The following is a 141,660-nucleotide window of genomic DNA, read 5'->3' on the forward strand; positions in this document are numbered from 1 at the left end:
TAACATGTGTGCTAAATATATACTCTCAATGCTCGTTCAACCGTTAGGGTAGGAGCAAATAAAGATCACGCCAGTCCAAGAACTCGTATCTGTCTGCTTTCGATGAGGTAATATAAATTGTGATTTATGTCTCTCTGAATTCTGATACACAGATGAACAATATAATTTGACAGGACTCATTAAACCGTCATAGCAGTATATGACTTATTTTTATCGTGTAAGCAAATAGTAATGTCATTGATATTATTACAAATAGTTGTAGATATTGACGTTAATTTATTGATTATTAAGATTTACGATACTAATTTCAATTAATATTATAAATGCGAAAGAGTTGGTTAATACGCTTTGACGTCTTAACTACTCAAACGATCATCATAGCTGTGAAGCTGCGGGAGAAAACTAGTACATTATACTACAAAGTTATAGCATTTGTAAATTGAAGTAGAACTAATCCCTTCTAGAGAGAGAGCTGGTTACGCCGTACTCTAGTGTAGTCACTGGTATAGTAGATAAAAGACAAGTACATATTGCCTTTGAATAATTATTACTGAATGATGTGATTGAGCATAAACAAAAAGCGCAAAATAGCAAAATAAACATTTTCGATTCATGCTTCCCTAAAAATAGATTATTTATATAATACATGTTTACAGATTATTCTTTCAAAATAGTTTAGTTACTGGTCTAGCAATAAAAATAATATTTCATCATTAATTTGAGGTGCATTTTTTCTGTATTATAAACAAACTACTATACTATAGAATAATAATATAACTACAAATGAAGTAATAATAAAATGCAACGCGATATTGATTTCAATAAAAGCATCAGTAACTATCAATTTACATAATTTTAATTTTACAATTCATGGAATATTTTGATCATTTCATTTATTTCCGAGAACTCTTGCTGAATGAGAAAACTGCACACTGTTAAATGTGCACTATTAAATGGAATAACACTACTTCAAACAATAACAACAAACTTGAAAATTTTTATTTAAATAATATTATAAATTCCGGTTCATAAAGTTAGTAAGATCAAAAGCTGCATATTTTTTTTTTACTATAAACTTAAAATCCATTTTTATTTTTAATACGAATATTTACGTGTTCTTCGATCGATGGCGTTGCTGTAGTTTTGCTTATACCATAGTACCCATTTTTAGCGTTCCGTACCTCTAAAGGAAAACAGGAACCCTTATAAGATCACTTCGTTATTCGTCTGTCTGTTCGTCTCTGTCCGTCAAGACCCTTTCTCTCAGGAATGCGTAGAGGGATAAAGTTAAGTTAAGAAATACCAAAATCTGCGGTCCCTTGGGCCTGTGAAAAAATCAAACCTCTAAGTCTACGCAATTAAAAGATATGGCCGTTTATGTCGCATTTCCTATAGTCAAAGTCAAAGTCAAAAATCTTTATTCAATATAGAAGCGTTACACCTACTTATTGATTGTCATAAATCTACCACCGGTTCGGAAATAAACCTCATACGTTCGCAAAGGGAATCAAAACCTATAGGGAACTTCCCGTTGACCTAGTATCATGAAATTTGGCAAGAAGCAATATCTTGTAGCACAAGTATAGGAGGAACAATTAAAAAATATATATATTTACAAAAAACTAAGATTTTTTTTACGACAAATTAAAAGAAATCCTATGAAAAGTATAAATCTTAAAATAACCTGGTAAATCTTTTAATGTTGTGTGATAGTACGAAAGGTAGGGTACCCTCAGTACGTGAGTCTGACTAACACTTACCCGGTTCTTTTTTTATAGAACAGGTATTCGGACAAGCAAATGGGCCACCTGATGATAAGTGGACACCACACATTGGCATTGTAAAAAATATTAAACATCCCTTATATCGTGTATGTGCCATCAACCTTGGGAATTAAGATGTTGTCCCTCGTGCCAGAAGTTATACTGCCATACTACAATACTAAGTACTGCTATATGCGGTAAAACATCTGATGAGTGGGTGGTACCCACCAAGACGTCCTTACAAAAAGCCTTACCACCGCGGAAACGATACGATACTGTAAATTAATAAATACTAATGTCCTCCGGACCGATTTCGGCCACGGCGGCCAATTTCAAGAGAGGTTAGCTAATTGTGCAGGACATATTATAGTGCACAAGGTGTACTCTCAAACACAGGTGTACTCTCTATTCCCTAACTCTCATAATCCGATGGGACGACATTCCGACACGACCGGAAAGAGTTCAGGCGCAGGGCCAACGGCATTACGTGCTTCCGACGCACGGCAGTGTACACACTTAGAATTTTGAGACTCCTATTGAGAATTTTTGATATCCATATAGTACATGAATAATTACTAATTATTCTTAGTAGTTTAACAATATTACATTTCGTATATTGGTTTTTATATTCGTATCAGATTATATACAAAATTATACTAACGGAGGGTTACCTACGTCATCTACTTTGTAAAACGTATTTGAGAGGTTCGGTTTACCAAACCGTAAGTAAAACACAGTGTAGTCGAGGCATATTATTTTTTTATTTAAGTAGTATTTAATCGATTCTTCGTTTAATTCCAGTCTTATCAAAACCGTGCCACCTGCAATATAAGTCATATATTGCCTTATTTCTACACATTTAAACACTCCTGAGGTGAGTTGATGCATAAATTACATTATATAATCAATATACCACGTGGTTCATTATTTATTTTTATCAATTTCTTCATATTTTGTTCAAAAACTGAACATAGACTTTTTCAATGTACTAGGTAACCTAGGTTGAATCCTAATGTGATTCGAATTGCTTAAAAGCTTTGTTTCATTAACTTAAATATATAATATATAAGTTCTAGCTTTCTAATATTATTTTATTGCTAATTAAGCAATAATTTTCCATGTTTTGATACTTTAAAAGTTGACTTTAATAACCTCAATTGTCTAGGTTATTAGTTGGTTTTATTAACTTATTTTTCTTTGTACCTGTGTCTAGGGTATTCTCAGGACCTTCTTAGTATTTATGCAAGATAGGTAATAATTTTTTTTGTTCACAGGGAGTGTTTATTTTTCTTTGATTTTATATATACTTTGTATATTGCATTACTAAGTAATATAATATTGTTCGGTGGACTCAACTGAGGAGTTGCTGCCGATTGAGCTGTTGGAGGCTCTGCTGTTTTGTGAAGGAGAGGCTGCTTGTCCAGTGGCCTGCTGTTGCTGCTGGTGCCATTTGCTGCTTCGCACTGCTTTTATTTGATTGCTTACTCATTGTGACACTGTGTACAGAGTTTGCACTATCCTGCTTATCTATTTAAATCTATCACTTAATTTTAACCGATGCCAACTCATTTACAGCTTTTTTTTTTTCAGCCTTTTGCCGTCCACTGCTGGACGAAAGCCTCCCCCATAGAACGCCAACCATCCCGATCTTGGGCAGTCCGCATCCATCCCGAACCTGCCACATTTTTAAATCGTCGGACCATCTTGTCACAGGGCGTCCTACACTACGTTTGCCTAAGCGTGGTCTCCACTCCAACACGTGTCGGCTCCATCGGCCATCAATGCGCCTGGAGACATGACCAGCCCACTTCCACTTCAGCGAGCTAATTCTAAACGCGATGTCGGTGACTTTAGTTCTCTGGCGAATGTCCTCATTTTGGATTCTATCTGCCAGAGAAACCCCAAGCATCGCACGTTCCATTGCTCGCTGAGCGACCCTAAATTTGTGGACCAGTCCTACGGTACTACGGTGTCCACGTTTCGGCACCATAAGTCATTACAGGTAGGACGCACTGATTGAAGACCCTGGTCTTAAGAGACTGTGGGATCGACGATTCAAAAATATGACGTAACCTCCCGAATGGCGCCAAGCCCAAACGTATTCTTCTTTAAGCCTCCTTCTCAAAGTTGTGCCGGCCAAGTTGTATAGTTTGGCCCAGGTAGATATATTCCTGCACAATTTCAAGTGGAGAGCCATTTACGATCACTGGTCTCGGGGATACATGACGGTTTGCCATAATTTTGGTCTTTTCAATGTTCATCCCGAGACCTACTTGTCTTGAAGAATCGCTAAGGCTGTTTAGCATCTCTTCCAAATCCTGCAGAGTCTCCGCCATGATGACAATGTCTTCGGCAAATCGCAGATGTGTAATGTGTTGGCCATTTATATCAATGCCGCGTCCGTTCCAATCGAGCGTCTTGAAGACGTCCTCCAATGCATTGGTAAAGAGTTTCGGTGATATTACATCTCCCTGTCTTACCCCGCGATGCAATTGGATTTGTCTTGTGCTCTGATCTTGTACTTGGACGGTCATGGTTGCGGCTTCGTACAAACACTTCACCACCTGGACATACCGACAGTCAATTAGGCATCTCTGCATTCCAGAACAGCCCAGGTCTCGATGGTATCGAAGGCTTTTTCGTAGTCCACAAACGCTAGGCATAGAGGCTGATTATATTCCTCGGTCTTCTGTATTATTTGCCTTAGTGTGTGTATGTGGTCTACGGTACTGAAGCCTTTTCGAAACCCAGCCTGCTCCACGGGTTGAAAGTCATCGAATTTTCGGGCAAGACGATTCGTGATTACCCTCGAAAACAATTTGTAAACATGGCTTAAAAGTGAAATGGGGCGGTAGCTTTTCAGAAGAGCTTTATCGCCCTTCTTAAAAAACAGCACCACCACACTTCTGCTCCACGTCTTCGGTGTTATACCATTGTGGAGGACGGAATTAAAGATGTTAGCCAGCTCTCTCAGAACTGGTGTGCCTCCTGCTTTGAGAAGCTCTGAGGTAATTCCGTCATCTCCTGGAGCCTTGTTGTTTCCAAGTTGCCCGAGAGCAATCCTAATCTCGCCCAAATCGATGTCGGGAAGATCGTCTGATAGATGGCGTGGTCATCCGCACTGTGGGACTCAGGTGGAGGTACTCGTGATGAGTATAAATCGCCATAGTACTTTTCGACTTCAGCTAGAATCTCTGGTTTTGAGGTGACGGTTGTGCCTTGTATGGTTCTGAGTTTTGTCAGGTGACAACACTCTTTTGAACCTTTGAGCCCCTATTGAGTGCTATAGCATCTTCAATATTCCGGGTATTCGCTCGTCTTGTGTCACGCCTTATTAGTTTTTTAACCTTCCTGTTAAGTGCCTGACACTCAGATGGCGTCATGTTCTGCTGTTCTCGTCTCCTCGTCATCTCGTTCAGATTTTCGCCTGAGAGCTTCGACTTACGTCCATTGCTCTTTTGTCGAAAGTAATTTTGGCCTACCTCGCGGATGACACGCACCAGACCATTGGTGGCGTCGTCAATGCCCTGCCTGGTTTCCAACATGGCAAATCGGTTCTGTAGTTCCAGCTGGAAGCTTTCGCAACCAGCTTCGACCTGAGGCAGAGTTGGTCTAAGAGTCGACTTCATTAACCGCGATCGTTCTATTTTAGTGTTAATATTCTGGGTGCCTCTTACCAGGCGGTGATAACTTCCAGTGTTTACCCTGTTGATCACGGAGACATCCCTAAATATTTGGCGCTTATTGGATAAAATGAAGTCGATCTCGTTCATCGCTATGTTATCGGGGCTTCGCCAGGTCCACTTCCTTTGGGGCTTTTTCTGGAAAAATGAATTCATCAGAAATAATCGCTGAGCCTCGAGGAAGTTTACCAGCATTTTTCCCCGATGATTTCTGCGCCCATAGACGAATTTTCCTACCCTCGATTCACCATCTTCTTGTACTCCCACTTTGGCATTGAAGTCACCCATAACAATTGTGTAGAAGGTATTGGTACGAGACATAGCTTTCACTATGTCTTCGTACATGGCTTCGACCTCTTCGTCAGTGTATGTAGACGTTGGGGCATACACTTGTATAACCTTCAAGGCATACCTCTCGGTTATCTTTAAGACAAGGTATGCCACCCTCGCCGACACACTGCCAACCTCCACGACATTGCATCTGAGTGACTTGTGGATCAAAAAGCCGACGCCACCTTGGGATGGTTGGTGTCCTTCTCGGAAGTAGAGTAAGTGACCGGCATTTAGTGTCATCGTGTCCTCGCCCTGTCTTCGGATTTCTGATAGACCTACTATATCCCAGTTAATACGACTTAACTCTACTTCCAATTCTGTCAGATGTTCGTCCAGCCGCAGAAAGCGTCCATTATACGTGGCCAGAAACAGTCGCCGTTTGTGGTACCCTGCCGTAGCCCGGGGATTCTTAGCACCCCCCATCCAAACCATCCATCATCATCCAAACTTATACATAAATAACGAATCTCTAACCCAAGTTTCTTCTGAAAAGTATCTTTGTCTATCTAGATAGACATCTGACATGGTAACTGCACTTAGATAAACTAAAACCTAAATTATCCTCTGTCATGGGAGCGCTTCGAGGGATAGTTCGATGCTTACCGACATCTGTTAGATACTTAATATACAACTCTATGGTAAAACCCCATCTAGAACACCTAATAGAAGTATGGCAGCTAAAACACACTTACAAGATTAGGACAAACACAAAAACGTATAACTAGACATAAGAACAATATTTGCTTAAGACCACCCTGAGCTAACTACGGAAGAAAAAATATATTATACGAAGGAGTAGAACTATATATCAATTTACCTAACGATATTAAAGAAATCCAGTCCTTTAACTTATAAAAAAAAAACAATAAAACACTACATATTGAAAATTTTCTCTAAATTTTAAATAAATTAATTAAATAATTATTTAGGAATAAAATGTGTGTATGTATGTATATATTATATATAAACACATATTTATATATATATCAGGTGAAACTATTTTGTAGTATTCACAATAGAAATAAATATGTAATAGCCGGTGACTTGCCATGTAAACGATACGTAATTGTAGCCTTACTTATTTCCTTTTACCCACCTACAACAATGTTAAATTATAACAAACTAGTTTAAGAAATTACTAATACCCATTTGTTCCATAATTTTTGTATTTACTTATATGATTAACGTGTATTTCTCATATTAAGTGAATTGTATTCTTTTTTGAGAAATAAATGTCTTAAACCATAAATAATTTATTGATGTGCCTTTCGGAAAACATACAGCATTGCTGTGAAGAGCAGTCGTATACTTACTTTAATCTGTGGTCGATTGCTACCTTAGACAACTTAGTTCACTTGAATGACACTAGGTGGTGCTAGTTTACCAGCAAGTGCGCGGGAACCGTAGCTATATTCTTTCTTTCATAGCGTTGTGTACTTTCGCCAAAGGTGGTCGAAATAATTCTAAAGTAATTCAGTTGCAAATAACATTTCTATCTATCTTATGAAGTTTTGTGAAAAATTAATTAACACGTTGAATATTTTCGAACATTGAGTTGTTTTTCTATTTGAAATTATTGATCGCGCCCCGAATAAAAACGGTGAAGTCAGTGATTCGCATGTGCCTATTTCGGATGGTGTGTATACCGATAATAATCAGTTCCGCGAGGATGAGGATACCTCGAATTCAAGCAGTTCGAGCAACGAAGGTGAAAATGAGGGTACTCCCAGAAAGAAACGTCGGCTGGACTCGCAGGTAACAGTCGATCCGTGAATCGACGCGTTATATGACCAGGTCAGTTTTCTTACAAATTTAAATAATAATAATGCATCAACATTTTGGACTGATAGCAACAAATCCAGTAGTCACGTAAACTCAGACCAAGTAAATAATGTTAGCTCTTTTTTATCCAACCCCTCGGTGTCAACAAAAACTCTAGATCTAGGTTCATACAAGACAGAGTTTGACGAGAAAAAACACATGAAACCCGCCGATGAGAATAGGTTAAAACAACTAATAGAGTTACACCATTTTAACAAACCCTTGTGGCAACACGTGCGCTACAATAAAGCATTAGCTGAAGTCACTGCATCTCCGGGATTTTGCAACCTTAAAATTTATGACGAATTGTGCTGCCTCAATAAAGGCAAAGACTTTTTGGCCCCTACTGAACTATTTGTGGCGGGACTAACAAATGCTTTGCTGTATATCAAAAGGAGTTGTTGCAATTAGGCTTACAAGAAATACTAGATTGGGCTGTTAAAAACCCAAGCGAGCTAAATAGTGACAATCTATTTAATAAAATGAGCGCTACGTTTGGTGAATCTTCCGCTCCCTACAAAAATTCAGAACGCACACTACAGATCATCTATGGCAAGAGAGCGGAATGTGTGGAGATTAGACGTCAGACGTCAGACGTAGATCATTCAGAGGAGGTCACCTTGTACAATTCAAAGACAAATGGCAGACTTTGGAGGCAAACAAATTTATCATGACGACAATCACAGGATCCCGAATACCCCTGTTCACAAAACCCCCCCTTGTTTGGCCTACAAAATCAATAATGGACCGGTATGCAAGAAAAACTTCCCCTGCCATAACTCAAGTAATTCTCGAACTCATGAATCAGAATATTCTTCAAGAAGTCAGGGCAAAATCACCGAGTTTCATCTCCAAACTTTTCTTGCGGAAGAAAAGCGATGGATCGATGCGCCCAATACTCGATCTCCGGAAACTGAACAAATATGTAAAAACGAAACATTTTCGTTTGATTTCTCATACAGATTTGCCGGACTTTCTCCAACTTGGAGACTGGATGACAAAGATCGACATTTCGCAGGCTTACTTTCATGTCCCTATGGCAAAATCACACAGACCCTTTCTCAGAATCAGTTATCAAAACCGTATTTACGAGATGACGTGCCTGCCTTTCGGTCTAGCTTCTGCACCGCACCTTTTCTCTTCCATCACATGCTGGGTCGCGGACCCTGCGTGCGAAAGATTGTCGAGTGCTAGTCTACCTAGATGACTTTCTTCTGGTGCATCAAAACCGAACCAAGTTGAGTCTTCAGGCTGCGGAAGCCGTAAGAGACTTGGAATTATTGGGTTGGAAAGTAAATTTCCAGAAATCTGTCCTGACTCTGATCTAGGGATACGATGGCTAACGGCCAAGAACAAAATGACCCTCCCAGATAAGAAAGTAAAGAGCATCAACAACACACTAGAATAAATTATTCAAAAGACACACATGAGTCTACGACAATTACAAACAATGTTGGAACAGCTAAATTTTGCCAACTTTGTCATCCCACAGGGCAGACAAGAGATCTCCCCGCCAAGTGCAACGTGTCCCGCAGAACGTTTACCGAGAAATGGTGTGGTGGCGCGGAGTCACTCACCACTCGTTACCGAAGCACAAGGAACCGGCTACCCATTTTCTAGCAACGGATACCTCAGATGTGGGTTGGGGTGCTCAACTGGACGGAAAAGTGATGTCAAGGAACTGGTCACACTACCAGAGAAAATGGCACAGCAACAAGAAAGAACTATTCGCCGTTGTCGCTGCTATCAAAATGAATTTTTACTGATTCAGTCCGACAATCGAACATTGATAGCGTATATCTGAAAAGAAGGCTGAACCAAGTCTTTAGCGTTGCTGGAACTGACATTCAAACTTCTCCAGTTAGCGAACAAATTCAAAATAACGCTGTCAGCATATTACCTTCCGGGGAGGTACAAGCAGACAGGTTGTCACGAGGACAGGACCCGGCGGAATGGCACCTGACACCCGATGCGACCGCGGAAGTCTTCCAACAATGGGGACTTCCCGAAATAGATCTGTTCGCATCAAAAAATACAGCTGTTGTGCGAAACTACGTATCAATAGATTGCAAAGATCGATCGGCATGTTACACAGACGCCTTCGGCAGACCTTGGAATTACCGGATCGCCTGGGTGTTTCCACCCCCCAGCCTACTACACAGGGTGTTGGCTCATCTGAACAACGCCATGGGAACTTATCTAGTAGTAGCGCCAGAGTGGCCTCAAGTGTTCTGGCTACAAGACCTGAAATCGAGGGCACTAGAGCAACCGCACGAGCTTCAGAATCTCTCGGAAGTTCTTATAGATGTAACAACATCGCAACACCCTCCACAAGTGCAGACATTAGCCCTGAAAGTCTGGAAAATTGGGGGTGGGGCGAACAAATAAAAGATTGGTCTATAGAGGAAAAAGAAGTATTAAGAAAGAGTTGGCGACAATCAACCCTCACTACCTACTTTCCTGCTATAAGGAGATGGCTAGCTTGGTGCTCCAGCTCACAGGTGATCCCAAAAATTCTTCAGCCTACTGATATAGTTAGATTCCTAATACACCTTTTTCTTACAATGGTTTTATATATCAATTTAATATTAAATGTCATCGCTATAATCTCGCGAAATTCTATGAAACTGTCTTAAGCCATGATAGTAAATAAGAACAATGTTATATTATATATTATAGTGTGTATGTTTCAAAAATTTAAAGACATTAAAATGATTGTTACATTTCAATTATTTATAATTTATTCATTTCATTACTCATTAATTTCATCATAGAGTTGTGCTTAAAATAATTCATATTTCACCAGCAGATAACAAACACGTCTTCACAGCAATGCTGTATGTTTTCCGGAAGGCACATCAATATTACGGTTTTACATAAAAATAAAACCGGTATTATGTGCCAAGAGGAAAACATACAGCATTGCAGAAAGTACTCCCTGGTGAAGACTATGAAAGAATATGGCTACGGTTCCCGCGCACTTGCTGGTAAACTAGCGCCACCTAGTGTCATTCAAGTGAACTAAGTTGTCTAAGGTAACAATCGACCACAGATTAAAGTAAGTATACGACTGCTTCTTCACAGCAATGCTGTATGTTTTCCTCTTGGCACATAATACCGGTTTTATTTTTATGTAAAACCGTAATATAATGTTGTGGAATCTAGATATATACATAATCAAAGGCCAAAGTTTACTAGAAAATTTCAAAATGGTGTAATGATACACCTTGGAAACTAAATAATGCCTTTTAAACCACTGCAAATAAAATATGATTACAAACAATAATAGTATAATAACAAAAAAAATCTAGATGAGTTAGTTTAATGATTTTTTTCCATTATTATTTACTCTGAATTAATAAAAATATAAAGAAATTTAATTTTGACTTTATTAGACTTCGTTGACGTATAATATACATACCCCACTTACAATGTTTCATTTAACGTAGACCAAAATAAACAATAAAAAATATTTCTTGAAGACATAACAATTTATTAAACAAAAAAACTGATAGTGCAATTATAACCTAAAAATAGCATTTTATGTTGATTTAACATTTTAAGCTAGCAACACTTTTTTGTGATTGTGTGGTTGTGGTTGGAATTGTTGGAATATCAATATTGAATATTGATGGACTGCAGGACAGCTCATGGCATGCCGGTTATTTATGTTTATACCAATATTTTACTTTTCGAAAAATTAGTGAAGGAAAATGTATTAATATATTTAGTGTGTTAATGAATGTTAGAACAGTGAACATTAGTTGCACATTATTCAAAACCTTAAACATTTGTTAAGTATGTGTCGGATATTAGTAATTTCTTTTCTAATAAATTTATTTTTATTAGAAAAGGCTACTGGCTTAGGTGAAATCATATATGCCATAAATGCAGGTGGTCCAGCTCACACCGACATATATGGCATTCATTACGAAAAGGATCCGTTGCAAGGAAGAGTAGGTACTGCTTCTGATTACGGGAAACAGCTTGTTATGATAGGAAGAGTCAATTCAAAAGATGAAATATTATATCAGACTGAGAGATACCATCACAGCACGTTTGGTTACGACATTCCTGCCAGTAAAGACGGAGACTATGTGCTTGTGCTAAAGTTTAGTGAAGTATACTTTAACACACCTAATATGAAAGTATTCGATGTTGTTCTGAATGGAGATCATACAATAGTAGCAGATTTAGATATTTTCAATAAAGTTGGGCGTGGAGTAGCGCATGATGAATATGTACCATATTCTATAAAAAATGGCAAATTATATTATAATGATGAAGAGTCAGATATACGAGGAGGTAAAATTAAGGTTGAATTTATTAAAGGTTATAGAGACAACCCGAAGATAAATGCTTTGTATGTCATGAGGGGAACAATTGATGAAGTGCCCAAGTTACCTCCAATAGTATGGCCTGAGACTGAAACCGAGGAACCTAAGGAAGAAGTAGAAGAAAAATCTACTAAATCCCGTCGTGCCAGTGGTCCTAAGCACCCCGATCCTTATTCAATGGAAGACAACTCTGTGTTAATTCCTGTTTTTATTACAATTGGTGCTTTTATTCCATTATTATTTTGTCTCTGCAAACTATAACCAATAATGACATGTTGTGTTGTTAATATATGTTTTATATGCTGTAAATTAATGTTTATGTAATTCACTGCTTTTTTATTTGTTAATTTAAAGGTTAAATAATGTTTCCTAAACTATTAAAGCTCAAGCCAAATAGTACAAATCATAAATAACTAGTGCCCGTCCCACATAAGATAAACTTCTTAATAAACACTTTTATAAGCACAATTCATTGCACTTGCACATAATTATTAAAAATTTATTTAATTTTTTTATAGTTTTGTTTTATTCAATTTATATACCCACCCATACTAAAAACTTGGCCATAATAAAAATTAGCGCTAAAATAAAAAAAAAAACAAATTTTTACAATATTGTTTATTATTACAAGCAGTCTTTAAATCACAAAATATTGATTTGATGAATTAGATTTTTTTGATTTTCCAAGTTTATCGTTTACATTCAAATAATTATTTCATATAATAATTAAGGACTGTTATAACTCTTATTTTCTCTTCTTAACTTTAATTTTTGGGACAATTTTACCAACTTCATTAACCTGAAAAAAAAACTAAATTATCTTACAATTAAGTATTTTATTAATTCACAATAAAACCGTAAATTAAAAAATAACATTGCTTCAAAATTTTAAAATTCACTGATTTATGTGTAGATTAAGAGACAGATTATCCTGTGCAATTATAATATTATACCTATAAATTTTTTAACATTTGTAACCTTAATATTTTTTTTAAGGTCTAAACATCAAAATCTACTGTATTTATTTTTTATTAAAAGCAGTACCTAATTAGCAAATGAAAATATACATAGAGTTTAATACTTATAGAATATTAACTTTTCTTTGGTTTATCTATAAAATACGAATGTTTCACATAAATATTTGTTTTACTATAAATATAACAGTTATATAGCTAAATTCTCAAAAAATATATTAATACTTGAATAGTATATTTTTAAACAACCTGCAATGTGAAAGTTTCATTTCAAACGAACAATTTGTTTGTGCATGAAACTTTAATACACCTAAAACTCACCACAATGATATTAGTATGATTTTACTTACGCATTTCCTGTACTATTAAGTTTAATTTGACAGTCGCCTCGCTGATTCAATATAAAACCTCTTTTGCAATTTTTTATTGTTGAGTTAGCGGACGGTTTAATCGTTACATTAATCTCTGAATTAAAGTTACTTATGTTTCCGGAATGCGTATTTGTTGTTTTAAAATCTGTGGGACTCGTTGTGACGGTAAAAAAATCCTCAGACGCCGTTGTATTTTTCTCTAGCAATGTTGAACCAACCGCTGAATCATTTATCGCAACCGTTTGTTCTGTAGATAGCATCGTACCGTTAAATGGTTTCGGCGTTGTTCGATTTTGTGGTTTTATTGTTAATTCCGAATAATCATACGCATAATCATAGTCCTGAAATAAAATACATAGACTTTATTAAATTTAAAAATACTAGGTTACACTTATTTTATTTATAAATAATTGAATAATTGATTTTATTTCAAATATCGTATGTATATACAGTACAGTATACAGTATTTAATACTATCGTTTTCGGTAAGTGCAACAATTTATATTAAATTTCAATATTTTTAAAGTAATTTACACAATTACTAATTATTTAAATAGGTAACATTGTTAATATTTATATGCTTTCATATTTTTAAATTTACATTTTTCAATATTATAATTAAATATTTGATTATTTCATGGCAACAAAAGATAAAAAACTTACCACATATTCTTCTTTGTCCCCTTTCATAAGAGCAAATATTCGCACATCCTTAAGGTCAACCTGTACATTTAAATCACCTGTTTGTCGTTGATCAAAGATTGACGATTTTACGCAAACCCAAAAGAGTGGAGAAAGAAGGTACCAAATAAACATTTTGTATATAATATAATAATATATAAGCTTAAACAATATCTGAATGTATGTTCTTTGGTGACTTCGCTCCGGTCTAGTCCCGCGAACTTGCGCAACTGGATGAACCGTGTCGCCTGCCGCCCTGCGTGCTTTGTGCTTCAAGTTATTTTCATCAACATAACAGTTATCTCAAGTAACCGTCAGAAGGTCGATAGCCTCCGCTAGTGCACTGCGTCCTCAAACTGCGTAAACGTCGCAAACGTTGTTTGATAGTACCATGAGACTATCTGTACCGATATTATTTATGGCATATTCGGAATATATAAGTTAATTTATTCACAGGAAATCTTACTTACAAAAAATACAAAATCATGTGTACAATAAGAACGGACACATAGGTATAGTTAGATACATAGGTAGGACAGTTAAAAATATGTAAACAGTTTTCAATTATAATTTATTTTTATTATGATTTAATTTTTGAATTTTTTTTTTTTATCACCAAAGGTATTAGATTCTGAAGTCGGTGTCAAGCCCAAAGAATATAGGTAGGTACTATGTTTTGCTTAGAAATATAAATAAAAAATGTAAATGTTCAAAAAAAGTATAAAATTCATCAAAGGCTTGGCACCGACTTCGAATAGTTTAGTAGTACTTTCTTTAAATTAAAATGAAAACATAATTCAGTTGTTTTTCACTTCTAAGCTTGCATTTTTTGTTTGTTTTTAAATCAGTTTTATTTGATTTATATTTTTTTCTAAATTTAATGTAAACATATAGCTGTACACAAGTGAGTAAGCGAGTAGTTTGGTCATAAAATCAAAATACTATATTCTTATTGCAATGTAAGTTATTTATTCATTAGGTTTCTTGTTATCATTTTGATTAAAATGAATATGTTATTAAGTTTAAATAAGGTTAAATTAATTTTAAATACTGGTAAATTTATTTTGAATGCTTACTATTAAATATTTATGACTAGAAGAAAGCTTAAACCGTTCAAATCGGTATAGTCACTTTCAAGTTATCGGTAAACTAAAACAAATCGTCGTTTTTTGTAAATTATTCTTTTTTTTGCCGCTTATTTCACACATTTCATGATTCAAAAGTCCTTTTAGAAGTCTATATAATAATTATATTTGGTTATTATTACCATTAAGTAAAATGTATCAAATCCGGATCAAAACTCTTTGGTAATAAAAACATGCAGGCAAACATTAAAATAACATTACCAAATACAAATTAAAGATTGTTTATCCTTAATAACACCAACAAGCGTTCGTGTATTATTACGTCTGTGGAGATACAAATATAATAAATAAATTATTTAAAAAAAATAAAGTATTTAGCCCAAACGGGACGGTGTGGTCTAAACTAGAATACTGTATAATATAATAGGGCCGTGATAGTATAGTATGATAGTTGTTATAAGACGAGAATCTTAACCGATGATTCTCGAGTTTAAGCCAAGAATATTCAGAGGTTGTGCGCCCCTGAATATTCTTGTCCTTAATTTGTGTTTATAATTAATGTCGTGCTCGACTGTAAAGGAAAATATCGTGAGGAAACCTGCATATGGTGGATGAAAGTTTGCCATGTGCTACAAAACCATACGCATTGGTGGACTAAGCTCGAAACCTTCTTCTCAAAAAAGTGACCTTAGCCCAGCTGTGAGACATTTACATACTGTTACTAAACTAAAATTCTTGCACGCGTAGGATAAACAGATTTAGCCAGTATACCTACTTTTTAAATGTTTTTTGAGGCGGGGCTGTTTTTTAAATTAAGTTTATATACAGCAATGTATAAAAACGTTTTTTTAAAGTATTTATTTTTTATGATATTCGGAAGATTTATTATATTATTTATATTTTTCGTATACAAAATTACATGTAAGTAATTATACATACAAATAAACAACATAATAATAATATAAATATAACATAGAAATACAAAGGAATATTCACTTTCTATGATTTGTGCTCTCTACTAACTTTTAAGTCTAACGAAATATTATACAGCCCGTCACGTAGATAAGATAAGATAATAATTACCTTAATAATGTAAGTAAGCTGGTATAATATTCGGTATCGTCAGTCAGTCAGTCAAATAAAAAAACACAAAACACAACAATATTAGAAAGAGGTAAGTTTTGTTGGTCTATATGTTCTTCGGTTTCTCACAAAAACAACTGTTCCAATTGATATAGAACTTGCATATTATTTTAAGAGGAGAGAAAATTCACCTCCTGGTTCGAAAAGAGCCACTGCCAAAACTATAACAGACACACAAAGACTTTGTATGAAAAATGTGTAGGTCTACCTATCTCTTTTAGAGAACTCAAAGTTACTATTTTCTTAATTAGAAAAAAATGAAAACAAAATGCTATACAAATTAGATTAGTCATACATGATCAAATGGAACCAAGAAGGTAAAAATAATTCAAAAACATTAAAACTTTACTTCGTCGAAGATCGTAATAAGAACCAATAAAATTTAGTAGCGCCATTTAATATAGGAACGATAAGACGTAAATGTATAGACTTAATGCGATTTCGTGTCAATTTAGCTGTAGATAATAATATCCACTAGTTAATAATAATCTTAATAAAGAGTGTTTTAATGTTACGCCAAAATTTTCAGTGTAGTCGTAATTCAATTTATATATTTAAAATCTACCGCGAAGGCAAAATAACTTACTTTTAGTAAGGGCAAATAAATTAGTTTCCCATTATTTTATAATTACTTAACAGAACGGACCGGTTGGCGTGGTTGGTAGATACTTGCCTTTCACGCCGAAGGTTGTGGGTTCGATTCCCACCCAGGACAGACATTTGTGTGCATAAACATATCTGTTTGTCCTGAGTCTGGATGTAATTATCTATATAAGTATGTATTAACAAAAGAAAAGTAGTATCTGTAGTATATCAGTTGTCTGGTTTCCATAGTACAAGCTCTGCTTAGTTTGGGATCAGACGGCCGTGTGTGAATAATGGCCCAGGATATTGTTAGTACCTTTTTCTATATCTCCCTTATAATAGGGGTAACTTAACTATAACGAGGGCCATGACCAAGCGTGATAGGTTTGTTTAATATTAAATTGACAATGGTGATGTGAGGAACTGTCGAGTAAGACGTGTAGTGTTCAGTATGACTGCTTTTTGTAAAAGTGCGGGAGTGGACTTGGACATTTGGAGAATATTGAGATTAGTCTTGAGTGTTTTTGCTAAACGCCTGTACTGAAGAGAATGATTGGTAAAATTTTAAGTGTTTATTGACCATTCTTTTTTAATTTCAGTAGCCAATTCTATGTATTTTATTACTTTTTCATTTTGTGTACTGAGTAGGTTGTGTGTGTTACATATTGCAATATCTATAATAATAATTATTATTAATATAGAATTAAAAATAAATATTATATAGTGGTACTCAATAAATTAACATAGGAACTCTTTTTTTACACTGGAAAAACGAATTTACGTGGTTCCCCTACATGAGGGGGGTAGGTGACATGGGGGAGGAGGGGGGTAGGTGAGACTCGCCGGCGCTGAAGACGCCGGAATACCCGCTAAAAAACAGGTGGTACCCACTTCGCCTTTGCGAGAGGGTATCACGGGATCGCTTGCGTATCCTACCGTGCCGCCCCGACGGTTGGCTCGCCTAAGCGGTCCTCCTTTCAAATTAACATAGGAACTACAAAAAAGGTTAACAATGGTTATTTTAATTATTAAAATAAATATTGACGAAAAACATTCAATCATTGTAGAGTTTACTAAATTCTTTAAAACTTTAATAATAGTAATTATACTTTATATCTACATTTCTTGAAACAGAATCGAACTTTATAATATTTTATAATCTGTATAAAAAAAGGCTACTAAAATAACTTTCTTATTTTATAATTACTACTAATAAATAATGTATAAAAAAGATCTATTGCCCAATGTCATAATAAAACTAATTAAATAAATCGATAAACTAACGCCATATCAATTCCAGTTGGTATATTATTTATAATCAGCCAACTCTAGTTTTGTCAAATCAAATGTCAGTGTTAAACTGGTAATGTAACGTAGGAATAAAAAATGTATGTTGTTGCACTTTATTTACAAAATAATTGATTCGGTTTGTTGTCTTTATGGAAGTAATTGGAGATTACAACGATTTTCTTTTACAATTAATGTATTTTCTACCACATAGTATACAGAAACAATACTGTAAGATATGATAAAGTTTTGGAAAAGCGCAGGTTTGTTGATCATTAAAGAAAATTAAGTTTTATTGTTAACAATTTTCCTTTTAATTGCGATATGTTTTTTTTAGCAAAAGGTAAATCCGGCTGTCCAGTGCGACCTCCAGAACGGATTTCAATACATAACATCGAAGTTATTCCACTGGATACAGAAATCGAAAATGATATTGATGGTAACTTTTTTATATGATTTTGATTTAACGTTGTAATAATTAAAACTGTAGCCGACAAAACAATGAAAGTGTAATTATTTCACATTTTCAAGTTTTTTAACCCAACATTAATTTCTTTAGACAGTTATATATAAATAATATAGATCGATTAATCTCACTCAGACATAAGTCCGTAGTAAGAAAATATGTGTACCTTATTTAGAAGAAGAATCTGTTGTTTACCAAAACAAACTACATAATTTGACTCATTTGTAACTTAGCTAAGAATGATTGTAGTTGGGCCATTTTAAGGCATAGCCGTTTTAACACTTTCACTGCCGTAAACCATATCCAAAAATAAAATATTTCGTCAAGTGACACATATTTCGTCAGTATGCATCACAACTCAATCCTGAATCATAGCTATATAGATGCACCGATTACAAGTGACAAGTAAATATATAGCTTAACTATAAATGTTTTTATCTTTATTTTTAATATCTATTTAATTCACAAAATTGGATACTATTAGGTGGTACAAAAACAAACACAATAAATACAAATAAAATGGTTAATTGTGTACTACTAACATTTAGTTTTAGTAAATGAGCTTGGCTGTGAAAGTGTTAGAGAGCACCACAATTTAGTTAGTTTAAAAAATTTATTGATAAGACAACCTACTATATTTTATGTATAAGTATGAATTTATATTGACAATTACGTGTCAAAAATGTATTCCTGGCCTATTAATAGAAAAAAAAAAAATTGATACTTCGAATCTTTACTATTATGTTAGAAATATAACCACTTAATTTTTTTGTCTAAATTATAATAAAATTGTTGTGTGTATATATATTTACAATAGATTATTTATATTAAATTTTTTTTTCAGATAACTCAAATATTTTTGAAAAAAAATCTAAGTTATCAATAAATTTACATGACATACTTATTGAAAAGACAGCAATTAACTATTTTATTATGTATATGGAAGGAATAAACAAACAATATCTCATTAAATGTTGGTTAGAACTAGAAAATTTTAAGTTATTATTACAAAATAATGATACAGACAAAATAAAAAGTCATCATTCCAAGATAAGTCACACTAGAAGTTTGGATGATCATTCAGATGATAATGAGCTTGATAGGAGTTGTGATAAATTGATGTCACAAAAATTTAATTGGAAAACAAGTGTGACCAGTTTAAGAAAAACCAAAGGCGAATGTTCCACGAGTTCCTGTGGAGACTTAACTCAACATATAGATTATTGTGAACTTTTTATACATGAGAATTCTTCAGATATCACTGAAAGAGCTATAAGCTTGTTCAAAAAATATGTGGCTTTAGAAGCCCCATATCAACTAGATTTAACAGACAATATAAGAAAATTAGTTATATCGAACATATGTCAGCCCGAAGGTTTAATAACAGAAGATTGTTTTAAGCCTGTGCTGGATACTTTATACCACCAAATTGACAAAAACTATTTTAATTCTTTTCAAAACAGCCCTTTTTATATCAAATCACAAATAGATATCTTAACAAGTGGATGTATTACTCTTCAAGATATTCTCTACAATGATGCAATACTCTTTTATTTTACAGAATTTCTAGAACAAGAATCATGCAGCAAATTGCTTGAATTTTTAATATCTATTATGCATTTTAGAGACAACCTTATCAATAGTAATCAGTCGAATCTTGAAGCAGCTCAAGGTGATGCTATAGTGCTTTATGACAAATACTTCTCACTTCAAGCAACTAATCCTATTGGGTTCTCAACTGACATTCGTTTAAAAGTTGAAAGTGACATTTGTAGTGAAGTGGGCTTAAGAGGCACTTGTTTTGACGTACCTTACAAAATTGTATACCAAACACTTAGTAAACATGTAAAAACATTTTTAGGATCTGAACTATATTACACTTACCTGTCAGAAATGATAAAATCAGTTGATCAGTTATGGTCCCCAAACTGCAAATCGCATTCAGATTGCAGCAGTGAATTTAGTATAAGTACCCGAAATACTCTCTTAGCAATGGGTGATCCTCTATTTAGAAAAAAACGAAACCATTCTGTACCTGATATGTCTATAGACTCTAATCAACTTTACAATGCTGATGCATTATGGCAAAGAAAAAAGCATGATGGTTTGATTCTTGGTCGAATTAATAGTTTGGGACGGTTTGAATCTAAATTTGAACCTGATCCGGACAAAAGAGATAAATCAGTTCTCAAAAAAATGGTTAGTAAGTTTGTACCGGCTAATACATCAAAAGTTGAAGAGGAAATGGCTTGGCAAATTGCTCATATGATCGTAAAAGATGTCACTGATTTAACTATGGCTCCACCGGATAATGATACTGATCATGTATAAATGTGTGATAATAATAATTATAAAATAAGTACATATATATTATATATTTTGTAAATAAAATGTTATAATGTAATAAATATTCATAAATATATTAAACTTAAATACAATTAAAACTATTTTATTCTAATCACAATTCGTATGTTGATGGTGCTTTAGTGATCGCGGTATAAACTTAATGTTCGGGCCGTAAATAACAGTAGCAATAACAATATGCAACGCCTTATGTCTTATCGATTGTTGGCAACTTGCGTGTGCGTCAACTTTGAGTCATAGCACTCCTCATTGAACAAGTTGATAAATACTTGTTTACAGGTACTAGGTAGCATTTAACAGTATTACTATTCTATATTTTAATAAATGTTATTAGTAAATAGTTAATTTTGTTTTATATGCAGCAGTTTTAAGAGGTAGTTTTCGGTTACTCAATTGGGCGTGACCGATTAGTATACATTTGTTATAATTTATCAATATAAATTTTGTAAACCTTATAAAAAATCTTATAGTTACAGTCACCCATAAAGACTACTATTATATCTACTATTACGACACCAATCTTAACGCCGGCATTATAGTGCGCTGCGTATCGAATAGATGAATTCCAATTCTTAAGTTTTACCTAATTTATTGATCTTTCTCGAAATAATAATAAATCACTTAGGTACACGACGTTAAGATAGTAATAATATAAACCAAATATATAAATGCAAAATGTATTCATATAATTATCACAAAAACACACACATGTCTAAATAACTATTCGAATAAAAACAAAAAATCACAAAGTAGCATAGTTATTTATAGCTGGAGGTATCGGAGACATCGGCAATCGCGGCGGTTCAGAGCCAAGGAGTGGCGACTGTTCATCGTGAAAGCTGAAATCTTTTTGTAAATTTACTAACGTTGGGCTGAATTTACTCTCGAATGGTGCCCATTTTCGATATACCATAGCATTCAGTAAAGCTTGCATTGGATTCAGAAACGCCTAAAAACAAAAACAAATATTATATGTAAATAGCTAACAAAAATTCAATTGCGTTTTACATTTTATAATAATGTATTTTAAATTAGAATAATTATTTAAGATGAAGTACCTAAATTGACTTTTAATTTAGTCGATGGTAATGGTGTGTATACTAGTCTTAATATTTACTACCCATTATATTATTCGTATCGTCAAACAGAAATAAATTGTTTTGATTTCCTCCCATTTGAAGAGTAATCACCTCCAATTCATCACAGGAAATAACATCTTATATCATATGCTATTGGTGGTAAGTAGGTAAGTCGAGTTATATTTTTTAAGTATAATCCTTTGATCAGGAAGTTAATGTAAGAAACATATCAAATCAGACCTTCAGTACCACTAATATTACTTTTTCCGTTTTATTTGTTCAATTTTTTATTAAGTATATGTATATTATAAGCATTGTACAAAAAATCAATGGCCGGGAAGTAAAGATAAATAAACAACTTTGACCTTGAATTGTCAAGACACTATTAGACCAGGTTTAAATACTCTATGGAATTAATAACGGTTCATGAAAAAATAGTGTTTTGAGTGTCGACGTAGTTATTTTTCGAAATGACATTAAGTGGATATAGGTAGTTCAGTGGTATTGTGGTATTTTATATTCTTTTATAAATAAAGGCATTTTAATGAAGATTTGCATGTACTTACTATAGCAAATCGTATGAAATATATTTATTTAAACCATATTTATCTTTACTATTTCTGCTATTAGAATGAAATATAAATGAGGGTAGACTTTTTTTTTGTGAGAGGTGTCAAACGGGGCAAAAGACTCACATGATCGAAAGTGATTAAGGCCGCCCTTGGACACCTGCGGAGGGCGTTCAAGTGCGTTGCCAGCGTTTAAGAAATGAATGGGCTCTTTTTTTGGAAAAGTCGCCGGTAAAAGCTTGTTTCACAGAGTGGTTGTGCGAGGCAAGAAATGCCTTAAAAATCGCGTTGTTGTGGATTTCCAGACATCGAGGTGATAAGGATGAAATTTAGAATTATTTTAATAGATATTCTACTCACCATAATATACCATATTAAAATTATGACTTTAACAGGCATTTTAAACCACATTGTCCATACTAAGATTCCATTTACAAGGTTTGGTAACCAACATATATAAAATACTGCATTTATCAAAAAGAATTTTAATCTTAATGTATCAACAACCCTTCTTTCTTTACTTGTGAACTGCAAAATGATAAAATGTATTACAATTTTAAATATAACAAAACATAAAATACAAATTACCTAAAATAGTGCAGAGCATATACATTTTTAGTTTGTTAATGTAAAATCATTTATGTAAATATATATATTTATTTTTATTTAGAGATCTAATTGTCATAATCACAGCTATGTAACAAAATCATAAAACAAGTATACATAATATGATAGGGAAACATAAGTGGTGATACATATTACGCAATAACTAAAACTATTATAAGAAGATATATAGAACAATAAATGCAAAAAGTGTTTGTTACAAATAATTGTTGAAATATTACCTGAGCCAATGGAAGAGCAACTGCCATTTCTATATTTTTGCTAGCTAGAAGGTAGATAACAGGATTCACCACCATAACAATAAAAATGGGTAAGTATGTAGCACAGTAGTTTGGAAGTATTCTTAAAAATGCACTTGAAACTGATGTTATATTATGACATCTGAAAATTTGTATTTTTATAACATATGTTGCATTTATTACATTAACTAACAACTTTGTATTCTAGTTCGTATTCTAGCCTAAATATTCTTAATATTAATTATTTGATGAAAATAAAAACTTACAAATACTATTTGGTATAATAACATTACACAAACTCAAAGTTATTAGCAAATATTAATTGATGATTGAATGAGTTTTTGCGATGTTTCTAACCAGAACATATTTTTTCCAATGATAGGTGAAATAAATATATAGATAAAATAAAATTAATTTACCTAGCATTTGGAATATAGAGAATAGACAACCCAATGCTTGTAGTTACAGCTGGTATACCCCAGGCCAAGGAGTGATAAAGTACTGGATGAGAATCTTGACCTTTAATTGAATGCCATATATCTATTGCATAGAACAATGTCCAAAACCAAGTAGCGGTGTAGAAATACTGAGTCCAAGCCTAAAACATGTTCAAATTACTTATGAGAAACAATGTATTTATATTAACACAATTTTTTATGATTTTTTCTATTAAGTTTGTCTTTGTTCTATTTATTAAATGCATGTAAACAATTTGGCAATTTTTAAGGCATATCACACTCCTTGGGGATGGTTTTCATTGTAAATTGGTTCCACACCATCATATAGTTGTTTGAGATATTTACATACTCAATTAATGAATGGTGCTAAAGAAAATTCCTTCAGTCTGCTCTTACGATAACCATGGATTAAAATAGGATGGCTTTAATCTGCACTGCTATAATGGATGCCTATAGATTTATTTTAATAATAAATGTTATAAATAATGTAGTATGTGAATTAACTTACAGATATAATGCTGCAAAACAAAACACTAACATCATCATTGGGCATAGGCATTATGTTTTTATATTGCAACCACAGGGATGACCGGACAAGAACACCTATAAATATGTATTTAAAAGAGTAGAGTTTAGAAATATTTAAAGCTTTTCATATAAACAATTATATTAAAGCTTTTCATATAAACAATTATAAACAATTATATTGTTTTTATTTTAAAGTAATTACCTAGAGAAGCAAACAAGTCTGCTACAGCTAACCAGATTATAATATGTCGCCCTCGGGTAGCAGATAAGCTATTCAATCTTTGGAAGAGATTTGGTATTCTTCTTGGAAAAATCTATTTAAATAAAAAAATATATATTAATAATACACAATAGCTCCTTTGCCATAGTAATGCTTCAACTCTATAGCTTATATGACTGTATAGCTTTATACCTGATAAATGGAACCAAGAATTCCTATGCTTGAAGACATTAGACAGACAATATTATATGATTCAGTATTAAATTCATTCATAATCCTAATTGCCAAATCTTCTTTATTTCCGGTATGGTGGCAACAGAATGTCTGTATGGTAGGGTCCGACATTCTTCTATTTTTAAAAGAATTTTAACTGTACCTATACTTTGTGAAAAATAATTTAGATAGAAAATTTAAACGTAGATTACGTATTTACTGTGTCATTGATATTTTTGCCAGTTTTTAGAATACATTAGCAACCAGTAGCCATAAGCTTTTCGAACTACTATCTACGAGAGAATATAGTAACAATACATTTTGCGGTTACATATCAAGTATTTTATTCTAATATTAAGTTACGTTTTTATTAAATGTCCAGAATTTGTGCTACTAAATAAACAGACCTAAGTAAACTTATATTATGTAAATAAATCAAATTGTATATTGCGTGTTTACTTTTGTCATTTCTTAATTTGTCATTGTCAAAACATGACTTTTTTTTTAAACCATAGCTTCAAGCTTGTCTATTATGCACAAGCTAAAGCTAATGTTAAATTATTTTTTCTGTCCTAAGGTTTTTAACTGTAATCATATAAAACTTCAGCTACCAGATCAGTCAATAATAGACCAAGACCAACTCAATAATATTTATAATTTCCAAGATTAGAATTTTTTTCGCTTTAAAGGATCACCACATCTCACACGTGTATTTCTGTAATGTTTTATTAATTTGTTTTTTTTTTATTATTTATTTACAAGAATACATTTAAACATAATCAGGTTGAAGCAAAATATAATCAGATTAATATATCACGATTAAGGATTAACTTTGATTGATTCTGAACGGGACGTGCCTGGGGCACTTACTTCACTCATTCAATTTTCTTTTTAATTACTTTCGTTATACTGTAATCGTAATTGATTATTAAGCACATTGTAATCCTATTCGTTAATAATAGTACTGTTTTGAAAAAAAAATGTTTCCAATTTCTGGACATTAAAAATGAAACCATCACATGTATTGTTAAAAATAAATTTATTTAGAGAAAAATATAGCATAATTTGTATGTAATTTTAAATTTAGATACATTTTAATCATTATTTGCTGATCATAATTTAATTATTTTACTTTTTATACATAAAGTTCTTAATTGTAGTCTTAGTTTTACTTCGACTTTTGTATGGGTAATGCTCTTAAAACTATGTTATACAGGTAAATTTACTAAGATTTAGGCTCACATTCAGAACGAATACAAAAAAATATATAAAAGATGAATTTTCTAGCAAAACATATTATTTAATTAATTTTTAATACTTACGATATACTTCCTATATTGAAAATTTAATGCTATAATATTTTCATGTCATTATATATTAGTATAATATTATATAAATATTATTTTTATGGAATGGGGTTGTTTTTTCCAGAACGAAAAATATACTAAAATCATCCTAATAATTCTATTACTAGTTAGAAACTAAAAGCGTGATACGCTTCTATTTTATTCTAATAGTGTAAGATGTTATCTACAACCAAACTATGTGATATATCAATAATCGACGAAACATTTGAACGAAACGGTTTCTTCGGTACTTTAAATAGTATTAGTACAAGAAATCATTTTTCAATTGGTTGTAAAGGTATAACAGTGAGATTATGATTAACACTAAAACAAGGATTAATTGGATCTCTAATGTCCCCTGGTTCTTGAGTACAATTTGGCGATATATGTTCGCTACTGGTATTTTCAGCAATATTAGAAAGTCTTAGAGCAGTCGGTTGTTCAGAAGAAATTTTATCTTCAGTAGGCACCGTCGTAAAAATTTCTATGTCTGTCGAATTAAAGGAGATTGGAGTTTCTGTTACATTATTTTCCGCTGCTGAATTAAGAAGAACAGAACAAGGTATTGTTGTCATAAATTCTTTTCCTTCTTTTGTAACAACGGTTATTGTACACTTTGTGTTATCCTCTTTATTATTGCTATTCACACCTAAATCCTTCACATTAGCATCCGGAGTGAATGAAGTCGCAATAGAGCAAGGTATAGCAAGTACTTCTGTAGTATTGCCATTATTTATAGTTAATGTACAGTTGACTAAGTTGTCTAAGAAAGGATCTGAAACTGGTGTTGTACTATTTTCAGGGGCAACAGCAATCGGTTGTCCTCGGTTGTCATAAATTACGGTGTGATGGTGGCGGCCAGTCGATCTAGCTAAATTCCATAATGCCAAGCCCGTTAATACCGTACCTATTCCAGCACCAGCAATACCAACTCCAGTTAAGGCACTTCGTGTTTGGCTTACACCTCCGAAGTTTTTACCATTATTAGCATAACCTCCAAAATAGCCGGGTGACTGTGGCCCGTATGACCCTCCATAACCCCCATGTCCTCCGTAGCCTCCATAACCATGTCCATTATTTGTATATGGTGGAGGAGGTCCTTGAGGATGATGGTTGTAGTTATTTCCTAAGCTTGAATATGGAGGTGGTGGTCCATGTGGAGGTTGGTTATTATTGTTAAAACCATTAGGAGGAGAAGCATGTGGTCTAAAATTATTGGGCGAGTTCATTCCTTGATTTGGAAGTGATGCCGAGTTAGAACCTGATAACCCTGACCCTTGTGGATACCCGGTACCTGAACCAGAATTTCCAGATAGACCATTCGAAGCTGGATAAGAAGCCCCCGATTGACTGTTTTGCGGAGAAATTCCAGATTGTTGTAAAGGAACATTACTCCTTTGCATGCTTTCTTGTTGAGATGTTTTTGGTGGACTGTTTCCAGACAAGCCAGTATTACTTTGTGGATATGCATGACCTGATTGACTAGTCTGCACTGGTTTAGATTGCTGTAAAGGTACGTTGCTCCTTTGTATGGCTTCTTGCTGGGACGTTTTTGGTTGATTACTTCCAGAAAGTCCAGTATTACTTTGTGGATACGAATGACCTTGACTTTTCTGAGCTGGTTTCTCTTGCCATCCAAACAAAGAGGGTTTGGGCGCGGAAGCCTGTGAGTGGCTTAAAGGGGTAGGCGCTGGTTGAGAATGTGTATTAGTTTTTCTGCTTGTACTGCGTCCAGATCCCGAGCTTCGACTGCGAGACATGCTTCTTTTGGATTCAATGTTCGTCACAACCACAAGAAGCACAATAAATGTGAAATATAACGTCTTTTTCATCATTTTCACAAATAATATATATATATTTCAATATCGATATCTTTTAACCGTGGACTTTAACAACGTGTGAACAAAGCAATAGTTCAACGCAATGTGTTTCTGGAACGTTACCGTTGGTCACCCACCCTAGGTGAGTTAATATGTGTTATTACTGTCGGGAGGTCTACCTTTGCATCGAGGTACAATTTGACACGCGCAAACAACTACTTTCGTAGAATCAATAATGTTGCCGTGGTAGCTAAAACAAAACAAAACACTTAATCAAAAGTCAACGACAAAAATAATACAGTTACATTATTAAAATCTAGTCATAATTTATTGCAGTTTGAATATATTTTTTACAATTCCCTTTTTAATATAATTACGTAAGATCGTAAAGTAACTCATTTATTTCACAAATTTAGCGAGAAATTTGATAAGAACTCTGCCTTTTTATCTTAAGATCGATGATTATTTTGCAACGATACTGAGTAAAATCACATATAACTACCTCTAGTGTAGTAAATAAATTAAATATAATGTTTTGTTTTTGTAGCTATGAATCCTATAAGGTTTGTAAATAGTAAAAGATTTTTGCTAGTGCTAAAAATAAATTTCATCGAATTCCTACTAATTGCTTTGTTCTAAACAACATTAATCATACAAACAATTTTGCAGTATTCGATTACTTTATTAATATATATATATTTAAATAACATATTCCAAAACGTAGTGGGTTTCAATAGTAACTCTTCATCTTCAGCGGAAATGTCATTTGTCCTTGTTACCGTTGTAAATATTGAGGATAAATTTAGAAGTCCTTATTTCATCGCCATAAAGATCAAATCTAAAAGTTGTTTACAATGTTTGTGCTTATTCAATTTTGAAACAACTCTTAGAGTTCAATTGAGAAAATAGACTTTGCCTTGTCATGAGAGTATAGTATGTCTGTGATGTATTTCTTCATTGTTTGTAAGCACCATTAATGAATATAAAACTTAAACTTAATATTATGCAACACGATGTAATGCGTAATGCTGTGCTATTGCAAATTCTTCAGTTGTAGAGTATAAAATTCACAACGCATTTTTATGATATAGTAAAGTTTTAAGTTGCAGCTTCACAAAAGGTTAATTGACAAGTTCTGTGTTGTAAATACGGTTTAACGACAAAAGTTAATATAACCACTAAAAATTTTAATATTGTACGACTATGGATTTTTAGTGTTTTTTATTATTATTTGAAGAAAATATTTTTTCCAAGTTATCATAAAATATTATGAACAAGAACAAAGTTCATACCTAAACCTATAAAACAGGTGAAATGGGGAACCCAGTTAGTAATAAGATAATAAGCAGCTATTAAGCTGCATCTTCTGTTATATTTTTTATGTATATCAGTTTAGTTGTTTTTTTTCATTTAGGCATTAAAAAAAAACCTCTACTTTATTAGTAGATAAAGATTAATATCTTTAAACTCCAAAGTTTACTAGTTTTATATAAAGAAGAAGTTATTCTTCTTAATCGAGTACTTTTTTACATATATTTGTATTATAACATGAAACAAAACTGATGATCAATCTGAAAAGTAGCCACAGTATCGTCCATACTCTTGTTACAGTGGTCCGACATGACGTTTGTTGAATTGTTTTAAATAAGTTTATAGATTTATATTGTATTATTACAGAATTTTAAATCAAGAACACTAGTTGTTACCTTTAACGCTAATTAACTTTTACTATATTCCTATATATTTTTTACGATTGATGCGACCCATAAAATAAAATTGTAGTGTCGTGTATTTTTTTTGTTTTTCGTACAGTAATACCTACTGATAAAATTAACTTTATAAAACATCTGACAATAACACCAAAAAAATTTTTAAAAATCGACAACGGCGTTACATTTATGCAGAGACACAACGTTCTAAAAATAAAAATAACTAGATTCAACAATTTCAGATTTTTTTAATCTATTTGTTAATCAAAAGAGGTTCTGGCATTAATCAAACATAAAGTAATTGATTGATGATTCCACGTAAGCCTCTTGACTATTTATTTCAATATAAGGAAATAAATTGTCGCCAGGAAAAGTTATGCTTGCAAATAAATAAATTATTAGTTTTGAAAATGTACAAAATAGGAAGTAAATATCTCTTTTGTTTTAATTAGGTCGTTTTTTGCTGTACAGTTGCGAGAGATATAAACGTTAAAATAGTATTATAAATAAATCGAAAACTTAAAAAACTAATAATTAAACGTCTATATTAAGGTACAACAGAAAGACGAAACAAAAATGCCTACTACAATTTTTGCAACCAACCTTATCGAACATCCAATCAAATGATTTTACTCAATTCAAAATGGGGCTATAGGTTTCTTAGTAACATATATTCCTAATATCTTAAACAATAAAATACGGCTATAACTGAATGAAAAATTGGAATGTAGTTTTATCCAGCTTAAAAATTGACTACATTGTTTCATAGAAAACTAAGTACTTTAATATTTTTGCATTTCTCCTCCAAGATGCATACGTGACATAATTTGGTTTTTCACTTTTATATTTAAAATGCCTTTGTTCTTATGATTTTAAAACAATACAATAATAACGTCACAGATAGCATATCACAATACAATTCTTTGATTTATCTTTATAATATTAATTATAGATAACTGATAATACAACTTATAAACCCAACACTTAATTTCACACTAGTAAATCATATTTTGTTGAGGAATTACCACCTAATTGCCCTTAATATTTATAGTCTTAGTTAAGGATGTTTCTGCCTCTTATTATACTAAGTGTTTTGACTATTTCTTTCGCACTGCCCAATGGCATTAATCCACAGAATGTCATAACGGTACCACCTAATTGTCCTCCGGGGCAAGAATTAATTAATGGACAGTGCAGAGACATTTGGAGAAGTGGGCTTACAACACCATTACCACCATCACTGATGTGAGTAGTCAATAAAATAAGAATACAAGAGCTTTTACTAAACTGGTCAAATCTTGCTAATAAAATTTTAACTCAACTAGGTATAACAAGCCGTTAGAACTTAATCAGCAACACTTTTGTTATAATTATAAAACTTTTTTTAGTAATTATAGGAACATGAATTATTAGAAAAATAATTTCGTGTTTTTGCTTTAAATTTGTAACGTGTATTTTGTTCTTTTTATTTTATAAAAATGTCTGTAAATAGTTTCAACAAATAAATAAATTTAAATATCTAAAAAAAAAGAAAAATATTAATATAATGGATTATTGACTAATGGACAAAATTTTATATAATAACTCGTATCGTTATGTACGTTCTTGGTATGACTTTTTAATCATGTTTATAAAAAAAATCTTTTTGTGTTCCTATATCTTAGTAAAATTATTTTGTTTTTCATTAGAAATGGTAAGAGTGTTACCCCTATGAATATGATCACCGTACCTACGAACTGCCCTCCAGGTCAACAATTAATAAATGGTCAATGCCGTGATGTGTGGAAGAAAGTTATAGCGTAAGCATTAAGTTTAATATCTTAATCAAATAAGTTGTTTCATATATATGTATATATGTAGGTAATTAGGGTGGATATTAAACAACTTTATATTTATCTTTCTTACTCTTTGTTTCTTTGTTCGTTTTGTTAAGCAAAGCAGTCTAAGGACTACTTTATACTTGAATCTTTATCTTCAGTCCCGATTTGTGAAATTTAAAATTGAAGAAAAAAATCAACTTATCCAAAAAAACCTACGTGTATTTTTAACTTTTGCAAAAAGTTAATTAATTAAACTTATAGAAGCCTATTCGATAATGATGATGATGTCTCCCCGAACGATTTCTGACACAGCGACCATCCTCAATGGAGGCAGAGAGAACTACCCAGGAGATATAATAGTGCAAAAGTATATGCTCAAATATATATTCACTCTCTACTCATTTACTCTGATAATCTGATGAAACACCAATATATCACGAAAGTAGAGAAATCAGGCGCAAACAAACGGCTTCTATTTACGTGCTTTCCGAGGCAGTTTTTATAAATAGTGCCAATTCTCAAACTCCGGTCTGGTGGTCAGAGTATCTTGACAGAAAAATTCAAATACTTTTAACTATACCGGCCAGAAATTTGAACCCATGACGTCGTAAACCTTCAAGAAGTGGCATAGCATAGGTCACTAGATCCCAGTCTCAAATTTGCCGCCCTCTTATTTTTGCAATTAATGAAAATAAATTTTGGGGCGTTGTAAAAACAGTACTCTTATTGAATAACACTAACCAGATAAGTGAACATTTGTAAAAATATGAACAATATATACTTAGGTAAAGAATAAAAATCATTGATAATATTGCAAATTATCGATAAACAATTTTTTTACCAGTAAAAGCCCGTTAATGTCCTACTAAGGCCTCCTCTCCCTTTTGAGAAGATGGTTTGGAGCTTATTCCACCACGCTGCTCCAATGCGGGTGGGTAGAATACACATGTGGCAGAATTTCAATGAAATTGGACACATGAAGGTTTTCTCACAATGTTTTCCTTCACATAAAGCAAATGTGCATGGATATAACTTACGCTAGTAAACAACTTTTTCAAAAACCGTTTTATTCATAACCCATTAGCAGCGCATTGACGGTGCAAGGATTGATAAAAGCTTCTTGCTCTTATCTCTGGAAGTTTTGCCAATTTGCTAGTATGCATACTTAAAAGACATATTGTCTCTTTCTAAATCTTGTAAAAGAAAAATATATTATTTTTTATTAGATATGGAATAAATAACAGTCCTACGAATATGGTCACCGTACCTCCAAACTGCCCTCCAGGTCAACAATTAATAAATGGACAATGCCGTGATGTTTGGAAAGGAGTTTTAGCGTAAGAACCAAATTTTATACCAAAATCAAATTAATTTTTAAATATAAAGTTACATATAGATGGATAATAATAATCAAAAGACTTGACATGTTTGTTGTTTTATCAAACAAAGCCTGTAAGCACTTAACACTTGCTTTTATTATTTGAATAAATCTAGTTCTTACCTCTCTTTATATATATAGTCGAGATTTGTGTCATTTCGTAAAATAATTATGTATTCATGTAGTTATACATAATATTTCTATAATAAAAATATACACATAAATACATTATAAGCACATAATTCGCATAACCACACCTACAAAGAAAGTTTACTTAAAAATAAATAAATAATACAATAAGTATGCACAAATATTTAAAGTATATAATCTCAATTTTCAATACTTATGATTTTGCGATAAATAAATGACATCGTGATAAAAATAAATATTTATATACACACGTATCTACTTACTGCTATCGATTGATATCAAAGCAACTGATATTATTATTAGCGAAATAATAAGACTATATATAAAAAATAACTAATTATAAGTATATATAATTATAATATATATTTTTTAATTTACAGTGAATCTAGGCTATTTGAAATGTTATTAAAAAAAACATTGGCCAGATCAACTAATAGTGAATTCTCCAGACGTGAAGAACATGAAAACGGTAATGAAAACTTACTTGAAAGTAATGACTCTTTAAGAAATATAATAAGCGTTCCGACTCAGTGTCCTGAAGGATATAGACCTGATGCTCTTGGAATTTGTCGTAGAATTTTTTAATACATTTTGTTTGTTACTTTGATGAAATATTTGAAAACGAAATTAACGATTACTTTGAATAAATATATAATCATAATATATTTTTTAATTAAACTCAAACCCAAAATCCTTTATTGTATGATTTTTTTTCGTACTATACAAGATATTTTATTATAATTTTCAAGTGTCCAATACTGAGACCCTTTTCAAAACCCTTTTTACACTAAGCTTTGGAGTTGCGGGGCCCCTTTAACCGGGAGGCCGTAGGCCTGGGCCTATTACGCCACCTCCTGGTCTTACATACATTATGCAGTATTTATTTATTTTATTTTATTTATTTATTTATTTTGAACAAATTATACATATCTTAAACAATAAATACGATAGGAACTACATTAGTATAAAACTGTGTCGTAGCTACGACATAATAGCACATTTATTTATTATTTGTTCATTATAAACATAACAATCAAATATCATTTAATTTAACAAAACATATTATATAAATATATACATCTAAATATATATACTATAAGGAAGGGAAGGGGTAGGAAGAAAGAATAGGTTAGGTCAATGTTATATTGATCGTTTTAGTAATGCTTCAGTCTCATCATAGCCCAAATTGAGAAGCCAGTTGGTCATTTGAATTTTACACTGGTAAGTCGTAAGTGAGAAAATATTGTTCTTCTTATTTATTCTATTATATAAAATTGAGCTCAAATAATTGTATTGGTGACTTGCCATCGCTGATTTAAATGGAATGGTCTGGCAAACCCTATCACTTCTGCGTTTGTTAGATACAAACTTATTATAGGGAATATTTTTATGCTTCCAAAGAATTGTTTGCAGTATATACAGTTGACGCACTGTGAGAACTTTACAAGATTTAAATAGTTCAATTGTAGGGAAACGGATAGGCTGAGAGATCATAATTTTTAATAAAAGTCTTTGTGCTCTCTCTAATCGAAGTATATTGATCTTAGTAACACCTCCCCACGCTGTGATACAGTAAGTGATATTAGATTGCACAAGTGCGTAATACACAGTTTTTAAAGTCTGGAAACAAACAGATGCCCTAAGATATCTAAATACATACATTATTTTCCTTATACGTGAAATTACAGATTGAATGTGATCATTCCAATTTAGCCCCTCATCTATTGTTACTCCGAGATACTTAATGGTCTTAGTGCGAGAGATTTTATTACAGTTGCAAGGAACCTGGTATTCAGAACAATTATGAGCGACTACAGGAAATGACGTAGCCGGTAAAGTATAGCTGGAGCCAAAAGTCATATAATGCGTTTTATCTATATTAAGAGTCAATAAGTTACAGGACAGCCAGTTCATTACGATAGCAAGGGCCAATTCTGCCTTATTTCGAGCATCTGACCAATTCTTACCATGGACAATTAGTGAGGTGTCGTCGGCATATGTTACGATTTTGCAGCCGTTCATAGTTGTCGATCCTTTCTTCCAATAGTTGTAAATATTGAAGATTTCTTTGTTTCTCAATTTCTAGTTTCTCAATTTGATCAGTAATTGAATCATATTTCTGTGTCTGTCTGTGTTTTGTTCTGGTCATGTTTAAAAAATTCTAATATGTCCTTTATTTCGCACATGAAAGAGGCAAATCGTTCGCCAACATCGTCAGAACGTCGCCGCTTGTGACGGTAAGTGTTATTTGGTGTTTGGGAAACAATTTCTTGAGATGCCTCCTTATTAGGCTTAATTCCGGAGGTCTGAGCAGAAGCCGATGAAGCTCGAGGTGGAGTTCGCTTAAGTGGCATTGTTGTTAAATAAAAAGTTCCCAAAAAAAAAAGTATATATATTTTAAAATTCTGTTAGGAGTTGGGTTTGAACTCGGATCAGTTAGAAGTTCGCGAAGGTACAATCCGTCGCACGCCTTACAGAGCCGAGAGAGAGAGTATGCAATGGTATTAGTAAAACCAGGGTATATATATACACTCAAACACTACTTGTAATATGATATAGTCTAATATACGTTATTAGAAATATATACCCTCATCTGTTATTTGATGATGTCAAATATTATGTGTTAGATAATATGTATATTGATAAATTGCAAATGGGTTGTCTACCTAAATCAGGGACCAACACTGTTAATTCATATTGACTTTAATTCATACTTTTTTTGATACACTTCCCTCATTTATTGTTTATGAAAATCGAACATTAATCGAGATAATTTCACAAGAGGAATTGGATAAATATAGTTTGTCTACTTTCTCTTAAGCCCAACTATTCAGTTGCCAGGTACAAACAGGTAAACAGATTGATCTAAAGATTTGTAATTGATAAAGATTAATATTGCTTTTTTTAGCTTAACACCAATCTTGTACTTCTCGCGTTCAAGGATTAAAGCTTCTGTATAGACTGTATATAATTTAAGATCATCACACAATAATAAACATTTAACGTACTCATTATTTTAACAATACCGTCGAAAATTGTAATATAATATTAATTTATCTAAATTCAATCTTGGGGTACACCTGATGTGACTGAATGATAATATGATGAAAATTGGTAGTTCAACAACCTCTCTCTCCCTCGGTTCAAAATAATAATTTGATGAATATATTATGATAATCGACAATGTTCAAAGCATTACTTAAATCTGTACACATGGCATCAATTTGATCACACAATCAATCAATCAACAGCCAATCATTGTCAATTGCGGAACATAGGCCTCTCCCAAGGTGCGTCAAAGCTCCCGGTCCTCCACCTTCCGCATCCAGTCGGTACCCATCACCTTAAGGTCTTAAGGTCCATCGGTCCACTTGGCTGGAGGACGCCCTACGCTGCGTTTACCGACGTATATCGGTCCCGGCACGACATGCCTATTGAATATGACCTTGGTATTGTCCAAGTTCATACCGAGACCGATACGCCGGAAAGACTCGTCTAGGCTACGAAGCATTTCAGTATCTTGTTCCAGCGCTCTGCTATGATAACGATATCATCGGCAAATCAAAGGTGTCAAAGATGTACCCGCCGTTAACATTGACTCCATAACCAGTCCAATCCAGCGTCATGAAAACGTCTCCCAACGCGTTGGTGAACAGTTTCGGGGATTTTACATCCCCCTATCTCACCCCTTTACGCAGTTGTCCAGTCCTGGATGTGGACAGTCATTGTAGCGGCGTTGTACAGATATCTCAGTACCTCGATATATCTCCAATCGATATGACATCTCTGCAATGAGTCGAGCACTGCCCAGGTTTCGATGGAGCCGAAGGCTTTCTCGTTATCCACAAATGCCATACTCAGTGGCTGATTGTACTCATCGGCCTTCTGCACAATCTGTCGACCTAGTGTAGTAGAATGTTATATTTGCAGAGACTGAGAAAATGGCACGAAATCGGCAAAGAGGTCTTAGGACGACATAGCGTCGCGTCGTCGTCCTAAGACCTCTTTGCCGTCGTCGTCGTTAGCGATCTGCACTAAGTATCTCCGCCTTGCCGGCCCGCAAGATGCCTCTTCACGCCTCATTTGAAGGAACCCAGGTTATAAGAGGAGGGGAACACGTAAAGAATTCCATTTTTTGAAAGTGCGACTAAGAAATGAGTTGCCAAAATTTCTTCGTGCGCGATGGAATTGATGTCACAGTTAGGCGGTGATCATCAAGAGGCAGCACGCGAAAAGTTGTGAAGGAAGGGGAAAGCAGGAATTAGAGAGAATAATTCCTCAGAGCACTTACCTTCTGGCTCCATCATCAGATCAGATCGACAGTTTCATATTATTGTATTATTGTGTGTATTACAAATGATTCATGGTACTCATAATAATTTAACTTAATTTTTATTATTTTTTATTTTATTTTTCAACAACTTAATGGAATTTAAATAATTAAAAACATGGGAATTTATAATAGTTATTACTTGTATACACTTATTTCTCAAATATAATTAAATTATACGTTTATTACACAAGTACAAATTAATGCTTATTTATAGCATTTCAAGCGTGTGCTTCTTGTGTTTTATACGCTTGTCCTTGAACTATTGTTGTGTAAAATGAGCTTTGAGTTAGGGAATATACTGGTGGTAGAGTTTTGTTTAAGCTCGTCTGGGTAGGTACCAACCACTCATCAGATATTCTACCACAAAACAGCAGTACTTGGTATTGTTGTGTTCCGGTTTGAAGGGTGAGTGAGCCAGTGTAATTACATGCACAAGGGACATAACATCTTAGTTCCCAAGGTTGATGGCGCATTGGTGACGTAAGCGATGGTTAATATTTCTTACAATACCAATGTCTATGGGCGTTGGTGACCACTGAGCGCATCGGGTGGCCCATATGCTCGCCCGCCTTCCTATTCTATAAAAAAAAAAATCAAGCCTCGAGCCAAAGTTAGTGAACCTTCAAACAACACGATATCAATTATACACACAAATTAAGCATATGATATCTCAATTGTAAGACTAAGTCAGAATTTAATATATAATATTATATGTGATACGAATTATTATTACGAATATTAGAAAATATTACGAATTATAACTATATTTTAATGTGGCAACAAGAACATTGACAGATACTCTTTATGGCGGGAAACTGATAGACTTTGAATTCTTTTAAGAGTATTGCTGATTGCGTGTTGAGATATAGTTTTAACAATGGCGCTTGCCCAGGTCTGAATCGGCAATCTTACCTGTATAACTGCTTTGTGATAGAATATGTCATGAGTGGGCGGTGCCTGCCCAGGCGGACTTGTCTAACCCCTTACCATCAAGTAAAAGCTTTAGCCTCGAACCCTATATTAAAAGCTAGAATCGCTTCGATTCTTCTAATGATGCTAAAGCCTTCAGTGACCTTGAGACTCGCAAGTCTCGAACCTTTAAACAACAGTCAACTTCAAGTTTTTAAAGAGAATGGAATCGCATCACTACTCAACTACAGAGTATAATTATATATTATAATATACACTCGAGAACGTACAGTTGACAGATAACACACTTTAGAAATGTTGCACTCAAATTAAATGAAAAATTGATCACGATCAGAGTACTGAAAACAGTTTTCGTTAAATTTTATTTTACCTTTACAGATTAAATATTTCTGAAAATAGTGGTTCTGTCGTAAAATGTCAACGCACTACAGATTAATGTCATTCCACTCGACAAGCTACACTTTTTCTCTATCCTTTTACCATAGATAAACTGTACCTAATACCTACCTATCCAAGAAATATTTATTTTGACACATCATTTCATTATAACAATTTCACTTTCAGACGATAGTTTATCAAAAACCTTGTAATTTTTAAAAACTTTTATAGTATTTAACTATAATGCAACGATTTCAACACAGTATCGTTATGAAATAATCATTTTGCTTACATTCATAATTCAACTATTGTTAAATATCAAATGATGTATGTTTTAAAAGTCAACTTTATAAATATATTTTTATAAAACAATTTCAAAGAAATCCGCAATGTCTGAAGTAAAAGGAACTAAAGCTTTAGAATTATGGTGTAAACGCTTAGTAAAAGATTGTCCAAATGTGCAAATAGATAATATGACGACGTCCTGGAGAAATGGCATGGCATTTTGTGCTCTGGTTCACCATTTTAGACCTGATTTGATGTAAGTTTATTAATAAATTTATTTTTCTTTAAATATTTATTAAATAGATTGGATACTATGTTTTTTTCGATTTTAAAATATTTCAGAGATGTATCTATGTTAAAGCCTGAAAATATATATGAAAACAATCAGTTGGCCTATACTATTGCCGAAAAACATTTAGGAATTCCAGCACTTTTAGACCCGGAAGATATGGTAGAAAATGAAATTCCAGATAGATTATCAATTTTAACATATTTGTCTCAGTTTTATCAACGACTCGGACATACTGGTAAGTAATTATTTATTTTTTTATCATTTATTGTGATTTAATATGTAGTGGTATAATATTATCTACCAAATTTATTTACAGTAAACACAAACACAAAAGTGTCTGAAAGTGATCCTAAAGTAACATCATCATCAACAACAAATCAAGGATCAGTTAGTATTAACACTTTATTTAAATGCTTGCATTAAATCTGTTTTGATGTTATTAGCTTTACTCAGCACTGCTCTATTTGTGATGTTATTCTTTATCTTTAATTCTCAATTCTACTCTATATATTCACCCTTTTAGACTCCAATCAAATTTGGAAAAGTGGCTTTAGATAAATGTGCCATCTGTGGGTTGCCTGTATATCTAGCACAGAGACTCATGGTGTCACAAAAGCTCTATCACAGGAGATGTTTCCGGTGCTCAAAATGCTCTGGACATTTAAATCCTAAAAATTATCATATTGTTGATTCATCAAATTTTTCTTGTGACTCATGCAAAAATGAACAGACCCTACCTAAGTTAGTAAATAACAATGACCAAATAGGGATGCTGGCATATAGTAGTGAAATAAGCTCAAACCCAGTGATTCTGAGAACTGAAGAGCCAGTAAGTCCAAAAGTTACCAAAACAAGACCGCAATCAATATTAGGTGAGAACAAACCAAATACTTTAAATGTCTACTACATCTTTTATTTCACTTTGCATGTCTGGTTTCTTTAAAATATATGTTTACTATTTTTTGTGTGTAGAAAATAAAAACAAATACTTTTCAGATATTTTCAATCTCTCAGCACAGAAAATTTATTATTAGTTTAATACAAGTTATTAATCTGTTATATGTTAATAAAATAAAGTAGCAAATGATAGTATATTAATTAAAAATGAGATATAATACTTACATTATGGTTTCAAGCATAATTCAATAATCTAATGAAAATGTTAAAACCAGTTTTTATAATAAAAATTACATAATTTAGTACTATATCATCTCATTATTGCAATGTATATATTAATTGATTACAAAAACATAGTTTATTATTACTTTCAATTTTCAGAAAAAATAAACATGTTTGAAAAGAATATAGAAAAAGATTCAAGTATTGAAGACAAAGTAGGAAATATTAGCTTAAAAGAAAATTTTATTAATAAGTATAAAGATATATCGAAATTGGATGAGGTTGATAGGCCTACTAATATAGAAACTATTGATGCAAGTAGTTTAGAAAAGGAATCAAATGAAAATGATGATAATCATTTAAAAACCGATAATATTTATAAAAATCTTCCAGAAAAAGTGTATAAAAGTAATATAGATAAATTTAATTTTTTACAAACACAATTAGCAAATGATACTCCAGATCCCGATAATACTACAAATACCATGAAAGATACTGACTCAATACATATCAAAGACTGCTCTGAAATTACTTCTTTGACTAAGGAGACAAATGGCATATCAAATGACATTGAAATAAAAAGTAATGTAACCGACGATATCAGAATAGCTCAAGGCAATGGTATTTCTATGAATTTAGACATTTCATCTTTGAAACTCAGTGAACCTAACAACATTGAACCAGAAATCACCATAAGTGTACCACCTAGAAGAAAAAAACAAAATATTCCTGGAAAAAAATTAACCGAACATAAAGTAACACCTCAGTTAATCAAACAATATCCTGATCATTTAAACCCTTTTTCCGAGGATGAAGATGAGGTATGTCTAAAATTATTTTCAAAATCCTTTCTGCGATGATATGGGATATAATGCATGCCTTTCCACATTTTGTTTAGCATGACCAACAGGCAGTGCCCCATAAAGTCAGCACAAACCCATTTGGTAGCAGCGATGATGAAGAAGATGAAGTTCCTTCAATCCAACCATCACCAATTGTACCTAATGCTCAGACATCAACACCCTTGTATGTTATAATCCTATTTATTCATTGCATGAATTAACGCTTTGTTAGTGTTGCTTTTTAATAAGATTCTTTATTATTTGCAGAAAACGGCACATTAAGGCGTACAATCCTTTTTGGTCCGATGGTGAAGAACCATCTTCTGATGAAGAATTGGAAGAGAAGAGGTATTACTTTATAATTATATATTAATATATGTAAGTAATAGGTAAAAAAAACTCTTAGTGACTTGATTATTCCTATATAGTTCAAACATGCACAAATCTTCAATAACAACAAGCACACCGAATCTCCCATCGAGTTTGCCAAGACGGAGAAAGCCGAAAGCACCCCCGCCGCCTTCGATTATCGCCGAGCATTTTGATGTTCCTTCCACATCCATGGACGATGTCGCAAGCATATCCTCATTCAGCTCACATACGTCCACTATACACTCTGATCAGGTAAGAAATAAAGCATGCTTTTAGCTCTTATATTTCTTAGAATAACTCACAGAACTTGGAGTCAATTATTTAAGCAAACTTAGACAAACGAAGGTAACGTCTTTAGCCCTAAAGAAAAGTAATACTCAAACCTCCTTATTCATGTCTTAATCTATAGAGATATCTATTAAGACTACTAAACACTAATGCAACATTTTAATACTTTATCCTTACTCAGAATTAATAATAGAATTTCGCAATATCAGATATTTATTAATTTTCTATATCACCTTGAAGTAACAATAAAATTAATCTATGATTTGCTATTTAGAAAGCTATTCCTTTTGAATTGTGATTACAAATATGAGAAGTGAAAGTTTGTGTCGTATAGACTTAAGTATTGTAAGTAGACTCAGTGTACACAGGTATGCCAATTAATAATATCAATAAATGGAAAGTAAGCGCCTTTTAACAACATAATATCCATTTATTATGTTTATTTTTATATCAAATATATCAGCAGTGCCGTTCAGTAAGAACTCATTTCATTACTCGCCCGTGAAATGTTGGCAATTGACTTATGGTGATAAACTATTTTGATGCGTAATGTCGTAATTATTATAATATTTTTTTTACATTTCACGGTTTCTGCGGTGATTTTCGATTTTGTTCTTACAATATACCTCTACAAGTACAGTCATCACGTAACTTCTTTTAATATAAAGAAATATATTTATTTATTTTAAAAAATATCTTTAATATGTATTAGATTGGAATGCCGTTAAAATCATTAAATGAAATTTAGGAAATAGGACAAACTATTACAATTACTACATCGTGTTCTATTGACTAATTAAATACGATGAAAGATAAGTAATAAAGAAACAGTCCGGAAATAACACATGCAGGTTTCCTCATTATATTATTATTTAATGAGTAGAAAATGAATTATGAAATGTAATTATTTATGTATCGAATAAAACCTCATTTCCGATAGTAAGTTTTAAACCGCGACTTTGGTTAAAATTCACGATTTTATATGGCGTTTGTTACCGGAACTTTGGAAGTAAAATTAATGAAATTTGATACAATTAATTAAATTGTAAAGTATAATAGTACTGTGTTATAAATAAATGTCTAAACATGAACTGTTTGTAGTAATAGTGTACATAATATAGCAGAGCTATTAGCAAATCGAATGGAATGGAACATCTAAGGTTAGATAAGGTATAGATCAGACGTGATAAAATGTAATAAATATTAAACAGTAAAAACAAAAACATGTATTACCAGTACTTGCATTTCCTGTAAAGTAATCAGTCCGATATAAACAAGCAATAAATAAAAATAATTCTTATCGGCAATAATTTAGTGTAGTTACAAGATAAACAATAAAACATTATTAATATCACATTAAACGGTATTTACTTTAAGATAATTTATATAATTACATAAGAAATGTCTAATGTAACTTTTGTGACATGATTCATGACAGATTAAGTACAATCAGTAAATACCTATACCTATTAGGCGTTTAGATTCAAAATTTGCGCTTACGTCACGTTTTAGTTTTTAAATTAATTTGTTAACATTAAAATTAAATTTACAGAAATCATTCGGATTATCAACACCTAAATCGAAGAAGAAGCGTCCAGCGCCTACGCCTCCCGACAGTCTTTCGACTGTGTCGGGTTTTGGTGGATCAGCCGAAAAAGGAATCGACTCTTTTGGCCTGCGCAATACGTCCGATGGTAATATTTGATTTTATTTTTTTGTAAAAGTTGTATTCTCCATATATTTCTTATCTATTTATTTCATTGAAGAAATTGTACTAGTTATGTAGAATGAAATATATCCAGATAAACATTACTAAATAAATAGATTCTTAGATTTCTAAGTCGCAAATATTTATCGAGGGGTTTTATATCTATAAATTCATAATTGATTACATATTAACAAATGCATATATAAAACACAAAACACTTAACATATTATAATAAATGCCTCGTAAATGTTATAAAATTATTCCTAAAATAAAAAATTAAAATCGTCCAGGTGCACGTAAAGTGAAAGGTCCGGCTCCAGGACTACCGCTGCCGGAGCGGCGCGAGGTGAAGATGCAGATGACGGTCGAGGAGTTACAGGTGCAGCTCGACATGCTGGAGACCCAGCAGCTGGGCTTGGAGCGGCAGGGCGTGCTCATTGAACAGATGATTCGCGACAAGTGTGAGGGTAAATTCGATCTCTGCACTTTTATTGCTATTACACGCTATTCTTCTATTTAATATTTACATTAATAATAATAATAATAATACTTTATTTCAGATTAAACAATCCATATTAAATTAAAATTAACATTAAATTCAAAAAAAAAAAAAATAATAATAACAAATAAATTAAAATAAATAATTAAAATTAAATAGATTAGTAACGAATGCTTAAACTATGTTAGTACTTTATCCTAGAATTAGACCCGCTTCACATGTACACCATTCCAGTGTTCCCAGAAGTGACTGTCCAATTTACAAGTATTATTATTAAGTATTGAATATTAAAATATACCTATTGTTTATAAATACATAGGTTACAATAGAATACATACATAGAGGAAAATTGTATATAAAGTTATAAACAACTATTACAATCATAATCTAAGGTTCTTCATATAATAATAACAATAGCTATAACATTAACTGAAGATTATATAAGACACATACACTTGATATTTCGCTGCACAGTGCTATCACAATGCATGTTTTAATTTCACTATAATTTATTAATATTATATAAAGCGTGATTTGCTTGGATATAAATTATCAACGAACAATTTTCATGTCTCCACAGCGTAAGTGAGGTTTGAAGGAAAAAGTTTTCGACTATTAGTAACAGTATGTTCATTAATTGAGATTGAAGACTTGAGAATTATGAGAGCTATTATCATTGAGTTTAAAAACAAAACTTGTTTTTTGGTGTACAAAAATTTAAAGAACGACGCCGCGCCATTATATCGGCGGGATGGCGGGCTTGCTGTGTCTATACTATATATCTTATACATCGATATCTTCATATAATGTTTTGTTTATATAGTATTTTAACTAGAATTGATTGTTTTTTAAGGATACACATCTTCGAGATAAGTAGACTACAACTGTATGCTATCGGCGGTTGTTATAAACGATTGTTAATTATTTTTAACATATTATCGTTATTCCTATGTTTACTTATTAAATAAATGTTAAAAATGCACCAAGAGTACGATAATCGAGAAGTTTGAATCACTCGGGCTTCATATTACTACCGCATACTTCTTTACATAATAAAACCGAGGCATAGCTAATCATAATTAATAAAAGTAATAATCGTATGTTCAGGTGACGACGGGCCTACGGCTCCGCAAGAGGAAATAGAAGATTTAGTTATACAACTATGTGAACTAGTCAATGAGAAGAATGACTTGTTTAGGAAGCAGACCGAGTTGATGTACATGTGAGTACAGTAATCGTTGAATTATTCTTCATTAGCATATATTACCTTTTATGTGCGTATAATGTAAGCAACAGGATATTATGTTGCGTTATATAATTAGACCTTGAATATATATTATATATATAAAACATTGTATTGTTTTTTTTTAGACGAAGACAACAGAGGCTGGAACAGGAACAAGCTGATATTGAGCATGAGATTAGGGTAATACAATCTCGACCTGCCGTTAACCGCATCGATGCAGATAAGGTAAATAACGATTAAAATCTTGTTGCAAAATGTACTAGTAATACATAGATGAATCATTAATATAATGTGTCCTTTAACACATACACTTTTGTAACTGTTTATGACAATTATAATAACAAACACGGGATGCTTATGTAGTAAGAAAAGAAAATTAAGTACAATCAATGCAATTTCTACAATCACTAATCTGTAAATACATGAGATTAAACGTATCTATCGTAAATCGATGTAAATCAAATTGAAAATTGTATCGTCTACGGTAGAGTATGTCTGTATGTAATTATTTAGGTGCGCGAAGAGCAGCTGGTGTCGCGGCTGGTGGAGATCGTGCGCATGCGCGACGAGCTGGTGCAGCAGCTCGACGCCGAGAGACGTCGTGAGCGCCAAGAGGACCTCGCTATCGCCGCCTCCATCGCTACCAAGAGAGGTACCTCCGGCACCGGACTAAATACCCAACGGGACTTGTCTCCGCTTCCCGCGTTTCTTTTGCTACGAAGGAACGCACAATTTTTTTGCTTTTAAGAAAGGATGCAAATCAATAAATTAATTAGTTGTTTATCAATTTCCTTTAATGTATTATAAAAAAAACCATATACAGAAGTATAAATACAATCATATGAATTATTCCGATAAAACACACTCGAATAGGGAAATAATTATAATGTTGGGAAAATGTTTCATTGGCTTATATCATTTCTTTCAGCACAAAGGAACAGTGAATCAAATAGTTCTTCCATGAAGTCTACAGATGCAGTAACACCGGTAAAGAAAAATAAAGTGAAAGACAAGGTTAAGAAACAACTAAAAAAAGCAAAACATACATTAATTTCCAAGAAAAAGGATGAAGACAAACCGGACAAAGAAAAAAAGTCAAAGTGAATTTGTATATATTTATGGTCTTTAATATTATAGTAACTACTAACATAGACCTTAAGCGAAAATGACGTATTAAAAAGATCTTATCTTAAAATTGTATAAAAAGCGTATAAAGTACTTAAGAAGACTGAAACATTCCACTGAACTTATGCACATTAAATCCAAATTGTCAGATAAATAATTGAAGCTTCAAAAGGAAAACACTATTAACATTATAAACCAAATGATGAAATGAGATTTTAATAGCACAAGTACTTAGGCGAAAACTATCAAACTTAAAATCATCGAAAGGTAAATTTCGCGCTCTCTTTAAAAGCACAATTTTTTTTTTTAAAGGGAGAAAATAATGTTGAAATATTCTAATATTGGTCATCTAATACTATTTAGCGGTATACACAGCACAATAACATTTTCTATTGTTAAATAATACTCTGTTTGTATTTGATATGTGAACTATAATATAATATTTAATTTTTAAAAAGTTCTACTTCTTACAATTAATTATCACTTTAAAAATCGCAAATTATTTTAATTTAATATATCAATTTAAATACAATGCATCATTATAATTAAACTTAGCAGTTTATTATTTGGAATAATTTAATTTATCCATATTAGAATCTCACTATTGCATTATAGTTACAAACAATGTATATAAAAAACCCATAGAAATATCTGCTCGAAACACTAACTCAATATTTCAATGCTTTTTAAAATACAGCTGTGCCATTGATTTAAATTATAAATAATAAAATATGTTTTCAACGTTTTTGTCCTAATTCATACTGCCATTTGATATTCTTTATTAATAAAAATGTTCAGTGAAGGACAATTTAGTGTTAATTGGTTATATTATTTAGAAGGCTGGAAGCATGAGAAATGTTTTCTATAATAAATTATTTGATATTTACTCCTCCCGAGTCTTTAAACTTGAAAAATAAACTATTGCAACTCAAAAACATACATATATAATTATTGTAACAATTTGTTGTTTCTTAACTTATGTCTTCTTATTGCATCTTTTAATATATTAATAGGCTATTATGGTAACGACGCATTAAATAATTGTATCAAGTATGTCTTTAAAAAAAACATTCATTTACAAATGTTACTGGTATCAAAAATGTGAGTTTGTGCACAGATAGATGGACAGAATAGTGTTATTGCTTACATTTATTATGCCATATCTTGTTAAAGTTAGGTATTTATGAGTAATACCAATGACTATGTGATGATTACTATTTCTTAAATAATAAATTTATTTAACAGATCAACTGAAGTTAGTTATGCTGTAGACGTATTTATATTGTTTATGAAAGGGCTTATAAATAAAATAAAACAATTTATATATAAAAAATGTGCTGTTCACAAATAAATCAAAAAATAAAATGATTCATTCAGGTATTCATGAACATTTCAGGTATTTACATTTTTTTTAATAATAAAATATATAGTCATTGTATAAGTTAATTTCCAAATTAATTATATTTACAACTGTTGAGCACGCAAAATATTATATAATACTCCATTTATTTATTTTTTGCTAAATATTATTTTTTTTATAATATTTACATTTGTTATAAATGTTGTACATTTACATATTACAAATTATATTAAACCATAACATATTAAAGATAGTCTCGATAATTTTTTTTTACCTTATGTAAGTGCACTTAATATGGATCTTAACATTATTGCACAAAGATAATATACTTTTTTTAAGTTTAACCTTGTTTTATTTTTTTAACTGTGATAAAAAGATATAGTATCTTTTTATCACAGTTAATTAACGAATAGTCGTGAATATGACATGCGACGGTTTCTGTCGTTTTAAAATATAAGACAAAAACCGTAGACGGAGAAACTAAAAGACTAAGGGCCCTGAAACCGCGATTGAGGCAGCTAGTGTGTCAATGCGTGCGCATAATGTTGCCATAGTATCCGTATTCCCTGTTTTGGGAAATAAATAATTTTCAGGAGTTAATTAAAACAAAACGAGGTTACTAAATTTTACTTTTTAATATTTATTATATTTTTTTTAATTAAAATACTTTTTTGCTTACCAACTATACCCAAAAACATTGTTTGTTTTTGTTTCTGTTATCAATAGTATATATATGTGGTACTGGATTAGCATTCTCCTCATATATTGAAATCTAAAACACTCAATTAAACTATTAATAAAGATTGGTTGCCTCATATATTTCTTTGTTAACCTCTTAACTCGGAATGTAATAATACATATTATATTTATTCAAGAAGAATGTTAAATAATGTTGTCATTACGAATTTATAAATAGGAAAAAGAATAAATGAAAACTAAAATATATTATTTTATATATAACGAAGCACTTTAGGCTATTATTGTATCCTTATTTATTTGTGTACATTGTCAACGAACGATATTTTTATCAAAATAAATAAATTTCAAAATTAATTATTTAATTAGCTGAGGCAGCAAACATGATAAATAATTATAGGTTATGAATCATAAAAACTGGTAAATCCTATTATCTTCAGAATTTTAATGCAATATGAGTTTCCGTCATGCTAAGGCATAAATAATCATCACTGAGAAACTAAATTTACTGACAAAACCGTCGTACTTACGCGTGAAAACACACGCCGGCAATTATCTTCTTGCTATCGTTTTAACATGAAATAATACGACAATGCACTATTGTATACGACAATTCACGATTTGATATATGGATTGTTTCTCTGTCTTTTCACTGGATTAGAATCGTTTTCTAACAAAAAAATAAGCAAAATTTAAACAATAAACGCAAAGACCGCACCAACTGTCAAGTTTGTTTCGCTACTGGAGTAGCCGACCAATAAAACTGGTTACGCGAATAGGGACAAAGGATTTGATAATTCTATCTCTGTCTAAGTCATTTGTAACGTAAGTTTCTTTCTCTTTCTAGTGTAAGTGAGAAGGAAATCGTCATTGCGTAACGGCTGTTACTGGGAATTTACTGACAGAAAAACCCACTAACTTTTTATTGACCCGACCTGGGAATTGAACCCAGGACCTCTGGGTCTGCGGCCTTACATCCAGCCACTAGACCAACGCGGCCATTGATGTCATATGCAGATGCTGAAGCACTATTGATATCAAAAACAAAAACTGACAATGTAACCGGTTTTGGTTTTTTTAATTAATTTTTTTTTTAATAAATATTAATTAAATCCTGAAATTTTTTATCTCCCAAAACAGAGACTGCACTTACTATGGCAACATTATACACACACATTGACAAACTATCTCTGTCTCAGTCCCGGTTTCCCCATCCCTTGGTCTATTAGATTCTTTGTCTACAATAAAAACGTAGTAAAACAAAGTAAATTAAAAACAAAAGTTTGCATGACAAATTTATTCATTAACATAATTATTATCTATTTCAATTCGTAAATTACATTGTTTTGATTTACTAAGTTTTCCCCTTAAGTCATCAGATTTTTGTTTGCGGGTTGTCAAAATTTGTCTTAAATCACTTTGTTGTGTTGCCTTTGCAGTATTAACTTCTAATCTAGACCACACAGACACATTTTTCGAACTACTGTTCACTTTCTGTACCCTGCTTATTATATTATTATCCAAACCATTGGAAGGAATTGCATCATTTGAATATGATTTATCTTGTACCACCTTTACACCTAATCGAGACTGAATATTTTTATGTGAACTTTTTGCAGGTCTTTCTTTATATTTAAATTTATCGGAAACTATTTTTGTTTCTTTAGGAATAAAAGTACTTCTGGAATTTATAACCTCAATAGATAATGGTGCATAGTTGTCATTTTCCTCATCTTTGTTATGATATATAGAGTTATGTTTGACTTGTTTTGATTCTTCATCATCGGCATGCATTCTCATTCTCGGAGTTTTCGTTTTCTTTTTCCATTCTGAATCTGAATCACTACTTTCTTCTTCATCTTCAATTTTATAACTTCTCTTTCCAAGTCGCATTGCTAACTTTTTATTTTTTAACTGTAAAGTCTCAGTTGGTTCTTCAGACTCATCCTCATAATCAGTTTTTGTTAATTTTCTTTGAAATATTTCTTGATGGTCATAAACACCCCAAGATCTACATAAATCACCCCAGGGATTCTTACTAGTATTATTTCCACTTTCGAAATTTTGGGTATCTTTAATTTTTTGCTCTGGTATTTTATGATTAACCTTCTTATCACTATTTGTTGCAAAACGCATTAAAATAGTATCACTTTTTGAATGAGGCATTCCTTCTCGCCAATGGTATGAGGATTTCTCAAATAACATTTTCTTGACATCATCATTAGTTATTTCTTGAGAATGCACTAATAATGCTAATGCAACAGATATGTGATCTTGACAAACTATGTTACCTACAAAAAGTATTATTAATAGATAAAAAACAAAGTGCTGCTATTGTTAAATCTATACATATTAATTTATTAAAATATCAATACTGTGCCGAGATGGCACAGTGGATAGAACTCATTGATTTTAATTGCAGGTGTGAGGTACAAATGCCGAGAAGGAATATAAATATATGACTTTAATTTTACAATTCATCTTATACTTAATATTAACAAAAGGTAGAATTTCATTTGAACACAAATGAAATTCTACCTCACCTATACTCACCAACCCACACTGGAGCCACACTTGTGGAATGACCTAATCCTTCTCGAGAGAACCTTAGCCAAGCAGTAAGACTAAATATTACATAGATAGATTATTATAAAACTCACATGAATTGGCATCCACCCATTCTAAGGAAACTGGCTTATAGTCTTTTAAATATGCGAAAATTTCTTTAGTCGTCAAACCACCAACTCCATTTAAATGTAATGTATCAAATCGGAAATGTCTTTCGTTTCCGCTTTCAATTCCAAAGTTACTGTATAGTTCATCAATTTGATTCTGTGTCACCAATTTATTCCCAGTTAAGTTTAACCCAAATCTTTTGGCTCTATCTTCAATCTTTGAAGCATCAATTTTGTTTAACTGTTCTACAATAAGCCCTTCCTTATCTGCTTTATAAAACTGAAATTAAGCAATCATATAATTATGTCATCCAATTAGGTTAAAAGACAAACTGAGCTTCATAAAAATGTCATACCAAGATATTTTGATTATCCAATAATTCATGAGACAATTGCTCGTCATCAACAATCATTTCTGTGTCATCACTCATTTCACCTTCTTCTCTCTCTTGCTCCATAATACCTTTTCTGTGATCGATATATATATTACCTTATTAATACTAATAGTATAAAACTTTAGCGTAATCAAATATCAATAATTCATTTTCTTCGACTAAATGTTTGTATAATTTATTCAGCTTAAAATCTACACACAGTAAAGAAATATATACCTAATTGAACACATCATTTAAATTACAATACAATGAAGAATTAAATTAAACAAAGACACTAGTTGTACACATTACCACAGACAATAAACACTCTATTGTATAAACGTAGTGGTTACGTTAGCGGTTAGTCTGTGGCGGTGAATGCCGAATGTTTAATAATTATTAATCAAAGAGTATGTATATAAATTTCATAACACACTTTATACGTATTTTTTTTTTAATTTACGAAGAAATTTTTTGAGTTTCCATGATGCCAACTATACTAAGTACGATAAATATCCGGCTCTACGTATTTAAGATGCTTCACATCTCCATCATGCCATTGAAGTTTACATTTAACGATACAATATATACAAGGTATAATTTAAAATAGAGATAAAAACTTATATAATTATATGTTTGGGAACCCGTGTTGATTATTTGGTAGCAACTAAGATAATGCTTTTTTTACACGGTTGTTTTTGCTGAAATGTAGTGATTGCATTATAGAGTATTCTCTTTGGTCCGCGCCGAGTAGCTTGATCTGGCAGCACTGATATTATTTGACAGCTTATTTGATTAACTTGATTTTAAGAAGTCTCTTGGAATTCCAACTGAATACATTTAAGTGATTATAATTTAAATAGTTTAAGGTTTAGAATTACTATATTACTAAATTAAATATCACATCTAAATCTTACACTTGAACAATTTACATTGAATCTATCAATAAATATGGCTTCGTATATAGATATGAGTTTAGATGATATAATACAAAAACAGAAGAGGGGAATTTCTAGGTAATAACAAAACAATTTTTATTATTTAATTGACGTTTTTATTTTTTTATTTATCGTTAATTTTACTTGAAGATTTATTTTCACTTGTATGATAATCATTGTGCCCCAAATCACAATAAATAAAACATTTTGTATTCTCCTATTCGCTTATAAAATGTAATGACATAGCTTTAGGGTAGATTCTTGGTAGTTTAATAAAAATATAAAAACGTAGACAGCTTTGACAATCTCACTTAGATAATTGATAATCTTATGATAATTGTATTGGTTATTGAGACAACTGGTATATATAATGATTGAGCCTAAGAATTTTTATAATTATTTATATTTGTATAAATTTATTTTATTTTTAGACCTAAATCAAAAATGAAGAATCAATCTATACCTGTAAAACAAAACATTTTTGATGCAAGAAACAAAATTATATCAAAGAAGAGAACTCAAATCACTGATGCAAGAGAAAAATTAGCAGAGCTTGCACGACAGAAAGATGCACGCCTAAGATTAGAGCAAATGAGAGCAAAACGAGTAATTAGAAAATGTGTTTTAAGTTGACAAAGTCCTTATATAATATTTAGTTAACTAACGTTTAACTATGGTGATAATTATATATAGTTTCAAAATTTGCTCATTGTGTCTGAGTTTTTTATCTCAAACCTTGTAATACAATACTGCAGGCAATATATTTGTAATAGTATTTAGATGTATTTTTAAAAAATCAATTTTTTCAGTGTCAAAACACATTTATTACATTAATACTAATGTATATAATAAAAATGAAAAGTAACAGCCTATAAATGTCCCACTGCTAAGCTAAGACAAATTCATCCTTTTGAGGAGAAAGTTTAGCTTACTCCATCATGCTGCTCCAAAGGGGGTGGTGTTTTTTACATGAGGTTTCCTCTCAATGTTCTCTCTCATCACTGATGAGATAATGCATGAGATAAATTATAAGCATAAATTAAGTACATGATAATTTGTTGGTATTTGCTTGGGTGTTAAACATGCAATCTTTGGTTATGATTCACATGTTTAAGCCACTGATTCAGCTCAGATTAAAATATATATGTCTAATGTTTTAAATATGTGCTCTATATTGTTTATTTTTTTATTTTAAACAGGCAGGAAAATTACAAGGAGGAAGTTCAATTACCCAAAATCATGGTAAATTTATAAAACTTAACACAAAACGGGAAAGAGGTAATTTCCATATTTTGTAAAAGATACCTTTTACAACCTAATTTTCTTCGAACATTTGATAGGCCTTTGAAACTATGATTTGATCACAGCAAATGTTTCAGTTTTCTTGCCAGAAGGAATGTGATAAAAAATATTTTGTATGTCTTTAAATGTTGGTTTGTTTTCAGTCAATCCTAGAAGTATTTGCTAGAGAGTATATATTATGTAAATGCAACATCTTTATTTGAGTACCAGTCTTACAAGTGGTTCTGTCTCGATTCTGGCAATATGGTATTCAATATGTACAACACGGCAATATATTTTACAAGATGAATTATAAAAATATTACTTATAACATATTAATCTTCTTACATTTAAAGTGTATATGTCCAAAACACATTTAAACTGGGAAAGATATATTTTAGTTTGTTAAAAATAAAAAACAATGTTTAAAATTTAATAACCTTTTTCTTTTGAATTACCAGTGTTCACAGATCCTTCAAGACATGTTGTTTCACAGCCGCTTGCAGCAAAAAATATTAGAAAGCAAACTGTTAATAATAAAAAGAATATCGGTGATAGATCTGTTGAAGCAAGAAGTTTTGGTATATTTATTTTTATTAAAATTTCATGACTTTTTATAATTTTTCGCATTGTGCTTTAGTAAAATATGACATATAAATAGAATTGATATAATATAAGATTTTTATCATTCAGTATTTTCAAGATTTTTTTTTTTAAATTACTTTAATAATCCCAAGTAAGATGTCAACAATTTTAATAGTTGGATAAAATATATTTTTGTGAATTTTGTACTTTTACAGCTAAATCTTCACTAAAGCCAATTATTCGTACAGTTGAAAATGATCTAGAAATTATTGATAATTCCATGGAGGAAGACTATGAGCCATTGAGAAAGTCATTTTCTAATCGTAAAGCAAGTTTACAACTCAAAATTGTCACCCATAACAATGAAATTCACAGGTATTTTTGTTCTAGTCAAAGTGATTGATAGATAAATACATCGTTATAAAATGAAATTGCTTAAAACCTAACTATATTTACGTTTTATTGCTCAATAGATAAATATTAATATTGCTTTTGATTTTTTATTTTAAGAACTACTATTGCTGAAAAAGAAAAAAGCCCACCAAGACCCCCATCGATTTTGAAAAAGAGACCTATGGCTGCCTTACGAATTGAAAATAAAACAGAAAAGTTGGATAAACCTTACGAATATAGAATTATTGTAAGTAACTTGCGCAGCACTGTGACAAGTGGAGATATCGACGTAAGTTTTTAATCTTCTCATTACATAAATATTTTTAAATAATTCTTATTAAATAAAATGCAAATTGCTTCGACCATTCGCACTTGAGTTAAAGTAAAGTGCTAGGAGTTATTTTATCGCTTTGCTCCTTTTAAAAGCTATTAAGCTATTCCACACACGTTGGGTATATTGAGCGCAATACATTCAGAGTTCAAAATACAACGTGGAGCGTTAAAATAAACCTAGCTTAAACGTATGAACGTACATTGGAAAAGTCAAAAATATTGAATAACTACGCGTGCGGACAGTTCCCTTTAGCTTTGTAAGCTTTGTTTAGCTAAATAATTTGTATTATATAAATAATACTTGCGAATTATTTATATAATAAAATAATGCACGAAAATACTTTTATTTTAGGAATTATTTGGTGATGTTGGTGGTATGATAGAATCGCGTTTGGTTAGACCAGGGACAGCAGAAATAATTTATAAAAGTGTTGAAGATGCCCAGAGGGCTGTGGATCTCTATCATAATAGGCAATTGGATGGACAGCCAATGAATTGTCTTCTTGTCACACCTCGTTCAACATCTGCTGCCACTAGGTATAATTTAGTATATTATATTGTTGTTTATAAAAAAAATGCCCATCGGATCGATTTCGGCCACGGTTGCCAATTTCAAGATAGATTAGCCAACTGCGCAGGACATACTATAGAGCACAAGTGTGTGCGCAAACACAGGTGTATTCTCTATTTCCTAAGTTTCATAATCCGAGGGGACGGTAATTCGACACGACCGAAAAGTGTTAAGGCGCGGGATAGTGGCTTTACGTGCTTTCCGAGGCACGGGAGTGTACACAAATCCAACTTCAAAACTCCACGCTGCTACTGAGAATTTTCGACAGATAAACCCAATAATTTTATTGTCCCAACCTGGAATTTGAAATCAGGACCTCCGACATCCTTACATCTAGCCACTAGACTAACGAGGCAGTAAATGTTACTCAAATCAAAAAAATAATTCTTGTATTGTTTTTTTTTAACTTATAATGATAATAATTTTAGGAACAGTAACAAGCCTGCATTGTACAGCACAAACTCAAATGTGGAGCCCGACATATCAACATTTCATAAGGTGCTATTTAGTAACTTTTAATAAGTATTTCTATATAACATATATATATATATATATATAGAACATCTAAAAAAGAAGGATCAAGAAACATTTAAATTAAACTGAACCATACATTTTATAAGCATTAGTGTGAGAGATAGAAATGGTCTAAAGATTTAAAAATTGCAATGGGCGTAATAGTTTCTAATTATTATCATTTACAATATTACCTGCATAAAAAATAAAACTCTTAATAATCCGTTTTTTCATTTAATACCTTGTTTCTTTGTTATAATTATTTTTTTTAAATATTAATGCTAGCTAAATTATCGAACACCAGTAACTCGTTCCAGAGTTGCACAGGTAGAATAAGGATCTACATTAGACCTGTAAAGAAAAGAACATTCGGCCTCTTCCTGAACACCTGAACTATTTGGCCTGGATTACGAATTGCCTCGCAAATTGCAATTTTTCGACACCATAACATACGACTTATTAACTTATGTTATTATTTATAATAAAACAGAAGTAGTAATTCAATTTTCAAGTCTATAATTTAAATTTATGTATATATACATTTTTAGTTTGCTTAAAAATGAGTATTAAGTTAATTTTCTTTGCATTTAATTACTTATAACTAAAGTAACTACACTTGGTTTAACATTTACTAGTTACCTGTTATTGATCTCTTGGCTAAATTAACATAATATGTAACTTTCCATTGTTCTTCATCATTGCTTTCTAGAATTAGCAATGTATGTTCAAATTTAATTAAAGTTAAATTATTTATTTATTGGGGTTTTGATATTTTATACTTTTGTTTTTTAAGTATTTGGCAAATAGTAACCGAATTTTCGTTGAGACTAACGTGTCTATATAAAAAGTTTACGTTAAAGAAAAAACGTACTAAAAAAAATCTTGCTTTTTTTGGGTCACATTCAATGGATCGGAAGTTAGCAAACAAATTTTTTGTATGATTTGCTCATGACAAAAACTTTCATTGCCATGCACCTGAATTTGATTCAAAGTTTATTTCAATATATTAAAGTAATCTGGAACCATTACGTTCTAAGACTGATGTCAAAAAGTGAATACCTAAATGGATTAAAGTCTTCAATATAGAAGTTTTACACATTGATTGTAAAAAAAAATATTATCACTGATTCGAAATAAAACACGTCGTACCTGAGAGAAACTTCAAATAAACTCGGCAGATTCTTTCTTTTATAACCCGGTGTAGTTGAATAACTTGTCGGGTTTCTGGTACTTATAGTATCTATGTCACAATTTCTACAAAAAACTTTTATGTTTTTACGAACATAAAAGAATAAATCAATATTTTAATTTATTTACATGTTTTTCTTAAGAGACCTTTGGGGCCCTGGTTATATATTACGCAGTAGCTTTTTACGGTTGGTAAATTAAATAATTAATTATTTATTTATTGCATTCACAAAATTTGATATAATTAGTTATTGGATACTGTTAGAAGTGTTTCTCGCTTGGTTGATCAAGACGTGGTGTCTCAATTGGTGGCACGACCGGTGGCGTTGTCTTGGCGTCCTAATGAGATAGGGCCCTTATACTACAGTCATAGACTAGATTTTCTATCATTCGTTTCCTTTTCCTTAACGCTATAATACTGTCACCGTCGTGTTTCCGTCGGCCATTAATTTAGATATTTCGATTTTCGTGTGCGGCACCGCACTAGTTTTAGATTCTATAATCTTTTGTATTAAGTAGTTTAACTTTATGACTTCAAAGCATCAATTTAATTTTTAGTACCGAAAGTGAAACTGTAAAATGGGTGACCGTAAGTATTACATATTATTGAATAACTATAATTAAAAACAAACCTCTTAAGCTTACAATTATAATACTTTTAGCTTACGCGTCTGGTGATTATAGTGGTGGAGGCGGCTATCCCGCTCAATATTCGATTCCTCCTCCAACTTTAAGCTCGAGTGAGAGTAGTTACAATCCAGGACAGCAACAAGGAAATTATAGTAACCCAAGCGGCTATTCTGGGCAAAATTCCGGCCCTGCCTGGAATCAGCAAAGTTCAGGAAGTGAGTAAATTTACCGGTAATTACCTCGCTTACTAAAATTAATATGCTTTATTTATATTTATCAATTCTTATAGGTGGGAGTGGAAGTAATTATGGGGCAAGTCCACAAGATAATAATTTTGGTCAAAATTTTGGCTCCAATTATGGAAGCGGGGGATATGATCGAAATAATGGTAACAACTACAACGTGAGTGGAAATGAGCGCGGAGGAAGTAGCTACGGTAATAGTGATCGAGGAAGCAGTTATGGCGGCAGCGATCGGGGTAGCGGTAACTACGGCGGTAGTGATCGCGGTAGTGGCTCTAACTATGGAGGAGACAGAGGAGGGAGTGGCTACTCTGGTGGTGACCGAGGATATGGTGGAGGTGATAGATCAAGCTACAATAGAGACGGGGGGAATAGAGACGGTGGCTATGGGTAAGCATCTCCTTGTAATAATAATTTTATAATTAAAATAAATTGTACATAGTAATCATAAATAATACAGATATACAATTCAGTTAAATTAAGGGAGTTTTAAGCAGCAGCTGAATTTAGTTAAAGTATTTTCTTATAAATTCTATATTGAGCTTACTAAGTAGATAATTAACAACAAAATACTTATACCAAAATCATACCAATATTTTCATAAAGGTAGTGAAACTTAATCAATACTCACATAAAAAAAAATATAATAAAGGTAAATATTGAAATATTATGTACTTAGGGTTGAATTACAAATTGTATTTAAAAATGCTATATTTTTAAGGTAATGGTAATTGTAGTATGAAATATCTTACATAACATAAATAAATCTTCACTTCTTTCTTTTTACAAAAATCAAGTTCATATAAGAGAATTATAAATGTGCATGTTTAACAGTGTCCAAATAATTTGTAATAGAAATGTCTTAACTTGTATATTTTGATAAATGCATAAACTTACTGTAAGGTTTGCAAATAAATATTGAAAGAGTTAATAAAAAAATATGGGAATATATTAAATGTTAAGGTAGATGATCAAAGTGATACATATAGTTTTAATAATATTAGGACTTAATAAGTAAGTTTTAATTAAGGTAAATCTGCTACTAATTTATTCATATTGCTACTGTCACAAACCTTCCTCATTACTACATAGTCTAGTTGTGGCCCAAATTTAATATATTGCTAATGAGAATTTTGCTTGCAACATAATTTTTATTAAATTCAAAATTTATAGGTACTTATTTTTTATTTCGGTGAATAATCATTTCAAATTCGTAATTTGTTTGTGGCAAACTATTTTTTTGGGAGCATTGGAAAGATTGCAATTATTCTATAAGTTAATCTTTGATGTAAACAGCTTTAGACATATTATTTTTTTATTCACTTAAAATAAATATTGTATTTAGGCACAGGCACTATTTTCATCGTATTTACCTACAGTGATTAATTTATGCGACAATGACCATCGACCATGTATTTTATCCATCAGAATGGGAAGTCTATAAATGGTAAAATTTTAAAAACAAACAGTATACTAGGGGCCAAATACATATACTTTTCAGAAGGGTGGTTTCAAAATATCAGGTATTCAAGCTCTTGGTTTTGACTTAAATGTCACAAAATCTGGTTTTGTTATAGCAGGATATTTAGTATATCTTTAGGATATGTGCTATTTTATATATGTGGGACACATAGCTTTAATGCAAGTCTGTACTATTTAAAATGGAACATATGGTCACAATATGTGTAATTGTATTTATGGTTCTATTTGTTCACACTGACATGGGTTTGTGTTATTCATTATATATGTTTTTTAAACATGCAAAAGGGATTGTTATATATCACAACCATGAAAAATAGATAAACTGAAAAATCAAATAGTACTTTTCATATTTTTACAGATAAAGGAATATTATTGATAGCTAGTATCCTCTCCTGATATAAACATCTTAGCTAAACTGTGGTACATTAATTGAACACACTATTTTGCTTTATTATGAAAACTTGTTGAATCTTAGAATTTTTCTCACTTTATCACAAATCTTGAAAAAGTGTTATTTGAAATACATTTGTTTATAACAATATAACTACAAATGAATGTGTTTGTACTTAACTAAAGAAATATATTTGACAAAATTAACAAAATTGGTTCTTTGATTTATTCTAAGACACTTTTTTAAGATTTCTCATGTGCATGACTTACAAAGAATGCGTAAATGTGTTTGACATCAAAAACTGTTCTAAGATTTTCAAGGTATCAAGGTAATACATTATGCAAAAGAAAAGGATTCAACATCGAAATGGTCAATCATAAAAGTGACCTTAGTTTCAATCTGCGTGCATCATAAGGTGTGCCCCCAGCCTGCCCAGTGTGAACTAAATGGTGTTTTTGTTGTTTTAGTGGCGGCGGCAGGGGGGGTGGTTATAATAAAGGTAAAGCTCCTCGCTTATGAGCGATTGGTGCTGTTGTCATATTTTTAATTTGTAATTTTTAAGGGCTGCCAAATAAATTAATTTAATGGTACGTACTTCACTTCTTGGCTGTTGACAAATTGTCTTCCTTCACTATTAAGAGTATATCATTTTTTAAACTTGTTTGTAAAAAAACAGTTAGTGTAACCATCAGGTTTTAACCCAGTAAATTTGGGTTATTGTATATTCCATAGAATATCGAAACAGATTTTCTGGTATGTAACTAAGAAGAGAATTAGACCAACATCGGAACTTATATACAAAGCAAATGTTACGATTAACTTTAAAACTTCTTCACTAGATTATTTAAGAAACAATTGACACATGGTTTCATTTAGGTAATTATGTATAAGCAATAAAATTCCACTTGCAGGTGGTCTTATTGAGGTGGATAATAAGATAGTTATGGGTGTATTATCAGTTTTAAAGATAAGGTATAAAAATGTTACTTATTGTGTTACAATTAAAGGGTGCAAGGTAATTCTTAAAGACATATTTGTATGTTTTAGCTAATACATGGAGTTTTCAACAACTGTCAGCAGCTGCATAAGTGTTTTATTATTTAAATATAGTCCATTGGTTATTTATATACCAAGTAAATACTGTCAGGCTGCATCATATTTAGAATGTGTGTTCGCAACATAAAGCCACAGTAATTCTTTAAAGTATACCAGAAACACTGTATATATTTTGGCAGCCCTGTGCTTTAAAATAACTTCATAAAATGTATCACTGTTAAAATAGAATGATACATTGTTTTTTCGTCGTAAAGTAAACAAACAGTGGTAGTGGATTACTTAATTCTTTTGATAGTGTGATTATAATAATAAGAGTTTTAAATAAAGTGCATGTTCTACAACACAATCTCGTTTTTAAATTCTGAATCAACATGCAATATTGGGTTTTGTCTGACATTTAGATCACATTGTTTTTAAATGGGTTTTAAAAATTGCGCTAGAAATGGAATAGGAAAAAGGTCTATTATAATGTTTATTTTAAAGTGCAATTGAGATTGATTTGTATATTGTTTATAGGTGGCGGCGGTGGATTCGGCGGTGATAGAGGAGGAGGAGGTGGTGGTGGAGATATGATAACTCAAGAAGATACTGTTTTCATACAAGGAATGAACCCATCTACAACAGAAGATGAACTGTGTCAATTTTTTGGTGCAATAGGTATCATAAAGGTAAAAATATACCAGAGCAATTTTCACTGGCGTGCTAGAGAGGGGGCAGGTAGAAGATAAAAAACAGCCTAGGTCATTCCTCGAGGGCCAAGCTTGCTTCATATCAAATTTCATTAAAATCAGTTTAATGGTTTTGTGTGAAAGTGTTAGTTAGAGTTACTTTAACATTTATAATATTAGTATAGATGAGAAACATAAAAATTACATTTTGTCAAAAATTTTAAATCCAAAAGATTTTCTTGTAGAATGTGCAAAGTTTTAATTGAGGGGGTAAATATATCTTAGTTATGAAATATTGTGTTATCCTTTATGCTAAAGATTTCTCACACATATTTTCCATAGGTTAGGTTAGGTTTACAAGTATGTTGACTTTCCGAAAGTAAAATAAATTTAAATATTCCATATATTAAAGGAATATATATATATAATATTATTAATACACTATAATTATGTAAATTTATTGCATTTTTTTTACAGACAGACAAAAAAACACAAAGACCAAAGGTGTGGATGTATAAAGATAAAGCTACTGGTCAGCCTAAAGGTGAAGCAACAGTCACCTATGAAGATTCCAATGCTGCTTCATCTGCTATACAGTGGTTCGATGGAAAAGATTTTAATGGAGCTACAATAAAAGTGTCACTAGCTCAAAGACAAAATACCTGGGGCGGTGGCAAAGGAGGCGGTGGCGGCGGTGGTTTCCGCGGTGGCCGAGGTGGTGGTGGCGGCGGCCGAGGTGGCGATGGAGGAGGAGGCGGCGGCGGGGGCATGGGTGGCGGTCGAGGCGGCGGTCTACCATCAGGCAATCGCGCTGGTGACTGGAGGTGTCCTAATCCCAGCTGTGGAAATACGAACTTCTCTTGGCGAAAAGCTTGTAATCGATGCAACGAAGAGAAACCGGGTGGCGGAGGCAACGGCGGAGGTGGCAGCGGTGGCAATGGGGGCAGCGGTGGTGGACCTCCATCAGGCGGTCGCGGCGGAGGTGGTGGAGGTGGCCCACCGGGAAGAGGCGGTCGTGGTGGTGGTGGTGGTCGTGGCGGTGGACGAGGAGGTGGAGGTGGCGGAGGCGGAGGCAGTTGGGGCAGCCGTCCTGATCGCAGTGGTGACCGTGGCGGAGACCGGCGTGGTTCCGGCGGTGGCGGCGATCGTGCGGGCGGCGGCGCAATGAGAGGCGATGGAGGGTAATTTTTTAATTTAGTCAATACAAACACCAATTAGTACCAATTAGTATTTTTTCTATTGAGAAATTTTTTGAAATTTTCTTTTATTTTTCAGAGGCAGAGATCGCCAGAGACCTTATTAAATAGTTTATGTTTAGTGTTAATCTGAACCTAGGTTATTAGGTTATAATACTTTGTTGTGACTGATGCTATAAATGTATTGACTTACTACAAACAAAAAATATTACCACAATATTGTAATACTTTTTACAATACATTACAAATGTATCCATTCCTGCAGTCATTGACTTTTATTTTATTTCAAAATTACAATATAATTATGTATTTTATTCAAATATAAAATTAAAGTTACTAAACTAAAACTTACAATTTGAAAATAGGAATAGTTAGTGTGTGTATGAATCTGTCAAAGAATTGATTTTATTACTACTTTTAAAATATTTGTAGCCTTGTGGTGTTCTTCTATAAATATGTCAACAAAATAAAGTGGTAAACAAATTAAGAGTTGTTTTATTTTTGAATTTAAGTATGAAAAGAAAAGCATTTCAACACTTGGTACAAACTGTCTAGCGTGAACTTCGCAGGTTCATTTCTAATCCGTCGTCCTCCATGCATAGCGAGGATGCTTATGTCATCTGACATACCTAATGTCTGCGATCTATCTCTTGCCGACAGTTCGATTTTTAGACATTCGTTCTGCATAAGGGTCCGTTCACACAGACCGGCTCGGAGAGCATCGGCCTGCTTTTTTCTTTTCACACAGACCGGGTCGTATACGCTTGGAATTGGCCGGAGCGGAGCCGCCAACTATTTCACATCGACCGGCTGGAAGAGATCTGAAAGCGGGTGCGGTTGGATGTGCTCGGAGCCGTGTTTTGTTTTCGGTGTGTCAACGTGTGCTTTTCGAAACATGGATTTAGATAGCTCCGACGAAGAAATATATTTGTTAGCAAGATTACTTGAAATAGAACATAGGAAACGTAAGCGCAAGCGGAAACAAATATGGGTAAAACATATTTGGAAAAACAGACTAATCCATGGGGAGTTTCACACCATTTTCGAGGAATTGAAGAGAGATAGCCTAAAATTTTATGAGTATTATCGTATGGAATATTGGCAATTTTTGAAATTGACAGATTTGTTAAGAGTACATATAACAAAAAAGACTACAAATTATCGTTGCACCATTACAGCCGAAGAAAGGTTAACGGTAACTTTAAGGTAAATAAAAAACAATTATTTATACTAATCATGTTATTTAGATCACAAAATCACAGCCCTCCATTTATTAAGCATTGTTTACGTTAATGAAATGTAAATTACTTATACTAATCATGTTAAATAACACAAACATCTAAATAGATCACAAAATCACAGCCCTCCATTTATTAAGCATTATTTACGTTAATGAAATGTAATTAAATAGTACAGATTTGTGTGTGTTTAATTATTATTATTATAATTATTATTGTTTTTGATTGTTTATTATTTTGTATTTTGTGTGCTGGTATTGTACCCGTAAGTAGTCTGATCTGGATAGTTTTGAGGAATATAGGTTTCGTTTGACACTAGGTAAGTAGATTGATTAGTCGATGGCGGTGAATTTATAGACAAAGAATAATTCAAATCTGTACTATTTTCATACAGACTTAATTCAGCTTCATTAACAATGTTAAACACGCGCCTTTTAATTCGTGCTTGGACTTCTTTTGGGAATGTTTCCACTGTATCTGACATAGACAAAAAAAAATTACGTAATGCCTTGTCACGGGGTGTAGTATTTCTTTTTTCTTCAAGATACTCTTCGAAAACCGTAGCAACATCTTTGCTTAAGCGTGGTCTCTTTTTCGAGCCAGAAGTACTTGCAAGCGATTCAACTTCAGAATGGTCAGAACGTTTAGATGATGTCGATGGTGGTGGTATTGGTGTGCCAGGCTCTGAATCATCCGATGATAATGTTACATTAGATATTTGGTTTCGATTGCGAAAAAATGGTATTATAAAAGAAAGTTCTTTTTCAAATTTTATCAATTTGGACGTAGTTGCACCATCGCCACTCTTGCCTTTTCGGTTATAATAGGCTTTTCTGAAGTTATCTCGCAGTTTCTTCCAACGATCCTGGCACTGCGTCACTGGAAAGAACAGAAATGAAAAATTAATAACATAACTCTTTTTTATTTTATAGTTCGTTTTGGTACGGCAGTCTTATATTTCTATTTTGTGTGTTTGTTTTATTTTTACAGATTCCTCATCACTGGTTGCAGTTTCAAAAACTTGTCATTTAATTTTCGAATGGGAATTTCTACAGTTCATTCAATTATTCATGAGACAATCAGAGTAATTTGTGATGTTTTGATGCCCATAGTTATGCAGATGCCAGATGAAGAAATGTGGGAAAAGGTTTCACGTGATTTCTTTAATATTTGGAATTTTCCTAACTGTTTGGGCGCTATAGACGGAAAGCATGTCAATATACAGGCACCAGATAATAGTGGAAGCTTATACTATAATTATAAAAACTTTTTCAGTACAGTGTTACTAGCTGTGGTCGACGCGAAATACAGTTTTTTAATTGTTGATGTCGGATCATATGGTAAAAATAGCGACGGCGGAATTTTACAGAATTCAAAATTTTGGAAAAAACTCAACACCAATAAGTTAAAGCTGCCCCCAAATAAACCTCTACCTAGTACCACTGAAAGCTTACCACATGTTTTTATAGGAGACGAGGCATTTCCTTTGAGCAATAATATATTGCGGCCGTATCCAAGAGAACAAGCAAGAACAGAATTATCAAAAAAAGTATTTAATCTGCGTTTAAGCAGGGCAAGAAAAGTCGTAGAATGTGCATTTGGAATGCTAACTCAAAGATTTGAAATTTATCAAAAACGAATGAAAATTCAGCCGAAGTACTGTGATTTAATTATATTAGCAACTACATGTTTACATAATTTTTTAATAGAAAATCGGACGCCAGGACAAGAGAATGAATTTCACAGCAATATAAATTTATTAACAGCAATAACAGACAATAATAATGAAAACAGTTCTAATAGCGACGCAGTTCTAACCACAAGGAATAAATTTAAGGATTATTTTTCATCAAGTGGTGCTTTAGATTGGCAAGATCAAGTGGCTACGCGAGTTTCTTAAGTTATATTTAATAAAAATTGTCTACTACATAAGTATATTCTAACGATCAGATACTCAAACGAGTTTTTAAAGTAAGGGCGCATTTAAACTCATGTTATTCCTATTTTGACTTTGAATCTAACACGTCGCAGCACGAGTTTAAGAAGCCCTTGCTTTAAAATTCGTTTGAGTATCTGGGGGTAGGTGTAAAACAATGAAAACCTTACTTACCACTTATTCCGAGACATTTGCTAATTTCCTCCCATGCATTGTCTTTCATTATCCGATCGCTATATGATGGCTTGGTTATGTCAAATAAACACTCATATTTTGACACGAGTATTATTAATTTTTCATCATTCATCTTTTCGTACAAGTACGCACAACTATTACGTTCAAATGTTGCTATCAAAATGGCGGTCGGCGCGGCCGCAGCGGGCACGCAATCGGAGCCGATCGGCTACGCGATAGAGAAAGAGCACGCAATCGGAGCCCATCGGCTGCGCGAGCGAGAAAGAGCACGCAATCGGAGCCGACAGGCTGCGCAAGCGAGAAAGAGCACGCAATCAGAGCCGATCGGCTGCGCGAGCGAGAAAGAGCACGCAAGCGGAGCCGGTCGGCTCCTTTTATTACTTCACACGAAGCGCGTTCAGGCATTTTTAATGACAAAAAAGGTGCAAATGCAAAAATAAACTTTACTACAATCACTCAAAACACTGTTTCCAACGTGATAAAAATCTGCTCTCCTCTCCGAGCCGGTCTGTGTGAACGGACCCTTAAATGACGTTACCTGAATTAGGAAGATGTAAATTTTGTACTAAAATAATCTTTGAATGATTATAATAACATACCTGAATAATTTATGATTATATCTTTATATAAGCTATATAATATATATCTTTATATAAGAGCACTTTTGAATTACCATGTAGAGTATTGAATTGAATGCAAAGCTACCACCGGTGATTTTCTAGTTTACCTGACCGATGGACTGAAGCAGTTGAGTCAAGAGGCCACCTCTTGGACTCAACTACAACAAAATTACTTTTTTTTATAAGCAAATCAATTTGGGCGCTCTCGTATACTTTCTGCTCCGTCAGAGTTACCCTCTGACATTTGAAATTAGGAAGATGAGCTTATTTTTTTATGATCTCAAAAAATCATATTTAAAATATAAAAAATACTGGTGAAAGAATTTTTACGATATCTGCAAAAATGATTTCTTTACAATTTTTTAAAGTTAGGAGTTAAATTCTTTTCTGGAGTGACCGATCGACGCGTGACGTCACATCGCCCAACGTCGCTTGCTGGCCCGTACAATTCCGCCTGTATTTTCGCGTTGTTCTTGATTTTATTTATATTTCGGTTAGTATAAAAAGAAACTTTCATACTTCTATTATACAGTACCATACTAATTTAACAAATAGAACTCGGGAAAAATACTTTTTATATATATTATCAACAAATACAAGTAGATATTTTCGTGATGAGCATTTTAATGTAAGTACCTTAGTAGTAAAATTTGTCGTATTTATAAGTTTTTACTTTGAGGATCAAACAATTAATTTTTACAGGCTAGTTATAGGTATTCGTTTAATATAAACATAATTAGGCCGCTGTAGGCGAAATCGGTCAGGAGCAGCGTGGTGGTATAAGTTCCAAACCTTCTCCACAAAAAGGGAGAGGAGGCCTTTAGCCCAGCAGTGGGACATTCACAGGCTGTAACGTTAAACATAATTCAGAATGTTCGTAATACGGCTTCGATACGTTGAATACCGATAGTGTTGTCATAAGAGTTGGTATCGATGAAAAATTCATTTCGACGTTAATCTTAAGAGTATTGTTAATCTTGAAGATAATTTTTGAAAAACGCCGTATCTTCAATGGTATACGATGAAAAAATCCTTAATGACTGTGACCCATTGAAATTGATTTTTACCATATTATGTTTCGTTGAAAGTCAAATATGTAGTCTAATATAGTACGTATGATACAAATGGAATCAGATAATTCTTTACTCAAATAGCACCTTATAAGAGCACTTTTGAATTACCATGTTAGAGTATTGAATTGAATGCAAAGCTACCACCGGTGATTTTCTAGTTTACCTGACCGATGGACTGAAGCAGTTGAGTCAAGAGGCCACCTCTTGGACTCAACTACAACAAAATTAGCAGTTAGTCTGGACATAGAAAAAGCCTTTGATTGGGCTTCCCAGAAAATAATGCAACTGGATCCAATTTTGCCAGATCGGACCATCAAGGTCATTGTCGACGGTGCATGCTCTTACTTAAAATTCGTCAATTCTGGTGTTCCACAAGGCTGTGTTATCACCTTCTCTTCTCCTTCTGCATATTAATGACATGTGCAAATTAGCAATATTCAATGTTGGCAGACAACAGCACTATAGACGTCTTATACACCGGCCGCCCTAATATTTGTCGGGAACACGTCGATGAGTATAAACTGGTGCCTGAAATCACAAGTGCTTATTAACCAAAGTCTGAGATTCAACCAAATTTGGTACAACTCAACCCCAATACGATACAAGTTTACGCTATGCCTTCTAAAATGTCATCTTTTGTCATATCATTTTATGAATACCACCTCGCTGCCAAATCCAGTATCGAGACGTTGGGTTCCGCGGTCTATTGGAAGGTGAAGCCAAATTAGCCTCTAAAAGCTTTGTTTGCTCAACAAGGTAAGACAGTACTTCCCGTCAGCTCTTCGCCTAAAATTCAGCCCCACGGTGTGCTGTTCTCATCTCTGGGAAGGAAAGATGGCACTTTGCATCTTCTATCGCATCTTTTATGCTTTGAGGAACTGTTTAGATTAATCCCAGGCACTAAATTTACCACCACCGAACATTACGTCTAAATTCCATCCATACCATCTCGATGTCTGGAAATCCACTACTACAACGCTGTTTTTAAAGCATTTCCTGCCTCGCACAGCCACTCTGCGGAACCATATTTCCCGGCGGCAGTTACGACATAGAACCCTACAAGAAAAGAGCCTACTCATTCCTTAAAGGCTGGCAACGCATCTGCAAGTACTTCGGTGTTGCAGGTGTCTGGTCATCAAGTGAGCCTCCTGCTTGTTTGCCCCCCTTTTACATAAAAAAGGTTTCTTCCAGTAACAGTTTATTTCATTACAAGTAGTCTCCTCACATCGCTATGTGACCAATGCAATAGTATGTTTGCATCCTTCACGTTCGAGATAGTTAATTTTATTTGCACTTTCATCGCTAGCAAATTTACGATAACTTGCCGTGGCTCTGTATCGTAACTATCGCGCCCCGAATTGTTTATATATTGATATTATCTTCTATCGAAAGCGGAAAGCACTTGTATCAAAGCAATCTGCATTAACAAAAGATTAAAATAAACAATAATAATAAGCTCACTAATATATTTCGCGTGATTTGTGAAGTTGTTAGTCTACGTAAAAATACTGCTCTTATTTTCGCATAAGATAATATATTAATAATCTTTCGTTATTATAAGTGAAAGAAGGTATATGGAGCGTCAAATCACAAAGAGGTATAAAATAAATACAAAATTATCAACGCGCGTATTGCAAAAGAGTCGCCCACAATAAGATTGGGCGAAGTGACGTCACAGTTAAAACCGGACGGAGCAAGAATTATACGAGAGCGCCTAAATTGATTTATTTATAAAAAAAAGTTTACATGATATAATCATTTTTACACACATGTTATTATAATCATTTAAGGATTATTTTAGTACAAAAAATATATTTTTTTTTAATTTACATTTTCCTAATTCTAGAACTATAAAAGTCGTCAGGTAAAGAAATCAGCGATCAGTGCCAATATGTTACATGCAAAAAAAATATAAGTAAAGGCGACGTCTTGTAAAGTATTGTATAGTTAGTGTGCGTCGGCACGTCTTTAAAAATTAGGGTATATATGTAATCGATTTATAACCATGTCGCGTAGAATCCAACCGTGGCCGACTCCGTACCGTACGTATGATTATTTGAATAGAATACAAGTATATAAAACGGTAAGCAGCTGCACAGGCTGGGTTTCTCACAATTTCTATCCTTTTTGTACCTGGAGTTCAGTGCTCAAACGTGTCAGCCCCTTCCTCTCCTACAAAAAATACCTGAATAGAGTGCAAGAAACACTTTTGGACGCCAAAATTTTAACGCTTTCACCTCAGTTGAGACATTCAATTTTGCGAACAAATGCTTTCTCCGTACTGAAGTGATACCGGCCGATTTGAAGCACAGAATCGAAAAAAAGCCTCTACACTTGCGACGACGCGTTCGCAACGAGACAATTTTCCGGTATTAAAAAAACCGTGACGAAGTTGCTAAAAATCGAGAAAACGCAAATGCCTAGACATTAGATGAACGCAATTGTAATGTTTACGACAATTCGCGATACCACGAACTGTGTATTTGATTGATTTATATAAAACAGGACATAATAAAAAAATAATATCTTTTTAAATTAAAACATTTTATTTACAACAAAAAATAATAATAATTTATGAACGCATTGCATTACATATCTTTGGTTTGTATTGGATACTCCTAAGATCTAATTATTTAAAGATATTTTTCAAGTATCACAATGCCTTTATTATTTATTGGCAAGTTTCAATATATCCAATACATATGTCTAAATCTAGCGACGTTGGAAATTCAACATCTTAAGAAGCATGAAGCCCATAATGGTCGCTGCGGCAACACCGATACCAGCTTTCCACCACGACGAGTTCTCCCCCGCCAAACTCGCAAAATGCTTCAGGTGTCTGCAAAGTAAAACATTTTATTAAAGTTTAGTTACCAGGGTAAAACCAAAGTTTTAATACTATTTATTCATTAAAGTAAAAATATGTCTGTTGAGTTATTACATTATTATTATTTATTATTTGGTAACTACTTCCCGTTGGCAACTTTTTATATGATTAATGTGTATAAACACATCATAATAGATAGAAATCACGCTGAATTTATAATAAGTACTTCTTATGTAATATATAAGTATTTGTTTCTAAATTTTATACTGTTATATTGCAGAAGATAGTATTGCAAAATTTAAATTATTTTTAGAATATAAAATGCCCGTAAAAACATAATAAAAGATGCATTTCATATAACATGTTCTATATTGACAGTAGAAATTGACATTACATATTAAAGTAATACTGACCTGTGTTTGCTGAATAAAATCCAAGCAGCTTGAAATTGACTGACCAAGATACAATTAAAATAACAAATAAAAAATATTAACATGTATGACGTATGTCCTATTTACTAAAGCATAATTTATACAAAATATGTTCTGATGTAGCAGATTCGATTCAGTTCATTTTTAGGGTTTGCAAGAATATGTCACAATAAAACTTAAGTTAGAAAAAACTAATATATGTGTTTTTTACAGTGCCATCTTGGTGGTTCCCTATTCATCAGTTAGTCTACTGATAGACACTTATAAGCTTTGTGTTTTCTTTAATGATGTTTACAAATTTTTATATGGATTTTTAAATTAAACTAGTTTTTAAATTTTATTTAAACATAACATTGACGAGTTTAGTGTGAAACGACCTTTTATAAAACGATATGTTTGCAGATCAAGTTGTTAGTCTGAAACGTTCCTAGGTTTTTTATAAATTCATTAAAATCATTTGCATACATTGCTTGTCAAATATTACCAAATATTGGCTTACGATTTTTTTAACTTCATTTGTTAAAAACATAAAAAAGCTATCTAACTTCAGCTCTATCTTTATCTGCTTTCGCTTGAAGTGTATTCAATTAAATATTTAAAAAATATGCAAATATCGCAAAAGCTATTTTGTCTAGATAGACAATACTTACGGAAATGCAGCCATGGTTGCTAACTTAACAAAAACATCGTGCTTGTTCTCTTTGATATTAAAAAATTGCGGAGGTAGAAGTTGATATTTGTTACAAAACACATCCGGTTGTAAAATATATTCCTGTCTCATCATTATATTTTCACCTTTTGTCCCAACGATTAAAACAGGAATGTGACTTTCAGCAAAATATTTCTAGAAATTTACAGAAATTATTATAAAGAGAATTTTATATAATTAATTTAGAAATGCATTCACAACAAATTCACTTAAAATAGTAGATGTCATATGAAAAAAGGAAACAAAGAGAGAATACTCACAATATATATTCTAGCAATATATTCAAATGATCTAGTGGCAGCAATATCGTAAACGAGGCATGCCACGTCACAGTTGACTTCGTGAGGCTGTAAGGGATCCGAAACGCGGGTTATGGGAATCTCCTTCAGAACTAAATATTTTTCTTGTCCATACACTAGTACTGTGTTTATACAACAATTATTTTCTGTGTTACTGTCGCCTCTTTCGTGCGTAGTTTGTTTAATTTTCTGAAATGCATGATGTTATAGTTATGTATGTATTATGTTAAAATTTCAATATTTCAATAACTATTAACATTGTACCTTATGTGCTATGCCTAAAAAACTTCTACATATAGATGTTTTGCCACATGATCTCGGACCAATAATATGGCACTGATATACATTTCGACTTGACTGTTTTTTAGCAATATCAACTTTCTTATCTCGGGTAACTAAAAAGAAACATAAGCTATAAGATAGAATCAATTCAGGAATAATATGTTACTCAATTATACATTTTTAAACCATTTTTGTTTTTATACTTACTATGTATAGCTGATTTTTGAGTATCATTTTCAAGAAAATTGTATCCTAGATATGCTAGGTAAGCACTCGTGCTTTGCAAATCATGTAAAGTCATTAAAGTCCAACGACACATCCATCCTTGTAGAGTTAAAAAACCCTGAAAATAAACATTTTTATATTAAAATAATTAACATGATAATAATTTAATTAAAAAAATATATGGATCTTACAATTTTGTAGTGTACTGTGGTTTTAGGTGTAAGTTTAAATATTAATATAAATTCATAATGAAAACTGAATATATCTTTACTACAAATCATTAATGAAGTATGAATAATGATAATGTTAACCTTGCATTCATTTTGTTTTGTAATAAAAAAAATTCAAGAATATATAACTTATTTCGACATACATGCAATGTATACTGTAATTCCTGCACATTTAAACAAACAGCTGAACAAATAAATTGTGTTGGGCTTCCAAATTTTATCATTTGTTATATTGGATAAGTACCTTGTCATTGGTTGGGACTGTATAACGTAAATTGTGCCATGGGATACGGGGACAGCAAGAAAATACATTCTTTATTTCAGTTGGATTTAGCATACCATCCCTGTCTCGGTCATATTTTTCAAATAATTGTGTCAAAAATTGCTGCCCTTTATAAGAAAGTTCTGTAGAACATCCAACAGGCACTTTTATGCTGTTAAATAAACATAAAACATTTATAATATAAGATTACATTGAACATAATTTAAAGATATGATTATAAACTACTAAATGCTAAAAGCAGAAAATCTCCATCATACTTAGCATATAAATAACTGTGTATCAATTCTAAGCTCTCATCATAACCAAATTTACGCAGAACTGTCCAGGTTGTCTCATTTCTCCCTCTTTGTATGAACAAACAATGCAAGAATATGAACCCCTTCATAGTAATACATTCATTCTCTATACCTCCTGCTATATTTTGTGCAATTACTGATTTTACTTCATCTAAAACCTAAAACATTATTATATATATATAAAGGAAATTATAAATCGGAATATGCTCCATAAAGATATCAATACTGTTATATAAAGGAGTACCTGTAATTGTAAAGGAGTATCGAAACATTTTTTTTGAAATATTGTTATTTCATAATCATCTAATACACCATCACCATCAATGTCACAAATCTTAAATATTCTTGTTAGAGCTTTTTTACATCTTTCTGTAAGCTAAAAATAATTAAATGTTTAACATATAATTCAGTTTAAATAAAAACTATAAATTTATTTATCGTACCTCTTGTTCTTCTATAGAGTAAATAGGATGTATAGGGTGTAATACTGCTTTTTGTGCATTATAGAACATTTCTGAAACATTTGTTAAGGTTTTTGCTGAACATTCTATGCACCTGTCTACCTCTGGGTATTCCTCAGCAATGTCCCAAATATTCTAAAATGTTACATTACATTACGACTTTATTTTAAGGCAGTATAATATATAAGGTTTATTTAAACTCAAACTTACGTCAATGATGGAATAATCTATTAGATCTATTTTATTTCCAACAAGAATAACAGGTTTCCGGTAATCATCTGGACAGTTGTCTCTTACAAATGGTAACCAATAAGAAGCAACTTTATTTAAGGTTTCTTGTTTATCCACCGAAAAAACTATACATATAACATGTGCTTTTTCAATCTCTTCCGCAACTTGTTCAATAGTTTGTTCAGTTACTTTAAAAAAAAGGTGTAAGATATATGATTATGATCGCAGTCAGAAATTATGACAAGATTAGTGAAATTGTCTTCACTTTTATGTACTTACGACATACATCGACGATGTTCGTTGGTACTTGCTCTGGGGTAACATCAGCAGGGATTGTAATTTCTTCTGCTTTCGGAGGCACATTTTCTGCAAATTCTTCAGTAACCAATGATAGTATCAATGATGTTTTACCCACTGATGGTTCGCCAAGCAAGATTATCCTAACTGTTCGGGGAATAGTTTCATAAACCATTTTTAATTTATTTTTACAGATTTTTTCAAATCATTATGTAAACATTTTTAAATACAAGATTAGCATGTCCGATTTCTATTTCACTTTTGTATTCTTTTCTTAAAAACTAGGCACAATATATATTAGCCAAAACTCGAAAGCCGATTTCAGATTTTATAATCACACACAGACAAAAAATATCGCTTGATATAAGTAACAGATTATCTATCACATTACACATAATTGATATCCTTACATTGCCATGTAAGACCATATTATTTTGAGTGTCAGGCCTGCAGCTATCCTAATAATTATTGGTATTAATAGATATTGCCATTGCGCCTATAGTTACACTACAGGTACAAGGGTAGGATTACGGCCGCTATAAATATTGACCATAATGCTTCACGTGAATATTTATCGTGAGACTTATAAAATTATGTTAAAATATCACCACCATCAATACCACACAACATTCGACGGAATTTGATCCGTAATCGTAATAATTTAAAAACATGTAGCATCCGTTATATAAATAATCTGTACTATGCCAAACAAACTTATTACAGATTGTCAAATGTCAATGTCACATATTGCAATTGTCAAACCAAAACAAATTTCAATTATTCAAAACATCTTGAAAATCAAAATGAAACGTGGTGTTTTCTGACTAATATCAATTGGAATAAATTATTTAAATATTTCTATAGTTAATATGTTTCAATAGTGATGGGGGAAATAAATAAACATCCGGAATGGGATACCGCAAAAGGCTTAAGAGAACCGATAAAGACATTAGAGGTAAGGTTATTAACCATTGACGCTAAGTTAACATAAAAATGTTTAGAAATAAAATAATAACAATATTTACAATGAAAACTTATTAACATCAAGGTTTATGTCAATTTAAAAATTTATTATCGAATGTAAATTTGCTTACAGGACAAATGGAAACTTGTTCCATCATTTCTTCAAATAAAGGGTTTGGTTAAACAGCATATTGATTCATTCAATTATTTTATTAATGTTGAAATTAAGAAAATCGTCCAGGCTAATGAGAAGGTGTTCTGTGATTCAGATCCTTTGTTCTACATTAAATATTTGAATGCCTATGTGGGAACACCAGACTTAGAAGAAGGTTTCAATGTAACTAAGCCCACTACTCCTCATGAGTGTAGACTTAGAGACATGACATACTCAGCACCAATAACAGTTGATATTGAATATATTAGAGGGAATCAAAGAGTAATTAAAAATAAACAGTTAATTGGAAGGTAAGATCATCAAGAGGCTTTATAAATTAAAAAAATATATTTTATAATCTTTACTATGGCTTATAAAACTATTTTAGGATGCCATTGATGTTACGGTCTTCTAATTGTGTTTTAACAAACAAATCTGATTTTGAATTATCACAATTGAATGAGTGTCCCCATGACCCTGGTGGTTACTTTATCATTAGAGGTAAGAATTATATATTCCTATTAAATTTCTGAATTTTTGTTTCAAATTATCATTATTTAAAATATTAAAAAGTTTAAACAACATATTAAAATAATATATGTTTCTCAGGTCAAGAGAAAGTTATATTAATCCAGGAACAGCTGTCTCGTAACCGAATGATTGTAGATGAATTTAAAGGAGCAATTCAATGTCAAGTTACAAGTTCAACTCACGAAAAGAAAACTAGAACAAATGTTATTGTGAAAAATGGAAAATATGTCCTTAGGCACAATGCCTTATCTGATGTATGTTAAAAAACAATATACCATTTCTTGAATTTTAATTTAGTTTTTTAATTGCAAGTCGCTACTGTATTAGGTAATTTGCAGGATATTCCAATAGCAGTGGCCTTTAAAGCTATGGGTATTTGTAGTGATCAAGAAATAATGCAGCTTGTGGGTACTGATGATGCTATAGTAAAGAAAATGGCTCCTTGTGTAATGGATTGTCACAATTTAAAAATTTTTACTCAAAACCAAGCTTTGTCTTACATTGGTAGCAAACTTAAAGTGAAACGGTAAATTTTTTCTATGATTAATACTTTTACATGTTTTTATAGCCATCATCACTAAGAAGTATATATATTTCTTTCAGATTTCAGACTCCCAATGCTAAGTTCAGGACTCCTGTTGATGAAGCTAGAGATCTTTTAGCAACAACAATACTTGCTCATGTGACTGTAGAGAATTACAACTTTTATGTGAAAGCTATTTACTTGGCAATTATGGTAAAAAGAGTTATTGAAGCAGAGAATAGTAAAGCTGCTATTGATGATCCAGATTACTATGGCAATAAAAGACTTGAGTTAGCTGGGTCATTATTGGCTCTAATGTTTGAAGATTTGTTTAAAAGGTTCAACTGGGAATTAAAGTCTATAGCTGACAAAATTATACCCAAAGTAAAAGCAGCACCATTTGATGTTGTAAAACATATGAGACCAGATTTAATTGCTAATGGCCTCTTTACAGCTATATCAAGTGTAAGTGGTAATCCTTTATTTTAAAAACAATGTGGTAGGGCTTTGTGCAAGCTCGTCTGGGTAGGTACCACCCACTCATCAGATATTCTACTGCAAATCAGCAATACTTGATATTGTTGTGTTCCGGTTTGAAGGGTGAGTGAGCCAGTGTAATTACAAGTACAAGGGACATAAAATCTTAGTTCCCAAGGTTGGTGGCGCATTGGCTATGTAAGCGATGGTTGACATTTCTTACAATGCCAATGTCTATGGGCGTTTGGTGACCACTTACCATCAGGTGGCCCATATGCACGTCTGCCTTTCTATTCTATATAAAAAAAAAAATTGGTCTTGTATGATGTCATGAACTAATTTATTACATTATATATTTTTAGGGAAATTGGACTATCAAGAGATTTAAAATGGAAAGACATGGAGTCACACAGGTTTTAAGTCGACTCAGTTATATTTCAGCTTTGGGTATGATGACTAGGGTTAACTCACAGTTTGAGAAAACCAGAAAAGTTTCTGGCCCACGCTCCTTACAACCATCACAGTGGGGCATGCTGTGTCCTTCAGATACCCCTGAAGGGGAGGCATGTGGCCTTGTTAAGAATCTGGCACTTATGACACATATAACGACAGAATGTTCTGAGGAACCTATATCAAGATTGGCTTGTAATGCTGGTGTGGAGGATGTCAGACTACTGGGAGGTGAAGAAATTAATCATCCAGCTGTTTATATGGTGTTTCTTAATGGTAAGTTCAGAGACAAGGATTTTACTTATCTAATAATTAATAACTAATGAGTAATTTAATTTTCAGGTAATATATTAGGGGTAACTAGACAATACAAAAAGCTTATCAAAATTTTTAGAATGTTTCGACGCCGCGGCCTAATATCAGCATTTGTTTCCATTTACCCAAATCATAATCAAAGAACAGTTTATATATGCAGTGATGGTGGTAGACTGTGCCGGCCATATATTATAGTAGAAAAAGGCTACCCATTAGTGCAGCAGTCTCATATAAACGAACTCAATAGAGGCATTAGGAAGTTCCAAGATTTCCTTTCAGATGGTCTTATTGAATACTTAGATGTGAATGAAGAGAATGATAGCCATATTGCAACCATTGAAGCGGAGATTGATCCCTATGTCACTACTCATCTGGAAGTTGAACCTTTTACAATTTTGGGTGTCTGTGCTGGCCTTGTACCTTATCCACATCACAATCAGAGTCCTAGAAACACCTACCAGTGTGCTATGGGCAAACAGGCTATGGGTATATAATCTATCATACTTTAAAATTGATATACAATTACCATAAATTATATTTAATATATATTGTTTTGCTTACTTTCAGGCACAATTGGTTATAATCAGAAGAATAGAATAGACACATTAATGTACAATTTAGTTTATCCACAATGTCCCATGGTAAAAACAAGGACAATAGAATTAACAAACTTCGATAAATTACCGGCCGGACAGAATGCGACCGTAGCGGTTATGAGTTACAGTGGCTATGATATAGAAGACGCTTTGATTTTAAACAGAGCTTCTATCGACCGCGGTTATGGTCGGTGCTTGGTTTATAAAAGTGCAAAAACGATAATGAAGCGATACAGTAATCAAACATCAGATAGAATCCTAGGTCCGTCTAGAGATGCTAATACAGGAAAAGTTATAAAAGCGCACGATGTATTAGATACTGATGGTATAGCTGCTCCAGGAGAAATGGTCGAAAATCGTCAAGTGTTGATTAATAAACAAATGCCTCCAGCTACATTAAACCCGATCAGTCAAGGTCAACCACAACAAATAGACTATAAAGACGTTCCAATCACATATAAGGGCCCAGTTGAATCTTACATCGAAAAAGTGATGGTGTCTTCAAATTCTGAAGATGCGTTTCTTATTAAAATATTACTAAGACAAACTAGAGTGCCAGAAATAGGTGACAAATTCAGTTCTCGGCATGGGCAAAAGGGGGTGACTGGGTTAATCGTACAACAAGAAGATATGCCTTTTAACGATCGTGGAATCTGTCCAGATATGATTATGAATCCCCATGGTTTTCCATCAAGAATGACCGTTGGCAAAACTATCGAACTTCTAGCAGGCAAAGCTGGATTGATGGAGGGAAAGTTTCATTACGGTACGTTCTAGTTTCGTCTCCGATTTAGCAAATTATACTTTACGTTGCAATAAAAATGTATATAATTTTATATTTTACAGGTACGGCATTCGGTGGATCTAAAGTTCGAGATGTATGCGGAGAGTTAGAAAAGCACGGTTATAATTACCACGGGAAGGACATATTCTACTCGGGCATAACAGGGGAGCCACTGGAGGCGTATATCTACTCCGGGCCTGTTTACTACCAGAAGCTGAAACACATGGTGCAGGACAAGATGCACGCGCGCGCTCGCGGACCTCGCGCCGTGCTCACGCGACAGCCCACCGAGGGACGCTCGCGCGACGGCGGCCTGCGCCTCGGGGAGATGGAGCGAGACTGTCTCATCGGCTACGGTGCTAGGTGACTATTCCAGCACACTGTTCATATCGATCGGTAAAAGGCTGATAGTGAGTTCATACATACATTAGCCTCTACTGTTTGTGATCGTAATGTTACATATTCTCAAAACTAGTTTGATTCATCATATATATATATATTTTTTTTTAAATCTGCAATGAACCCCTTAGGTTTTAATCAGATTTGTTAAGTAAGCTTTTCTCAATTTTGAGAGTGCACATCCAATGATGTGTCATCTCTTACTTTATTCACTTCTAAGAGTGATCAGATCGAAGCCAGTCGCTTTCTCTTTAATCGAAATTTGCATTTGTTTGTATTTAAAAGGTTCGTAGCCAGTTGATTGATATGTCCTTCGAGTCTTTGCTTATAGGCCAAAGAAGACTTTTCTATTTCTTCTTTAACTGTAGGTATTTGCAGATACTTATGTACTTCCTTGTTCAGTATGAACCATGGTGCATTGCTTAAGACCTTTAGCACTTTGTTCTGGTAGCGCTGGAGGATTTCTATATTTGAGTGACTTGCAGATCCCCAGAGTTCTATGCCGTACGTCCAGACTGGTTTTATAATACCTTTGTATATAATAAGTTTATTTTCGAGACTCAGTGTTGATTTCCTGCCTAGTAGCCAGTACATATTTTTGTACTTTTTGTTTGCTTGTTCCTTTTTTGTTTTTATGTGATCTCGCCAGGTAAGTTTTCTGTCTAGATGCATACCTAGGTAGATGAGAAAGAATCCTCGCATTTAACCTGGAACATTCTGTTTTGTAGGTAAGACTTTATAAGCGTATACGCACTATTTGGCAGGTGTAACTTTAGCTTACAGAGGAGGCCCTTGTGCCACACGCGATCAAAAGCCTGTTAACAGTATGTCAAGGAACACAGCTGAGCAGTATTCTTTTCTCTCCATCGCTTGCCGTATTGTATGTGCTACTCGGTGTATTTGTTCTGTCGTTCCATGGTGTGCACGAAAACCAAATTGGTAGTCTGGTATCACTTTTTGCTCCTTTAATACTGGAAGAAGACGTCTTAAGACCACTTTCTCGAAAACTTTTGAAAGTATGTTGAGAAGACTTATTGGCCTATATGATGTGACTTCTGTAGGAGGCTTACCCGGTTTGGCAACCATATTTATGATGGACACTTTCCATAGCTTTGGGAATTATTGTAATCTCAATATTGCGTTGAAGAGGATTGTCAGCAGGACGATGCCTTTTTTTGGTAATTGTTGAAGAACTTCTGCTGTTATCAAATAAAATCCTGGTGCCTTTCGTTGTTTTAAATCTTTGATAGTTTTTCTGACTTCTGCCGGTGTGACTGGAGTCAACGGTAGAGACATCTGTTGGTGACTGTTCAAGATTTTATGAATTTCTTCTTCTGAGTGCGCAATGTCAGGTTCGTTAGGTTTAAATACATCTTTGAGAAAGTTGGCAAATAACTCAGCTTTATCTTGGGGTTTTCGTGACCAGTTGCCGTTAGTTTGTCTTAGCGGGGGAAAGTGTTCCTTTGGCCTTTTCTATGATTTTGTCATTTTCCAGAGTGAATAGTCATCTGCTTTATACGGAGACAGGGTCTTTAGTTTCTCTTGCAAGGTACTATTTTCATTTTCGCTAAGCATATCTGTTAGATCTTTTTGTGCTTTGTTGAGTGCCTTTTTATCTTGTCTATTTCTACTGGTATGCCATTGACGTCTTAGCCTTCTCTTCATAACTATCAACTCCCTTATCTTCAGGGGGATATTCTGACTTTGTGTTTTGGATTCTACGTAAGGGGTTGATAGCCACGCTGCTTTTTGTATTAGGTTAGTGGTAAACCACGCAGTGTCTTCTATGTCATCTTCCATTTTGAGAGGTATACACAAATTGGCATTCTCTACAATGTAATCTCGAAAGGCCTCCCAGTCAGTTTTATGATTGTAGAGTGTTTCGCGTGGTTCTTTCCAGATGACTGTGGAGCTTAATGTAACAATTACAGGTGTGTGGTCTGAGGAGTCATCTAGACATGATTCCACATCTGTGTAGAGTCCATACATCCCCTTGAAAACAAAAAAGTCAATGAGGTCCGGAGTTTTGTTGGGGTCCGATGGCCAATAAGTTGGTTCTCTTGTTGATATTACATTCAGGGTATTGCTATCTATTGCCTTTTTCAGTTCTCGGCCTCTTGTCGTCGTTAGTCGGGAACCCCAATATGTGTTTTTGAAGTTCCAGTCTCCTCCTGCAATGTATTTACCACCGAGTGTATGAAAAAAGTCACTAAACATATGTTCATCTATACGATGTTTTGGGGGACAGTACACTGCTGCCACATTGAGTGATCCCTGCCAGTCATCTATTGATATGATGGCGGCCTGTATGTGTACATATCTATAGCTTGGTAAAATGTGGTGTCTTATATTTTCTTTGACTATCACAGCGGCTCCAGCATGTGACGTCCCGTCTGGATGATTAGCGTAATATATACTGTATCCTTTAATTTTAATTACTCTATGGTCAATCATATGTGTTTCAGAGATTAACAGAATTTCTATTTTGTTGTGATTTATGAATAGCTCGACTTCTTGCTTATTCGGGGATAAGCCATTTATATTCCATGCGGCAATCCGCAGGAATTTCATTTTTTCTGCTGGGCTATAAGCGTCGTTAGGAGACCCATCAGGGTACCTATTTGTTGTATGAGGATGTCTATTTTCTCAGATTGTTTTATTATAATTTGTTCTAGTGAACTTGTTGATTGAGATTGTGTATTCTCTGTTTTTCTATTCCAGTAGTCTTTGTTTGCGGTGTTGATTGTGTTATCATTTGTATACCCATTGTCTCTTTCCTGGTTGTTGGTAGATTGCTGTCTAGTGTAGCTGCGGGGTTTTAGTGGAGGGAAATCGCTTATTTTAGGTGGTGGTGTAAATTTATTTGTGGGCTTCTTATTATCTGGTGGGGTTTTCCTGTATATTACATGTGCCATTTTTCGGGCACGAATCTCCTTGTATACTTGACGACAGCCTTTGTAATTAGCTGGATGATCGCCCTGACAAAGAGTACAGGTGGCTGGCGTTGTCTTATCCTTTTTGGGGCAGTCCGTAGTTTTATGTCCCTTTGCACATTTGACACACCTGTATGGGCGCATACAGTTGTTTTTGGTGTGCCCATATTGTTGGCACCTGGTGCATTGAGGAATTTCAGTAGATTTCCTTGGGTCTTCAATCTTTACTCTCGTGTAGTATATGTATTTTATATTTTTTATTTCTATGTTATTGGGACTAGGTTCTATGTTTGCAAAAAACATGTTCAGAGGCTTTTTGTTTTTTCTGGATATTGCGTAGACTATTTCACCTCGTACCTTGTTCCCTGTTTTTTCAATTTCTTGTATTATGGCCGATTTAGGAGTGGTGTGATGTAAATTTTTAATTACAATTCGGTAACATTTGTTTTGCTTCGGGGTGAAAGTGTGACCGATGAGACCATTAGTACGGATGAGTTCTATTAGATCTTTGTATGTTTCGGTTGATTGTGTCATCACTCTTAGCTACTAGATATAGTCTTATTTAATAAGTCTGTTAATTTAGATAGGTCTTCTATTCCATACAATATAATAGGTGGTGGTTTGCTAGTTTTTTTGGGATGAGTGGGTGTATCTTCCGTTGACTCCTCAGTTGGATCGACAGGTAATTCACTGTATCTGTTAGAAGTGTTGACTCCTATTTTTGTTCTTTAATCTGGTCGATCTGGTTTTTGAGTGTGTGGCGGGCTATTAGATAATCTTTTCCTTTTGAGGTGACGGTCTGTAGGTATTCTTTGCCAAGGGGGAGGGCAAACGTTGCTGGAGTTGTCAGCTGTAGTATTTTTGGCTGGAGACGCAATAAGCAAATTCTTTGAGTCACTAGTGCTGATATTTCCCATTGATGACGATCTCGGTCTTGTGATGAATAGGCTTGGATGGAATGCCTGCTGTGTGAGTTTTTTATTCGTGCTGCTGCCAGTAGCATTAACTGTCACGGGGGCCTGGTCGCCCACTCCCGCGCAGTCTTCGGTAGCATATTTCACACTCGCAGGCCCGGGTACCTGCGAGCGCCGGTTGTTAGCCGGGTCGCATGACAAATCAAAATTCTTATCACTCATATTTCCATTGTTTTATGAGGTGGGACATACTCATGACGCTTTCCCAAGGCGACATGGCCACAATATTAGAAGGTTTAAAATATGCTATGAGGTTTAATGGGTAATTTAATCCTCCTTGGCCTGTGGTACACCAGTGGACAGGTTAATTAACCGCCGCCTGTTGCTCGGCGTTCATATATCATCATCATCATATTCAGCCCACATTAATCCACTGCTGGACATAGGACTCCTCACAGGCGCGCACATTCTCCCTGTGCTAGTCACATCCATTGAGCACCCGCCATTTTCCTAAAATAGTCTGACCACTTTAACCTCGTGATACGCTTCCCAATATCTTCGACTTTCGTCTTTCGTATGCCATAAGCCAATGCGCCGTTCGATCTCCTGTATTTGAGATTTCCGATCAAATGATAAACGATGTCTAAGATAGATATAATCGCTAACCACCTGTACGGTGTCCTTACCTACGATTATATACGTACACGTATGTGGCGATTAGTCATAATTTTGGTCTTGGACATGTTCATGCTCAAACCTATCCTCAGGGAAACTTCTTGCAGATCTGCTAGCATAAGTTGGACGAGAATCAAGTCCGCGAACCTAAGGTGCGTCATACGTATCCCGTTTACATTGATTCCTCTCTCCCTCCAATCCAGCGTCATCAACAGGTCTTCTAAGACGGTGTTGAAGAGTTTGGGCGAGAGGTTATCGCCTTGTCGGACCCCTCTGTCAACAGACACGAGGATGGTGTTTCTGTGCATGCGCACCTGCATAGTCGCGAATTTGTACAGCTCTCGGAGGATATCTACTTATCGCTTGTCAATACCGCAGCGATGGAGAGATTAAAACACGGCCCAATTTTCGACACTATCGAAAGCCTTCTCATAATCAACGAAGGAAAAGCATAGGGGTCGGTTATACTCATTGCACTTCTCCACTAGCTGCTTGACAGTATGGATGTGATCCATAGTTGAGTATCAACTCCGGCTTGCTCGACAGGTTGGTTTTCGTCAAGGGTGTTAGTTAGTCGGTAGCACAGGACTTTAGCGAACAGTTTGTAGACCTGAGAGAAGGCTTATTGGACGGTAGTTTGTCAGTTTTGTTTTGTCGCCTTTCTTATAAAGTATCTTGACAATCGCATTCTTCTATTAACCGGGTGTAGAACCCTGTAGAAGAATATCGTTAAAAAGCTTTACAAGGACTTCAAGTATAGGTTTTCCACCTGCCTGCAACATTTCGACACGCACCCCGTCCTCACCAGAGGCTTTACCTTTTTTCATTTTGCTTAGAGCATGCTCTACTTCATCTGGTGTTATATGAGGTAATTCGCCTTGTTCGATTCACTCTACTGGCGCTGCTCTGGGGTCCGTCGCATCTGGTATCGATTGCGGTGTTTTTGAGGAATACAGGTCCCTGTAAAACTCTTCGACGAACTTTATAATTCACGATCAGACACAATATTACCGGCATTTGTTTTATTTTGTTGTTGTTGTATGTTTATAAGTTTGATTACTTTAAGATTATTCATATTTATAGTATATGCCTTGCAGTCATATTAAACGAGCAGACTCCGATAGACATGTACTGGCCTAGGCAAACGATCTCGTCAAGAGTGTCTGCTGGTTCAGGTTTTGGTCTGAGCGGATACACTACTTGCTAGACGTAGATACAACTATAGGTTATGTAAGAAATAACGATGCTACTCGCAATTTCATAATACACTACTAAATCTGTCTCAGCATGCTGCTAATGGAGCGACTGATGCTGGCGTCGGACGCGTTCAGCGCAGACATCTGCGGCGCGTGCGGGCGGCTGGCGAGCCGCGCGTGGTGCCACGCGTGCCGCTCCTCCGCTGCTGTGTCCGCCGTAGAGATGCCCTATGCATGCAAGCTGCTCTTCCAGGAGCTAGCCGCAATGAACATTGTCCCTAAGCTCACCCTCAAGAAATACTGTTAGGGTTGAAAGATTTAATTTAATCAATATTTAATCTTCAAATAATCTGTGAAAATAATTAATGCTAAGTCTTAACTTAATTATATTTTACCTTTTTCGTAAAATATAAAGTACATTGAATATACTTTAAATAAATGTTTTTTGTATAAAAATGTGATTTTGATTATTTAGTCAGTTAATAGACTGATTTCTAAAACTACTAGCACTAGCTCGAATATTTCATAAAAATTTACGTTACATATATCGTATATATGTTAATTTATCTTTCTGTGTTTTCTCTTCGTCCCTTATATAACAATTTTACTGGTCGATGCTTCAGCGATTATTTGTTAGTAAGTACAAAGAACCCAAAATATACCTAGTTTTATACCATATATTTTATAAAATTTAGTCTATTCAGGGTTTCCCATTAGATATAAAGTAACAGCCTGTTAATGTTCCACTGCTGAACTAAGGCCTCCTCTCCCTTTTGAGTAGGTTTGGAGCTTATACCACCACGCTGTTCTAATGCGGTTTGGTAGAATACACATGTGGCATAAATTCATTGAATTAGACACATGCAGGTTTCCTCACGATGCTTACCCGGATTTGAACCCACGATCGTAAGTTAAGATTCATGCGTTCTACCTACTAGGCCATCTCGGCTTATTTTATTATTAGATATGGTATGACTTATCTGTTGCAGTAAATACCAAAATATGACATTTGACAAGCTGTCGATATTAAAATAACCTTGTCGGATTACACACACATATATATATTCAGACTAGAAAAAAAGAAAAGAAAATTAAAAAAATGATTTATTATGCTTATTATATTAATCTTTCATGATTCTTAATATCTTTAAAGATGCTTTACACACTACGAAAAAAGACCATACCATAATAAGGAAAAAAACGTACATAATACCACCATATGAAAATATTCTAAACAAAATATAACCTAAACTTATCCACACAACAAACATGTGTGATCCAAAACGTCGCAGGGATAACCTTGGAGGAAGCTCTTGATTAACAATATTTTGATGGTAGCTTGTATCTTTGACATATGTGTGTATTGTGATAGGCTTCTGTAGTATTTCTCTTGAAATATACCCCCAAAAGTCATTTCGTCTCCATAACATTGAGAACTCTTCTCCATACTGAAATACAACACGGTTATACTTTAAAATAAAATTAAATCATTTTATTAGTATCTCAAATACAATAGAATTAATATACATGTTTGTTATAACATATCCTATGTATTATATATATGTATACAATTACAAGAAAATTATATAGAAAAGTTATATGAAACTTGTATTTAATTTAAAAAAAACACTAAAATTGCATTTATATTTATTATAACATATTTATTTATATTTATATAAAAAATCTTTATCTCAACATGCTAAATTTTACGATTTTTTATTTAAATAATTAACAATAACACCCACCATGTCATTGAGTCTTGCAGCTATTTGATGCAACATTCTTACTAAAATTGTGTTTTCAAAAGACATTATTGGCATGAGATCTGGATCGCCCATATACTGGATTCCAGTTGGTGTGTTTCGAAGCTAAAATTTTAATAACATATTACCTAAAATATATACATACAAATATTTGTTATAAAACAACAAAACCAATTGTTCAGAATTAAACTTACTTTTTGAGCGATAGAAAGAGTTAAGTTGTTTGTTGAATTTGCAAATGAAGAATGATCAATAGAATTGTCTAGCAGTTCAGTTTCAAATGGCAGTAACATGTTTTCACTAACCTGAAAAGGTAAAACCATTTACAACTTTAATTATGTCCTCCGATTCTGGCAAAAGTGGTCTTAAAGTTCTAATGGAATTCTTGTTTGAATTTGTGCAACTCATATTATAGTGCACTCTATTTCCTCAGTCTCACAGTCCAATAGGATAGTTAAATCCAACAGAAACTAATTTAGTTCAGGCTATAAGCTAGCCAAGATCAACAATATTCAACAATATACAAATTGTATAAAATTTATGCATTACATATACATTTTAAATATTTTTTAAATAATATGTGATATAATCTATAGGTACAACAATGCTTACTCCAAAAATATTTCTAAAGTAATGGATGCAACTAGTCAAATAGTTAGGAACTTTTTTATATTCTTCCAACAACACTGCTTCTTCATCAGTATTCCCCATCATCAGCCAATGTTTCAAGGAACTCCAAATACCTATACATTTTATTACTATTACATTAAGGTTACTAAAATCATTATGAAACTATAGCAAACATATCAACTATGTAGTACTATAAATATTTGGATAGATTTAATATTTATGATTCACTGCACAATATCTGTAAATTCAATGATCTTTTTATATACACTCCATCATGCTTTGGTAAGTAAAAATTATCTAAAGAAAATTGGCAAAATTTCAATGGTAAATGGTACAAATGTAATAAATTCAAAACAGTTATATTTTAGGTTTGAATGTTATCAAAATTTAATTTACTTTATCCACTAACCTTGATTTTGCTGATTCAATTTATTTGAAAAACTCTCTAAATTTTTGTCAGCAGTATGTTTCGCAGATAATATTCTTTTGACAAATTCCAACATAAAATTGTTTTTATTTTCACTCCATATTGGGTCATATTCGAAAGTAGCTGCCATATTTAATTCTGAGATAGCTTGTTTTGCTATGGCCACCCATTTGGATAATGCAACTCCATTGTATGTATAACTGGTAGATTATAGTTTTTCATTTTAGTTGTAATATGTATTAAATATTATTTAGTTTCATGAAAGAATTATACATAATTAATATTACCTTTGGTCAAGATTTATACCACTGCTGTCAGGACTTTGTAAACCAGATACACTATCAGTAATAGCTTTCTCCAAATTCATCAGTATGGGAACAAGATGCTGTTGTGAAAAAACCTAGAAAACAATGTATATTTGGTAAATGACAAAAATAATTCGATTTAAATTTCTCAGGGAGGTAACATCGGAAAAAAAAATTGAAAATTGTCAATCATAAAATAAAAAGATATTTTATTATAGATATAAAATAAAAAGATATTTTATTTTTGATCTTATTGCAATTTTTTTTAATTCCTTTAGTTAAAAAAAAATTAAAAAAGCATGTAGATCAATAATTTACCTTTCCTACTCGGAATAACATGACAGCATTTTTATAACTTGAAAGATCCAATCTTGTAAATCTTGGCAGAATCATTTGAAGAATACATGTGTAAGACGGAAAGTTTTCGGCAATGAACTGTGTGAAACTGACATCTAAAGAAGTATTTCTTTCTTCTTGATTTCTTTGAGTACTAGGAAATCTAGGGGTGACAAAATTAAAGTAGTTGATTTTTACTAAACAAAGAATGATATTTTTTTGTTTAGTGATAATCTAAAGTTTGTCACATAATAATTATTAAGAACAATTGTTTCTATTAAAAACTTGAAATAGTAATGTATATTGTTATAATATTTTGCATAGATATTACTAACACCAGTTTTTAAAGGAAATTAAAATTTAATTTTGAAGAAGTACCTGTCTTGTGTTATAGAATTATCTGTGTATCTCCATGGTTGTATTAGGCTCAACCATAATTCCATTACAAGTCGAAAAGATGCATCTAGAGGCCAAGTCATAACTAAATGTTTTACATAGTGATATGCACGTGAACACATAATTTGTCTCGCATATTTACGAAGAGTTGAAGACCTGATTGCAGGGTCAGAGTTATACTTTGCAGAAAATGAATGTATGTGCTTCACCAATACTCGTACAATTCGAACTCTTTCTGGGCTTGAGGTTACAGAGGGATAGGTCCTCTGGTACATCTAAATATTTAAAGATAGTTATAAAAATGCATTCATCAGCTAAATATTATTGTAATGTTCAAAATTATTGACAGTATACCTCAATACTTCTATTATTAAATGGTTCTACACTCATCCACAAATCAATAAATATCTGCAAGACTGTTTCTGATCTCCAAACCTCATTTCTTGATTGTGTCTGTGGTGAACTATGCTGATTGCTTATACCAGATAGATCAGGTAACACTAGCAATGATGGCGAACACAGTGGTCTGAAAAAATAATACAATTCACAGAGATTACTTTTTATACAAAATAGAAAAGTGAATAAAATATTATATTATTATATTATAATTAAAACACATATATACTTTTGTAATAACAATTTATTTTTCTAAATATTTGCATTTAGTAAATACCTGTTTGCAGTTTGCAGTGGTGCAGCCATTGGAACCTTACCAGTATAATGGGGAATATGCGGCAATACAGAAACATTAGGATCAGATGGAAGAAAGTGCATCAAATAATCGCAAGCCAATGCAAAATATACACTATTCCAGTTGTCCCAAGAGCTCTTATTTTGATTATTGTTTATCAAATATAGTGCAAAATTGAAAATGTAATAATCAAAGGGATCTGAATTTATTGTATTAAGAAATAATATTTTATAAGCATTTGGTAATGGTAATTTTAGATTGACTGCCTAGAGGCTAGCTAGAAAGTTGCAGATGAGTAGAGTCAAATTAATAGTGAATTGATTTTTCTGACAAGAAATTTTCAATAACAGCCTGGAGTCTGATAATTAATTTAAAATTAATAAATTACCAGTGTTTTCACTCTTGTGATTTGATAAGCATATTGACCCATTGGTCCTGTGCCTCAACTTATTATTCATGTAAAAAATACTATTTGTATTCACACTTTGTATTTGTTTACCGTAACTGTTAAACTTAAATATATATAAAATAGAAATTTTCTTAAGTTTGGTCTTATTTTTATTAGATTTATTCAGTTTTGTATATAAAATTTTTGTTGGAAATAAATAAATCAATAACTACTAATACTTTTACTTTTTATACTTATACTATTACCAATTTTTTTTTTTAGAATATGTCCTGTTAAAGTCCCCTTGTGTTGATAAGTACATTCCAAGTCTAACTTAGGTTTATACTCTCCCATTAATAGACTAGTCACAGTTTACCTCATTACACAATAAGTCAGATGTCAATATATTTTCAAATAAGCTTGAAAAATTTAACTCTTAGAATTTTATGTTGAACTATTTAAGGTGTTCGGTGTTGGCTCATAACAAATGATCTCTGTTTTATTTGTCTTTATTTTGTTATTATATAATTTGTACTATATATTTATACCACTTATATTTCCTTTTTACTTTCAAATTGTGTTTAACTTATTTTTATTTTATTTTTCTTTTCTTTCATTATTATTTTAGATGCTTAGCGTTATCACTGTTGCCCTTAGACCTATTAGTTTGTAAACTTAATTGGTAATTATTACTGTATGTCATGTTGGTGATCCTAAATAAATAAAGCATTTATAATTATTGAGACTTCATAAAACAAAAGTGAGTTATTGAATGTTCCATAACAAATGTTTCGGATTGCTGTCCTAGCTTGTAATTAAAGCCAGTTAAGCAGTGATCAATGCATTGTACAAGATATTATTTATTCAAGTTAAAATTCAATATGTAGGTTATTTAAAAGGATACTCAATGCAAGAGCAACAACATTCATTGAATTGGAATCCATTGTAAGCATATCAGCATAAAATTGGGGACATCTACCCCTTTCAAGAGTCATCTGTAAGTCCAACTGAAAGCATAATTGGTAGAATAGATTTTTACTGATATTTTTTACTAGGGCTTTGTGCTAGCTCATCTGGATAGGTACCACAGACTCATCAAATATTCTACAGCAAAACAGCAGTACTTGGTATTGTTGTGTTCCGATTTGAAGGTTGAGTGAGCCAGTGTAATTACAGGCACAAGAGACATAACATCTTAGTTCCCAAGGTTGGTGGAGCATTGGCGATGTAACCAACAGTTAACATTTCTTATAATGCCAATATCTATGGGCGTTGGTGACCACTTACAATCAGGTGGCTCATATGCTCGTCCGCCTTCCTATTCTATAAAAAAAGGTTAAATTTATTAAAAATAAGTTTTTTTTTCATTTATATACTTACTGGTAAAACATTTAATGGAAGATTATACTTCAACTGGGGATCATATAATAGTTTATAGCATAAACGAAACATTGGTCCTTGAGGTTCTAGAAAACTTAGTAGTGCTTCAAACTCATATCTATTAGCTTCAAAAGTAACTTGTCGTAATCCCCACCCATTATGAAGAGGAGCAAATATACTATTTATAAGTTGAGGAAACAAAGCTTGCAAATCCTTATTTGGTCCAGTTTGATCAATAAGTCTAGTAAGCTCCATAAGTTTTTCTTGAAATGGTAAATTTAAGCAAGTGTAGAATTGACTCTGGAATTTAAACATTTACATGAATATTATAATGTAATTATCATTAGCATGTAAAATTTGTGAGATTTAACTCACCATGATGTCAAGTGCCATTTTATTCAAGCCAGTTAAATATTTTATCTTCTAGTTATAAGTAAATACTGAATGTAACCCTAAAAGTAGAAATAGTTATTTTTTTCAAATTAAAATTTCTACAGGATAAAATTTTTATAACGTATATAAAACATGACTTTTTTTAAATATTTAAGTTGACAAAGTTACAACAAATAAAATGTTACTTTTTAAGTTTTTTATAATTGAGTACATTACTAGAATAGATTAGAGAGTAATACTTCTCTATGAATAGAGATGTCAATTGAATCTGTAGACAGAGAAACTAAAAGACCAAGGGGCCGTGTGTAGACAGAGAAACAAACAGACCAAGGGGCTGTGAAACCGCGATTGCGACAGAGATAGTTTGTAAATATGTACGTATAATGATGCCATAGTAACTGCATTCCCTGTTTTGGGAGATAAATAATTTCCAGGATTTAATTAAAACAAAATGAGGTTATTAAATTTTCATTAAGTAAGTAACAGTAACAGCCTGTAAATGTCCCACTGCTGGGGTAAGGCCTCCTCTCCCTTTTTTTTTTTTTTTTTGAGGAGAAGGTTTGGAGCTTATTCCAACTATATATTAAATTTATAATACTAAACTATATATTAAATTTTACTTTTTAATAATTGTTATACATTTTTTTTAATATGTTTTGTTTTCCAACTACATTCAAAAAACTACAACAAACTACACTCAACAAACAATGCAACGGCATTGTTTGTTTTTGTTTCCGTTATCAATAGTACTTCAGTATCTTTATATAGTACTGGATTAGCATTCTCGTCAGCTGTTGAAATCTAAAACACTCAATTAAATTATTAATAAAGAATGGTTGCCACATATATTTCTATGTTAACCTCTTGACTCGGAATCTAATAATATTATAAATTAATGAAGAATGTTAAATAATGTTGTCGTTAGGAAATTATAAATAGGAGAACGAATAAATTAAGATAACATATTTACATATAACGAAGCACTTTAGGCTATTATTGGACTCCGTATTTATTTGTTTACATTGTCGACGGGTCGATGTTTTTTATCGAAAATCGGGACATTTTCTTTAGCTGATGCTGGCAGCACTTACATGATAAATAATTATAGGTTATGAATGATAAAAACTGAAAAATCTTATTATCTTCAGGATTTTAATGCAATATAAGGTTCTGTCATGCTATGGCATAAATAAACATAACTGAGAAACTATATTTAGGGACACAATAGTCGTACTTAATTAAAAATAGAGTGAAAACATACGCCGGTAATTTACTTCATGCTATCGCTTTAACATGAAATAATACGACAATGCACCATTGTATAACCATTGATATGATATAACGATTGTTTCTCGGCCTTTTCACTGGATTAGAATCGTTTTCTAACATAAAAATAAGCGAAAATTGAACAAAAACTACAATGAACGCACCAACTGTTAAGTTTGTTTCGCTACTTGAGTAGCGAAACAAATACCAAAACTAGTTACGCGATAAGGGACAAAAAATTTGATAATTCTATCTCTGTCTAAATCACTTGTAACGTAATTTTCGTTATCTTTCTTGTGTAAGTGAGAAGAAAGTATTGGGTCTATTAGTTTCTCTGTCTACGGTAGAAGCGGTTATCAAAATTATGACATTTGACAAGATATTAATTCCGATTTCCGATATTGTCCACGCGTCGAAATATACTTGTCGGGCTGAAAGTTAAATGTCTTCGGAGTGGTTTGAAAATATAGGGCGACCACGTTTCGTGGTTGCACCTATGGTCGACGCTAGTGAATTGGCCTGGAGATTGTTATGTAGAAGACATGGTGCAACACTATGCTATACTCCTATGCTTCATAGTAATGTATTTACAAAAGATCCAAAGTATAGAAAAGAAAATTTTACTACTTGTTCTGAAGATCGTCCTTTAATCGTTCAGGTACTTACAAACACTTTAGCCATGTTCGCTACAATGTTTATTTGCAATACCTGTATCCTTATTTTAACAGTTCTGTGGTAATAATCCAGAAATAATGGCTACTGCTGCAAAATTTGTTGAAAAAGATTGTGATGCTATTGACATTAATCTTGGTTGCCCACAATCTATTGCAAAACGTGGTAGATATGGGTCATTTCTTCAAGATGATTGGCAGCTATTGCAGCAAATAGGTAAACTATACTCAATAAGACATAAAATATCACAGATATAACATTAATTTGAATAAAAACTAATTAACTGTTTATTTTACAGTATTAGAAATGTCAAAAGCTGTTTCAGTTCCGATTACATGTAAGGTGAGAATTTTTGAGAGCATTGAAAAATCTGTAAAATATGCATTAATGTTACAAGAAGCTGGTTGTAAATTATTAACAGTACATGGAAGAACTAGAGACCAAAAAGGCCCTTTGACAGGTATAGCAAGTTGGCAGCATATTAAAGCTATTAGGTTGGTCTATGTACTAAAATCATGAAATAAGCTAGAAATAAATTAGAGCTTTGATTGTCTTAAATAATAATACCCCAATTTATTCAAATTATAAACCAGTTATAATTACAGAACAGTGTTAGCAACTGCGAAGACAGCTCTGATTGATACTAAAGATACTTTCACCATATTTGTACATAATTAATTAATTAAGTTGTCTTTTTTCTTATGAATAGCTTTTCCTTGCATCACTGAAAAGACACAAATATATTAAAATAATAACAAATTCACAATACATTGTTTACATAAAATTATCATACACAAACTTTATAAAAGTGGATGCTAACCCTGTGATAGATAGATTACTAATATTTAAAGCATTTTTATTTTATATAGCAAACAATATTCCCATAAATACTTGTATAACAAAATGTATATCATTCTGGTTTCTGATAACATTAAACTTTAATAATAATCAGGGCTCTACTGACTTTTTATTTTTCCATATATATTTTTTTAATATAAAAATATGTTTACTTTTAGGGAAGCCATATCTATACCCATGTTTGCAAATGGTAATATACAATGTTTACAAGATGTCCAAAGATGCTTGGATTACACAAATGTTGATGGCATTATGAGTGCTGAAGGTAATCTTACAAACCCTGCAATTTTTCAAGGAGTCAATCCAGTAACATGGGAAATCGCAATGGAGTATCTGAATTTAGTAGAGGAGTACCCATGTCCTACATCTTTTATTAGAGGTCATTTGTTCAAGATATTTCATAAAATGTAAGTACAACAATATTAGAATACAAAGTTGATCAATAACAATGAAAGAATGTAAATATTTTTCCTTTCAGTTTTACATTTGAAAATAATAATGAAGAAAGGCAATTACTGGCTACTGCCCAAAATTTAAAAGATTTTAAAAGTGTTTGTATCAAAATAAGAGATAAGTATTTACTTTATCATAAAGGTGAATTAATGTTTGATAACAATGAGGGCATAACAAGGATTGCATTTAATTTAATCTTGCCCCCTTGGTTATGTCAACCCTATGTAAGAATATCACCGGAGGAACATACTCAAAAGATGGAGAGACTTAGTAATAAACAGGTAACTGTAATTGGTGCCATTGAACTCGCAGATAAACATAAATAAAAAAAGCTAACAAGGCATTTGCAGATTCAGAAGCGGTTATATATAGAATACATATGTGAATGTCATGTTTTTTAAAACAAATACTTGAAATAAACTAAATGGAAAATATGATAATTTCTAATATCTTCATATTATTTATGCATTATATTGAATGAACACCTATGTTGCAGCCTGAATTAACAAATACTTTTATGATGTAGATAACATTTAAAATTCATTATTATCAAAATTCTACCATTGAAGAGGATCTTCAGATTCATTTATTATTCATTGCAATTCATGGACAATTCCTTTTAAAAACAAATAAAATAATACATTCTACTTAAATAAACCAATTCATTCTCAAAACATCTCTAACTTCCGTATGCGTTTTGGCAGGGCCTCCACCAACTGTCTCCATTCAACATTGCTTCTTTCTAGTCCAGAAAGGTCCTCAGGCTAAATAGATTTTATTTTATTATGATTAAGTATTACTCAATAACACCTCCAGGATTAAAATTGACAGATGTTACATCTTAACTTACATCTTTACTCGAAGAATTGGCATACTCATTTACAATTTGAGGCTTATAAAACTAATGCAAGAGTTTCGCAATTGCAAATTCGAATATCTGGGCCCCATCAGAAAAACTGAAGCTTTATTTTAATTTTTTAAATATGAATATATTTAAAATTCTGCCTATTTAGATTTTATTGTTGAAAGATTTTATTATTGATTAGTTTGTTAGTTATAGGTAATTTTCATACAGAAAATTTGCCTTTTATTTCATTAAACCATAATATTTTTCATTTCATAGGATAATGTGGTGAAAAGGGCAAACAATGATTCAGATGAAAACAAGATTTCTAGAAAAAAGATGAAAAAATTCAGAAAAATAATGAGAAGACCAGTTAAACCTGATCTTGAGCAACAGAATAGAAGAAATGGAGAAATTTGTTTCAATGAGACATGTCCTAATCCTCTCGTAATATGTTTTTTTAAACTAGAAAACATTATAATTACTGCTTATCAATTATTTCGAAATGCAACTCAAATTGTAATTATAATAGTAGTAGTATTAATAAATATTTTTAAAATCTGGCCAATAATATATTATAATTAAGAAATAATAATATAATTTGATTTTTATTTAATTTTAGGGAGGAAAATGCGTTTATCAGCTGTGTAAGAAATGTTGTAAAAACAAATGTTATGAAGAAGACTTAGATTGCAAAGGTCATAGGATATTGGTACATACGCGACGCGAAATGGCAAAAAAGTTTGCTTTACAGAAAGATAAGGAAGTATGTTGAATAACCGCTGATTAAATAGTGAATTTTAATATTGGTGCCAATTCTATTGAACACAATTTTTAAACTTTAGTTTACTATTATAACAGGAAAATAATGCCTCTCGTATAGGTTAATTAAGAGAATGTGTGGGTACAATAGAGTCAGCAACATTACTATAGACATTGTGACAATTAAACAAAATCTGTTTACATTTCAAAGTAAATATTTTTATGCTTTTATGAATTATGTATATTACTGTATTGAAGTACTATAATACAATTTTTAAATAGCTTAAAAAAGAGCCCTATATTTTCTAGTCGAAACCATTAATTATAATGTCATCTTTTTTATGGTCCAAAAATTATATCTATCAAATTAGTATATTAATTATTATGGGGTTCTAAAAACTTAATAACTTGACATAACAAGAATAAACAACATTCTGGCATAAATGTTTTAATGGATAAAATATTTCAAATTATTTGTGATGTAAAATACAATTTATATAAACTTTCTGCTAAATTGATAAACTTTTAAGATCAGAATATCTACTCATTTGTAGTAGTATGTTTGATATTACTTTGGTTACATTCATATCAGTGACGGTTTATTAATGATAATTAAAAAAACGCAGAAGGTAAGAACCATTTATAATATGCAGGTGAATACTTACCTAAGTTCTCTTGATATTTTATTCAAAATGCCGTCCACGAAGTCATGCTTACTTAACATTAATTATTGTATGCTTGTATTTTTATGTAAAAAGCATATAATACAGTAAGTACATCAAAGTAATTTAAATTAACTTTCCTGTATTAGTTTTTTTTATAATAATAAAAATAAATTCTTTCTAATTTAGTGTTTTATTTATCTATTTTAAAAACATAATAAAGTCTAAAATACAAGAAATAATTACATAATTTCTTTTTAATCTTTTATAAGAAGAGGAACATATAGCCTGCCATAGTACTCTCGACTAGTAGAATTAGTAAGTAAGGAAAGTTATTTAATAATGGTGTTCAATAAGTCATTGAGTAATTCAAATATAATTGAGTCGCTTAGTTACTTTATGTAGCAAGCTGAGTATATGTTCAGAAAGTTTTTTTTTTCACAAGTAACTATATCGTAATTTTTTAAACCAACCACACTCAACACTCTTACATCGTTGCGCGCGCATTTACTCGTACCCTCTCTTTTCACATTTGATTTATTTGTTTGTTTCAGTGGTTAAGGTAACAGTGTTTAAAAATCGGTCATTTTTATCTAAATGCATAAATGTTGTTCGTTGCACCTAACTCGAAGACCTCAAAGGAGGACGAATGGACTTCAACTTCCTCTAAATTACCAACAAATCGTTGGGTGGATAGTTTTCGTAATCACGGCTTTAGTTAACTTCTTATTACTCACACAGATACAATTTGATGACTTGAAGTCTGCGTCGCTAATTATTTATAGTTTTGTATACGTAGTTCATGTGATTGCGCATTTTGCCGCATCTTTAATGGATCCAGGAGAGGATGATCTAAGAAAACGAGATATAAATATACTCCCAGAATTCGATCGAACAATTCATGCCCATGTCATTGAAAATGGAAGATGCCATCTCTGTAATATTAACACCACTGACAAGAAAACGAAACATTGTGGGATATGCAATAAATGCGTATATCAATTTGATCATCACTGTAAATGGTTAAACAACTGTGTTGGTCAAAAAAACTATGCCGTATTCATTCTATGCGTCGTTTCAGCCTTATTCATTGCCCTGTTTACTTCAATACTGTGCTTAATAGATATATATTTTTTCCTTGAAAGCCCTCAGGAATTAAGTACTGCAACTCAAACTTTTATAAACTGTACACAATTAAAGGACTTAAATTATGTGACTAAAAAATATTGTAAGAGTTCTATTTATTTTTTAATATTTCTTGTTACATTTTGTATAATTGCCTTAGCCATAGCTTGTGCTTTGTTGCATTTGTTATGTTTTCACATTTATATTTCAATTTTAGGTCTTTCTACATACGAATATATAATGAGAAACTCGCACATTAAATCGTCGATTAGTTGTAAGCCTTGTAGATTCAATATTAGAAGGCTTTACATTATAAATCAGAATAAGGTAAAATCAAATTCAATTGTTAGTTCTGAAGCTGGGGGAAAAATTATGCGGAACCATATCAATGGAAAACGTGTGAAAAATTTTCTAAATACTTTTGTTACCGATGAATTAAATAGAACTAGAAAGATTTTATTATACGAAAATACTAAAATTCATCCTAGTAACGAAGAGAGAAGCTAACACAGGTATTAATCAAAAAGGTTAAAAATTGGAAAATAAGTGAACTTATTACACCTATTATTATAATTTGTTAATGCCACTTTAATGAAAAACTTATTTGGCGGAAATTTTAAAATAGTTTTTAGATTAATCAATGAAGTACAATTTTCCACAAATTCAGGTCCAAATTCATTTAAAAATTAACCAAACCCAATTTAACACACATATAGGAACAAGAGGAGTCAAAAAGAACGTGTAAAACTGACGATAGCTAGAATTTTTCTGTATGTATGTAGGTGTCCAGTGATCAAAAGTGGTATCATAAGTTGTCAATTTAATTATCTATTATATTCACTTGGTCTTGTTGTATACTTGTAATTATAAATAACCTCCTTATAATTGGAGACAGCCAAAACTGACGAAATGCTAAATTTTTTTGAGTAAAACTACATTCTTCAGTAAACTATGGCATATTAATTTATTTGTCGTAGATATATTAATTGAATTGTTTTAAATTTTTATTATCTAATTGACAATGACCACAAATTCCAAGCTAATCTAATTTATACAATTAATTAGATAACGTTAGCATAAACTTTAATGTTATATATGTACATGTAATATGTAAGTATTGTATAACGTGGAACACGTTCGACGGATACAGATTTGATTATCGCTTATGATAAATATTCTTATAAGTTCCAATAGTTTGTATGAATTATCTAAACAAAGTTTATTATAATTTAAATGAATCGATACACTTACACGTTAAATTGACATGAAATAATGTATAATGGCTTTTCTACAAATTTTCATTTAACCCGCAAATATGAACAACGGAAGCCCTTTTCCAAGCAACTCTTTAGCGTTACTATATTAAATGCCTGCAATATACTGTATTATTTTGGATTTTATTTTTCAGTTAGTAACTTACTGTACTTGAAGGTAAATAAATATAAGTAAATAGTGTACAATCTTATTGAAATAATCTATAAATGTGCCTTATTTACTTAATAAGGGTCACTTTATATATAAATTGATAATTATTTTATAATTTATTTCGTGAATTACATTGTATACAAAACATTGGGTAATTTTATTTTTCGGCGCCAAACAACCTATAATAATCAGTAACTAGCTTCGATCACTAAGTAACAAGTAAAAAAAATACATAAAATGATCTTTTTTAATTTTCTTTTTCCCCTAAAATTAATTTTATGTACTAAAACGTAACATTATAAGCAGCATTCATTTTGGGATTGCTTTTATAGTATTTGGTGACTGGAACTCAATATCCCTAACGGGTTAAGATGATACAAACACCAAACTTTAAAGGATTCTTCTTAAAATTAAATTCAATTTTATATAAAATAAATCTAACCGCCTAACTGTGGCATCAATTCCATCGAGCACGAAGAAATTAGGCAACTCTTTTCTTTGTCGCACCACTAAAAAATGTAATTCTTTACCAGCACACGTGTTCCCCTCCTCTTACAACCTGGGTTCCTTCAAACGAGGCGTGAAGAGGCATCTTGCGGGCCGGCAAAGCGGGGGCGGCTAGTGCAGGATATTCTTCCCGACTATATTAGTCGTCGTCGCGTTTGGACTCCCCTACCACTTACCATCAGGTGGAGTGTAATCATTTGCTTTCCCGGTGTATAAAAAAAATATATATAAAAATAAACAAAGTTTATTTATGTATAATATGCAGGTATACAAAAAAAAATAATTACCAGTAAATACTATTATTGTTAATTTACACCCATAATGAACAAAGTGCTAATCTATGACAGAAAACTATTGATCAAAAATAGAATTAATAATATCTGGAAATTAACTTCGTCTCAAAACAGAACCACCAAAGTAAAACCACTGCGAAGTGATTATAAATTATCAGTGTTGTGTGATTTTATTGGAGACAACCGAATAAGGAAGCACAAGATCAGAATCAATTTAAGAACGCAATACAATGGAAGGTCAATTTCAATTATTATTTGGCAAAATGAAGATCGAAATGCAAAATCAAATAGCTGAACTAAAGGACTCCACTACAAAAAGTATTATGGACAGTATGGAGGAAAAATTACTTCCTATAAAAGTAGAAAATAAAAATTTAAAAATCAAACTCGAAAAATTAGAAAAAGAGATAGAGTACCTAAAAAGAGGAGAGAGAAATAACAATATTATGGTATTTAGCTTAGAAGAAAAAGAAAAATCTACTATCGAACTGTTACAAGAATTAAAGGATAATTTTAAATACGACTTGAAGATTAAAGAAGGGGAGACCCAAGGTCAAGTTGGATTTATTATTAAAAATGTAACTGAGTGTCTAGAAAAAATTATAAGAATATCAGAGCGATTAGGAATAATGGATTTGAAACTACAAGGATACAAAGATCCCTGGTCTATTGTACAAATATATTCGCCTACAGAACAATAGAATTCAGAAACAATAGATCAGAACAATACAATCTACCATGATCTCAATAAGACGATCCAACGCATGCGCCCATAAAAATGTTATAGTAATGGGAGACTTCAATGGGCAAATTGGAGCAAGGCGTTCAGGAGAAAATGAAATACTAGAACCATTCATGTATAGTAACAAAACTAGGAGTACAAATGGAGATAAAATTACTAATTTCGCACTAGAAAACAAGCTAACCATCCTAAATACTATGTTCAAGAAAAATAAAAAAAAAACATGTGAACTTGGGTATCGCCTGACGGTAAAACAAAATACCAAATTGATTTTATAATGACTAACAGGCACAGTTACTTCAATAACTTCAACGTTATCAATAAATTAAACTTCAACACCAATCATAGACTGATCAGAGCAGAGCTAACTGGAAAACAACCAAAAAAGCCTAGACCAACACAAAACCTCGGAAACGCAAAGCTCGGAAAACATCAGATAGAAAATCTAACAGCCCTCCTGAGGGACAAATTCACAGACTAAACCCAACACATAGGACCTAGGAGTACAAGAAAAATATAAGTGGATGGAGAATACCATTAAAACACAGGCACAACTCATTGCAAGTACTGAAACCGAACAAAAAAATGGCTAACAACAAATACCATGAAACCACTCGAGGATAGAAACCACTTAATCAGCGCAAGACATACACATGACAGAAAGAAACAAATTGCCAAAATTAGTAAAGAAATTAAAAATAGCATAAAGAAAGATAGAAACTAAAGCAGAATAGAAACTATAGAAAAGTATATAAACAAAAACTATAGACGTCAAACTGAAAATCAGAAGACTTAAATGGAGATGGGCAGGATATATGGTAAGATGTCACTATAAATGTTGTAAAAAAGTTACAAGATACCACAGAGAAGGTAAAAGGAAGAAAGGTAGACCACAAAAAAGATGGGATGAGGACATTAGACAGGTAGCAGGTATTATGTGGAACAGTGGCTCAGGAAAGGTCAGAATGGAAAAGGTTGGAGGAGGCCTTTGCCAAACAGATCTGCAGAAAATAAGCAAGTTTCAAATACTAGTATAAGTCTAAATTTAATGTATTAGAATTTTGTTTTTTGGTTTAAGAACTGAATAAATGGCTATATTATTATTATTACACTCATAATATTCAGTAATATATTTTACATAAGACAATATTTTTTTAATATTAAATTACTTAATTTATATACATATATATTTATAAACATAATCAAAAAGAAATACACACAATATATACCTCACCTATCAAAATAATAATGTCTCTTGTGCCTGTAATTACACTGGCTCACTCACCCTTCAAACCGGAACACAACAATACCAAGTACTGCTGTTTTGCGACAGAATATCTGATGAGTGGGTGGTGTACCAGACGAGCTTGCACAAAGCCCTACCACCAGTAAGTGATTTAAATGTAAATCTTTTGAGAAAATCAAAAAGAAAATATAAATGTCTCTAACCGTAAACAATAGTACAAAGTTACAACTGAATCGCATAAATGATACACAATTGTTTAGAACACAAATACTTCCTTTTTTTTTTTATATATGTCCGGGATGGCAAATGACTCTACTCCACCTGATGGTAAGTGGTAGTAGAGTCCAAACGCGACGACGGCCAGTACAGACGGGAAAAACGTTCTGCACTAGCCGCCTTCGCCTTGCCGGCCCGCAAGATGCCTCTTCACGCCTCGTTTGAAGGAACCCGGGTTGTAAGAGGAGGGGAACACGTGAGCTGGTAAAGAATTCCATTTTTTGGAAGTGCGACAAAGAAAGGAGTTGCCAAATTTCTTTGTTCGCGATGGAATTGATGTCACAGTTAGGCGGTGACATCGAGAACCAGCTCGCGTGGACTTAAGAAGGAAGGGGGAAGCAGGAATTAGAGATAATAATTCCTCAGAGCACTCGTTGTGATATAGTCGATAGAAAGCGCTCAGTGCTGCTATCTCGCGACGCAATTGTAAAGGTTCAAGGGTGTTTGTGACCTTTACGTCGCCAATAATGCGTACTGCACGTCGCTGCAACCGGTCCAAGGCCTCCAGTAGGTACTTAGCGGAGCCATCCCAAAGGTGCGAGCAATATTCAACGCAAGACCGTACCTGTGTTTTGTATAACAGGCACAGTTGTGGCGTGAAAAAACGCCGCACCTTGTTCAGAACTCCGAGTTTCCGTGAAGCTGTTTTTATAATAGCCTCGATGTAATCCCTTGGACTAAGGTCGCAGCGAACGTCCATCCCCAGTATGGCGATTTTGCTTTGTATCATCAGCGGTATGCCACAGAGGGAGGGATGAGGGTAAAATGGTGACTTTTTCGCTGTGAGAGCACATACCTGCGTTTTCTTGGCATTAAACTCAACAAGATTATCAGAACCCCATTTGGCGATGAGCTCTAACGTCCGTAATCGAGTTCAATGACAAGATTCTCCCGCCTCTCCTCAGTTTCCGCCCGCCCAGCCACTGCGCGTCCGTGGTATCCACCATGCACTGTACTATCATCTGCATAGCAATGTATGTTCCCAAGGGAGAGCATATCATTGATATGCAAAAGAAGGAGTGTGGGAGATAGCACAGATCCCTGGGTGACCCCAGCATTCACTACATAGAATTGTGAAGCGCAACCATCTACTAAAACACGAAGGCTACGCTTGTGTAGGAAGCTGGCAATCCAGGTGCATAGCTGAGCAGGCAGACCATATGCCGGTAGCTTGGAGAGAAGACTTCTGTGCCAGACCCTGTCGAAAGCCTTGGAGATATCGAGGCTGACGGCCAACGATTCTCCATGCTTGTCGATAGCTTCACCCCAGAGGTGTGTTACGTACGCTAGAAGATCACCTGTGGACCGTTTTGGTCGAAACCCGTACTGACGATCATTAATTAGACAGTGATCTTCTAGGTAATGGATCAGTTGGTTGTTTAGAATCCGTTCCATCACCTTACAAAGTACTGAGGTTATAGTTATTGGTCGATAATTTTCCGGGTCAGACCGATCCCCTTTTTTGGGAACCGTTTGCACATTAGCTCTTCTCCAAGCCTCCGGCACACATCCCGAAGAGAGAGAAAGTTGGAACAGGCGCGTTAACACAGGAGACAGCTCCGCCGCGCACTTCTTCAGCACAATGGCTGGTATTCCATCGGGACCGCTAGCTTTCCGTATATCAAGTGATTGCAGCTCCGCACGCACATCACGTTGCCTGATTTTGATGTCAGGCATCGTGTGGCCACATGAAGGTATTGTTGGTGGCTGCGCACTACAATCATCGATCACAGAGTTGTCGGCAAAGAGTTTAGCCAGGAGGTCGGCTTTCTCCTGCGGACTGTGAGCTAGCGATCCGTCCGGATTTCTGAGCAGTGGCAGCGAAGGTTGGCAGAAATTGTTTTGCACAGACTTGGTCAGACGCCAGAAGCTACGGGAACCCCTAGGATGCGAAATAAGGTCATAACCAATCTGCACAATGCGCTGTGCATCCGCTCTCGTGTATGCCTTCCTACAGGACTTGGAATTTCCTTTTTAAATATATAATTAATATAACTGAGGCTACAGTTTGGTGGCCTCCACAATAGGAATTTCTAAAAGAAAATGCAATCCAATTTCAAAAGATAAGTATACATTGAAAATTTTACACATTCAAAATCAGTCATTTCATTAAAATCCTAAGTGGTTAAAATTGAAATAAAACTAAAGTTGTTGTTTGTAGTTTTAATTTATTTCATTTTATGTAATTTATAAAGTTCTGAACCCATAACAAAAATAAATACAAGAAAGTTTTACAAGATACAGTGTAATTTAAACATCTTAATTCTAAATGATGAAATAATTATTCACGTTTGCGGCGACGGTTTTGTTCCTCCTAAAAATAAAAAAATTTATAAGACTCATCATCAAATCATTTTGCACCAAATAGTATAAATATATCAATATTGAGTTGATGACATACCCACAGACAGCAGATACTTGAATCTACATTGTTTAAACTACAAATATGGATCAACACATATTTAATATTATGCATGTAGATTATACAATATAAAGTATTTATAGTGAAGAAAAACTGTTTCAATTTAATTTACCTTTTGTGTTAAGATAATAAGAAGTCTCCTCAGCATTCCAACGAAATCTATGAACAATTCCAGAGCATGTTGCACAAAGTCCTTATTACCCATTCTACGCTTCTCAATGATAAGTTGGGTGTCAAACAGAACAAAACCGCACATCAGCATTAATCCCAGGTAAAGATGAACCTGAAATAATAAATGCTCATTACCTTAAATATTCAACAATTCATTTTAAAATGACAATCTTGTAAAAAATTAATTAATTTTTTTTAATAATATGAATTGTTACTTACTTGGTAAAGAAAATGAGACTGCATGAAAAGATTAACCAGTGTCATTAGGGACATTGAGCTAAGTAAGGTCATGAGTGTGCCACCTAGGAACAGCCAGCTGCCTCGATCGGCTAGCATGGCAGCAATGGAGAAGCACACAAACACTATTGTTGTGCCTAGGAGAGCTGTTACAATTATAGATGGATCAACAACGCTCACATAATCCAAAAGGGGACCCATGCTCATACCTAGAATATAATTTTTAAATTTAGTTTCAAGGTATAAATTTATTTTATTTTTCTTTGTTTGAACATTATTTTCATTTATACCTGAAGTTAAACCAAATCCTAAGAGATAGCCAAGTCTTAACTTGGTGTTCTTTCCATTATCTGGAGTAGCAATTAACATCAACATAAGACCTGCGCCAACAATTGCTGAAAGTAGACCTGCTTGGAATCTTGTAAACATATCAATGTACACTCCAGCTGAAGCTGCTCCACATGTCATCATGAGTGTCCCATACACATTTTTGAGATGTTGACGAACCGGAGGTTCTCTTAAAGTATTGAGTATTAGCATTAGTTAACTATGATACATAAAATACAAAATGATATCATTGACGGACCTTATTTACTAAAATGTTATTTACGAAGTAGTCATGACTAGGCATTATTTGCGTCAACTTTACATTACATGACTTATGCATGTGTATACTTTAACAGAATTAAATTAATTTTTTTGTCGATTTGTTGAAAAAAATAACGGAAAATGTTTGTTATTTATTATCATATGAATATAATGACGCATAAGTTCTAGAATTATCTTTTATTTTTATTATGAACTACGCTTTTTAAGTAAAATTGAACGTAATATGAATAATCTTAGACAAAGAAAATAAACTACTTACAGTCGATTCTGAAAGCTGTTAATAAAGGATTGGATATTTGGAGTCATGGTGTAAACCTGATCTGACGAAAGTAGAACCGTAACTATTAGTTGCGCTACAGTTAATTAAAAGCAATATAAAGCTTCTGCTTAGACACAATTCACAAATAAAACTGAGCAATAAGTAAATTTTAATATCGTATGATGCAATCAATTTAGAAATGGTTTATGGAACAAATGGCTGACACTACGATACGATGTTATATTATATATCACATCCACGACTTGAAACTTCCGCAAGAAGGTATAGGTAATTAATAAATTGAACATTGGACTACTAACATTTTGTAGTGAAAATCGAGACAAAGTCGATAACTTTATCGATTATTGCAAAATTGTATTCTCGTCCTAGGACTTAAAATTTTTTAGATTTAGAACATAAAATATACTTTCTGTGATCTTTAGATTTTTAATAATATTATTACGACAAAAATGACAATATTTTTGTTTTTCAATAGAAACTTTTGGATATTTTAATTATTATATAAATTAAAAGATAGGTAAGATTTATTATTGTCAAATTACTATCTTAGGTAGCTTGCAACAATATTTTATTTGTAGGTATTCAGTATTATTCAGTTTTCTTAAGAATCGTTATTTGAAATCGATTTTCACATGATTTTAACCAATAGTGTAAAAACACGAGTTCACTGATAACTGTCATGTGCATTTAATTTATTTATGTTTATTATTCCTTTTTTGGGTTAGTACAAATTATATTTTAATAATAATATAATATATTTATAAACTATTGAAATACAGATTAGACCAGTACAGTAAATATATTTTCAGTTTTTTTTGGCTTGGGATGTAAATAGTGTGCTAATAGGCTGTAGAGAGACGATGTAAAAAAAAAAAAAAATAACCTGTAAAAGTCAGCAATCGTACTGTCACTCAAAACACATGATAGTTTGAAAACATGTTGAATATTATGTTGAATAGAACGTTGTAGTAGCCTAAAATTTTACAAAATGGGTAAAAAAACGAAAGTAGGAAAGCAACGGAAGGATAAATATTATCAATTAGCAAAGGAAACAGGTTAGTCTTATTGAAAATTTTCTTACATCTTTTAATATTAAAATATCACAATGTGCATTGTAATATTGTTTTCAGGTTTTCGTTCCCGAGCTGCTTTCAAGCTAATACAGTTAAATCGAAAATTTGGATTTTTACAAAAATCACGAGTATGCATAGATTTATGTGCAGCTCCCGGTGGGTGGATGCAGGTGGCACATCAAAATATGCCTGTATCCAGTGTGGTTATCGGTGTAGATTTATTTCCTATCAAACAAGTTCCTGGATGCATCAGCCTAACTGAAGATATTACAACGGAAAAATGCAAAACTGCAATTAAAAAGGAAATAAAAACATGGAAAGCTGATGTTGTTCTACATGACGGTGCTCCCAATGTTGGTCTAAATTGGATACATGATGCTTATCAGCAAGCATGTCTTACTTTAAGTGCTATGAAACTGGCATCACATTTTTTAAGAAGTGGTGGATGGTTTGTAACAAAAGTTTTCAGATCTAAAGATTACCATGCATTACTTTGGGTATTGAAGCAGTTCTTTAAGAAGGTCCATGCAACAAAGCCCCAGGCCTCTCGTAATGAGTCATCTGAAATTTTTGTTGTCTGCCAAGGATACATTGCTCCAGATAGCATTGATCCAAAATTATTGGACCCTAAATATGTATTTGAAGATTTGGAAATAATGAAAAAGAAACATAACAGTATATTACATCCTGAAAAACAGAAAAAGGCTAAAGCCGAAGGATATAAAGAAAATGATTACACCACTTTTCATAGTTTTTCTGTTTCTGAATTTTTGGATAAAGATGACCCAATTGATTTGCTACAAGGATGTTCTGAGGTAATAAATCATCATTATATATTAGTGTTTCCAATAAAACAGCAAGTACAATATTTTAACATCTGGATCCTGAACAACTGGTTAATCCTAAGTGGTTTTTGTTAGCCCTATCTCATTTTAAAGTTCAATAACTTAAATTACTAACATCAGGTATTTATTGAAAATAAAGGAACAGTTATATTTGTGAAAAACAATCAAAAACTCTGGACTTTCAATGATCCTGTTAAGGTTCAGGATCTTAATTCTTAATCAGTCTTATCTTATTGGATTAGCAAGATTCTACTGTATAAATAATTCTTGTTAAATTAATTATTTTATTTTTGTAGCCGAGATGGCCTAGTGGTTAGAACGCGTGAATCTTAACCGATGATCGTGGGTTCAAAACCGGGCAAGCACCACTGTATTTTCATGTGCTTAATTTGGGTTTATAATTCATCTCGTGCTTTACGGTGAAGGAAAACATCGTGAGGAAACCTGCATGTGTCTAATTTAATTGAAATTATGCTACATGTGTATTCTACCAACCCACATTGGAGCAGCGTGGTGGAATAAGCTCCAAACCTTCTCCTCAAAAGGGATAGGAGGCCTTAGCCCAGCAGTGGGACATTAACGGGCTGTTACTGTAATTATTTTACAAAAATGGGTCTTGTAACTTTTGTTCTACAATTATTTAATATCTTATTAATTATATACATATTTAATTTTATATTACAGATTATATTGGATGATGATGAGATTGCAAATCATCCGAGAACAACTACAGAAATAAAGGAATGTTGCAAAGATATAAAAGTTCTTGGAAGGAAGGATGTCAAGGCATTGCTCAGCTGGTTAAAGCATATCAAGGAATGGAAAACATCACAAACATCTGAGGTAAATATTAAAATATAAGTTGGTGCAGTGTGTATAATAATAATTCGGCACGAAGCTCGTCAACGCCGCCGCTGCCTTGGGCTGCCTCCTACCCAACGTGGATAGACTGAGATCGCTATGCCGGCGCCTCTATGCCGGTGTAGTGAGGTCGATGGTACTGTACGGTGCCCCGATATGGGTCGACGCGGTCCTCGCTCACAACCGAGCCCTCTTGCGGAAGCCGCAAAGGGTCATAGCGGTGAAGGTTAGAGGGTACAGTACGGTGTCCTGGACGCACAGGGCAGATTGATATTGTGGCGACACTCCTCGCGGGCGATCTACCCTGAGAAATCCAGGCGGAGTTGCTCGTGGAGATGTCCCGCTTCCGGGCCGACGCGAGAGACCGCAGCGACTGTCCAGTGTCGGCGGAGGTCGGGCAGATCAGGGCACTAGCCTAGCAAACCCTGATTGCCCGATAGGAGGAGGACCTGGGGTTCACGGCGGGCCTGGTGACAGTGGAGGTGGTACGTCCCCACTTGAGTCGCTGGGTCAAAAGAAAATTAGGCACACTCTCGTCCAGGTTGCATAGGTGCTTACCTGACACGGGTGCCTCTGTAAGTACGTGTTCGAGATAGCGCGGCGGGAGGTGGCACTCTCAAGAAAACGAGGTACGCTCTAGTTTAGGTTGACGCAGGTACTTACCGGACACGGCTGCTTCGGTAAGTACCTGCACAAGATAGCACGGCGGGAAATGTCACCTTCCTGCCACGAGTATGGTGCGCCATTTGACACGACGCATCTCACCCTGACGGAGTGTGCCGCTAGAGGCCCGCATAGGCGGGCCGTCTGTCGGAGCGTCACGATAGCATACGAAAGCGATCCCGTGGCACTCCCCGTTAAGATGGAAAGGGTACCTGTTCTGTATTTTAACATTTTTATAGATGTTTGAATTTATGATACTATTCCTGGTTAATTTATGTAGATTGTAGAATGATCTCTAAGCCTCAAATTTTTAAATTTTTAGATACATAGAAAGAGTTATATTGTTCTAAGAATTTATCTTTTTCTTATCTGTTTTTAAGAATGTGAACTCAAAGTCCATTCTTAGTCATTTTTATACTTTTTTAATAAACAAAGTTTCTTAATTTTCCATATCCTTTACAAAATATGTGGTTCAGATTTTAGTGCATAATAAGCCTTTGTATTTCAATTTAAAAAATATGATATCTCTTGTAGTTAAAACAATTATCGCTTGACTATGTAAACAATGAACTTTTCCTATTTTTTTAATGCCTGTAATATGATAACTCCTGGGTATTTTTTATATAACATTATATATTAAGCTGCTTTGTTTGTTTAATAGATAATTTAACATTAGAGGGCTTTACCAAAATGTTAAATTGAGTATTTGTTAGCTATTAAGTATTTACAGTTTGGTCAATGTCTTGTCTACTAAAAGCCGAGATGGCCTAGTGGTTAGAACGCGTGAATCTTAACCGATGATCGTGGGTTCAAACCCGGGTAAGCACCACTGAATTTTCATGTGCTTAATTTGTGATTAAAATTCATCTCGTGCTTGACGGTGAAGGAAAACATCGTGAGGAAACCTGCATGTGTCTAATTTCATTGAAATTATGTCACATGTGTATTCTACCAACCCGCATTGGAGCAGCGTGGTGGAATAAGCTCTAAAACCTTCTCCTCAAAAAGGGAGAGGAGGCCTTAGCCCAGCAGTGGGACATTAACAGGCTGTTACTGTACTGTACTGTACTTGTCTACCACAAAATCATCTTGAATATTTATGTATCAATTTTAAGGAGTGTTGAATGTTGTACTTCAGCAACAATTTATTGATATTAACCGAACCCGAAACCGAAACAGCCTGTGAATGTCCTACTGTTGGGCTAAAGGCCTCCTCTCCTTATTTTTTTTAACGTTTTTCCCGTCTGTTCTGGCCGTCGTCGCGTTTGGACTCTACTACCACTTACCATCAGGTGGAGTAGAGTCATTTGCCCTCCCGGCGAATATATAAAAAAAAAAATTTGACGAGAAGGTTTGGAACTTATTCCTCCACGCTGCTCCAATGCGGGTTGGTTGTTGGAATACACATGTGGCAGAATTTAATTTAATCAAGATGTTTTCCTTCACCGTAAAGCACGAGATGAATTATAATCACAAATAAAGCACATGAAAGTTGTGTGGTGCTTGCCAGAGTTTGAACCCACGATCATCGTTTAAGATTCACGCGTTCTTACCTCTGGGCCATCTCGGCTTTTATTGATATTAACACCTAAGTTTATTTATATTCATTTGTTATGTTTGAAGTATTTTGAAATTGAAAAATATACTTAATGACAAAAATTTATAATTAGCTCCTACATCTGCGGGTTGAAATGCTGTAGCTCTATTCTGATCTTTTTTTTTTTACGCTGGAAAAACGCATTACGCTCGCCTATGTCCGAGGCGCCGAGTGCGCCCCGAACAACGGAATACCCACTAAAAAACCAGCGGTACCCTTTCCGTCATAACGAGGAGCGCCACGGGATCGCTTACGCATGCTACCGCGACGCTCTGACGGGCGGCCTGCGTATGCAGGCCTCCATTCTCTAGGAGGATTACCAGGGTACTGAGAACCCCCTAGTCCCAGCGACGCCTATTGTGGCGGAGGGAGAAGGTGCGCATAGCGCCTCATTCTTCTCCCCAGTCTTCTTCGGCGGAGCAGGTTTGCAACGGCGTCTTCTTACCGCTCCCGCTCCGCGGCCTCCTTCTGCGACATTACATTTTCACAGAAGGAGACCATTTCCGACCAGCACTCATCGCTTCCGAGCAACGCGTTGATGATGCTCGGCAAGGAGAGGTCTCCGCCGACAACTGCCGCCAGAGAAAGAATCTGGGACCCCCACGCGGCACACTCCGTCAGGGTGTGTTGCGCCGTGTCGATTGGCGCACCACACTCGTGGCAGGAAGGTGACATTTCCCGCCGTGCTATCTTGCGCAGGTACTTACCGAAGCAGCCGTGTCCGGTAAGTACCTGCGTCAACCTAAACTAGAGCGTACCTCGTTTTCTTTTGACCCAGCGACTTAAGTGGAAACCCCTCGATATGCTCGCCCCCATGGGTTTCGGTTGAGGCTCACCAGCAGCTCTTCCCTTGCCTTCTCTTTGGCCCGACTTATTGCCAGCTGCAGGTCCTTTTTTAGCTGGCGGTAAGCGGCCAAAAGCTGTCCCTTCAGGTCCACATCGAGACCGCTGCGTCTTCGACAGTGGACGTAGGCCCGCCGCGCCCGATTGCACGTCGCCTGAAGCTCAGCTATTTCGGGCGACCACCAGTACACATGCAGGCGTTGGGCTCTGCGACGGGTCCTCGGCATGGCCGCATCGCAGACCTATTTGAGGGCACGGCTCATACGGCCCGCCAGCTCTTCCACGCTGGCACCCTCCCTCCGTCCCGCGGAACCCCACCGTTGCACAATGGCGGCCTCCCTGATTAGCTCGCGGTCTAACTGGCCAAGAGACTACCTCGGCAAAGTGGTCGGCACCTTCTGGGGTTCCGCCAGCCTGCGAGAGGTAGAGATCTCGAATCGGATGTAACGGTGGTCCGACAGAGTCTCCACCTCTTCCTCTACTCTCCATTCCGACACTCTGCGTGCTACGACAGAGGTGGCGAAGGAGACGTCCACCACGGACCCCCCGTTATGGCGCACGCAGGTGTGAGCCTGCCCCTTGTTCAGTAGGGACAGGCCGGAGAGTAGCGCCCACACTTGGACAGCCCTTCCTCGCAGATTCGTGGCGGGGTTGCCCCAGGCGCGTGGCTTCGCGTTTAAGTCGCCGAGAACCAGAAAGGTTTCGGCGACTGCCTGACCACCGCAGCTCTGAGCGATCCGAGATATGTCTCGAACTCTACCAAGCTGCGGTTAGGGGAGAAGTACGTTCCCACAACTACGTACTCTCCCCACTCCGCCACTACGTAACCCGAGCCCCTCTCAATGAGTGAGAGGGGAGGACCTGTTCCGTTGCTAGTGAGAACCGCCACGGTGTCGTCCAAGTCGCCTGCCCAATGAGGCAGGGGAGGGACGTAATAGGGCTCGCAGGCCACAGCCAAGTCGATTTCCCACTCCGCCATGGACTGCAGCAGTAGGTCTTGAGCTCCGGCGCAGTGGTTTAGGTTCGTCTGAAGGAAGCTGAGTTTTGCTCTCATGACGACATTGCAGCTTCCTCCTCGGCCTGGTGCCGTCCGACATAGCTCTATTCTGATCTGCTGAAACCACAAGCAACAATAACAACTATATACGCATGTGAAAAAATTACTACTAACTATGTAAACTATGTTAAATTATACAAACTATACATTTTCAAATAGCTGTAAAAGTAAAAACTAATTGTGTTATGTTAAAGGACAAAATAGAAACTAAAGAAGAAGAAAAAGTTGCTGAAGAAGATGTAGCAGATGAAAATGATAAAGTTGATGCTGAAGTACTTGAACTGCAGGTTAGATATATGTGTTACTTTTTGTTTGTGCTTAAAAATGCTTTTATATTCTTAACTGTATTTCATATACATACAATTGAGAATTTACTTTTTCATAGCTTATGTTAAAGTGGAGAGTTTATAAAATGAAAAATATTTTGTATTGTTTTTCAATTAGGAAGAAGAAAAGAGGCAACTTAAACGGAAAAGGAAACAGTTAAATAAGCAAAGACAAAAACTGGCTGAAAAAATGAATCTAAAGATGGTATTAAAAGGTGATGATGGTCCTATTCTGGAAAGCCATGATATGTTTACACTTGCTGATATTAAGGATGGAGCGGTAAGACAAAGTTTAATGAAATATGAGACATTAATTTAAATATTAAAATATTTAGAATGAACTATTAGACATGGAGATTTTAATTTATAGAAAGTAGTTATTTTTATTTTCCACACAGTAAATGGAACATTCAGCTTTTCATGTATTCTATATTTTGCTTTATAGCAACTGAAAATGGTAATTGATCAAAAACCTGACATTGTATTGGACGAGAAAGATGATTCTGATGACGAATTGAAAATGAAACCCAAATATGTTAAATATGATGTAGAGTCATCGAAATTGGATTCGTCTGGTCTTTACTATAAAGATTCGGATAGTGAATTGGAAATGGAATCTGATACCGACGATGAAGAAGCAAAGGAATCTTTAGGTAATGAAAATTCGACAAATATTCTAGTATTGATATTGTCCTTCCTATCGAATTGCGGCCACAGAAATCAAACCTAAGATTAGGCAACTGTACAGGATATATTATAGTTTACAAGCATGAACTGAAATACAGAAGCAAACTGTATTTTCTCACTCTCATAGTCTGATGAATAGGTAATCCAATGCAACCAGATGGAGATGGATTCACTGGCTTTGTGTAGACTTGTCAGGGTAGGTACTACCCACCACTCAGGTGAGTGAGCCAGTGTACTTACAGGTATAAGGGACAACATCTTAGTTCCCAAGGTTGGTGGTGCATTGGCTATGTAAGTGATGGTTAACATTTCTTACAATGCCTATTTCTATGGGCTTCAATGAACACTTACTATCAGGTAGCCCATATGCTCATTCACCTACCTTTCTATAAAAAAATAAATATATCAGGCTTTATTTACATAAAATCAGATTATATGTAAATAAAGCATTTATACATTTTTAGCATATATTCAAAAATCATCATCTTAATTTTATATCATAATTTTTTTTATATGTTACTTAAAATTAAATATATTTTTCCAGCTTTCTCAGATTCAGACAACGAATCTAAAAAAATAGATAAAATAACAAAATTAAACACATTGAAAAATAGTAAGATAAAGTCCAAGACTCTGTCTATTCCAAAAAATAATCCCTTACTGACTGATCTTGATAATACTGACCCTGTGTCGAAGAGATCAATGAAAGCAGAGCTTTGGTTTCAAAAAGATAGTTTCAAAGATATTGACGAGGAAGATGATGAGGGTGTTGATTTAGACAAATTAGCTGAGTCTTACAGACAAAAAGGTAATATATATATGGTATATAGTAATAAGAATTTGAAATGTTAATAAATTAAAATCATAGTACTTGTTAGAATGAATATTTTACTAAATAATTGTTATGGTCATTAGAAATTGTATAGTAATTGTGTTAAGCTAACCAAGGCCATTTAGAACCATACTTTGTTTTGAGAATGCCCTCTGCATTCAAGATTTCCTTTATCAAATAATATATATGTATATTGTATATAATGTATGAAAATTACTTTATAGGCAAGAAAGTAAAAGATAGTGATTCAAAAAAATCTGTAGAGATAAATAAGTCTGGCACAAAAAGGAAGCACCATGATGATGATAGTCCTGACGATGATTCATCTGACAGTGACTATGACGTGGAGAATAGTGCTGCACCAACAGTGGGAAAAACTGGAGCTAAAACCAGTAAAAAGGATGGTTTCGAAGTTGTGTCTCAAGATCCTGGTATTATTGAATACAAAAACTTTTATAATTAAACTATAAATGTATAAGATACTTTTAATTCAATCAAATTTCATTTAATTTTCCAGTATAAAAATAAACATATTATAAAACCATGTGACCATAATTAACATGTTGTATTTCATTTTAGAATTAAAGAGACTGAAGAAAACACTAAAAATGGATGCTGAAACTCTGGCTTTAGGAACAATGATAGCTACTTCAAAAAAATTCAAACGGGATCTAATTGATGATGCCTGGAATCGATATGCTTTTAATGATAAAAATTTACCAGATTGGTTTGTTGAAGATGAAAAAAAACATATGAATAAAGAAGTGGCAGTGCCTGAAGTAAAAAAAAAATAAAATCAGAAAATGAAATTATTGTGTTAATTATATATTACTGTGTACTTACATAATATGTTTATTACAGAAATATGCAGAGGAGTACAAGAACAGATTGCAAGATATAAACGCACGACCAATAAAGAAAGTGATTGAAGCCAAGGCTAGAAAGAAGAAACGAATGATTAAAAAAATGGAACGTGCAAAGAAGAAGGTCGAGGCTGTTATGGAAAATGCAGACATGTCTGAAAGAGAAAAGGCTCAACAAGTTAGACACCTCTACAAGAAGGCCCAATCTGACGGCAAAAAGAAGGTGACGTATGTAGTTGCCAAGAAGCACACAACAGCTAAGCGGATGAAACGACCCACAGGGGTGAAGGGACAGTACAAGGTTGTCGATCCGCGTATGAAAAAAGATTTACGTGCGCAGAAGGCCAAGGAAAAAACAAAAGGTCGTGGCAAGAAAGGCAAGGCAAATAAAACAAGGCCTCCTAAGCAGAAGAAGGGCAAGAAAGCAAAATAATTATTTTTTATTGTAAGAATTCGATATTTTGAAAGAAATAAATATGTGATGAAATATAAGTATAAGTATTTTAATCATAATATTTTCAAATCATGATATAAATTTTTAGCCTATAAAACTATTGTGACCTGGTAAAGTATTGAGTGTGGGCGATGTTTGACATTAGCGAAGCTATATTTTTATATAAGTTCAGGGTCGGCGATATTTAAGTCCTCGTGCGTCACTCGCTAGAGTTCAGGGACAGAAAGGCCATAAATGATATCATTCGCTGTTCGACCTTGCTGTTTTATTCTGATTCGTTTCAACAACGTTGTCTGCCTATTAAGTGGTTTTGTGTATATTAATACCGACTTTAGGCCGATTTTACTGATTATACTAACATTCTTCTACCTAAATACAGGCTTACTAAACGTTAGTTTCTGAATTAAATTAAAATATTCTTTGCTGATTAATTATTAATTTGGTATGCGTGTTATATAAAAAATGCGTCGCGTTTATTTTAATAGAAATTCTTTACTTAGGTATCTTTATCAATACGGAAATAGCCAGAGAGCATCAGAAATTTGTACGTTGGTATGAGTGAGAAATGTTGGGGGTAGGGGAGGGAGATTGTGAGGTAGGTAGGAGGATTGAGGCGGTTGGCGCTATATCGAGCGCGCGATCACGGCCAAGGCCGCAGCGCCGTCATCGTCCCGACCCAAGCTGTGCGCCGTCACTATATCCGCTACACCCGCAATTAATATATTTTGTTTGATTTACCTGATGTATTTTATAGATTTTTCAAAAATACTTTGAAATGAGTTGCTATTTAAATTTTCCTTTTAGTCTGTCAAATCTATTTAATTTTTATATATACATTTTCAAAAACCATACGAAAAAATAAACTAAACATATTGTCAAACAATATTACCTATGTTTTAGAATACAAATATGATTCATGTCTTTAAATTAGATAAGGCTATGTATATACATATTAACGGTAAGTAGGCATGTCGGTTAGTGACGTTCATAAACAGGTAGGTGCAGGGCGCGGGGGTAACCTCGCCCTCGCAAGGTCACGAGAGCCGTTCCACTGAAACGCCATGTTTCTCCCCACTCGGTACTCTTCCAGGCCTTTCTATGCCAGAAACATATATATGTATTGATATTTATAGTTAGGCATCTCGTTACCTAAAAAGCACAAATTAACGTTTCGTTTCAAGTGTAACTTGACACATGATCTTATCAAAGTAGACTTATTGTCGATAGTGGTATTCATGTAACATCCAATTTAGCAATATTACTTTTGGATCAGCTTATATTTAGAGTAAATGCACACCTTATATTAAGGTAGATATAATGGGCGTGCATGTGCAAATGACCACGAATATGCGACTTAAAATTTTTGCGGCTGGCGGCAACAGTAAAATAAAGAAATACCTTCCATATTATATAGCGATTTTAAAGTTAAGAATAATATTGATGTGGCACTTCACTTGGCGTAGTCGCGTATTTGCATTAATTGTCCCTACACGATAATGAGTAGTGAATTTATTTTATTATATTTGCATGGCAAAAATAATATGCAAATATAACGACCATGTTCAACGCATGAACTGAACCTTGTTATTTATGAAATTGTATATTTGGCTAACCGCTTAACAAAGCGACATGTATACTAAACCAGCGTAGTTGCTTCAGTTGTTGTTTATTGTTACCGATGTATTGTTACCGACGATTTCAAAAGTAGTGTAATCATTTTATTGCAATTTATTTTCATATCCCCTATGATCATCGGGAAGGAAAAAATTGTATATTCGGCCTTCTACGATTATATATGTATGTATATACACTATCCGACGTATGCGTGCATATTATTATTTTTCCTGTTTCAAATTGTAACCACCTTTAGTAAAAAGCTTGTGCACAATTTTTGTAGATAAGCATCATTTTTTTGTTTAATCAACTTAATTTGTAATTGTATACCAAAAACGCATATCGGAATATGTGCAAGGAAAAGTTATCAAAAGTAGATACGAAAACGTGCACCCTCTATTCCTTCAATCTAACAAGACCGGATAGGAAAGGAAGACGAGTAGGTAAATAAATGTTATTATCAATATTATAATGATTACGGTACTAAAATAGATGAATGTATTTTTTTAGGCAATAAATGAAATGTTTCTTTTTTTTTAAAAGTATTAAGACCATTATTATTTCGGTCTTGGATAGGTTCAATAAAATATGTTAGACAGCAGTGGCGGATTTAGGAGCAAGCTGAGTGGGCTTGAGCCTCGGGTGGCGAGCGGCGGCAAATTTAGGGCCCACCTTTTTTTTAATATTTTTTTTATATGTAAGACGTAAATATTTCTTCCTTATCTTTTATCCTAAATTTGATTTATTACATAAACTTTTATTGCGATATTACAATGGCCTCGTTGGTCTTGTGTAAGGCCACAGAACCGAAGGTCCTGGGTTCAATTCTCAGGTCGGGCCAATATAAAGTTATTGGGTTTTTCTGTCAGAAAATTCTCAGTAGCAGCCCGGAGCATGGAAGTTGGAAGTGTGTGCACCGTGCCTCGGAAAGCACGTAAAGCAGTTGATCCTGCGCCTGAACTCTTTCCGGTCGTGTCGAATTGCCGTCCCATCGGATTATGACAGTTAGGGAATACAGAGTGCATCCGTGTTTGCGCACACACTTGTGCACTATAATATCTCCGTAGTTGGTATAGTATCTGCGTAGTTGGCTAGTCTCTCTTGAGATTGGCCGCCGTGGCCGAAGTCGGTCCGGAGGACATTATTATTATTGTGATATTACAATGCAATTGTTGAATTATAAAAATACTATAATAAACTATAACAAATTATAACTATAAAATATATAATAAACTAAGGCTCTGACAGTTATATATGTAGCTTATTCTTGCCAAATGTATAAAATCTTAATGTTAGAAGGACAACCTGCTTAACCTCTGAACTGCTTCTCACTCACTAAACATGAAGTTATTGCAGTGAAATAATTATATTTTAGTTGCCCTTCAGTATTGCTTAGAATTAAGTATCTTCTCGGTCATAATAATTGTTAAACATTATTTACCGCTTTCGCCGCTTACAAAATATTTTGTTTTTGAGCTTATTATTTTAAAATGTTGGCTAACGTAAAATAAGGTGCTATTTTATAATTAATATAGTACAGTGTTATTAATTGTGACGTAGACTGAATTTCATAGTTATATATTTTTCTGTAAAAATAAAGCCCATTACAATGTGTATAAAAGCTACGATGATGTGATCTAACGTAGGGATATTATATTTTATATAATTTTAAAAAAATACACATACCCTTCCTTGTTTGATAAATTTATTGTTGCATTAAAAACTAAATAAATAATGCAACTTCTTACTATTAGTAGTTTTAAAATTTTATTTGCACCATTTATTGTTATGCTATAAGTAATAAAATGTTTCACCAAATATTGTCTAATCAGCATATAGGTACTTAGTGATCTTTACCTAGCGGCATGTTAGGTAAAATATTTATAGCTATTGTATAGTTTGGTTTTAGATGATTGTTATTCCAATATTTTCATTATTAAGCATTATTTAAAACTTTTGTTTGTTTTTTATGTGTTTTTTGCATGTAAAACAAGTGTAAAATATTAATGTAAGTTTTTTTAAAATTACTTCGAAAATCATACAAACAAAAATACGCCAATTGTTGCTATATCGAGGTATATCTATCTAGTTTTATATGAAACAAGAAGTGGATCAATTAGGCTGTATACATTTTATGAAGTAAGATACTTTAATATTAATATGAAACATGTATATCTTATTAGTCATGTGTAGGCAACTGTGCTGTACCATCCATAGACATTGGCGGTGATGAAATATTAACTATTCCTTACATCTTAAATGCCAACCTTGAGATATACGATGTTATTTCCAATTATGATTTTAGGAAATCGCAATTCAAATCAGAACACAACAATACTATGTATTGCAGTTTGTCGGTAGAATGTGTGACCAGTGGGCGCTACCAGATGAGTATGCACAAAAAGACCTACCAATGAATCCATTCGTATAATTTTCTATTTTAGACAAACGTACGTACAGTGTGTTTGTCACTTAACTCCTCCTAAAATTGCGTGTATATTTCAATGGGTTCCTGAATGCTTTGAAAACACAATTGGACCCGGTAGCTGGCGCTGCTGTTGGTATGTCACCAAATTTGACAACATTGCATAATTTTGAGTGGTACTTTTTATTGTCTAGCTAGAAGGAATAGAAAATAATAAGTTATTCGTATTTTTTTATTTTCATAAATTGATTCTTCCATTTTCCGGGCAAAGGATGATGCCAGAATTTGTATGAACCCTTTCAAAAGCGACGTGTAATACATCGTTGTTTAGGTATTTTTAAGCTGAACAAGTTACTATGGCACTGAGTTCTAAATCTTAGTCCGTTGAGAGTTATGCATTACTAAACACAAAAATCGCACATTTTTATTCTTACTCTGCGTTTATTATGACCTCAATTAAAAATAAGGCTGGTCTTACAAATCCCTCATGCCTGACGAACCCTGCCTGCCTGCCTGAGGTACCAAACAATTTACACATTTTTATCTTTTGGACACTTAGAAAATCTATTAATGGAGTCCAAAAAATTGGTGAATTATAAAATAAATACGGGGCAGTATTAGTCTTTAATGCGGATAACCTGCGCGAAAAAAATATAATTTGGCTATACCTTAAACTGTCATATTTAATAAAGCATAACTCTGAACGGATTAAGATTTAAAACTTGGAGCCATAGTAACTTTTTTTCAGCCCAAATATACCTATCCAAAGATGTATTATATGTAGCTATTGGAGGGTAGAACCAAAATACATTAGCCCATTTGTGATTTAGCCAACCACCTATTAATTTCATATGGTTTTCGACCTTCTCTTTGTCGGGTCAAGAGGCCCATTGAATACAGATGTATATAGTATGTACTACATTTTAAAGTCCACAACATAACACAAATCTCGTCGACAGTTAACCGCCCCCGCCCAATAAAGCTCGAAACTTTACTGAGCGGTGAGCGACCACGTTCATGGCCAGAGTTGCGGAAACACGAGCGATCATCGAACACGCTGCGATAAACAAAGCGACGGTCACATCCCACTGACAGTTAAAGGCAGGTGAACGACGATCAACCTCTCACCGAACGGTCGTTAGCCGAAATTATTCTAAAGCCGAAGCGCCGAAATATACGTTATTTTTGGTACGAATACCTTTCAAACATTTTACGAGCACACTCCACAATAAAACTTGTGACGAATTGTTGACGCGTATCTTCATTGGCCTTTCTTCACTTTGTTAATGTCCCTATACATCTTCGAAAGGTTATTTTATAGAAATGCTGCTACGAATTAGTGCAAACATAGTGAATTAAGTCATTATATATAATACTTAATGATTATCTTTATAATATGTTTTATTACCCGTACTGTAATTACATAACCAACTATGTTGTTTAAATGTTTGTATGTATTCTTAAGGTTGTAATAAGGTAAAAAAAGTGTTTTAAATTTTAAATAAAATAACCTTAAACTTTTATTCGATCAGTCATCTCAATAAGTCATCAGTAATAGTCCCATAATTCAATGAATGTAATAATTAATAATGATTGTTGATAAAAACTCTCACTGATATTTTAATTACATATGACTATTGGTGTTTCAATGAATGGCGTTAAATATATGAAATCTATGAAATATAGGAGCCCAGAAGCAAATATGGACTTAGTTTCCAATTCCAAATATTATCAACAACGTTGATAAAGACTCGTACTTTTTGGTATATATACTCGTAAATGTGTTGGCAATTATAGTGGTAGAGGAATACGTGTAGTTGTCTGTTTTTTTATTTTCAGAGTTATGTATGTCACAGTGTAATTATTGTTAGGTTATTTGTAAGCTTAAAGCGTTATTTAAGGGGCATGACGCGTTGCGTGTTTCGTAGTGGGTTCGACGACCGACCGTGACAACCTGACGCTTGTAGGTACGAAACCCACATATAGAGGCGATTATTGTTTTTTCAATGAAATTGTTGCAATTCATGTTCCTATTACATGTATATTAAGAGCGTTGACACGCATACCGCTGCACTTATTGAGTGTGTGTAATTTAAATAGTATGTTTAGTTTATAAAAATTGTGTTCACTTGTAAAAAAATACTATTGTTTACTCTTGATTATAAATAAAAAAAATAATTTAATTTATAAAGTTAGCAAAGTTCCATGATTATATAATAAGGAGTGACACTGTTTTTTGACTTTTTAAATCGATAATTTTACAATAGATAGTTTTTTTTTATTTTATAAACACACAACCTCATGAATAATACGCAAAGAAGATGTTGATAAACAACGGAAAGGTGTTAGTTAATGCAGTTGGGCACATTGCAAGTAAAGTGGGTTGTCCGTTTGTGTATTATGCGGGCGAAACGCAGGCCGCGGGCGGTCGTCGACCGAGGCCCTTGACTCGCACGGGTTCAGCGACACCGCCTGACACCGTCGCGCCTCGCCGCGCAGCGCGCGCCTTCCCGGCCGCAACGCACACCGCACGACGTGCAACAGCCGTTCGGCCACGGCCTTAGTGCACCTTACGCTCACAGCTTGTTCGCCGTTCATTACCCACTAAGATATACCAGCTGTTACATTTTATATTTTATTGACATAATTAAAATGTATTAATGTTTCGCAAGTAGGAAAGATCGGTTATTAATTTTAAAAATAAGCTATAGTCTACTGTTTTCCGTCAATATGAGTACGAGCGAGTGACCCTCTCGTATGGCGTGGGTTCCATACTATTTATATGCCAAGGTATTACAATTTAAGACACTGTTTATCGTAAGTAACAAAATTAAACTCAACTAGATAAAGCTGTTCCAATTATTAACTAGTATTAATTAATAGTAGAGCCGAGTACAAATTTTTAGAAATGTAATTAGTCGTAAATTATGAGATTGAATAATCTCACAATTAGGGTGAAAAACATTACAATCGGAAGAACAGGCAGACGAACTTCAAACTATTCATGTTAAGATCAACACACTATAAAAAATAGAACACAAATATTAATGAAGGATAGTCGTTTGAAAGAAGTTCGTAGCTTCTTGTAAACTCCAGAAAACAAAGTAAATTATCGCAATAATAATCAAATTGTTTAGGGTAAAATAATATGCGTAAAAAAATTGCTAATTAATTTGTTAAAGAAATGATCACTTATAATATATTATGTTCTAAATATTAATTAAAACAATTAGTGTCAAATGATTAGTATAGGTATTTGGCAGTGCCAATTGACCTTTGAATTTATATAGCAGTAGTAGATTGGTGATTATACAATTGTTATAACAAAAGTCAAACCCATTCAACCTAAATTCTAAAGCTTACTACCTAAGAAGGTTATTACAAACACCTTTAATATACATATCAAGTTCAATATACTTATTTCAAAATCAAACCCTAGTGGTCCTACAGCTCTCGTGTTGCCAGAACAGTTGAACTTCCCCTTTAATGTCTACAGAACCTACTTATCTTGAAGTTACGTCTTGAACAATCTCCTGAGAAAGGCCGGCACTCCATGATAGCGAAATTAAATTCCCAACTCACTTAAATTGTCAACCCACTTAGTGCTAACGAATATTATTGTGTGTCTCTTAATAATTAATCTAAAAGAGTTGTTCGGGCAATTATAATAATGCATACATATAGCATTGCAAATTCATATTTCCGTCCAATTGTTTGTTCTCAGCTATATTTTAAAGAAGTTTTCTATTGGTTAGCACTGTGGTTGCGATATTTATACATATTTGGGTTACTTTTGGGTTTATTTCAAGAGTACGTGACGTTTTTGTAAAATTATCTAATGCGGCCAAATGTTTGGTCAAACAAAACTATGGTAGGTGCGGGTAATAAGGCCTGTCGGGTAATATGGCCTAAATAACAAAAATGGTATTTAAAATGATCGTATTCGCTCGAAGTCACCCTTATAGCTGGTTAACTTTCATAGATGTTGCTTCAAACTTATCGCCACGTTTTTCCTTGCTCTCTGCCATTAATGTTATGTTATTCATCGAGAGGAGTAGTTGCGCGACTCAAAAAATAAGAATTCGTCCGAATCAATCGTAAGTCTTTTTTTAAATATTATACTTATATTATAAATATTTACCTTTTATTTTTTTTTATTTTTGGTTTCTATAAACTTGATGTTTAGAAAATGTATCATGACTCTAATGATTTATTTAAACTTTATTTGTACATGGTATCAGCGGGTATTAAGGCCTACCGAATTTATTCGTAGGCCTTATTACCCACCCTCCTTTTTACACAAACTTTACTACTTTGTACAAACATTTGTCTGTTTTAACAGTTTATTACATTTGTTTTTCAGAATGTTAGAAATGTAAACAAGTAATTATAAAATTGACGAGTCAGTTGGCGTGATTGGTGGATACATGCCTTTCGCGTCGCAGGTCGTGGGTTCGACTCCCACCCAGGGCAAACAATTGTGTGCATGAACATGTCTGTTTGCCCTGAGTCTGGTTGTAATTATCTATATAAATATGTTTTTACAAAAGAAAAGTAGTGTATGTAGTATATCAAGTGTCTAATTTCCATAGTACGAGCTCTGCTTAGTTTGGGATCAAATGGCCTTGTGTGAAGAATGTCCCTATTATATTATATTATAACTGCGTGCTAATTGGTTTATTATTTCTTTTAGGAACTACAACCGCGATACCTCCTAAATGAGCATCGTGGTCTGAAAATGATTTGACATCATGAGTGGTATCATGAGGAGTGCTCGGCTTGTCACTGGCTGATACAGATGATTTGAAGTGCCCCGATGGCTGTTAACCAAATTTTTTTCATTATTCTCAAGGCTTTAAGCTTAATTAGTGTATCCTATTATTATTGATCTCATTTACTAAATGTACCAAGTATATTTTGATCATTCAATTATGTTAAATTTTTAGGCCTTATTAACCTACCATAATAAGGCCTACTAACAAGGTTTTTAAAAATGTTTAATTTTGTTTTTGTTTACGGCAGTTATTTTTTTTTATATGTAGTAGTTGATCTACAACTTTATTAAAAATTAAAATTAGTTGATTTCGATTAACAGTTTTTGATTTATTTCAAATCTCCCTTAGGTAGGCCTTAATACCCGCACCTACCTGTATATCGTCAGGTAAAGACGCTAAGCCAAGTGAGTCTTTATATCATCCTTTTAACACCTGGTCTTGTCTTTGGATTCTTTTCAGTACAAAAATACCGACACATTAATGAATATCATAAAAAATATACGCCGTATTATAATGTCTTATTTACGTTTATCTATTAATCTCTTGAGACTGCAAGCTTTAATTTTTTACAAGAATGTCCGGAAAATTAAACAAATAAACAACTTTATAATGTATAAAACGATGAGCTTCACATAAAATTCTGTAAATTTCTTAAAAAATCTTAATAATTTTTTTAGGACTTTAGATTAAATCTACGTAGAATATATCCCCTTTCCTCTACAATTTATATTTATATCGGTACTATATTTTGTTAATATATAATAATTATAAATTAAAATCTTCTGCTGCTTCTTACGCACTAATAAGTAACAGTCAGTAAATTTACCACAGCTGGGCAAATAACTTTTTTCCTTGTGGGGACAAGGTTAGGAGCTTATTCCATTACGCTGCCATAATGCAGGTTGATGGGTACGAATGTGACCGACTTTCATGAAACACATGCAGGTTTCCTCGCAATACCGCTGTGCACGAGTTAAATTAAAACAAAAAATAAGCACATGAAAATTCATTTAATATTCACAATTCGGTTTTCTAATGACTGCTTTCGACTGGGTCGTGTGTATGTATTAACCTCAAAATGCATTGTAGAGGTTTTGTATCCATAGTTTTTTATGCTTTGGTTTAGTTTTTAAGAAGCTTAAGAAAGTATTTGCATTTTATCGAAAGAAACCTTTTTTATTTTAGATGACGGTATATTTAGTTCCAACAACCACGTGGAAAGACGCCCATGCGATGGACCGACCAAATAAAAACAACTGTCCTTTGCATGAATGCACGAGGCTTACCCCTGGGACATATGGCGCAGGCTCGTGAGGCGAATAACATCTGCGCCGAATAATTTATAATACTTCATGGCGACCCTACCGCTCTGACAAGAGTGTCACGACGAAGAAGAAGAATAATATTTAGTTATTTATTATTATTGATTTTGTATCTGTTTTTTATTTTTTGACGCACATACGTTAAAATATTTATTTATTTATTTACTTTCTCATAACTGAATCATTTTAAATATTCAAATTAACTAACGTAAAGGCATTTTAAAATAAAAAAAAAAAAACAAAATACGCATTACAAATTTATAGAAAAAAAATATACTTAAATATACTTGACATTTAATTATAAAGTCGTCATAACATAATGGATTTATAGAGTGTATATAATTAATATAGTGTAATACTTGTTAAATCAAAATATGTATTTATCACGAAAGAAAAAGAGAAATTTTACTTGAATGGTATTGAAAGTCGTTTTCTATAGATAAAGTTCTTAGAGAAATCTCTCTCGCGTACAATCCTAAACTATTTAAGTGACCCAGATGTTTTAAGCCTTTCAATAGCGTATAAATAGCATTTAAATTGATATTTTTGTATATATATGTCAAAAGTATAAAAATTTTGAATTATGAGTATATTATTCCTAGTAGTAATACTCACTTTTTACTACATTTTAAAAAAATCACATTTATTTATAATCACTAGCCGTGCCCCCGGGGGGCACTTGTTTTCTCTTTTTGTATTATAATGAATAATTAATTCCAGTTTTGTAAATGTAACATGTTTTGTAAATGCTTACAGTAACTATTTACATTGATATCGTTGCTAGAGCTTAGCCTTTTAAGTTTAATTAAAATGTACCATTTAATGAGACAGTTAATTTTTTTTCATATATCATAACCAATAAACAAAACCAATATTAATATTTATAACAAATAGTATTTTTTTAGCTGAAAGAAATCTAAAACTAGATTAATGCGTCTTAAACTTATACTATTTTGTCACACACTATAAAGCATCGTCACTGCTCTATTTAAAGATATAGAGATACATTATTAAGCAGATAATATTGTTCATTGTTCAATGGTACACTCAATGTAATAAAGATGAAAGGTATCTCACATAGCACTTTAAATTTCCATCGTTGAATAAAATACGTATTTCTAAGATAGAAAGAATTTAGAATTTTTCATTAAAGAGCATGTCAATTCGCGTTATATCGAAAAACATCGTAATATAAATAACCGACAGACCATAGTTATCACTGAGCAACATTTTTTTCAATGTTCACTAATAATGTATTAAAGATTCCTATTGTTTAAATGAGACGTGATACATGTTTGTTTTTGTATTCTCCAATTCAGGTCAAAGTCAAATAAATGTAAGAGTGTGTGTGTAGGTGTAGCTGTCAATATTGAATTTTGCATACTATAGTTTATTAATGAAGACATTTCAGTACTTGCAAGAGTAATTAGAAAAGGGCGGGAGTGCAGTGCGAATGCTGCACCGTACGGACATACGACACTCGACTGTAGGCGCTTGCGCATCAGAGCAGTGAAAGTGGGTTGAGTGCGACGCCATTACTTTCAGTTTCTCTTGCGCGCACGCTTCATCGTGGACTCGTTACAATAAACATTGCATCCCGTCGATTTCTCGCTTCGCTAAATTTCACCTTTTCCACTCTATTATACTTGCGCGGGTTGACCTGCTCGCTATCTCGCAGACCATTTGTAGAAAGTTAATAGTTTTTTGAGTGTTTATTGGGTTGTGTTTTTATTAATATTACTTCAAGCCTTTTACATTTCAAGGAAATTAGGCCAGAACTCAGAAGAAGGCACATTTTTTTTTTTTTTTTTTTTATAGAATAGGAAGGCGGACGAGCATATGGGCCACCTGATGGTAAGTGGTCACCAACGCTCTTAGACATTGGCATTGTAAGAAATGTCAACCATCGCTTACATATCCAATGCGCCACCAACCTTGGGAACTAAGATTTTATGTCCCTTGTGCCTGTAATTACACTGGCTCACTCACCCTTCAAACCGGAACACAACAATATCAAGTATTGCTGTTTTGCGGTAGAATATCTGATGAGTGGGTGGTACCTACCCAGACGAGCTTGCACAAAGCCCTACCACCACCTAAAGCACATACCGAATACCGATATCATTAGAAAAAAAAACGTATATATAAACTTAAATTTAACGTCTTACGTTTTCTCTACATTAGGTTTGTGAAATTTACTTTTATATTTTTAACAAGAGCATAAAATTGAATTTAGTACTTAAGGCAATTATTCATTAATTGTTTTGTTATTATTTTATTTTTTAAGGACTTCGTTTATAAATGCATATGGCAGCCATTAAAAACTATTAATTAATATTTTAATAATAATAAAAAAACAAAGATTTACAATTTTAAAATTTTAGCCGATACATTGACTTTACTAATTTAGAAATTATTTGTTTACAAGGCAAAATCTTTACTATATTGGCTACTAGTCTGTGCACGGTTAAAATAAGGGTTTGCATAAAATATTTATATCGTAATCAATAGCTATATGCTATCCTATTCATTTACGCAGCGCACGGCCATGATTCTCAGTTGGCATGATTTGTTCCACCACCTCAAACAATCATCGTCATAGGTCAGCCGATTTACCCAAAATCGTAATGAATTATGCACCTGAACATTCCTCATGAATCATCTTCCGTGCTACCGTTCGGTAGCTGGTAAGTTTATCGCGTTCAGACAGACAGCCAGACGCGCCGGGGTCCTTTGTTTTACATTTGTATAATATGTCGTGATAGAATAATTTCCTTCTTGATAATCTAAAACTTACGAAATGAATATCTTAAATCCGACAGGAACCGGCGAAAAAAGTAAGCCGTTTTTTACAGTTGATGCTTATAAAAAAAAAACAATGACATCATATATTTTGTTTAACGTATCACGAGGTGATTATTTTATTCCAAGGGTGTGTTTTTTTAATTACCGACAGATAGATAACCTGAATCATATGTAATAAGTTTATATAGTACCGTAACCGTAACAGCCTGTGAATATCCCACTGCTGGGCTAAAGGCCTCCTCTCCTCTTTTTGACGAGAAGGTTTGGAGCTTATTCCACCACGCTGCTATAGATATAGATATATAATTTCCGAACTCCGTTTAAATAAAAGATTAATAAGGAGAAAATATTTGAAGGATGTTGAATAGAAATTTTAAAACATAAATGTACATGAACGTATCATCAAGACCATTATCAGCCAATTTCTTACGAACTTCTGTTCATTAACAAGGGAGTAATTTAAATATACTGTTTAGAAGTACACAATATACAACCACAATAGGCATATTAAACATTTTTCTACCGAATACGCCATTAGAAAACTCCTGCGTTATAAAAATTCGTGATTAGCGTGCCGGTGAAGAGTGGCCTAGAAAGTTTAAACTTTCGTTGTTTGCGTGCCCGCCTTGTTCTTTAGTTTGGCGCCCATTTGCCTAAAATCCGGTTCACATAATATAAAGTGGTTACTATATTTTAAAATTTTAAATTCATTATTTAATTATTTGACATATATGTAACTATATAATTTTTCAGATTAAGCATCATTTGCTAATCATAAAGAAGGTAAAATGAAAATGATCTTACAATTTTTTCTGTCATTGCTTTAGATGAGCTTCAATGTTTTTAAAATAAATGTGGGGCATGAAGTGAAAAGTTTTCTGTAATAGTTTTAACGCTTGAATGGTTCAGAAATCAGTGCTCATTATTTCACCGAATCACTACAATCTATTGAAAAAAAAACAGTAGCTTATATAAAAATGTGAAGTAGTATAGTAACGCATAATAGCATACTTGTTTTTAATGATTTTATTCGTTTTGTAAACAACAATCAATAACAACAAAGCGAACAATAACATATGGCCTTCACATTCATTTCCATCTTAAATTTGAAATAAATGCTGATATCCCTTTCAATGTTACAGAAAGGAGGACTGGCAATATCGGTTAAAACAAAATAGTGTGGCAAATGTCCAACGCACTGCATTCGAAAAGAAATTAATGAAAATGAAAGTGGCCTACTTAGGACCCCGCGCCCGCGCGCCGCTCCTCTCGCTTTCTCTCGGTTTTTTAAATTTCAATCTAGACTTTTTATTTTTAATGATTTATGTGTTTTTGTGCTTAATAATGTACATTTGATAATGGGTTTTAAAAAGAACACTAAATCTCATGCAAAATAATGAGAAAAAAATGCCGTTCAAAATAATTTATCGAAAACCTATTAAAGCCACTAAAATAACCAAGTTATGGAAATAAATAAATAAATATCCTGGAACATTGTTCACACACGGCCATCTGATCCCAAACTAAGCAGAGCTTGTACTATGGAAACCAGACAACTGATATACTACATATACTACTTTTGTTTTGTAAATACATACTTATATAGACTCAGGACAAACAGACATGTTCATGCACAATTGTCTGTCCTGAGTGTGAATCGAACCCACAACCAGTGGCGTGAAAGGCAAGTATCTACCAACCACGCCAACCGGTTCGTCAAAATGAATTTGAACAAAATTTGTAATTGTGGACTTAGTGTTATTAAAGTTTAGTAAGCAAATTATTGGAACCACCTACTTGCTAAACAATAACCTAGTTAGTTGTTCCATATCAAAGTATCCGGGTTACAATAAGATCTAAAAATATGAAAATATTGTATGAAGTTGTCAAATTATATATTTGATATTTATTTGTAATTTAGAATAGCGATATTTATTGTGTGTAATTCAAACAAATATTTAAAACAAACAAAAGTGTGTTCAATTTTATTTTTCAATCAATTACTGTCATGTATATTGTACGAAAAATCAAAATAATGTATCTAACACGATACTGGATCACTGATAGAAAGAAAACACTGAACTAACTAATAAATAAATATACATACTTGTACAGAGTGGACAATTATATGTTTAAGTTAGTACTCATTTCTTTGATTTGATTTGATTGATATAGTTATAATATAAAGATATGTTATATTAAAGAATACCAATTACTTAAATGAATATTTACTTATTCTGACAATTCAAATTGAGTAGTGTAAAAAAAAGTTTAATTTTTGAAATTCAGAATAATATTATGTTACCATTAGTGGTAAACGTAAACTCTGTCTATGTTGGTATGACTGCCCTCAAATGGAATGAACCGTATTATTTCCCGTTTTAAACAATGTATACCTTCAGAGAAGGCGTGGGGAGATACTGAACGAGGTCGACAACCTCGAATACGTTGCATGACACGATTTTAATATGTGTAGTTTACAACGGTTCTTCTTCTTAATACTAAATCAAAATAAAATATAAACTGGTATGTTTATAAGTTCATACCTTGTGACTAGGCTACTATAGACTACTGTTTTAAAATTTTCTCATCTATCTCGCCTTTATAATTCATTCTACTCAGTAAGTGTGTAAGTAACAGTCTGTGGACAGCCACTGCTGGGCTAAAGCCTCCTGTCCTTTTTGAGGAGAAGGTTTGGAGCTTATTCCACCACGCTGCCCCTATACATGTTGGTGTAATACACATGTGGCAGAATTTCAGTAAAATTAGACAAATGCAGGTTTCCTCACGATGTTTTTCCTTCAACGTCAAGCACGACATGAATTATAAACACAAATTAAGCACATGAAAATTCAGTGGTGCTTGACCGGGTTTGAACCCACGTTCATTGATTAAGATTCACACGTTCTAACTGCTTGGCCATCTCTGATGTGTGTGTGTGTGTGTGCTCCTTCACAGTGGACAATGCAATTATTTGTAATCAAACATAGACGAGTTGAATAATGAATACTATTGACGGGTCAGCGGCCTGTACAAGGGTAGCGCGGATATTGCGTGAGAGGCGTCAGCGTATTAGCGGTGAGCGACGGCGGCAGCATGCGCGTGCGACTAGCGAGTAGCGGCTAGAGATAGCCGCAGGTCAGCGACCGATGCGAGGCCGATGCCCGCTGACGTAACGTTACGCGAATTCCGACCACCCTCCCCGCGCCTGCACCTCGCACCGACCTAATTCCTTCGAAGCCACTTCATTTGTGCATCGCTAATTATAAAACGTCGTTGCACTGCAGCGACTGACTAGTTCTATTTCTAATTAATTTGAGCCATTCGTAAGCTAAAAATACAAGAAAGTATTTTAATTCACAATAATGTATTAGGTATGTCCATATCAGTTATTGACCGGCACAGTCGTTACACGATTTTAAAAGATAAGCATTTAACGAAAAAATACTTAAACACTCTAATACTTCACAAACATGAGAAAAACAAACAAAAAGCCGATATCGTAATGATTAGCATACAGTCATCGCAACATTTGTTAGCAAATTTATTGACGCAAGCATATCCCGTAAGTTCTATTGTGTAGTGGATGGACTTGGCGGTCATACCAATATTCTTAACCGCAACTTTACTTTTGTACTTTATGAATTATCTGTGTGCTTACCGGCCTTTGGTTTAGCATAGTTAATAAATAACATGCTATTTATATAGCATGTGGTTTATATACTATATGATATTACTTACTTATATTTTGTAAATATATTCATTAAATAAGTATTATTTAAATGGTCTATATGCTATTACAAAATAAGATAAAATTTAGATTTATAATATGCAATATAGTTTTTGGGCCTAATCTGCATATACTTACTTACCTTCGTTTTCACCTTTTTCGAAAGACTAAAATGATAGACAGACGAGGAATTGGAAATTGTTTAACCGAATAAAGATTTAAGAAATCACGGAACTTTCATGTTATTAACACAAAAAATAACTACAAACATTCATCCCAAAATAATTTTGCGAATCAATTATATAACTTTTTTTTAACAGAAGCCTTAACAACGTTTCTATACTGCGAAGTTCATTAATGACGAACTTCTAAACAAACTCCATCCCCTTTTAAACAATTAACAGGAAAAATCCTTTCTTAGTGCTTACCCAAGTTATAAAATGAGCTTCTGTGGAAAATTTCATGTTTCAAGACTCACCATCAGTAGTGGATTTACATATTTTCCAAGTATGGGCTATTGAGTTTTTGCCCCCTTATTTAGATTCCACAAAAATAGTTTGTATAGCTCGCATGTACGTGTAAAGGATGGAGGAAAAATCATTGGAAAGGTTTTAAGACTTTTTTATGGTCACGCTGCCTCATTTGTAACAAACATAATAATAATAAAAAAAATCGTCCATGAATTAGCTGCCTCTCAAATCTGCCGCCCTAGGCTCTGCCTCCTAAGCCTGCTAAATAAATCCTGCTGGTAAATCCACCAGCGCTCACAACGCTCTGTGTTTTCTGACAGTCATCATAAATCAGAGTTTAATTAAAAAGATAATATTAAAATTGAAGATAAGGTATACTATAACTTGAGCGCGATTTATGTGAGTTAACAATTCACCACATGAAAATGATAATGAAAATTTTTCCATCGATTTTGACCATGGCGGTCACTTTCAAGGGAGACTAGCCAACTGAGTAGGACATATTGCTCAAACACAAATATACACTCTGTTCCTGAACTCTAATAATCGAATGGAAAAGCAAACCAGAAAGGACCATTGTCTTTTCGTGCATCAGTAATGCACGGTTGTGTAAGCAGTGGTAACTTCTGGACTAAACTGCCACTGAGATTTTGTTTGTTCTTAAAGCCAGCGTCTCGCGATCTGTCGCCTTATAAGTTAGACATTAGAAAGGCATTCATGAGAATACTACATAAATATATGCAATCAGAGACGATTTACTCCGTTAAGCTATAGCAAACGATTTGTTTTAATAAGCTAATATTAGTGATTAAGTGTAGGCAATGAAATTTTATACAAATGTGATATATGTATATAATTTGTGTTTATTTTTTTTTAACGTCATCGTACGTTTTCAACTGTAATTGATTTTATTTTATCTGTTCATAAAATTATTTCCTTAACTCAACGGTACTCCAGGTTGTTAACTTTTATCTATTGGCTTAATATTTTTCCATGATAGAAACAGTAATAAAAGCACATTTTTACCAGACACTAATTGTATGTCACCGATACGCTCATAATATCGTATATTAAATTCAATGGTCTGATTACTAAACTAAGACTGAAACACTATGATGGTAGATAAAAACAGGTGGAGGACATTCATGTACTAAGTAGGTTGGGGTGGGGTTTATCTCTTCATAGCATTTTTTTTTATAGAATAGGAAGGCGGACGAGCATATGGGCCACCTGATGGTTAGTGTTCACCAACGCCCCATTTACTTGTTGCAAACATAATCGTCATTTGCTGGTCCTTTTTATTTATTTGAAACCAGCTTGTAAACTGTATTTACAACGAAATTGTGTTACTGATGAATTGGTCGGCCAATAACGACGGTGGACACGATCAATTAATTACATGATCAGTGGTGATACATAACATTTTTTATATAATACATTGATCAATGTTTTAGTGAAATTTAAATATTTGTGTCACACGAACTACAATATCCACGTATCTAGATATAGACGGGGTTGCTACTCGTATTATCGCTCTATTCTACTCTGCCGGAACACTTACTCTGCTGTCACAAGCCTTTTTTTTTAACGCTGGACAAACGCGTTACGCGTTTCCTCACGGGAACAGTATGTGGGGCTCGCCGGTGTCCAAGGCGCCGAGTGCGCCCCGAACATCGGAATACCCACTAAAAAACCAGCGGTACCCTTTCCGTCTTAACGAGGAACGCCACGGGAACGCTTTCGCATGCTACCGTGACGCTCTGACGTACAAGCCTAACGTAATGTAAGAATTATATTTGTTTGTGTATATGTTGCATAATAATTCATCAAAATCAAATTAAACTATTATAGTAAATAACTGACTAATGACTGTACTCGTGTTATTTTTTAAACTCTTGTGGCGCTTAACATTTGTTTTTTAATCAAACGACTTCATGTAATTATAATTTATATATCAAAAAATTGTATTTTAGTAGAAACGTTGCATTTTTATAAAGAAATACAACTACATTAATAAAATAGAATATAGTTCTTTAAAATAGAAATAAACATTTATATTTGAGGGCGAACTAAATAAATGAAAGACAAAGTTTAAATGAGATAATTGAGGTAATTAAAATTAATCGATGTCATGTATTCAATATTTATTACATTTTATTATTATTTATATTAATTACACTGATTAATTTGGTTTTATTTATGGTTTCTAATAAGATTAAAAATTCTTTTCAAAGAGCTTTTAGTAGTCTTTACTAACTTGGTGTTCTTTAAAAGTCTCAGTTTTTAATTATAATTAATGCCTATATTAATAACCACTTTAAATTAAATTAGTAACAAATATTTAGTTGAAATAAAATAACTAAAGCACGTTAAATTAAAAGTTATTTACATATAAATATTGAATTAAGTGAGTTAGAAAGTGGAATGAGGAAACTTATGTTGTTAACCGTCATCTCATATTGTCGTCATATCCGTCGAACTCATGTGCAATCATCATACTGTTTTAATTGTATTTAGAATACATTGTAATAATTTTATTTTAACAATAATAGACTTATAAAAGTACTATATTAAAATATTTTGCAACGTCCAAAGAAACTAGAGGTCAGAAGGGTTAGTAGGAAGTTGACATACTTTTAGCTGCACATAATATTAAATCACATGTAAAATATATTTAATGTCAACTGAATAAATATGCGCCTCCTTATATAAGGAGTTTTTATTCAACACATAAATTGGATTTTACTAGCTAAAACAAATAAAAATGTATAAAGAGAAAAAAGTAAATTTCATTAAATTTATTTTCTCTAGGGATGTATAAAACTGAGGACAACAAACATATTTATGTATGTTTTATCACTCCATACTAAGCCCTCGAGAGACAATTGTTTTAAATACATTGTTTAAATTATACTAGTACTACTATTTTCCGCTCACGGTTTCACCCATGTGTAAGGTAGGGGGCAGGTTATTCCGTATCCTTATGTGCAAGCAACCCTGAGAAATGTCATGACGATCAGTTGAGTTGTTTCGCAAACACACTCAACCTACAAACTCTCTTTCGCATTTATAATATTAGTTAGAATAACGTCATTTATTAAACCTTTATTATCATGTGTTAAACCAACGTTATAATGATCTTATAACCACCTGATAATTGAAATGTCCGACACAAGCAGACGTTCTAGCTGTCATGCCATGTAATAAAGATATTAACGTTTCAACGTAAACATTATACTACAAACAATTACACATTATTGAAATATGACCTTGTTAGTTTCTGCGTGTCAGACGGTTGACGTCATTGCATCAAAGCATTTTGCTTATGAAAAAAATCGTGTCGGTCATGCAATGTCATCCCCTTCCTGTAGGGACACGATGCCCGCTTCGTACTCTGCGTCTGCACTGCCAGTCACGTTTAATGCGCTGCATTGGCGACCCACCTGCCTGTGTCACGTGGTCGAGCAAATTGTTAAATATAATATACCATATACAGTAGGAAGCTATAACTTCTTTATAATATTGTAGAAATCATGGAAATTTTAGGCGCCTAGAAATAAGCATACTCTAGTTTTTTAGAACAATATCAATTTTGATCACCGTAAAAGTTAATAATAAAAAGTTATAAAAAAAAATATATATATATATATATATATATATATATATATATTAAATGTAAAATATTTGGCAATTGTTCAATTAAAATTTATATATTACAAAAATAAAGGGACTTTTCTATTTATTTTGCATTTCTTACATTGTAAAGATTTGTTTGTTCTCAGACTTACATTGTTTGTATTTTATATGCTGAATTATTTAGGAAGTATTTGTAGTTATGGGCCTCCGTACTTGTTCGATTTCGCACATGTACAATTAAGATGTTATTTGGATAAATCATTTTTAACACGCCTGCTTGTATGTACAGCTTCTTCATTTTACAAAAATACTGTAACAAAAAACACAATTTAAACGTGGTTTTTTCATCTTGTCTAATATTACTATATTTATTTATAATGCTTCTCTTTACCTCTTTATAAAATGACTATTATACCATAAAAATCTAAAGTAAATGTAAAATTGTATTTGCTTCCAAAATACCTTTTTGAAGGTGTCATTAAATGTCCTTGAATTCTTATAGCAAAAAATAGGCTCATTTTATATAACCACGTAAACAAACCTTAGGTATATCTGAGTAATATTGTTAGAAACTACGAACACTAGAAATTCGAAAATAATTTGAATTACTTACTGCAATACCTTATTTTCTGATTACGTAGGTATACTAGAAATGTATAAAAGTGCTACTTTTTGTCTAAACGTAAGCTACGCAAACGTATAAGCCTAACAAGTCATTAGTTTGAATAATAAAGAATTACTAGGTAGTAGGGCTTTGTACAAATCCGTTTGGATAGAAACCAACCAATCATCAGAAATTCTACCGCTACACAGAAATAATATTGTTGCGTACCGATTTAAAGGGTGAGTGCGCTAGTGTAACTACACACAAGGGACATAACAACTTAGTTCCCAAGGTTGGTGCTTAATATTTCTTACATCAACAATGTCTATGGGTTTGTGACCACTTAACATCAGGTAGTTCATTTGCCCGTACGACTATCTATACCATAAAAACAGAAAAAAAATTAAAACGTTATGTACTCCAGTGATGAAAGGCAAAACCAGATCATAATGGAGTATTTTAATTTATTGTCATTGTATGTATATTGCATATTTATATGTTATTAACTTTAGTTTTCACTTTTTCTACTAACAACCCTTTATATGCGTTTTGAAGTTGGCTGGTAATACTCTACAAGCCAACTTCAAAACGCAGTAGCGTTATGTTCACCTTTTGTACAATTTAATTTTGATGTACAAAATACTAGTATCTAGTACTCGTATCTATCATAAGCTCGTATATTATCTAGGAACTAGCATAATGCCATTCTATAAGCTTTTATTTTTGTTATCTGCTAATATGTGTGGGTCAAACATAGCAACTAAATTTTAAACCAGTTTCATCCAACTGAATAAATAGCCAGAGGTGAAACTGCGTCGACCCTTTTGGTGAAGGTGACGACACAATCTAGTATACTAAAGTTCTTTGTTTTGGTTCATTGTATTTAATTTGACATATTTTTTATTTGCCATAAATACTGTATTTTTAATAATGCAAACGTAGCTCTCGTTAATAATATTGGCTTTCTCATAGTTAATAAATGTTTCCACGAAAACGTAATGCCTAATTAAAAACACGACTAATCTGACATTCATAAAAGTATTTGAAGATGTAGGGAGTTTCGGAGAAGGTTTTAGTATACATTATAATATCCTAACTAATATTATAAATGCAAAAGTGAGTTTGTTTGTTACTGTTTCACCTTTTAACTACATAACCGATCATCATGAAATAATGCATACATATTGTCAGGGGTATGCATAGGGACATAGGGTAACCGCGGGCGGGGACTACTGATTACATAAGTAGCTGCGTTCGCAGTTTAACACGCTTTAAATTTAAACTATTGCCGTGACAAGCGTGAATTTTATTTCTACAACTACATGGCAACACGTTAATGTACCTACAATTAGTTTACTTCTTAAAAAATAAGAATCTATAAGGAAATACCACCATGTATAAATATAAACAATAAATCCTCGTTATAATATATATGAATAAAACGTTTTCTGCGTCGCAGATGCGGTAAACATCGTGTTCAAAGATACGTGGTTATTAAACTACGTTATCAATGTAATTTTATGAACAAGTAGTATTCTCGTCGTCAAATCGCTAAGCTATAAATGCATTTGCACTATCCACGTGTAAGTTTATTGCAGCGTACGCGTGGTGAAGGACGTCGGCGGAGGCCGCGGGCCGCGGGTACGAGGGGGAGAGATGCATCGTGGAGAAATGTGCGGGTGCTGCGTCAGCGCATGCTATCAGCGGATGACCGTTATCGCAAGGTTGCTGCGTCCACGTGCTGCTGACCAGCGTTTTCCATCGGTTTATCCTTTTATTAAGAATATGAAAGAATTCCAACAAATTAAATGGTTTAACCATTGTTATCTTTATAAAATAATTATAATTTTAATATTTTTCTTCAATCACTCCTCTAAAATTAAATATATTTTCTGTTTTATACGAATATGAAGGAGATTTGATTGAAATTTAAGATAAGCTTGATTCTAATTACCATCAGATGAGCTCGAGTACTACTGTATACGAATAATACTGTGCCAAATTGAACATACGTATGTTACTATGCATGCTAGACGTAGGCGGTTGAAAAAAAAATGCACAGCCATTTTGTGGGTGACTTTGAAAGACGTTCATTTTACAAGTTTTTAAAATATACCTATATCAATACGAAGCCAATAATAAAAACGTTTTTGTTTTCTTAAAAATGTGTTAGTACTCGTATCATACCTTCGTACTTTTATTATTTTTTTATTTATTTATTTATAATAGTACCAACATTAGCATGTCTACGCCAAATAATAATACTAAGTTATATGTAGGTACATTTTTAGGTATTATTATATCTATATAAAAAATACGATATAAGCTCTGCATTATTAAAGGTTATGGAAAGGTTAAATTTTCCGATAATTCGTAGTGTGAAACGTCGACAACAAATAAATTGGAAATGTATTTATCAATTGTGTGACCACTTAAGGAAGTAGGTGGAATCTTCAGTTGGTGAATCGTGAGTCGGCTTTACATCAGTAATGGCCCATTACAATGGCAGATATAGTTACCGAGCGGAGCATAGGTGTCGTCGTTCAAGAAGCCGCGGGGCGCGCGCGCGGTCGTCTCAAGATCAAGGTCGCACGGCAGACGCGCGGCAAGGTCACCTGTTCCCTCCGCCCCGCTGCCCGCACTCCGCACCTCACACCCCGACCCCAGTTCGCGCGCCTCTAGTGCGCGCAAATATTTGCGACCGTCTGTCCTCCACGACCGATATGCCGAGGTCAGCCCGTCAAACAGACCTTGAAGTAATATCGCCGACTTCTCCAGAATGAAAGACGAACGATTTTTATCGGTCATTTCAACAATACATACTTCAATTTGTTGTTTGATTCGAGGATGATCCAACTACCGTGACCATTATATCAAACGATGCGGCACTACAGTCTGCCTGGTTTACTTTCTTACTTATTATGTAGGTAACATTATGTAGGCTACCGATTAGAGTACGAGGCTACTTAAATAATTTCTTATGGTTACAATAAACACAAAATTAAATATCATGTATTAAGAATAATCAGTATGCACCAGTA

The 141,660-nt window shown here is 33.3% G+C and overlaps 19 protein-coding genes across 25 annotated transcripts; 11 read left to right on the forward strand and 8 right to left on the reverse strand.

The window, feature by feature from the left end:
- The first annotated feature begins 11,202 nt into the window (after positions 1-11,202).
- LOC126770336 (malectin-B) lies at positions 11,203-12,452 on the forward strand. Its single transcript, XM_050489704.1, has 2 exons — positions 11,203-11,261; positions 11,495-12,452. Exon 2 carries the CDS (start codon positions 11,593-11,595, stop codon positions 12,196-12,198), a length of 606 nt encoding a protein of 201 aa, XP_050345661.1. The 5' UTR covers positions 11,203-11,261; positions 11,495-11,592; the 3' UTR covers positions 12,199-12,452.
- Positions 12,453-12,638: 186 nt separating this feature from the next.
- LOC126770262 (uncharacterized) lies at positions 12,639-16,059 on the reverse strand. The gene is made up of 4 exons (XM_050489557.1): positions 16,045-16,059; positions 13,946-14,424; positions 13,262-13,623; positions 12,639-12,736 (listed from the first exon to the last, which is right to left on the reverse strand). The coding sequence occupies exons 2-4, from the start codon at positions 14,096-14,098 to the stop codon at positions 12,664-12,666; spliced, it is 588 nt and encodes a 195-aa protein (XP_050345514.1). The 5' UTR covers positions 14,099-14,424; positions 16,045-16,059; the 3' UTR covers positions 12,639-12,663.
- Positions 16,060-18,135: 2,076 nt separating this feature from the next.
- LOC126770265 (A-kinase anchor protein 10, mitochondrial) lies at positions 18,136-20,978 on the forward strand. The gene is made up of 3 exons (XM_050489561.1): positions 18,136-18,326; positions 18,401-18,502; positions 19,374-20,978. Exons 1-3 carry the CDS (start codon positions 18,302-18,304, stop codon positions 20,858-20,860), a joined length of 1,614 nt encoding a protein of 537 aa, XP_050345518.1. The 5' UTR covers positions 18,136-18,301; the 3' UTR covers positions 20,861-20,978.
- A 576-nt stretch (positions 20,979-21,554) lies between these two features.
- LOC126770266 (G-protein coupled receptor 143-like) lies at positions 21,555-25,287 on the reverse strand. 2 transcript variants are annotated; one of them, XM_050489563.1, is made up of 8 exons: positions 25,142-25,281; positions 24,803-24,986; positions 24,593-24,704; positions 24,371-24,465; positions 23,824-24,002; positions 23,387-23,546; positions 22,902-23,069; positions 21,555-21,842 (listed from the first exon to the last, which is right to left on the reverse strand). In XM_050489563.1, exons 2-8 carry the CDS (start codon positions 24,953-24,955, stop codon positions 21,636-21,638), a joined length of 1,074 nt encoding a protein of 357 aa, XP_050345520.1. In that variant the 5' UTR covers positions 24,956-24,986; positions 25,142-25,281; the 3' UTR covers positions 21,555-21,635. The 2 variants fall into 2 exon arrangements, with proteins under 2 accessions (XP_050345520.1, XP_050345519.1); XM_050489562.1 differs by having other exon boundaries at positions 24,803-25,287.
- Positions 25,288-25,845: 558 nt separating this feature from the next.
- On the reverse strand, positions 25,846-28,233 carry LOC126770330 (RNA-binding protein FUS-like). The gene has a single exon (XM_050489695.1). The coding sequence runs from the start codon at positions 28,002-28,004 to the stop codon at positions 26,445-26,447; it is 1,560 nt and encodes a 519-aa protein (XP_050345652.1). The 5' UTR covers positions 28,005-28,233; the 3' UTR covers positions 25,846-26,444.
- A 2,441-nt stretch (positions 28,234-30,674) lies between these two features.
- LOC126770150 (uncharacterized) lies at positions 30,675-33,707 on the forward strand. 2 transcript variants are annotated; one of them, XM_050489338.1, is made up of 4 exons: positions 30,681-30,943; positions 31,387-31,497; positions 32,745-32,855; positions 33,427-33,707. In XM_050489338.1, the coding sequence occupies exons 1-4, from the start codon at positions 30,762-30,764 to the stop codon at positions 33,629-33,631; spliced, it is 609 nt and encodes a 202-aa protein (XP_050345295.1). In that variant the 5' UTR covers positions 30,681-30,761; the 3' UTR covers positions 33,632-33,707. The 2 variants fall into 2 exon arrangements, with proteins under 2 accessions (XP_050345296.1, XP_050345295.1); XM_050489339.1 differs by lacking the exon at positions 31,387-31,497 and having other exon boundaries at positions 30,675-30,943.
- Positions 33,708-38,842: 5,135 nt separating this feature from the next.
- Positions 38,843-48,167, forward strand: LOC126769907 (MICAL-like protein 1). 2 transcript variants are annotated; one of them, XM_050488880.1, is made up of 14 exons: positions 38,843-39,228; positions 39,315-39,499; positions 39,581-39,651; positions 39,788-40,136; positions 40,543-41,204; positions 41,282-41,409; positions 41,493-41,573; positions 41,654-41,849; positions 43,438-43,579; positions 43,884-44,060; positions 45,200-45,314; positions 45,464-45,563; positions 45,852-45,990; positions 46,267-48,167. In XM_050488880.1, the coding sequence occupies exons 1-14, from the start codon at positions 39,077-39,079 to the stop codon at positions 46,440-46,442; spliced, it is 2,673 nt and encodes an 890-aa protein (XP_050344837.1). In that variant the 5' UTR covers positions 38,843-39,076; the 3' UTR covers positions 46,443-48,167. The 2 variants fall into 2 exon arrangements, with proteins under 2 accessions (XP_050344837.1, XP_050344838.1); XM_050488881.1 differs by having other exon boundaries at positions 43,884-44,054.
- Positions 48,168-49,801: 1,634 nt separating this feature from the next.
- LOC126769914 (nuclear cap-binding protein subunit 3-like) lies at positions 49,802-51,874 on the reverse strand. Its single transcript, XM_050488891.1, has 4 exons — positions 51,806-51,874; positions 51,551-51,662; positions 51,180-51,474; positions 49,802-50,810 (listed from the first exon to the last, which is right to left on the reverse strand). The coding sequence occupies exons 1-4, from the start codon at positions 51,820-51,822 to the stop codon at positions 49,816-49,818; spliced, it is 1,419 nt and encodes a 472-aa protein (XP_050344848.1). The 5' UTR covers positions 51,823-51,874; the 3' UTR covers positions 49,802-49,815.
- Positions 51,875-52,345: 471 nt separating this feature from the next.
- LOC126769917 (polymerase delta-interacting protein 3-like) lies at positions 52,346-56,194 on the forward strand. Its single transcript, XM_050488897.1, has 8 exons — positions 52,346-52,584; positions 52,938-53,112; positions 53,706-53,784; positions 54,249-54,368; positions 54,588-54,747; positions 54,883-55,054; positions 55,451-55,635; positions 56,098-56,194. Exons 1-8 carry the CDS (start codon positions 52,520-52,522, stop codon positions 56,186-56,188), a joined length of 1,047 nt encoding a protein of 348 aa, XP_050344854.1. The 5' UTR covers positions 52,346-52,519; the 3' UTR covers positions 56,189-56,194.
- Positions 56,195-57,771: 1,577 nt separating this feature from the next.
- LOC126769913 (RNA-binding protein cabeza) lies at positions 57,772-63,522 on the forward strand. Its single transcript, XM_050488890.1, has 7 exons — positions 57,772-57,959; positions 58,033-58,215; positions 58,290-58,632; positions 60,583-60,614; positions 61,688-61,839; positions 62,317-63,020; positions 63,115-63,522. The coding sequence occupies exons 1-7, from the start codon at positions 57,950-57,952 to the stop codon at positions 63,140-63,142; spliced, it is 1,452 nt and encodes a 483-aa protein (XP_050344847.1). The 5' UTR covers positions 57,772-57,949; the 3' UTR covers positions 63,143-63,522.
- A 408-nt stretch (positions 63,523-63,930) lies between these two features.
- LOC126769916 (uncharacterized) lies at positions 63,931-66,486 on the forward strand. 2 transcript variants are annotated; one of them, XM_050488896.1, is made up of 3 exons: positions 63,931-64,241; positions 65,264-65,420; positions 65,549-66,486. In XM_050488896.1, the coding sequence occupies exons 1-3, from the start codon at positions 63,931-63,933 to the stop codon at positions 65,597-65,599; spliced, it is 519 nt and encodes a 172-aa protein (XP_050344853.1). In that variant the 3' UTR covers positions 65,600-66,486. The 2 variants fall into 2 exon arrangements, with proteins under 2 accessions (XP_050344853.1, XP_050344852.1); XM_050488895.1 differs by having other exon boundaries at positions 65,264-66,486.
- Positions 64,241-66,915, reverse strand: LOC126769919 (uncharacterized). Its single transcript, XM_050488899.1, has 2 exons — positions 66,384-66,915; positions 64,241-65,152 (listed from the first exon to the last, which is right to left on the reverse strand). The coding sequence occupies exons 1-2, from the start codon at positions 66,514-66,516 to the stop codon at positions 64,506-64,508; spliced, it is 780 nt and encodes a 259-aa protein (XP_050344856.1). The 5' UTR covers positions 66,517-66,915; the 3' UTR covers positions 64,241-64,505.
- Positions 66,916-70,631: 3,716 nt separating this feature from the next.
- Positions 70,632-75,014, reverse strand: LOC126769912 (mitochondrial Rho GTPase). 2 transcript variants are annotated; one of them, XM_050488888.1, is made up of 12 exons: positions 74,651-75,014; positions 74,351-74,559; positions 74,123-74,275; positions 73,924-74,055; positions 73,641-73,837; positions 73,345-73,534; positions 72,853-72,988; positions 72,628-72,758; positions 72,325-72,552; positions 72,006-72,199; positions 71,338-71,376; positions 70,632-70,936 (listed from the first exon to the last, which is right to left on the reverse strand). In XM_050488888.1, the coding sequence occupies exons 1-12, from the start codon at positions 74,841-74,843 to the stop codon at positions 70,810-70,812; spliced, it is 1,929 nt and encodes a 642-aa protein (XP_050344845.1). In that variant the 5' UTR covers positions 74,844-75,014; the 3' UTR covers positions 70,632-70,809. The 2 variants fall into 2 exon arrangements, with proteins under 2 accessions (XP_050344845.1, XP_050344846.1); XM_050488889.1 differs by lacking the exon at positions 71,338-71,376.
- Positions 75,015-75,445: 431 nt separating this feature from the next.
- Positions 75,446-85,958, forward strand: LOC126769906 (DNA-directed RNA polymerase III subunit RPC2). Its single transcript, XM_050488877.1, has 11 exons — positions 75,446-75,623; positions 75,765-76,096; positions 76,174-76,286; positions 76,395-76,570; positions 76,655-76,842; positions 76,920-77,304; positions 77,679-78,042; positions 78,109-78,567; positions 78,649-79,443; positions 79,524-79,824; positions 85,669-85,958. Exons 1-11 carry the CDS (start codon positions 75,552-75,554, stop codon positions 85,883-85,885), a joined length of 3,402 nt encoding a protein of 1,133 aa, XP_050344834.1. The 5' UTR covers positions 75,446-75,551; the 3' UTR covers positions 85,886-85,958.
- Positions 85,959-86,665: 707 nt separating this feature from the next.
- Positions 86,666-92,462, reverse strand: LOC126769909 (sphingomyelin phosphodiesterase 4). The gene is made up of 13 exons (XM_050488883.1): positions 92,270-92,462; positions 91,895-92,194; positions 91,419-91,521; positions 90,109-90,325; positions 89,790-89,961; positions 89,418-89,710; positions 89,022-89,202; positions 88,686-88,798; positions 88,381-88,598; positions 87,954-88,084; positions 87,536-87,646; positions 87,324-87,446; positions 86,666-87,026 (listed from the first exon to the last, which is right to left on the reverse strand). Exons 1-13 carry the CDS (start codon positions 92,285-92,287, stop codon positions 86,700-86,702), a joined length of 2,307 nt encoding a protein of 768 aa, XP_050344840.1. The 5' UTR covers positions 92,288-92,462; the 3' UTR covers positions 86,666-86,699.
- Positions 92,463-93,901: 1,439 nt separating this feature from the next.
- On the forward strand, positions 93,902-97,988 carry LOC126769915 (tRNA-dihydrouridine(16/17) synthase [NAD(P)(+)]-like). 2 transcript variants are annotated; one of them, XM_050488893.1, is made up of 7 exons: positions 93,902-94,211; positions 94,282-94,441; positions 94,524-94,719; positions 95,242-95,490; positions 95,562-95,817; positions 96,660-96,827; positions 97,003-97,988. In XM_050488893.1, the coding sequence occupies exons 1-7, from the start codon at positions 93,996-93,998 to the stop codon at positions 97,153-97,155; spliced, it is 1,398 nt and encodes a 465-aa protein (XP_050344850.1). In that variant the 5' UTR covers positions 93,902-93,995; the 3' UTR covers positions 97,156-97,988. The 2 variants fall into 2 exon arrangements, with proteins under 2 accessions (XP_050344850.1, XP_050344851.1); XM_050488894.1 differs by having other exon boundaries at positions 93,989-94,211; positions 94,301-94,441.
- Positions 97,989-98,310: 322 nt separating this feature from the next.
- On the forward strand, positions 98,311-100,066 carry LOC126769918 (palmitoyltransferase ZDHHC11). Its single transcript, XM_050488898.1, has one exon. The coding sequence runs from the start codon at positions 98,402-98,404 to the stop codon at positions 99,434-99,436; it is 1,035 nt and encodes a 344-aa protein (XP_050344855.1). The 5' UTR covers positions 98,311-98,401; the 3' UTR covers positions 99,437-100,066.
- Positions 100,067-105,566: 5,500 nt separating this feature from the next.
- LOC126769921 (probable Bax inhibitor 1) lies at positions 105,567-107,403 on the reverse strand. Its single transcript, XM_050488900.1, has 5 exons — positions 107,117-107,403; positions 106,539-106,765; positions 106,231-106,457; positions 105,953-106,123; positions 105,567-105,732 (listed from the first exon to the last, which is right to left on the reverse strand). Exons 1-5 carry the CDS (start codon positions 107,161-107,163, stop codon positions 105,700-105,702), a joined length of 705 nt encoding a protein of 234 aa, XP_050344857.1. The 5' UTR covers positions 107,164-107,403; the 3' UTR covers positions 105,567-105,699.
- Positions 107,404-108,031: 628 nt separating this feature from the next.
- On the forward strand, positions 108,032-117,276 carry LOC126769908 (pre-rRNA 2'-O-ribose RNA methyltransferase FTSJ3). The gene is made up of 10 exons (XM_050488882.1): positions 108,032-108,192; positions 108,268-109,025; positions 109,740-109,898; positions 114,271-114,363; positions 114,521-114,682; positions 114,848-115,055; positions 115,634-115,897; positions 116,146-116,352; positions 116,501-116,700; positions 116,783-117,276. Exons 1-10 carry the CDS (start codon positions 108,126-108,128, stop codon positions 117,215-117,217), a joined length of 2,553 nt encoding a protein of 850 aa, XP_050344839.1. The 5' UTR covers positions 108,032-108,125; the 3' UTR covers positions 117,218-117,276.
- The last annotated feature ends 24,384 nt before the right edge of the window (positions 117,277-141,660 follow it).

The sequence above is a fragment of the Nymphalis io genome, chromosome 8 (genome assembly GCF_905147045.1).
Source record: "Nymphalis io chromosome 8, ilAglIoxx1.1, whole genome shotgun sequence".
Classification (NCBI taxonomy): Eukaryota; Metazoa; Arthropoda; class Insecta; order Lepidoptera; family Nymphalidae; genus Nymphalis; species Nymphalis io.

Coding starts and splice junctions, on each gene's coding strand:
- LOC126770265 (XM_050489561.1), top strand. CDS start 18,302: ATGATAAAGTTTTGGAAAAGCGCAG. Junction 18,327..18,400: donor AAAGTTTTGGAAAAGCGCAG/GTTTGTTGATCA, acceptor TGTTTTTTTTAG/CAAAAGGTAAATCCGGCTGT. Junction 18,503..19,373: donor AATCGAAAATGATATTGATG/GTAACTTTTTTA, acceptor TTTTTTTTTCAG/ATAACTCAAATATTTTTGAA.
- LOC126769906 (XM_050488877.1), top strand. CDS start 75,552: ATGGGGGAAATAAATAAACATCCGGAATGGGATACCGCAAAAGGCTTA. Junction 76,571..76,654: donor GGCACAATGCCTTATCTGAT/GTATGTTAAAAA, acceptor GGTAATTTGCAG/GATATTCCAATAGCAGTGGC. Junction 79,825..85,668: donor CTCATCGGCTACGGTGCTAG/GTGACTATTCCA, acceptor AATCTGTCTCAG/CATGCTGCTAATGGAGCGAC.
- LOC126769909 (XM_050488883.1), bottom strand. Junction 89,962..90,108: donor CCACTGCAAACTGCAAACAG/GTATTTACTAAA, acceptor TTATTTTTTCAG/ACCACTGTGTTCGCCATCAT. Junction 87,027..87,323: donor CTGCAAGACTCAATGACATG/GTGGGTGTTATT, acceptor GTTGTATTTCAG/TATGGAGAAGAGTTCTCAAT.
- LOC126769915 (XM_050488893.1), top strand. CDS start 93,996: ATGTCTTCGGAGTGGTTTGAAAATATAGGGCGACCACGTTTCGTGGTT. Junction 95,491..95,561: donor TTCAAGATATTTCATAAAAT/GTAAGTACAACA, acceptor TTTTCCTTTCAG/TTTTACATTTGAAAATAATA. Junction 95,818..96,659: donor AGAGACTTAGTAATAAACAG/GTAACTGTAATT, acceptor TTCATTTCATAG/GATAATGTGGTGAAAAGGGC.
- LOC126769907 (XM_050488880.1), top strand. CDS start 39,077: ATGTCTGAAGTAAAAGGAACTAAAGCTTTAGAATTATGGTGTAAACGC. Junction 39,652..39,787: donor CAACAACAAATCAAGGATCA/GTTAGTATTAAC, acceptor TCACCCTTTTAG/ACTCCAATCAAATTTGGAAA. Junction 44,061..45,199: donor GATTCGCGACAAGTGTGAGG/GTAAATTCGATC, acceptor TCGTATGTTCAG/GTGACGACGGGCCTACGGCT.
- LOC126769921 (XM_050488900.1), bottom strand. CDS start 107,163: ATGACTCCAAATATCCAATCCTTTATTAACAGCTTTCAGAATCGACT. Junction 106,766..107,116: donor AACAGCTTTCAGAATCGACT/GTAAGTAGTTTA, acceptor CAATACTTTAAG/AGAACCTCCGGTTCGTCAAC. Junction 106,458..106,538: donor AGGATTTGGTTTAACTTCAG/GTATAAATGAAA, acceptor ATTATATTCTAG/GTATGAGCATGGGTCCCCTT.
- LOC126769908 (XM_050488882.1), top strand. CDS start 108,126: ATGGGTAAAAAAACGAAAGTAGGAAAGCAACGGAAGGATAAATATTAT. Junction 109,026..109,739: donor TGCTACAAGGATGTTCTGAG/GTAATAAATCAT, acceptor TTTATATTACAG/ATTATATTGGATGATGATGA. Junction 115,056..115,633: donor AGAAGCAAAGGAATCTTTAG/GTAATGAAAATT, acceptor ATATTTTTCCAG/CTTTCTCAGATTCAGACAAC.
- LOC126769916 (XM_050488895.1), top strand. CDS start 63,931: ATGGATTTAGATAGCTCCGACGAAGAAATATATTTGTTAGCAAGATTA. Junction 64,242..65,263: donor AGGTTAACGGTAACTTTAAG/GTAAATAAAAAA, acceptor TTATTTTTACAG/ATTCCTCATCACTGGTTGCA.
- LOC126769918 (XM_050488898.1), top strand. CDS start 98,402: ATGCATAAATGTTGTTCGTTGCACCTAACTCGAAGACCTCAAAGGAGG.
- LOC126770150 (XM_050489338.1), top strand. CDS start 30,762: ATGTTTCTGCCTCTTATTATACTAAGTGTTTTGACTATTTCTTTCGCA. Junction 30,944..31,386: donor CCATTACCACCATCACTGAT/GTGAGTAGTCAA, acceptor GTTTTTCATTAG/AAATGGTAAGAGTGTTACCC. Junction 32,856..33,426: donor GTTTGGAAAGGAGTTTTAGC/GTAAGAACCAAA, acceptor TTTAATTTACAG/TGAATCTAGGCTATTTGAAA.
- LOC126770330 (XM_050489695.1), bottom strand. CDS start 28,004: ATGATGAAAAAGACGTTATATTTCACATTTATTGTGCTTCTTGTGGTT.
- LOC126769917 (XM_050488897.1), top strand. CDS start 52,520: ATGGCTTCGTATATAGATATGAGTTTAGATGATATAATACAAAAACAG. Junction 53,785..54,248: donor TAACACAAAACGGGAAAGAG/GTAATTTCCATA, acceptor TTGAATTACCAG/TGTTCACAGATCCTTCAAGA. Junction 55,055..55,450: donor TGACAAGTGGAGATATCGAC/GTAAGTTTTTAA, acceptor CTTTTATTTTAG/GAATTATTTGGTGATGTTGG.
- LOC126769914 (XM_050488891.1), bottom strand. Junction 51,475..51,550: donor TGGATAATCAAAATATCTTG/GTATGACATTTT, acceptor GCTTAATTTCAG/TTTTATAAAGCAGATAAGGA. Junction 50,811..51,179: donor ATGGGTGGATGCCAATTCAT/GTGAGTTTTATA, acceptor TACTTTTTGTAG/GTAACATAGTTTGTCAAGAT.
- LOC126769912 (XM_050488888.1), bottom strand. CDS start 74,843: ATGGTTTATGAAACTATTCCCCGAACAGTTAGGATAATCTTGCTTGGC. Junction 74,276..74,350: donor TAGATTATTCCATCATTGAC/GTAAGTTTGAGT, acceptor GTAACATTTTAG/AATATTTGGGACATTGCTGA. Junction 74,056..74,122: donor ACTCTATAGAAGAACAAGAG/GTACGATAAATA, acceptor AATTATTTTTAG/CTTACAGAAAGATGTAAAAA.
- LOC126770266 (XM_050489562.1), bottom strand. CDS start 24,955: ATGTCGGACCCTACCATACAGACATTCTGTTGCCACCATACCGGAAAT. Junction 24,466..24,592: donor AGACTTGTTTGCTTCTCTAG/GTAATTACTTTA, acceptor ACATATTTATAG/GTGTTCTTGTCCGGTCATCC. Junction 23,547..23,823: donor CTCTATATTCCAAATGCTAG/GTAAATTAATTT, acceptor ACAAATTTTCAG/ATGTCATAATATAACATCAG.
- LOC126770336 (XM_050489704.1), top strand. CDS start 11,593: ATGATAGGAAGAGTCAATTCAAAAGATGAAATATTATATCAGACTGAG.
- LOC126770262 (XM_050489557.1), bottom strand. CDS start 14,098: ATGTTTATTTGGTACCTTCTTTCTCCACTCTTTTGGGTTTGCGTAAAA. Junction 13,624..13,945: donor GGGACAAAGAAGAATATGTG/GTAAGTTTTTTA, acceptor ATTTTATTTCAG/GACTATGATTATGCGTATGA. Junction 12,737..13,261: donor CTTAATAGTACAGGAAATGC/GTAAGTAAAATC, acceptor TTTTTTTTTCAG/GTTAATGAAGTTGGTAAAAT.
- LOC126769913 (XM_050488890.1), top strand. Junction 61,840..62,316: donor GTGCAATAGGTATCATAAAG/GTAAAAATATAC, acceptor TTTTTTTTACAG/ACAGACAAAAAAACACAAAG. Junction 63,021..63,114: donor GCAATGAGAGGCGATGGAGG/GTAATTTTTTAA, acceptor TTTATTTTTCAG/AGGCAGAGATCGCCAGAGAC.
- LOC126769919 (XM_050488899.1), bottom strand. CDS start 66,516: ATGAATGATGAAAAATTAATAATACTCGTGTCAAAATATGAGTGTTTA. Junction 65,153..66,383: donor CAAATGTCTCGGAATAAGTG/GTAAGTAAGGTT, acceptor TGTTCTTTCCAG/TGACGCAGTGCCAGGATCGT.